This window comes from Phyllostomus discolor, chromosome 8 (genome assembly GCF_004126475.2).
Source record: "Phyllostomus discolor isolate MPI-MPIP mPhyDis1 chromosome 8, mPhyDis1.pri.v3, whole genome shotgun sequence".
Classification (NCBI taxonomy): domain Eukaryota; kingdom Metazoa; phylum Chordata; class Mammalia; order Chiroptera; family Phyllostomidae; genus Phyllostomus; species Phyllostomus discolor.
In genome coordinates, this window is record NC_040910.2 from 48,153,068 (window position 1) to 48,268,087 (window position 115,020).

The window sequence follows — 115,020 nt, forward strand, 5'->3', positions numbered from 1 at the left end:
GGGTACATTCCTGGGTTGCAGGCCATAACTCCCAGCAACTGTACATTGATGTTTCTCTCCCTCTCTCTCTCTCTCTCTCTCTCTCTCTCTCTCTCTCCCCCCCTCCCTAAAAATAAATAAATAAAATCTTTTAAAAAATATGTTAAAAAAAAAAAAGAAGGAAGCCCTGGCTGGTGTAGCTCAGTAGATTGAGCGCGGGCTGTGAACCAAAGTGTCACAGGTTCAATTCCCAGTCAGGACACATGCTTGGGTTGCAGGCCATGGCCCCCAGCAACCGCACATTGATGTTTCTCTCTCTCTTTCTTTCTTCCTCCCTTCCCTCTCTAAAAAAAAATGAATAAATAAAATCTTAAAAAAAAGTTTCTCTTAAAAAAAAAAGAATGAAATGGAGATTGGTGATTGCTTGGTGGGGCTGGGGAGGGTGCTGGGGGTGAAGGAGGAACCAGTGCACCCCCACTGGACACCCATCCCCTCTCCTCATTTGGAACCCCAACAGTGACCCCAGGGAATGGGGGTGTCTATCTAGCTCTGTCTCCCCAGCCTGGGGACTCCTGAGGGGTGCGCCAAGGCTGAATCCCCCCAGCCATTGCCCAGCATGGGGCCACAGTAGGCGGGGGCACCAGAGGGTGAACATTAGGTGGGGGTAGAGGCCCTATCTCCGCCCAGCCTCTCTTCCTTGCCACCCACACCAACAACTTGCCCAGTCCTGCCAGACAGCTGCCCTGCATCCCTTCTCCAAAGCCAGCTAGGATTTTTGTCTCCCACCCCTGTAGGCACTCTTGGGGCTGCCCCAGGACCCCTACAGAAACCAGCAGCCTTAGTCTCGGGGGAGTTGGGAGGACGCAGGTGCAGGGTGGGGCGGGGCAGGGGGCGGGCCTCCTCATTCCCCCCAACACACACATGGGGGGCCAAGCCCTGGCGTCTGGCCCCTGGCATTTGTCTTCACAACATCCAGGCTCCTCACAGGCCATCCTGCTCCCAGAGAGCCTCTGAACCTGGGGAGCCGTGGGGTGGAGAGGGGTGTCTGTTCCACTCTAGGGGATCCTGGGACACTGCAGCAGGATGGGTGGGCGGCCTTCAAGCCCCCTGGACAAGCGGCAGCAGCAGCACCTGAGGGGTGAGCAGATGTGGGAAGGTTGGGGTGGGGGGAAGGGTTCGGGGTTGTCAGATACATAGGATGCCCTGTTAATGTGAATTCCAGATAAGCAATGGATATATTTTTTAGTATAAGTATGTCCCAAACTTTGCATCAGGGCATAATTATGCTAGAAAATAATTCCTTATTTACCTGAAATTCAAATTTAACTGGTCTCATGTACTTTTATTTGGTCAATCTAGTAACCCACCTCAGGGCGTGGGTTTGGGGTAGGGGGCATGGGCCAGGTGGGAGGTACCTCGGGCCTAGCCAGGTCTTGGGGGTGATCCTCCCAAGAGGGCAGGGACCGGGAGGTCCCTCTGTATGGACCCTGGGCACCAAGCAGCCGTTCTGATTTGAGACAGTGAGTGATCAGTGCCCTTCATCCTTCACGTGGTTGAGTACTTACTGGGTGCTAGGCACTGGGAGTACGATGAGCTCATGATCTATCTAGATCAGAAAAGATGGTCAAGTTACCTTAACACAAATGGATTCAATAAGCAATTACACAAATGTCAGGTTTTTGTTTCTTTAGTGGCTTAAGGCAAAGATTTATTTCTCTCTCCTATGAAGGGGTGCAGTGGCAGGCAGGCTCATAAAATTCAGACAACCCAACTTATTCCATATCATGTTTGTACCATGTGTGGCTTCTGTGCCACATAAATGCTGCTGAAGCTCCAGTCATTGAGTCCAAATTCCAGGCAGCAAAATGGACTGTATGTTTTACATACAATCAAGGGAGTACATCATAGGAGAATAGCTTGAAGAACCATAACAGCTGTGTGATCACCTCCTACATCAGGATATGAAATACTTCTGTTGCCCCAGAAAGTTCCCGTGTGCTAGGGTAAGGTTTTTAAAAGATTTTGAAAATTTCTCTAGGTAAGGGTTTGGAAACACTTTCAGGGGCAATGGAACTGTTCATTATCTTGATCATGGCAGAGGTTTCCGGGTGTGGACACATGTAAAAGCTCATTAAATTCTATGCTTTGTACAATTGAAGTTTGCTGTGCATCAGTTATCAATTAAGCCAGAGTCCCTTAACACCCACCCCACTTCCATGTGGATGGGAACAGACAGCAGAGGATTAGGGGTGAATGGAATTTGGAGCATGTCTTGTGGGGTAGTTTTGGGGTTTGGGGTGAGGGTAGAAGCCTGCCAGTTACTTCCACCCAGTTCTGCCTTCGTCTGGTAGGTGGCCTGATTCAGCCGCCTCACTGTGCCCTTGTCCCTGCAGGCCAGGTGGACGCCCTGATGAAGAACTTCCTGCCCCAGTACCGCGTGCAGCTAGCAGCCTCAGTCCTGCGCCAGATTTCCCGGGAGCTGGTACCCCAGGAGCTGGCTGGATGCCAACTACTGCACAGCAAAGTGGGTGCCACAGACAGGGGTGGGGGGCCGCTGAGTGAGTGAGGCTGCGGAGGCTGTCAGTTCAGTGTGGGGGGTGGACCTCCTCATGCCTTTGTCCTTGCTGGTGCCATAACCTGGGGTGACTATAACACTCACTGGAACATCCTGGGACGGACCCTTGGGACAGAGCAGAGACTGAGACAGATCCCACTCTGCCCTGAGGGCTCACAGTCTGACTGGGGGAAACGACCCTAAGCAAGTTAACACATCATGACGTAGGATAACTTCTGACAGGCGCTCAGAAGAGGAAGGCTGCGGTTGGGGGGTGGGAGCTGAGGTGCAGGGGGCCCCTCTGAGTTGAGATGTAAAGGATGAGAAGGAGCCAGATCAGGAGACCAAAATGGGAAGGGCATTCTGGGCAGAGGGCTCAGCCAGTGCACGAGGCCTGAGGTTGGAAAAAGCTTGCCCTGTGTGAGTGCCGCACTCAAGGACACAGCATGGCTGGTGGAAACCCATGGTTTTGCATCTGCGGTTACCTCTGCTAGTGTACTTTCCATTTCTCCTTGTACTTTAGCTGCCACATCTTCCAAGAAGCCTTCCTAGATTGTCATTGCCCCCACCTGAGTCAGAAATCTTCTCTGAGACCCCAATCCTACTGCTTCTCCAGCAAAGCCCCAGGTCATACATCAGTCACCTCCTTGGGTCTGCTCTGCAAGAGCAGGGACCAGGCTCTGTCTCCTCTTCCCCGCATCCCCACACCCGATGTCCACGTGGTGCCTGCACATAGTAGGGGTGCAGGAACAGTTTATGGATGGAACGAAGGAGACTGGAGCCACCTGGTCCCAGCCCCATGTGTCTGCTGAGTTGGCAGTGGCACCCAGGGCTTCCATATGCTGGAGACGGGTCTTTGACCAACAAGGAAACCAAAGCACAGAAAGGCAAAGTGACCTGTCTGATGTCATACTGCCAGCAAAAGGCGGAGGCATGATTTGAAGTCAGAGCTCATATTCCTTACTGACACTGGGTCCCCTGCCCCATCAGGGCTCTGAGTTTCCCCACCTGTCTCCGATGGCACTGTGAACATAGGGCCCCCTCCCACCCAGACCCCTCCCTGTCTCTCTTGGGGCATCGTGAGGCCCCCACGTCACCACCACCTGCATCCATCTTATGCCACCTGCTGGAGCCAGCCACCTGGGGCAGGGCACAGCTGATGTTGGGTTTCAAGCAGCGTGAAGGGACTTTCCCTTGTTTCGGTGTGAGCATTTCATATAATACTTACTTTATATGTAATTTTAATAATAGCATTTAACAATATTTTTATGATTATTCTCAGAGCTGGGAAAAGGTAGGGAGAATTATTAACAAACACCTGAGTTCCCACTACCCTGCCAAAGAATCAAAATATAACAATTGCAGTTAATTGATTCATGAACTATTCATTAAGCATCAAGTGCCCTATACTTAGTGGCACCTGGGACATAGTGGGGACTGTCCAGGTGGTCTGGACGCCTGGACGCTAGCCAGTGGCCCTGACATCTGAGGGACCCTTCTTCCATAGAAGCTGCCCCGAGTCCGTGAGCACCGAGGGCCCCTGATCCAGCTGCAGGGCCACCCACTTCAGTGGCAGCCAGTCTTCTGTGTCCTTCGTGGGGATGGCCGCCTGGAGTGGTTCAGTCGCAGAGAGGTATGTGAGCCTGTGTCTCTTGGCCTCCAGATTCTCCATCCTGCCCTCCCCAGCATGGGTTTGGGGTCTAGATACTAGCATAGCTGTCCCTCCTGTTTTCAATCATCTCTCCTGAATCAAGGGACGCTGTGTGCTTGGTCTGGGGTGGGCGACCATTTCCTGTTGTGCCAGGTGGGCAGACTGAGGCACAGGACAGGGGTAGGGGCTTACTCATGGTCATCGGCAGAGCCGAGGTTGAAACCATGTTAGGTCTTTGCGTGTCATGCCCATGTCCTGCTTCCTGGCTGGGGAATTCACTCGGGTCATTCATTGCCCTGGGAGGCAGTTTCCACCTCTGTGAAATGAGCGAGGATGGTCTGCTAGGCAAGGGCTGTGCTGATTGGATGAGATAGATAATCCGTATGCAGGATTTGGGACTGGCCCAGCATCCCAAGGAGGCTGGGTGCTCTGGTGTGGAGGAGGAGGAAAGAGAGGGGTGGAGGGGAAGAAAGGGGAGGTGGAGGATTTCCCCAACTAAACACAAGCCTTCGCCTGATCCCGTGCTGAGATGTAGAAGCCACAGTTTAGACCTGCCCCAAAGCAGTTCTGTGGACACCTTTTATAGGAGTATGAAAATGGGGGCCGTCCTCTGGGCTCTGCAGCCCTGACAGGGTACACAGTCCTGACTTCCCAGCATGAATATCTCCACCTGTTGGACACTCTCTGCCCAGATTCCCCAGGTAAGGCTCCTGGGGACCCCGAGGGCAGGTTTCTCTACTTCAGCGCTGTTGACGGTGGGGCCCGATCATTCATCGCAGTGGGGGCCGCCCTGGGCACTGCAGGGTGTGGAACAGCATCCCTGGTCTCCACCCACTAGATGCCTGTAGCAGCCCCCACCCCAAGTGTGACAACTGGATATACCCCTAGACCTTGCCAAGTGTCCCTTGCGGGGTGCAGCGTTGTTTCTGGGTAAGCATCCCAGCTCAAGAAAGAGAAACACCCCCTCTCATCAGAGTGAGAGAGGTAGGTCACTGGACCAGAATCAGAGTAGCAAAGGCTAAAAACAAAACCTGGCATCAGCAAGCCTGTGGGGAGATGGGCGCTGGTGGGTGGGGACATCTCACAGACCTGGGGCCAGGTGTGTTGTTCAGTCCAGCATTTCCAGCAGGGCTCTCCCTCCCTCCCTTCTCCCATATTCTCTTCTCCTCCCCTACTCCTTCTCTCTCTTTTTCTCTAACTTCCTCCTTCCCCCCTCCTTTACTCCCTCTCCTTCCATTACACCTTCTCCTTCTTCTCCCCTCCTTCCTCCTTCTCCCTTCCTCCATTATCCCTTCGCCTTTCCCTCCGCTGTCCTCTCTCTCTTTCTCCTTCTTCCTCCCCTCTCTCCTCTTGCCCTCCCTCCCATGACACTCTGTGGAACACGGAAAGGAGCAGCATGACTGCCCTGGGTGTGTCTGATGAGGGAGGGCCTGTGTTACCACAATGAGCTTGCCCAGCAGGCAGCCTCATCTCTTGCTACCTCATTCCACAGATGTGCACACGGTGGCTGAGGACTGTCACACAGTTAGTAAGGGTCAGAGCCAGAACTGTACCCTTTGCTTCACTGAGGAGCTATCTTGCCACCAAATAATGCACATGCACCAACAAGGACAGTCTACAGAAATGATGAGGATGTTGCTAACATTGGGGTCCACTCACATACCGTTGTACGGGGTTGATTGAATAATATGGCTGGACCCTTAGACAAGAAAGCTGTGCAGCTGCTGGAGGTGTCCCCCATGTGTGCAGGAGCAAAAAGGCCACTTAAAGAGCAGAAAACTCCATCTTGTAGCAACAGTGAACTCCATGAAGCTTTGTTCAGATTTTAAAATTCAGAGTAATGTCCCCCAAACTGTTAACAGTGATTATTATCCCTGTGGCCTGCGGTTAGAGGGCTGGGATGACCAGGAAATTCTATCTTCTGGATTTTTATATTTTACCACAGTTTGTGTGTATTACTCTAGAACTCAGCACAAAACACTGTGGGTATAGGAGACCCAAAATATATTAACCAAAATTAAATTCATTCATTCTGTCCACCCAACCTTTCTAGGCCATTGATAACAATTTTGAATCTACTTTTGAACCCATTTTATAGGATCAGAGAGATGAAAAACTGTGCCCCACACACAGAAAATGGTTTGGCTAAGTTCGAACCTGGGCATGGCTGGCTCCAGCACTCCACTGCAAGCAGGGGCCAGATCACATGCCGGCTAGGACAGGTTGTTGGTGGCTGCCTAGGCCACTGTGTTGAGAAGGACGTAGAGGCTGGGAAGCAGTGCTGGGATGGACTGCTCATGTCTGCCCCAAGCACATCTTCCTCTGAGACACAGCTGGAATAAGAATACTATAGTTAATAGCATGGATCATGCATATTGAGCAACTGCCTGTGCCAGGGTTTCCTCTAAATATTTCATGGTTATTTTCTCCTAGTGAATGAATGACTGTAGAGCAAATGAATGAATGAAGATGTGACCTCCTGTCTGCTTTCAGGAGACCATACAGAGGAAGAGCCTGAACCCCTCCTGGAAATGCCTGTGAACTTCCCCCTGTTCCTTCAGCATCCCTTCCGAAGGCATCTCTGTTTCTCTGCAGCCACAGGGGAGATGCAGCGTGCATGGAGGCTAGCCCTGCAGGGTGGCATCCGGCTTCGTGGCACAGGTGGGTCCCAGGGAATGTCAGGCAGAGGTGGCACTTAGAGTCTGGGGTCAGACAGCTGTGCCCCTGCTGGCTGTGGGACCTACTCTAAATCTGTTTTCTTATCTATACAATGGGGTATGGGGTGGGGGGAGACAGATGGGATAGGGCTGTGATAGGGACACAGTCTTGTGGGAGTGCCCCTGGGGGATCAGGGAAGACTAATGTCAAAGCTGGGGTCTGAAAAAGATGAGAGGCTAAACAGGTGATAAAAGGGAGCAGAACCAACACATACAGCTGGGCAGGCTGTTGACCGAACGTCCATAAATGGAGAGGCAGTGGGGTCTGCAGTGCAGCTCGGTCTGTGACTGCCCGCGGGGGATGCCTTTTCCTGCACAGTATAAAAGCTCTTAATGGGCTGATGATTGTTTGGAGGGAGCATTATCCCTGCAGAAGGCATTTCTTGTGCAAAGGTCTGGAGGTGGATGATACCTGAGTTTTTGGGACCTGGCAGGGAGGTGGAAGGCTTCCTTCCTCTTGAGGAGCTGGGGAGCTGGGCAGATGTGGCAGCAGGGGAGCGGCGGGCAGGCACTGAGGAGCCGCCTCCCCGCCCTGACCCCAGTCCTGCAGCGAAGTCAGGCCCCCGCCGCCCATGCCTTCCTGGACACCATACGGCTCTACCGGCAGCACAAAGGCCACTTTGGCCACGACGACATGACACTGGGCTCGGACGCCGAGGTCAGTGCCGCGCAAGCCCGCACCGGGACCCCCAGAAACTCTCTAGGCCCACACCGGAGCCCACGGTCCCCTCTTCTGCAGGTGCTGACCGCGGTGCTGATGCGGGAGCTGCTGCCGGCACTGCAAGCCCAGATCCAGACGGGCTTGCGAGGGGCCGGCCGAGCCAGGGCCTGGGCCTGGACAGAGGTACGGGAGGGATCCCGGAGGTGGAGCAGGAACACACGGGATCCGTGGAGAGGTTGGGGGCCTGATCCGGACGCCCAGCTTCGTTTTTCCCGCCGACCGTTATCTAAACTCTTTCCACATCTTTCTGCGTCTCTGTCTTTACCCGTCCCTCCACCCCACCACATCTGCTGTCTCCCGCGCTCCTGGCCCTTGGGATCCCCTGGGCTGGTCCCGGCAGCTCCTGGATGCAGTTCACGCCGCCGTCCTGGCCGGAGCCTCTGCGGGGCTCCGCGCTTTCCAGCTCGAAAAAGACGAACTGCTCGCGGCCTTGGATAGGACTATCCGCCCGGACGTGGACCACCTTCTGAGGCTGCGAGGGCGCGTGTCAGCGAAGCTGCTGGGTGAGACCCGGAGGGCGGGGCCTGGAGAGGCGTGGCCTACATGGGGTCTGACCACGTGAGGCACGTAGACGGAGGGGAAGGAAGGGAAAAAGGTTGGTGTAAGGGGCGGGGCCTGGCCAGGGCGGGGCCTGGGTGGGGCCTGAGAGAAACGGAGCAGGGTAGGAGTAAGGGGCGGGGCCTAGAAGATAGAACCCGGAGACTGGCAGGGGAGGGACCGGAGAATGAAAGGGCGTGATAGGGGGTGGGGACAAAGTGGGGCATGGGCGTGGCATTTAGGCTGAGAATAGGGCGGGGTCAAGGAGGGCGGGGCCGCGAAAATGGGGTCAGGCCTGGAATGGAGCGGATGAGACCCTAGCAGTGGCATGCCTGACCCGAGTTGTTTAGTCAGACGGCGGAGGTGGCTTCCACTCTGCTCAGTTACAAAGAGAACCCTACTGGAATCCGGACTCTGCCTTTCCGGCATGCGCCCCCGAGCCCGACCCCGCCGCACTTGAAGCCTGTTTATCAGTGCATTGGGGTAGAGACGGTGTTCGGAGTCTGTGTTCCCATCCACCTCACCCTGCTGAGCTGAGGGTCTCCCCACGACTCCATTTGCGGAGCACCTTGCGAAGGAGACCCAGGCCAGTGTTTTCCACTCGAAGCTGAGGTCCAGGGCCCCCTGGAGTCGTGCCTGAGCAGAAAGGTGGATGCGCAGCTGCCCCGACTCACACAGACTCTGCTCAGTACCGTGGAAGCAGCACTTGCGGCAGTGCAGACACTCCTAGTCCAGGGCATGGACCGCCTGTCTCGCCACCTGCGTGGGAGCCCCTCCAGCACCCGGCTGCGGAAGGAGGTGAGCTCTAGGGGCGAGAGTTATTTTGGGCGGAGTGTTAGCTTCATAGAAGAGTTGCATGAATGAACCTTATATTTGTTTTTTGACAACTTTCTCTTTTGAAAAACTTCGTAACAACTTTTTTTTCTAGGCTGCATTTTACTTATTGTGAACCACCATACTATGGTCATTAGGGCCCAGTTTTTCTTTTTTATTAAAGTCTTTTAAAAAATTACCAATGAGAGAGACAGAGGGGAATGGAGGGAGGGAAGGAGAGAAGGGAGGGAGAGAGAGGAAAGGACATCAACTTTTGGTGCTCCACTTGCCATGCATTCATTGACCAGCCCCTGCATGTACCCGAGAAGGTATTGAAGCTGCAACCCTGGTGCATCCGGACAACCTTCCAATCAACTGAGCTACTTGGCTGGGGAGTGGGGGGTGGGGTGCAGTTTAAAACTTGAGGAAGGAGCAAGATGACAAGAGTAGCAATTAATAATATCAGCCTGGAGTCACCTTCCCCCCAAACTCTTACTCCTGACATTTCTGTTTAGACAGAGCTCACCCTGTCCCCAGAGAATTCTGCTCCATGCAGATGAGCTCAGTCTTTCTGATATTAAATGATCTCTACTATACAACAGGAAACCTTCAACTTGTTAAGCCTCTATTTCTTTTTTTAAAAAAGATTTTATTTTTTTATTTTTAGAGAGAGGGAAAGAGAGGGAGAGAAACATCATTGTGTGATTGCCTCTCATATGCCCCCTACTGGGGACCCGGCCCATAATCCAGGCATGTGCCCTGACTGGGAATTGAACCAGTGATACTTTGGTTAGCAGTCCAGCACTCAATCCACTGAGCCACACCAGCCAGAAAAACATCTATTTCATAACCACCTCCTCCAGGAACTTTCCCTGGTCTCTCTCTGCTTCTGCAGCTGCCTGCACTTCCCTCGTGAAGGCATTTATACACCACTGTGGTTGATTCTCTATCTCCCCCAACTTTTCTGTGAGCTCCTTAAAGACACAGATGGTATTAGATTACTCTGTTTATGCAGGCATAGGGCCTAACACAGAGAAGCCATCAGGTGGTGGGGGTAAGTGTCTCAAGGACTGAGTATGCCCATTTCCCCTCAGTCTTGCCAGCACTGCATATTACCATTTTTCTAGGTTTTACCATTTTATGTCCATCACACCATACCTCACTGTTACTTTTATTTTGCATTTTTGTAGTAATAACCAAGGTAAGATGTGTTTCCATTTGTGTTTTTCCTTCGGTGAATTGGCTGTGAGGTCTTTGGCACTGTTTTCCCATTAGCTGGTGGTGTTTTTCTTATCTGACTGCCATTGGAGTACAGGTTTACTCATTCGGTGAGATGCCATGGGATCCAGAGCTGATGCAGACCTGCTACCGTGAGGCTGAGCGGAGCCAGGGCCACCTGGGGCAACTGGTGGCACTGTTCGGCTTCTCTGGAGTACGAAGTCTGGTGTTTGGGGCCCAGGATCTCTCACAGCAGGTGAGGGAGAGGGGGAGGCTGGGAGGCAAGGGCAGCAGCCTTCTCTGAGCAGGTGTCAGGTGCCTCCTGGGGAGATCATGGTGACCGAGACAGACCTGGCCTTCTCTTGCTCCCAGTGTCATGTGGACATGAGCCAAAGACCAGGCAGTGACAACGTGTGGTGGGCAGGGCTGTGGTGGGGATGTACAAGGTACTGTGGGAGCCCAGAGGACACTCCTGATTCCCCTCAAGGGTTGGGGGTACTTTCAGGAAAAGAGGACTTCCAAGCTGGGGCAGCAGTGGGACAAATGGCGGTTGGGGCATGTCCTGGGCAGTGGGAACAGTGTGTACACATGCTGGGAAGTCAGAAAGCTTTTCTGACTTTGGGGAAAATAAAGCAGTTTAGAGACATTGGGCTGTAGGTGTCACAGGAGAGCAGAACGGTGGGAGATGTGCCAGTGAGGTGGGTGGGTATATGGGTCAGGGCCCTCAGTATGGGGTTAAGAGGCTGGGCTCTGTCAAAAGGTCAATGGGGAGCCATAGCAGGTGTGTAAGCTGGGGAGGGATGTGACCAAATTCAAGGTTAGAAAGCCTCTCCTGCCATGGGGAGCAGGGGCTGTCAGGGACAGGAGTGGAGGAGGCTTGAGCTAGCTGGGTGCTGTTGGTGGAGAGAAGCAGGTGTGTTTTGAAGGCCAAGGAGTTGGCACCTGCTAATAGATGTGGCAAGTGAAAGGGGCAAAAGGCTGAAGTCTGGCCAGCTCTCTGCTCCCCAGACTGGGCACCCTGGCACCATCCTCCAGAGGGGAGGATGCTTTCTACCAGTTTGCACATAGGTCCCCTCTGACTGGATTATCCTTAGGTTCTGAGAGGAGGAGATGCTACCAGTATTTCAGGAAACAAGAAGTTAAGGGAACAGGCTGGTAGGGACAGATGGGATGCTGAGAAGGTGGCAGCTGGGCAGGAACAAGGCCGATAAGGCCAGAGGGTGGATTCCCTGGGAGTCATCCTAGTTCCTTCTCCCACAGCTCATGGCTGATGCCGTGGCCACCTTCCTGCAGCTAGCTGACCAGTGTCTGACCACAGCCCTGGACTGCATCCAGGCTGCCCAGCAGCTGGAGAAAGTCAGGGGGCGTGTGCTAAAGGTGAGGCCCATGGGGGGAAGGCATGGACATGGGCCTGGGTGCCCAGATAGCCACTGGACTGGCCACTGTGTGTGTCATGCAGAAGTTCCAGTCGGACAGTAGCTCATTCCAGAGGAAGTTCGTCCGCAGGTGGCAGATCTGCATCTTTTTGCCCTTTGTGCTGAGCCAGCTGGAGCCAAGTTGCAAAGCGGTGAGTGAATGGGGGGCCTGCAGGCAGGTCCTGCAGGGCAACCAAGCATCTGTGTGTCTCTGTAAAGCGGACAGAGTGCTCGCTCTCTCACAGAACCACTGCGACAATTAGAGACTTTTGTTCCCTGAGCTCTGGGGCCCCACTGGGGTCCCACAATGTCATCTGCTTCTCCCATGACAGTGTTTAATAACTGCCACTTGAGAGCTGGGGTGAGGGCACAGGCATAACATACTAGCTGGTAACACAGCTTTCAGAAAAGGGAGGAGGCAGAGGGAGTACATGGGTGTGCATGTGTATGCGGTGGGGGGTGGCAGATGGTCATAGAGGCTCTCCCTGGGAAGATGACACTTGAGAGGCAGTGAGCTGAAGGCATGAATCATGTCTTGGGGAAGAGCATTACAGGCAGAGGGCACAGCATGTGCAAAGGCCCTGAGGAAGGCCTGTGCCTGGTGTGTTGGGGGAACAGTGAGGAGGCCAGTGTGGCTGGAGGTTGGTGAGCGAGGGGTGGTAGGAAGAGATGTGAGGGGTCACAGGGGCCTGTCAACACAGGGCTTAAGGGCACCAGGCAGCGGTTGGCCTTAGGTGCTAACAGGCTCCTCTAGAGGAGGTGGCTGGGAGGTTCTAGAGGAGACACCTGTGCTATTCCTGTGGAAGTGGGCTGTGCTTTTTTGCATCAGTCTGCACAGCAACTGTGAGAATAGGGGTCAAGGAGTCCATTTTAAAGATGAATAAGTGAGGTTCAAGGCCACCTAGGTACTTACAGTCAGGACTGGAGCTGCACCCACAAAGCTGCTCACCCCTCCAGCCCAGCCCACACCCATCTGCATTCCAGGAGCTGTCTGAGTTTGAAGGGGAGGTTCTTGCTGTGGGCAGCCCTGCCCTGACCATCGAGGGCATCTATGAGGATGTCATTCAGGGGGCCCTGCTGCAGAGGATTGACAGAGGTGAGCCCACCCCCTATGGCTCAGGGGAGCCTGGTGACCCCTGACTGTGTATACTGAGCCCTACCATCATCCCCATTGCCTCACTTCCTGTGAACACTAGCCTTTTTACTGAAGGTCCAGACAGGGACAGAGGTGGACAAGCCTAGAGGTACAGTGATGGAAGCTCCCTGAACGAGGGCATCGGAACGGGGCTCTCAGGGGGTGTGGGTCTTCTCAGAACTGAGAAACTGCAGATGGACATTCATGTGTAGCCTTTCGACAATCATTACTCGTGTTTGTGCTGGCTGACACTGAGGCCCCAGGAATTCTTGGGCTTGCGGTAGACCTCACAGCATCTCCTGCCCTGGGAAAAGGCTCCAGAATCATCTCTCCTCCCTCCTGCTTTGCTTGTTCACTCATGATGCAATGTCTGTGACCATTGCCACGTGTGCATTAACTCGAGGCAGAGCAGTATGCGATGGTGATTCAGGGAATGTCACCACATCCACGTGGCCAACACAGAGGAAGGAAAAGACAGCAGGAGAGGAGGCTGGGGGATGCCGAAGTGGACACACAGGGGCTCGAATGACAGGCAGAGTAGTTTAGACTTTTGGGGGCAGGCAATAGCAAGTCATGGAGGGCGTGTGAGCAGAGGGTGACAGTGGCTAGACTGAAAATGAGGGAGGAGGCTGAGGGCATGGTCCTGGGGACAAATGATGGGCCCAAACAGTGACAGCCACTGAGAGGATGGAGCCCAGTGATGAGGATGAGGCAGGAGCAGAGGTGCCAGAATTGCTGACCTGGGTGTCACCAAATACAAGGGAGGGGGCACAACGTCGGGGTGGAGGGCAGAGAAAGGGGAGGCATCCCAGAGAGCCTGTATTTGAAGGACATGGAGAGGAAGAAAGGACACAGCCAGAGCAGTTTAAGAGGTGACAGCAGGGATCTGGCAGCCAGGAAGTGAGGGTGAGGGTGTGGCTCCATTTGTGGGGAGCCACTTTAAATGGAAAAAGGCTATTCTCTGATTGGAAAAGAAAAATCCAGAAACAGATCACACCTCCATTTCCAGGGGTTTTCCATGTTCTCAGGGGTTTGATCCTCAATGAATTTGTGACATCTGCTTGGAGTGCAGTGTTGTGAGGTGGAGCTGGTAGCATCTGAATCAGTGAAGACGCTGGGGATCAGCGAGCAGTGTCTACCCTGGGCACAGGCATGGAGAGAGGCTCAGAGAAGCCACTTGTTCACGGTTCTTGCTTGAGCCATCTCCTCCATCCTTTGCCCTCTTGTGGCTTCTGTGGGAGAATGCATGGAAGCCCTTTGATGTTATGGCTGCTCCAGGTGGGTCCAGGGGTCATCTGTTGTTTTAGAATTGAAAAAGGCCCTGGGTGCCAGCGATGTGTCCTGTGCTCTGGATGGCTGCTCAGAAGTCCCATGGAAACAGGCGGAAGCAGGTGAGGACCTCACAGGTTCTTGGGCCATGCCAGTGAATTGCTGAGGGTAGGGAGGCCTTTATAGGGTGCATGGGATGGTTGAAAGTGTAAGTTCCTGCCCTGACCCATGTGGCTCAGTTGGTTGGGCATCTACCCACAAAACAAATGGTTGCCACTTTGATTCTCGATCAGGGCACAAGCCTGGGCTGAGGTTCTGTTGTTGGTTGGGGGCGTGCGAGAGGCAACCAATCAATGTTTCTCTCACACATCGAATTTCTCTTCTCCTGTTTCTCCCTCCCTTACCCTCCCTCTAAAAATAAATGAATACAATATTTTTAAAAAGTATAGGTTACTGGATGGAACAGCATCCATCTGTCCCTGATGTGGCTGGTTTGGCCAAGCTCATGGTAAACAAGGGCAGTGGGAGACAGAGAGGGACCATCTAGGCCCAGGCTCTGACATGCACATGACTTTGTGTCCCATCTTGTGCGGCCAAAACTCAGTGGGGCCTCTCCCAGCAGCTACTAGTCCCCAACACTGAAAGGAGATTTGTGATAATGGGACCCTTGGGTTTACCCTGAGCAAGGGCTCTGCAAGACGGGAGCAGGGATTCTGGACTGGCTCTCAGCTCCCTTGGGAACTGCTGTGATGAGAGCCTTGCCCCACCCCCAGCTAAATTGCTCCCATGTTCTTCACCCACAGAAACTCTGACATAATAGACATGCATTGTTTTCAGCTGCTAATTTTGGGGGCCATTTGTTATGCAGCTATAACTAACTAATGCATATCTGGGACAGCTTCCCACAGTCAGTTGCTGCAGATAAACTGATGAATATTCACACACACTGGGATGAATAAAGATTAAACAGTTGTACAAAGACTTCTGGGTGTCAGAATGTTTTTTGATTTGTAGCTAGCAGTGAGAGTTTGTAGGTGAGCTCCCTAATATATTTAACCAGAATCCAAGTGATGATGGGTTTTGCTTCTAGTCATTCCCTCTAACAGGTAATGTCACAGGGTATAACCTCAAACTTACTTTTCAGGTGAGTGCAGGTCTTTGTGGGTAAACCCCCAATGTGAAATCTCATGGTTCAGAGCACACGTGCTTGTCTTTCCAGTCGTGGTCTCCAGAGCTCTCTCCATCTGTGTGGTCCCACCTGGTTGTGTCCCCTCACCCACGTGCAGGTGGCCCATCTCCCCACAGGCTGCACAGGCTGTCAGATGACTTGGAATTTCTCATACCTTTTGGATGGAAGATGGTGTCTTGGCTTCATTTTTATGAGCACATCTCCTTGGAGGTGAAGATAAGCATCTTTTCACATGTTTAGGAGCTGTCTTTAGCTCCTCTTGAAGCTCCATTCCTCTTTTTGGCTCACTGTGTTCTAGATGCTTATAAGTGAAGTTTTTATTGATAGTATCCCATTTACTGAGTATTTACTATGTGCCAAGTATTTGATGTGTCCAATTTTTTAGCATCCTTATGACACTCTCCATTTTACAGATGAGGAAACTGAGGCTCAGAGAGGGACTTGCCCCAAGCAGCCAGGCACCTGCACTGAGGTCCAGCCACTCTACCCACTGCTGCCTCCAGGGACATTCTGGAGCTGAACCTGCCTACAGCCATCTTCATTACCGGTGGATAAATGTCTGCTAGTAGAATTTCTGAGTTATATGAATGATTTCAAGGCTTTTATAACCACCTTGCCTGCACCTCATTCCTTTTCTGAGAGGCTGTGCCTTTTTATATTCCCACTAGCAGCATTTGTGTATATTCTCCATATCCTTTCCAAACATTAGGAATTTTCATTAAAGAAGAAAAGTCAGTTTCATAGCACATACATTTTACTTTTTTATTTTGAGTTTCTTTGATGACTAAAATGAATCTAAAAATGTTTACTGGGCCTTTATATGTTTATGGATTTCTTTTTAAGTTGAATTGTCTGTTCGTGGTTTTACCTACTTTTTTCTTCAGGAGATTTTATCTTTTTCTTAATTGATCTTCGATAACTCTGTATTTTGTGTTATGTTACAGATATTCGTCTCAGCTTGCTGTTGGCCTTTTGGGTTTGTTTACTTGCTCCAAATTTTAACTTGGTATCAAGTTTCTCAGGCCCAGAGAACTTTCATTGACTTCCCTCTGCTTGCTGGAAAAGTCATCTGTCTGCTCGCTCGAGGTTGGCAGTTTCCCCACATCACAAGCCTTCCAGCTGCTTCCGGAGCAGGTTCCGGAGGGATTTCCCCAATGTTCTTCTCAGTTCAGCTTTCCGAGGGGGACCTGCACACTCCATGGAGATGGTTTCCTCCCATTCTGTCCTGGAGTTTTGAGCCTCCCCCAAGAGAATAAGGTTTTCCTCATGTTTCCTGACTTGCCCCTCCACCACCATCTTCTGAGACACATTTGTGCTTCACAGCCCTGTCCAGCTGGCTTCTTTTTACTCAGGATGTACATGTTACTCTGGAAAAATCGCAGCGAGGAGAACTTGACAGACTGCCCACTGGGAGAAAAATCACTGTTTTCCCCAGGTTCAAAATCCTTCCCGTCTCTTTTCAGTGTATCAGGACGGGATGCATTTGTCAACTTATTTTTCTTGCTTAATATGAAAGGTCTTTCATTGCCAGGTCCATAGAGTATCCCCCCCCTTTTATTAAGGACAGTTTCAAACATGCCCCCAAAGCAGAGATCTCCACTGTGCCCCTATCAACAGTGACCAAGTGTGGCCCCATCCCTTCCCCTCCACTCAGAGCCAATCATGTAACCAGTAAAGACTGGGCTGCATTTCTGAAATATTCAGCCAAAAACTTAATTAGTGCAGATAATTACTGTAGAAAGGTATCAGAAAACAGAAGCGAAGGAGGAAAAAGTAATTAGAGGAAGGGCATGGACAAAGGGAAGAGCATGGAGAGAAGGAGGGGTGAATTAGACAGGCTGGGAGATTTGGGGCTTTTCTGGTCAAGCTCAGTGCCCCATCTGGCTGTCATCCTTTGATGGACAGCCAGGACACACAGCCTGTGTCTTGAATTTTACTTAGCAATAGTAACCCCCTGCTGTCCACACATTAATGAATACACATCTGAGCATCATTCTTTAAACTTAATTTTTAGGAACGACCCCAACATGATCAATTAGAAAATACATTCGAGTATTGAAAAACAATCTGTTGGTAGCATTTTTATGGAAAAGCGCATCCAGCCTCCAGAACATGTGGTCAGCACATTAAAACATCACTTGGCTTCTCTTCATGCCAGCTCTGCCGGATCTGTATGACTCCATTGTACAGGTGGACCTATTAAGGATCCCACAGTGAGCCCGGGGAGGGGGGTCTGGGACAACACCCTTAATATTCAACAACCCTTGAGGGCAATCTGGAGAGGTCGAGGACCCAGAACGGTAAAATTCATGTTGCAGCAAGGGAAACTGAGGCTCAGATCTTTCGGGTCCCAAACCAGATTCTAACTATCCAGGTCCTCCTGGTACAAGCCTGGGGCTTGTACAAATAAAAGTTAGGCGACACAGCAGATGTGGGTCCCGTGGGAGCAGTCGCCAGAGGCAGGGCAGATTCTGAACTCTGTGCCTTTAAGTAGGGAGCGGGGGCCAGGCTACGGAGCGCCTCGTTCCTTGAGGCCGTCCGGAGGCGGGGCCTGGGAGGCGGGGCCTGGAAGACCAGCCCTGTTGTCGGATTCACGCCTCGCGCTCTCCTCCCCTTTAAGGCGCACGGCTGCCCCGGGGTTTCAATAGCTCCTTTAAGGCACGGCCCACGTCCTCCGGCAGAAAAGAGACTTAAAGGCGACGCGTGGCGCGATGGCGGCGGCCCCACGCGCGTGCCGCGGGCGCCAGCGGCCGCTCCCAACGCTGCTGTTGTTGCTGTTGCTGGCACTGCCTCCTCCGGGGGGCCCGCCAGGCGCCGCTGCCTACTTCCCAGAGGAGCGTTGGAGTCCCGAGTCCCCGCTGCAGGCGCCGCGCGTGCTCATCGCCCTGCTGGCGCGCAATGCGGCCCACGCACTGCCAGCCACGCTGGGTGCACTGGAACGGCTGCAGCACCCGCGGGAGCGCACAGCGCTGTGGTGAGTGCGGCGCCGTCGTCAGCGGCCGACCTGCCGCCGCGCAGTCGGCGGCTCCACGCCTTGTCCTCCTTGGTGTTCTGGCACTGGGCAGGGCGGACCAGACCTGCGAGTGCCTTCTGCTTGTCCCCATTGCGCGGGCCAGACCCACGCGTGCTCTGTTCCTACTCTTCTTCCTCCCCATGCCCCGCATAAGAATGGGCCAGACCCTCGCTTTGCCTGCTGCCTCCCCATTAGGGCAGATCCAGGACCACACCCAGGGCAGACCTTGCTGCCTAACCCTCTAAACTCTATTGAAGCACACACAAGCTCCAAGGAAGGGCAGCCTGGAGCCCCCACAAGGGCGTTGCCTGGGCCCACAGTGTACTCCCGCTAACTGTATATTTTCCCACTGCTGCTGCTGTTCTGCCACTGAAATCAGCCTGATTTAGGCCTTCTAACCAGAGTGGGTGTGTGGGGTATGGCCCCAGAGTAAGTGGATCCTTTCTGTACAGGGAATGGGACACAGCCACAAACAAGCCTGACTGGTGACATCCTGCTTCCTGCCTCAGTGTCTGGAACAAGGGGTATTAATATAACTCTGGTTGGGTTTGTCTTTGAAGATTAACCAGTTAACAACAGGTGTGAAGTCCTGGGGCCCTGGCATCATGGCTTGGCATTCAGTGACCAAACTACTGTGATTGTTATACCACCCTTGTTGTCAACTTAGTAGCAGTTCATTTGGGAAAATAGCTCTGGGCCCCATTGGTCAAACTAGATTCCTAAATGTCCCTCTTCTCCACCCTAGGTTCCCTATCCTGAAGAATTCAAGCACACAGTTGGTGCTTAAGAAATGTTTATTGAACAAAGTAGTGAACGCAGCTCACTCTGAGGTGGTAGTGTTCATAGGAGAAATTAAAAAATGATGGGGTGGAACCATGTGATGTAGTTATATTTTTATTAAATTACACTATTTAGCACCTAACCTTATAAGATCCTAGATGCCTCACTGTCTCATGTGCTTTTCTAAAATTAGCTTATTTAATATTCTCTGCAGCCTAGTGAAGTGTCCTCACCCCTATGTTAAAGATGAAGAAACTGAGGCATGGAGAGGGGAAGCGCCTTGCCAGGCACTATGTAGCTGCTAGCAGGCTGAGCCAGGGTGCAGAGCCCAGGTGCTGCACTGTTGCCCTGTCCTGCCCTGGGCTCCCCAACCTCAATGATTGCCCCCTCCGCCCACAGGGTGGCTACAGACCACAACTCAGACAACACATCAGCTGTACTGCGGGAGTGGTTGGTGGCCGTGAAGAGTTTGTACCACTCTGTGGAATGGAGGCCAGCAGAGGAACCCAGGTGAGTGCCAGGTACTGCCCTGAGCCCTTCCAGTCTGACCCAGCTGCACCCCTGCTCACAACCCTCCATGGCTCTCCGCTGCCCTGTAACAGAACCCTAGTCCTTTAGCCCCTGACTCTCTAGCCCAACTCTGCAGCCTCACCTGACAGCTCTGGCTACTCTTACCCGCCCTCAGCTTCACAATGGGCCCTAATCCCTATCTCCTGCTCCTACCCTAGCCCTTTGCCCCAGCCTTCCCCTACACCTCGAGTTCTTTCACCCCATGTCTTTGAGCGATGCCCACTGCTTGGTTCCCAGTCTCACCAGCAGCCCAACACCTCCAGCTCTCCTGCTTAGCTTTCCCACAACTCCCTGGGCATTATGGACCCAGTTCCTTTCACTTTTTCAGGGTTTATTTCTGTACCCAATCACCATTCAGATCAGATTCTGAGTCTGGGAGGACAGGTTACAATTTTCTTTTGCTCTTTATTGTTTCCCAGTGCCCTGCCTGCCCCCCACCCCCAGCTTTCTTCCGGCCCCACAGATTGCCTAGACTTTCTCCCCTCTGGGCCTTAGTACTGGCCACGCCCCTTGCAGCTGCAAATACACCTCTCTCCTCCTGTTTTCTCCTTGTTTACTTTTTCCCAGCCTTCAGATCCGGCTTACCCAGCCCTTCCAGGAAGCCCTTTCTGACCACCTCACAACCTGGGCCCTCTCTGGGCTCTAGCAGTGCCAGTGCTGTGCACATCACAGCTGCTTCTCTGCAGGTCCTACCCGGATGAGGAGGGTCCCAAACACTGGTCCGACTCGCGCTACGAGCACATCATGAAGTTGCGCCAGGCAGCCCTGAAATCAGCCCGGGACATGTGGGCTGATTACATCTTGGTGAGTTTCCCAGCCCACAGATCACAGGGGTCAAAGTGGTGGGTATGGAGACTATCCTTAACTCCATTTTACAGATGGGGAAACTGAGGCACAAGAGGGGACTTGCCTTGTCAGAGGTGACCCAGCTAGTCAGTGGGAGGAGCTGGGATTTGACCTGGGGCCCTTGGGCTCCTAACTATCAGATTGTGTCTCCAGCTGTCCTCTGTGGTTAGTTAGACACTTGGTTCATCTCCACTTTCATTATTGCCATCACTAGTGACACTAGATCTCCACAAACCCTCAGTGACACTCTCTGGGCCACTCCAAAAAGCAGAAGGATGGGTCAGGGCTCGGGAGACTTGGCGACGCTGAGTTGCTGAGACCTGATTTTTACTTCCTCCTTCCGGGCCAGTGTTGCCCCTGGAAGGTGGGGACATGGAGTGTTGAATGCTATAATGTTGGATAACTGCCCACAGGTCATGGGCCTTCCTGTCCCCCTGACTTGGTGTGGTTCCCCACCCTGGTGTGGATGGGGAGGGCATTGACGGCCGGGCTACCGGCGACCCTGAATGCAGTGATGCCAGCCTGGCAGTGCCTGTGGCTGGTTTTGTGTACCTGCCTATCAATATACATTTATGAGCCCCTCTTAGTGCCCTCGTGCTCACCCTGGGGACAGACACAATGAAGATCTGCACAGGCGGAGCCCCACTTTGCTAGTGTCCTGGGAAAGGTGGATGTGACCAGAAAAATCAGACTGAGTAAGGAGACATCACCAGGCAGCGGAGCTGTGTCGAAGCTGTAGGAAGGCGGTTGGTGCTGTGTCAGGGTAGTGGGGCTGCTGGGACAAAGTCCCACACACCGGGCTGAGGGTGGGGCGCTGTATTTTGGGAAGTGTGTCGTCTCTCAGTTCTGGAGGCTGGAAGTCTGGAATCCAGTTGTCAGCAGGGTTGTGCTCCCCCTCCAAAGCTCCAGGGGAGGATCCTTCCTGCCTCTTCCAGCTTCTGGTGGCTCCAGGTGTCCTTGGCTTGTGGCTGCATCAGCCCAGTCTCTGCCTCTGTGGTCACATGGACTTCTCTCTTGTGTGTCTCTTCTCTTCTAGGGTCATCTGCCAGGACTGTGTTTCCAAATAAGGTCACAGTCATAGCCTCCAAGGTTAGCACTTCAACATCTAGCCTCCAACAGATGGCATAACCAGGGTGGGGTGGTGAGTGAGCAGGGTTGGGGGCCTTCCTTAGGAGGGGTCCCCAGAAGAGACCTGAAGGAGCAAAGGAGCCAGCCTCGGGAGAAGCCGGAGGACAGTATCTGGGGTGGAGGGAAGAGCAGGCAGCAAGCTTGGGGGTGGAAGGGCCGTGAGGAGGCCAGTGTGGCTGGAATGGCGTGAAGAGGGAGCCAAGGAGGGGTGATGCTGAGATGGTGGGTGGGGGCCAGCCTCTGCAGGCTGAGGGGGAGATTGGCTTTTCCTCTGGCAGCACTGGGGAGCCACCAAGGGTATGTGAGCAGGGGAGGGATGTGTTCTAATTTATGATTTTCAGAGTCTCTGTGGTGGCTGTGGGATCCTGGCCTTTCTTTCGGGGCAGGAAAGGGGACAGCAGGAGGCTGTGGGGAGGCCTCTATGGGATAGGGCAGGGGGGTTCAGGCCCTGCTTAGGGACTGGATGTGAGGGTGCCAGAAGGACCCCAGTCGTCTGGCCTGAGCCCTTGCGGGGAGGAGAGAGCCATCTGGGACAAGGAAGGCTCCTCCTGGGGCCTGCAGGTTGATGCCTCCTCAGACCATTTTTACAGATGGGCAAGTAGAGGCTTGGAGAGGGAGGTTTCAGCCTGCTTGGTAGCATCCAGGAACCAGTGGAGCGCAGAGGTGGGACTCGGCCCTGCCTGGAACCATCCTGTACAGGGCCACCTCGTCTGTTTTGCTTTCATGGTTTAAGGTTGGCTAGTTTTCTTTTTTTCCTTCAGCAAACATGGGTAGAACGTCAGGCTTTGGTTCAAAACTCAAACCAGCTTTTGACACATACTATTTTTGAAATTGGGAACTTTGAAAATCCATATTGGCGTGTGGAGTCATTTGTCCAATGTTTTTAAAATTATTATCAAAAGGGCATCTTTTTCCCCCTTTTTACAAACACTATGGGTGTTACTTGTAAGAAAATATACAAGAAAAATAAGGAGTTTAAGAAAGAAAAAACAAATAAACTTTGTAATCTTACCTCTCAGACTCACTTTCTGGCTTTTTTGTATGTTTTTTAATTGAGGTGCAATTTATCTAACATAAAATTAACCATTTTAAAGTGTGTAATTCAGTGGTTATTAGCACATTCGCAACGTTGTACAACCATCATCTCTGTCTAGTTCTAGAACATTCCATCATCCGAAAAGGAGACCTCTGTCCCCATCAGCAGTCACTCCTCACCCCCCTCCTCACTAATCTGCTTTCTGTCTCTGGATCTACCTGTTCTGGACATTTCATATTAATGGAATAACACAACCTGTGGACTTAAAAAAAAGATTTTATTTATTTATTTTAGACAGAGGGGAAGAGAGGAAGAAAGAGAGGGAGAGAAACTTCAGTGTGTGGTTGCCTCTGATGCGCCCCCTACTGGGGACCTGGCCCACAACCCAGGCATGTGCCCTGACTGGGAATCGAACCAGTGACTCTTTGCTTTGCAGGCCGGTGCTCAATCCACTGAGCTGCACCAGCCAGGGTTAGATTTTTGTGTCTGGCTTCTCTCACTCAACATCATGTTTTCAGGTTCTTCCACGTTGTATTCATTCCTTTTCAGTGAGTAATGTTTCATTGTGCGGTTGGACCACATTTTGTTTATCCACTCATCTGATGTTGGACACTTAGGCTGATTCCACCTTTTGGCTGTTATGAATCATGCTGATTTGAACATTTGAACACAGTTGTTCAAGTACCTGTTCAAGTCCCTGTTTCTAGTTCTCTTGATCTATACCTGGGGTGGAATTGCTGGATCACACGATAACTGTGTTTAATTTTTTGAGGACCTTCCAGACTATTCTGGCTGTTTTTACTGTACCTATATTCAGAGGTCACTGTTTAAACGTCCTCAAGGGGCTGGGTGGGGAACATACACAACCGCATGGCTTGTCCCCGGAGCAGCCACCTCCTGTCTGCATGGAGGCTTCCCAGGCGGGGATCCTGTTCCCATGGTGCCAGAGAAGCCTGGGATTCTAGTTTTTGCTGTCGTTTACCGCAGGTGATTCAAATGGTCTAAAAACTGTGCATGGGTAACAGAAAGCATACCCGTGGACCAGATGCATTTTTTGAAAACCCCCATCCTAATAGCTCTGTAACTTACTGTGGCCTGTGTGTTTGCACATCCCAGGAGACAGGAATGACCTCACCTAATTGTTTTCTGTGGCTTGGTCTTCAGTCGGGGCGGCAGAGTTTCTCTAGCTGGTTTGTGGAGGACTTCCTTCAGATGCCTCTAGACTCCTGGGTCGTTCGTTCCCGGTTCATGTGACAAACAGTGACTATCCCGGTGTGGCCTTTCTGGAAGGTGTTGGTGACACACAGCTTTGGGGGAACCAGCAGGCACCCCGCCCTTATGGTGATTCTGTTTGTGGTTTGGTGAATTTCATTCCCGGCTATTTTCTTTGCTTGCAACAAGCAAGTTACCATCTTTTTATCCCAACATTTAAGGTGTTAAAATAAAGTTCTTATTTTTATGAACTTTAAAAAAATCCTTATTGGAGGACATGTTTTATTGATTTTTGGAGAGAGAGAAACATCGATGTGAGAGAGACATCAGTCAGTTGCCTCCCATATGTACCCCCACCGGGAATTGAACCCACAACCTTTCGGTGAATGGAACGACGCTCCAACCAACTGAGCCACTCAGCCAAGGCTTATATGAACTTTTTCTTGTCATCTGACTTACAGAGAAAAAAGTGTGTTCCTCACAGAGGTGGCCTCTGGCTCTAACTGCCCTCACTGACCAGTGCTGCCTGTTGTAAAAGTTCCTGCTAATGGGGCCACATGGCACACACACTGTCATGTCTGGTATGTCAGCAGCACCGTGTCTGGGACCCATTAGTGTGTCCCAGACACACTAAATACGTGCTGCTGTGTGGTCCGTTCCCGCTCCTTCCTTAGTAGTCTGTTACATGTGAATGTAACGTGGCTCGTTACCGAGGACAGAGCCGTGGGCTGAGGCGCTGGGTGGCTTCCAGGGTCACATGTGCCATTCCAGGTTCTCTGGACCTCCAGGACTCTGCCTCTGCCCGATCATCCGAGCTGTGGCCCAGCCTCGGTCCCTCGGCAGCTCGCACTGATGTCATGTGTTTTGGGTGTTTTGTAGTTTGTGGACTCAGACAACCTGATCCTGAACCCGGACACACTGACCCTGCTGATCGCTGAGAACAAGACAGTGGTAGCACCCATGCTGGATTCCCGAGCCGCCTACTCCAATTTCTGGTGTGGGATGACTTCTCAGGTCAGGGGGCTGCCTGGGTAGTGTGGGGGCTTAGGGGTGGTGGGGGCTGGGCCAAGCAAGTAGGAGCCTAACTTAGCATCACACCACCCCGTGGCCAGTGTTTCACAACACCGTTGAACCGCCCCACGGCAGGGTCCGTGACTTTGACCTTTCCCCACCTCTTCCCAGTAGTGAGGCAGAAACAGAAGCACGGAGGGAGGAGGCAGCTTGCCTAACCTCACAAAGCTAGGAAGTGGCGGTGCCAGGATGGGACTTCAGGCACAGCTTGATTCAGATGTTCAAACAGCATTCCAGTCTTCCTCCTTCCCTGGGTGGCTTCTCTTCCAGCCCCTGGGGAGTGATCCCAGCTGCATCCACCTGAAGTCCTCTCTGATGCGGCCTTGTCCAGTCTCTCTCCTCTTACCCCGAACCAGTTACGGGAGCCAGGAACATTCCAGGCTCTGGTTGGCCAGGCTTGTGTCACACCTTCCACCCCAGGGTAGAGGCTGAGGCGGCAGGCAAAGCCAGGGGGAGTAAAGGGGTGGGTGCCGGGGTTGGGGCTGTGCTGGGGCTGTGCCGAGTAAAGGGGGCTAGGTGGCTGGAGCCAGGAGGCTGACCCATCCTGTCTCCTCCTGTGTTCTGTTTTTAACTGACATGCAATTCAGAAGACATCAATCTCACCCTTTTAAAGTGAGTAATTCAGTGGTTTCTATTTTTAAAATGCCTCATAGAAATGTAAATGTTATGTGTCAACAATTCCAGCTTGTAAAGGGTCTGAGGAAGAGAGACCAATTCAGGATTGTTCCAGAAACTTTTAAAACTTATCTTTCAAATTGAATTGATGTTCAGTTTTTATGTAAATCAAAGGATGTCAAATTTTTCAGATTTTTTCAGTCCCCTTTTCAGATTTTTTAAAAACTGTCTTTCCACATCTTTATTCTTGTCTCCAGGAACATAAATACATGTCAGATTTATTTCATATGAAAGCTGAATCATATTATATACTTTAATTTACAGTCTGATTTTTCATGGAACAGCCCACATGCACATCCTGTCAGAACACGGATGCAGTGCAAACACGTTCTTTCATGTAGTTACCAGCGCTTCGCCGCTCTTCCGCCGACAGGCATTACACTGGGTGTACACCCCTAACGCCAGTGCTGGACATACACATTTTGTTTCTACGGGGTAAATCTCAAAGTGGCTTTCTCTGGGCACAAGTCATAGCACTTTATAGTTTGGGGGGTGGGTATTAACTTACTTTTTTATCCTCATCTGAGGACATTTTTTTTCCCCACTGCTTTCAGGGAGAGAGGGGGAGGGAGAAACATCTGCGAGAGAGAAGCATCGATTGGTTGCCTCCCACATGCGCCCACACTGGGGGTTGTAACACCCGGACCCAGGTGGGGGACTGACTGCATCTTAGGGATGTGCCCTGACTGGGAATCACACCCACAACCCCCTGGTCACAGGATGATTCTCCAACCTATTGAGCCACACCAACCAGGGCCACAGTACTTTAGTTTTAATAAATTTTGCCATATTAAATCCCCAAAACTGTAGAAATTAGCATTCTACCAACCTTGGGTGTTATTTTTTTTAATCCTCACCCAAGGATATGCTTATTAATTTTTAGATAGAGAGGAAGGGAGAGAGAGAGAAACACTGATGGCTGCCTCCCATGCACTCCCTGACAGGGCATCGACCATGCAGCCTTTCAGTGTTCGGGACGCTGTTCCAATCAGCTGAGCCACCCAGCCAGGGCTGGGTTTGGTGTTTTTGGGGGGTTTTTTTGGTGTTGTTGGCCAGTTTAATGTTAAAACCTTTTTCAGCTTTTTAATTTTCTCCTTCAAATGCTGCCTTTATGATCTGAAGTGTGGGGCCCACTCTGCAAGTAGACAGCTATTTTCTTTTTATCAGCCATTGTCCCGTCAGCTGAGGCACAGGGGTGGAGACTGTCACCAGTCACGCCCATAGCACTGCGCTCAGGGAATGAATGCCCTCCACAGCCAGGAGTTGGCACCTGGGCTCCATGCCTCCCGGTGTCCTGGGCCTCCAGCCTCTCCCTGAGGGACCCCCATGCAGAGCTCTGCCCCTTCCCCACAGGGCTACTACAAGCGCACACCTGCCTACATCCCCATTCGAAAGCGGGACCGCCGGGGCTGTTTTGCAGTTCCCATGGTGCACTCGACCTTCCTGATCGACTTGCGGAAGGCAGCATCCAGGAACTTGGCATTCTATCCTCCACACAGCGACTATACCTGGTCTTTTGATGACATCATCGTTTTTGCCTTCTCCTGCAAGCAGGCAGGTGAGTCCTCTGGCATTTGCTGTCACAGAGGCGTCATCTGGCCAATTCTCTGGAATCTGTGCTGAACAAGATCAAACAGAGCCCACAGAAAATTCACAGGACCAAAACTGCAGGGTGTAGGTGTGGCTTCAGGTACAGCTGTATCCAGGTGGTGTTCAGATGATGGCCCCAATACCCATTCGTTTTCCAGCCCTGGCTTTGCTGGATGTCTTCGCACCCTAGGCCTCCTAATTTTCTGTAGTTGAACATAACTGTTCTCTAATTGTATACTTAGTGGAAAATGTTCTGAAGAGAAAGAACACAGCCATATACTGACCCATCATTACTTTAAATCAGGATTTGGCAAACTGTGGTCAGCAGGGAAGGGAGGGAGAAAGAGAGGGAGAGAAACATCAATGTATGGTTGCCTTTTGCTCCCAGGTGGGGACCTGGCCTGCAACCCAGGCATGTGCACTAACTGGTAATTGAACTGGTGACCCTTTAGTTCACGGGCCGGTACCCAACCCACTGAGCCACACCAGCCAGGGCAGAACGTTTTTTGTTTTTTTTTTTTAATTTATTTACTGATTTCAGAGAGAGAGGAAGGGAGAGATAAAGAAATATCAATTTGTTGTTCTACTGATTTACGCATTCTTGTATGTGCCCTGATCACAGATCGAACCCGTATCCTTGGTGTATCAGCATAGTGCTCTAACTAACTGAGCTACCCAGACAGGGCTGGTTTTTATACGTTTTAAATGGTTGGGGGGAAAATGAAAAGAAAAATATTTTGTGACATCTGAAAATTATATGAAATTCAAATTTCAGGGTCTGTATGGAAAGTTTCTTTGGTTCAATGCCACACCCACTTATTTAAGTGTCGTCTGTGGCTGTGTTCATGTCCCAAGGGTGGAATCGAGTTGTGGAGACAGAATCTGTTGGGCCAGCAGCCTACAGTATTTATACTGTCTGGCCCGTTATGGAAGAAGTTAGCCAGTTAAAATAAAAGTTATTTCCATTGAGTTATTAACTTTTTAAAAAAGATGCACACTCAATATAAAAATTTAAACCATCCAGAAAAAGACAAAAGCAGATGGAGACAACGTTCCTAACCTCTCACCCAATCGCTCCCCTTTTTGTGCAGAAATGCGCACCTTCCCTGTTCCCCTGCTGCTTTGCGGTCCGCTTCAGCATGGGACCCTGTAGGGGCCGTGTCCGTGGTGGCGCACGGTGCTCGTTAACAGTTCTGTCGATAGTTGATGTCTTGCCTGCCAGTGAGAGCCCCTGTCTGGCTTCAAGTCCCAGATGGAAGTCTGAGGGCTTTCTGCTGGTTGCTGGGAACAGTGGGTGGGATTCTTCCTTTCTGGCCCCACACTGGGCTGTGGGGCTGATGCTGTAGTCAGAGGTGGCCACTGTCATCTTGTTGCTTAGTTTTCAATTTTGATGTGTATTCCTTGACCCCAGAGGTCCAGATGTACGTGTGCAACAAGGAGGTGTATGGCTTTCTGCCAGTGCCACTGCGGTCGCATAGTACCCTCCAGGATGAGGCTGAGAGCTTCATGCATGTGGAGCTGGAGGTTATGGGTGAGTCTGCCCACACTGCCCTTTCTCTATCATCTCATGTCCATCTCCTGAACACTGATTGAGCACATGCTGGGTGCTTGTCCCTCTACTGGGCATTGGGAACCCAGGGTGAACAAAGTGAACAGTTGTCCTTCCCTCTCAGGGAGGGCTGGCTTGTAGCAGCTGTGCATGGCAGTCAGGGTGGGCTTCCTGGAGGAGCTGGCATTAAGATGCATGGTGGATGGGAGTTAGCCAGAAGGGGATTGCAGCCAGAGGGAGCATTATATGCTGAGACCGGGAGGCTGAAGGGGATGTGAGCTCAGGGAACAGAACAGGTCAGTGGGACAGAGTTGGCAGGGCCAGGGTAGCAGCCTTAAACACTGGTGTTTTCCTCAGGAGCAGTTGGGAGCCATGGGGGATGTGGGAGTAGGGAGAACAATAGCTTTTCATTGGTGAACCTTATGTGCATGGCAGTGTCTGGGCCACAGCCTTTTTGGGCCATTTCCAAACCTCAGACCTATTATGTATTTACTGTTTATCTTATATGCACCCTTTGGTGTTACCTGAATACACTTAAGTAAAAAAGGAAATTACATATTTCAACCACAGTTGCAAGCTCACGTCTTTCTAATAGATAAACAAATAAATCCATAAATTCTTAACTAGCAGCCATGTCTCTGGTGGGCCCCTGCGATGGGTTGAGCACATAGGGCTGAGCTGCCATCAAGATTGCTTGAGGAGGGGCATCCTGACGGGTGGGGGTGTCTCCGGAGCAAGAGGATGGTGGTACAGTGCCTGCTTCCGTGGAGGCTTTGCTCTTCGCTGGTCACACATGTCTCTGAGACGGCCTGGCAGGCAGCACAGCCATTACCCCAGTGTGCAGATGTGGTGGGGCCAGGCTGCTGGTGTCAGCTGCCCTGATCTTCTCTGCTCTAAAAGGGTCTCCCTCAGAGACTGTGTGTGTGTGCATGCATGTGCACATGCACACCCTCCTGGTGGCTGAAGATGGAATGGCACACTCCTTCTTTGGGGGAAGGGACTTTGATCTTCTGAGGTGACACCTGGAGGCTGCAAGGTCACCAGGGTGGAGACCGCGCAACACCCAAGTGCCTGTCATGTGCAGATGCTCAGGCCTAGGTCAGGAGCCCTGCTGGGCCACAGTCATGAGAAGCAGGTCTGTGCGTGTCACCAACTCTCATCTGCATCTGGACCCCAAGAGGCATTTCTGTGGCTGCCATAGTTTTCCTCATTTAAATTTTCACATGTATGTCTGTTATTGCTTCTGGTCAAGAAACCATTCATGTGACAGAGGCGTGGATACTTCCTGTTCCTCTCTTGAGGGCCAGAGCTGAGCGCACAGAACCGATGGAAGCAAGGTCCAGGGGTTTCAAATATTTGTGTGAATCCTTCCTTCTGCCCAAGTGAAAACCACATTTCTTTCTATCTGCATGTGGGTATCTGGACCTGGGCTGTACACGTGATTTTTCACGTGTTCAAGCATCTTTCTTCCAATGAGATTTCAGACTTGCAGAAGAGCTCAGGGTGAAAGATCCCACCTCCCCACAGGCAGGCACTGTCACCATCATATCCCACCCCCTCCGTGTGTGTGTTGGGGGGCAGAGGCTCAGAAAGAGAAGGCAAGGGGCCCCTGGGATATGAGTCCATGTCCTCAGACCCTGGAGTCTTGGTGTTGATCTCGGCTTGCCCACGGAGGGTGTGGTGGCAGGGGGCCAAAGGGTTCTGGGTGGGAGGCAGCCCTGGGACGTGGTGGCCTTGGAGGAGGCCAGGCTGTGAGGTGGGAGGTTCTGGGCCAGCGCAGCCTTCCCACAGTGCTCAGACAGAAGGGCCTGTGTCCGTTCCTTGGGCTCACACGGGGCCTTTGTTCTCGGCAAGGCACGCACCACACTGCCCATTGCGCTGGGCTTTTCTGGGCTAGCCTGCTAGGCAGGCAGGGACCTCTACAGGCTCCTGTCTACATGAGGGTCCAATCCTTCTGCGGGAGCTGTGAGGGACATGCCAGAGGCTCTGGGGACGTGGTCTGAGCATTGCTCACAGCAGCTGAAAGGGGAATAGCCGTGACTGTGAAATTCTGGGCAAACTCTGGCATGTAGACGTGTCGCTCAGTCAGATGACTATCTTCCCCCATGTGTCTTCCTTCTCTGCCCAAATTTTCATTCTCACTGGGACCCTAGTCATAGTGATCAGGGCCACTCTGATGACCTCACTCTACCTTGATCACCTCTATAAAGACCCTATTTCCAAATAAGGTCACATTCTGAGGTCCAGGGGGTTCGGACACCATCATAACTTTTTGTGGGACGACACCATTCAACCCATACATGTGTGATTTCACGGCCCCTTTTTACGGGTAACCCTCTGAGGTGTTATTAGCCCATTTTATAGATAAGGAATCTGAGGCCCACATAGGTCAAGGTCACACAGGTTGTCATCAGTCTTGGTTCATTCTATGAGCACATGCTGTATGCTGAGCCCTGTGTTGGGCACTGGGGACCCAATGTGAGTGGACAGACCTGGTGTCCATTCCACAGAGCTCACAGGAGACGGAGTGAGGCTCGCCGGACCGAGGTTTGATGGTGGAATCCTGGGCACTGCGGGGGTGGGAAGGAGGTACCTGACTCAGCCTGAGGATGTTGGGACACACTCTCCTCACGGGACCAAAATACCCACCTACCCCCGAAACAGAAGGGAGTGTGCCATTCCATCTTCAGCCACCAGGGGGAAACACACACACACACACACACACACACACCCACCCGGGGTTGGGGAGGAGGGAGGAAGGGTGTCCCAGGATTCTGAGGTAGGAAGGGGTGTGTTTGGTGTGCTAACAGTCAGAGTGAATAGGAGGTGGGGGAGAGAGAGTAGCAACGGTGTTATGGGTGGGGGCAGGTCAGGCAGATTCCCCAACCCCAGGCTGAGGGGCTCAGGGTGATGGGGAGCCATGTTGGGGATGGGGAGGGGGCAGTGGAAAGAGGCTGGAGTGCCCCCTGCCCCATGACACCAGCAACACCTTGGTTTCTTTCTGCCCCGCAGTGAAGTACTCCCCAGCAGAGCCCTCCCAGTTTGTCTCGGTGCCTCCCAGGATGCCTGACAAGATGGGCTTTGATGAGGTGGGCTGGGCCTTCTGGGGTGGGGAGGGAGGGAGGGGACTTAGGGCTGGAGGGTTCACAGAGGCCCCGTGCTGCAGGTCTTCATGATCAACCTGAAGCGGCGGCAGGACCGACGGGAGCGCATGGTGCGGGCACTGCAGGTGCAGGAGATCGAGTTCCGGCTGCTCGAGGCCGTGGACGGCAAGTGCGTCCAACCCTGGGAGCAGGGGTGTGGACCATGCACTGGGGGCCATAGTGCAGGGGAAGGGAGTCTCACCCTAGGAGGGTGCCTGGCAGAGCCGCACAGGGTAGACCACCGCCTGCAGGCCTGGCCACGGGTCCAGGAGGGGCACCAATAGTTGAAGAGGGAAGCAGCTGCTCAGCAGGAGGGGACCCTCGTGGTGGAGTGGCAGGCAGGGCGGGTTTTCCACTGACCCCTTCCTGTCCCCACTTCCAGAGCCATGAACACCAGCCAGGTGGAGGCACTGGGCATCCAGATGCTGCCTGGCTACCAGGACCCCTACCACGGGCGACCGCTCACCAAGGGAGAATTGGGCTGCTTCCTCAGCCACTATAACATCTGGAAGGAGGTGGGTCCAGCAGGGTAGGGGTCTGGCGAGGTGGGTAAGCCAGGGCCCTCCTCAGCTTTCCCACAGCTCAGGGAGGGCATTGGGTGTACCCCAGGCAGATTCTAGAGCTGCAGCAGGGCCCAGGGCCTCTCTGGCGAATGTCCTCTCACTGCGCACATGTGCAGCCTAGGGAGGGGGAGAGGTGGGCTTGGTGTCTGAAACAGGTGGGGTCTGGGGCCAAGTGAGGCCTCTTCACACCCAGCTGCTTTCACATGTCTGGATCCTGGACTGTGGTCATGACATGTACTAATAGAAGCAACAGCTGTGGTGACTTTAACTAGTGTGGAGCCCTTGCCAGGTGTAGCACGTTAACCCTGGGGCTCATCAGCCGCACAGAGAGAGAGAGGCTGTGATGAGGGAGGGTACAGGGCTGGAACCTGGCACTGCCAGGCATGAGGCCAGAGGGGTGTCCGGCTGCAGGGTGGGAGGGTCCTCTGGAGGGGCTGTCCAGGTATTTGAGGTGATGGGTGCTCACTTGGGTTGCCCTCCTTTCCTGAGATGAATCTCAGGAGGGCATTCGCCGTGGATGGCATGGGGCAGAGGTTGTAGTGTCCAAGCAGCCCTGGAGCTAGGGGACATCCGAGTTCAAGTCCAACCCTGCCTCTTAGAGGGGTGAGCTCTGTGAGCAGGATTGTGCTTTCCAGCCTGAGCTTCGGTTTCTCCAGTCATGGCCTCAGGGGGCAGCCGTAAAGATTCTCAAGTCCATTCATTCACGAACATTTGCCAAGTGCCTACTGTGCACCTGGCCTGGTGCTGGTGCCGGGGACAGCGTAGCTGTGGGACACACCAAGCCCCCTGCAGGGGACTCACAGCTGCAGGAAGTGGGAGGACTGATGATAAACCACAAAGAAATCAGAGTGAAATAAGTGAGATACATACAGAGAGGGGCCTTGGGGCATGAATTGTCCTCAACTGGCAGCCTTTGGTGGTGGTTGGGGAGGGCCTCCCAGTGGGCAACATCAGAGCGGAAGCCTTGGGCGCGAGAGAGAGTCTGCCTGCCGCTACAGGCAGGAGGGTGCTGTGTGTCAGCCTAGGCCCAGGCTCTGGAGTGGGAAGGAGCAGCCAGGTGGGGAGTCTGTTGTTGAATGTTTGAGGAGGTGGTGTCGGGGTGGGGGGGTCAGTCCAGACAGTGGTGGGGGAGGGGTGCTTTGCGTCTCTCCTGCCGCCCCAGAGCCTTTAAGCTGAGCTGGCTTGAGGGTCAGGCCCGGCCTTGGTCTCCTTCAGGTTGTGGACAGGGGGCTGCAGAAATCGCTTGTCTTCGAGGACGACCTGCGCTTCGAAATCTTCTTCAAGAGGCGCCTGATGAACCTCATGCGGGATGTGGAGAGGGAGGATCTGGACTGGGACCTCATGTGAGTCTGGGGTCTGGGGGCGGGGCCGTGTCTGAGGGCATGACTTGGGGCAGGTGCAGACCTGGGGAATGGCCAGGGCCCAGGGGTAAAGTTTGGAGTGGGGTTTAGCTGGGGCTTAGGAGTTGGGCCAGAGCTCAGAGGCATGGTCTGGAGTAGGGTATAGCTGGAGCCTAGGGGAGCAGCTAGACTCAAAAGATGCAGTTTGGGACAACTCTTGGGTGTGTGGCAGGAGGAGTAACTACTCTGTGTGTGTATGTGGCCTGTGTGAGGGGTGGGCCTTAGAGCAGTAAGGGCTTGGGGTTCGGCCTCCGGCCTGTGGGGTAGGACCTTCGCAGGATGACCTGGAAGCCTAGGGATCTGGCTATGGGGGTGGGGGTTCATCAAGGCTTGGAGACTTAAAGGGTCTTGTGGGGTTGGGGTGTGGCTAAGATTTGCCCAGGAAACCTGCGAGCTCTCTGAGGAGCTGGGGTGTGGCCTGGGGTACATGTGGTCAGGACTTGTAGCCCTGAGCTGGCCTACTGTGGGGAGTAGCCTGGGAGCCTGAGTCTTAGCCCAGCACTAGGTCAGGTGTGGCCAGCATATTTCTGGAACAGTCCTTTGGGACCTCATATAGGGGGGTTGGTTCCTCCTCCCTCTGTCCCCCTGTCTCCTGTGGTGTGCAGGGCCCTGATCCAGGTTCTAGGTCCCAGACTCTGGACCACACTGTTAATAAGAATGGTAACTGCACCCCTTCATTCCTGACTGCACACCACTCCCTTGCCCCTCACTTCGCAGCCGCACAGCCCTCTGAACCCAGACCAGTATTCCTGTCAGACCTGCTCTTCTTCCTTGTGGCACAGCCTTGGAGAACATCCCAGAGATCCCATTTCCCCCAGCTCCAGAGCCTTCTGTGGCTCCCTGGTGCCCTTGGAAAAAGTCCAGTCACATAGTCCTCCTTATTGTGCCCTAAACATGCTAAGCCCGCTCCCACCCCAGGGCCTGACAGGAGCCCCTAGATCCCTGCCTTGCTGGGTTAGTGTTCACTGGTGGGCGGAAGGAGGGTGACAGGCTTTCAATTCTGTACCCCAGCTATGTGGGCCGGAAGCGGATGCAGGTGGAGCACCCTGAGAAGGCTGTGCCCCGTGTGAGGAACCTGGTGGAGGCCGACTACTCCTATTGGACACTGGCCTACGTGATCTCCCTGCAAGGCGCCCGCAAGCTGCTGGCCGCCCAGCCACTCTCCAAGATGCTGCCCGTTGACGAGTTCCTGCCAGTCATGTTCGACAAGCACCCAGTGTGAGAGGGGCTGCTGTGGGCAGGCGGGCTGGGGTCTCGCCACCGCATAGCTGTCCTGGAGGGGCGGGGCTGTCAGACCCCCAGGAGGGTGCATTTTCCTCATCCACTTTCTTTGTGTCTCTCCTCCACCTCTGGCTCCATTTGAATCCCTGCTTCTGTCTCAGTTTGTCCCCTCCCCCTTCTCCCTCCATCTGTCCCTTCCCCTGACCCACAGCTGCCCGACTCTCCCTTCCCCCAGGTCCGAGTACAAGGCCCACTTCTCCCCCCGCAACCTGCGTGCCTTCTCCGTGGAGCCTCTGCTCGTGTATCCCACACACTACACGGGGGACGATGGGTACGTGAGCGACACAGAGACCTCGGTCGTGTGGAACAACGAGCACGTCAAGACTGACTGGGACCGTGCCAAATCGCAGAAGATGAGGGAGCAGCAGGCACTGAGTCGAGAGGCCAAAAACTCAGATGTGCTGCAGTCCCCGCTGGACAGCGCTGCCCGGGACGAGCTCTGAGGGGCAGCCGCTAACGCACGGGAGCAGCCTCCAGTTGCTCACTGGGGACAGCAGGGCCCCTGCGGACCCCTGGCAGGCCTGGGAGCACTCTCCACGCAGGGTGGTGTCCAGCCAGCTCTTGCTCAGCAATCACGTGCACGCAGGCAGCATTAATGGAGTGCCTACTGTATGCCAAGAATAGTGTTTGGCCCTGAGAGACTGGGTGGGAACAGGCCAGCACGCATCTCTCCATGTGCCTGACATTTCTAAAGCACTGGCTGCGTACCAGGCCTGCGAGTGACGGCAGTGAATGGGGCACAGTTGTTTCCTCAGTGATGATGCAGTCATCAGGCATTTATTGATTCCCCAAAAATTGGGCACTAGTGATACACATTCATTTTTAAAAATTAATTTAAGTATTTATTGAGTGCCTACTGTATGTTGGGCACCATTTCAGGCTCTGGGAATATTGAGATAAACAAGACACTTTCTTTTATTCAAACACATATCAAGCACCTATTAGCCTGGTACTTGTCACACAAAAATTCTCATTGACTCAGTGCTTTGGTTGAATGTCTGCTGTGTGCCGGGAGCTGAGCTTAGTGCTAGGGATGGAGCTACATGAGGCGTTTTTTACTCTTTAATTGGTTTCTTCCCCACACATCTGGAGGGCACCTACTGTGCACCAGGCATCAGTGATACAAAACAGTACGATAGTTGTTTGGACAGCATTTGGTCACCCACGTGTGTGCTGGGCCACCAATGAACAGAAGAACCCTTTCCTTTCTTCATGCATTAGGCATTTATTGAGTGGCTACTGTGTACCAGACCTTGTGGACTCCCAGTGGGGTTAGAGAATGGTTGAGTTGAAGTCCTTATTCATTCCCTAGTCACCTGAGCTGTGTGCACACCACTCCCCAGCAGGGAGCATGGCTGTCCTCTCACCAGGGGCTGCTGCTGGTCCCGGTAACCACACAGCCCCCTGGAGGGGGCAGGGGTGAAGATGGGGGCTGGGTCTCCGCTGCCTACCCCAGCTCCTGTTCGCTTGACCTCCCAGGTCTGCATCTCAGGTGTAGTCTGCCTGCTTGGTGGCATTCCTCTCTCCGAGCCTTTGGCAGGCTCAGCTGCACTGAGGTGCTGCCCGCAGCTTGGGCAGGACGTGCCCCGGCCCAGGCTGGAGGACTTGCAGTGCCTTCAGGCAGCAACGAATGTCAGAGCCAGCCAGCGGTGCTTGACCCTCTTAGGGATGGATACTGCTTGCTGGGTCAGATCCTGGATAACTTGCTTATTTTTTTATTAAATGTTCCTGGTTGGTTTTCACATAAGTATGTTCTCTTCTTGGCCCAATGCTCTGCTCACTGCCAACACATTGCAGCTCCGTCCTTGTTGCTGGCCAAGGTGTGGGAGGGAACCAGGTGCTGGAGAGAAGCTGAGGGTGGGGGTGAGTGTGGGTGAGGGGGCAGTGAGGGCCCTCTAGCCCAGCCTGTCCCATAAAAACATCGCCAAAATAGTCCAGGGACAGATGGCCAAGTTGCTGTATCCTGTGGGGTCAACTGCAGGAATATTTGAGGTGACAGAATGCAGAGGGGGCCTTTCATGGTTTCAAGTCCCCAGAAAACAGGCCCTCTGATGAGGATTTGTATCCAAGTGGTCACCCCCAGAAGCCCAGATGGAGGCGGAGACCTGAGACCAGGAAGAAGGAGCTGCAGGGGAACCAACAAGCAGTCGGGCACCTGGGGGCCTCAGGGTGACAGCCTGGAGCAACACCTCAAGGGTCCCATCCCAGGGATTTGGATTTTCTGTGTCAAATACTTAAGGGTTCTCAAGATTCATAAGCCCTGAGAGTGTGGGCATATGCTTGAGGTATTTACACAATAACACTGTGTGATCCTTGTGGAAAACAGGACATACAGCTAAGCAAACTAAAAAAGCATGGGACTAAGTCCCATGTCCTCAAAGACAACTAATATTTTAGTAAAAACAGTCTTGTACACTTGCACGGAGCATATCTGTACATGTTTTTCAGAAGAGAATCATGTGCCCTGGCCGGTGTGGCTCAGTGGATGGAGCTGCATCCCATAACTGAACGGTTGTGGGTTGGATTCCCAGGGCACATGCCCAGGTTGCAGGTTCATCTCTGGTCCAGGTGTGAGCGTGTGTGACCCACCCTGGTCTGGACACACATAATCCCCGGCATGGGTCCCTGGCTGGGTACATAGGAAGGCAACCAATCAGTGCTCTCTCTTATCAAGGCTTCTCTTCCTTCTTCCCCCCTTTCATCTCTCCTTCCCTTTCTCCCTCCCTCTCTCCCTTTCTGTATCTAAAAAAGCAAAGGAAAATGTCCTTGAGTGAGGATAAAAAGAAAAGAACATCATGTTACATAAATCCTGCTGCAATCTGCTTTCTTCTCCCTATATAACACATTTTTATTTCATAAGCATGGGATCACTTTTCCTTTAAAATGTAACGACATGTTGTGGACCTTCTAAACCATGCAGATGTCTACCAGTTCCCTTTGGGTTGTAACATACACTATTCCGTGGTGGGGTGGACCGCCATTTTTCGGACCTTCATGGTTGTGGTTGGAGAACATCACAGTCCACAGTGAACAGTGACACGTGATACACTTTTGCTGCTGGAGCTTTTATTTCAGTTGGGTAAGTCAGTAACAGTAGAGGCCACCATAGTTACTTTTCTTGTTAACTCCTCCCTCTTCATCCAGGGTGGATGATCCGAGATTAGTAACCACTCCCCTCTTATGGGACCTGGGAATTGCTTCTCACGTATTACAGTTACATGACATGCTTCCAAGTCTTATTTTAACCCAGTGGATTTCAACTGGGGGTGATTTGTTCCCTCACCAAGATTGGGCGATGTCTGGAGATGTTCCTGGTAATCATGATTTGGGGTGGGTGCGGTTGTTATTGAGTAGAGATAGGACGCAGTTAAGCACCCTACAGGGCAGAGTGGCCCCGTAACAAAGGATAATCAGACCCCAAAGCCCACAGTGCCCAAGTCGAGAATCTCTGCGCCTAATATCATCCAGCCTCTTGGGGACATGAGCCTCTAGAAGGGTCTTCTTTGTGGCATGAAGTGGCTTCCTTTGCTTCAAGGGCTGCCAGGGCATCATATATACTTCTTTCATTCCTCTTGTAAGGACCCTTGTGATTGATTACATTTAGGGCTAATACAATAATCTGGAATAATCTCCGTGTCATCTCAAGATCCTTATTTTAGTCCCAAGTGCAAAGTTCCTTTTGCCATTTAAAGTAACATTTATAGGTTCTGGACAATAGGACACGGGTGTCTTGGAGGAGGGTGCACTGTATAGTCTACCACATTCATCCCTCAACATAGCTATAATCGTCTGGCTCCACGGATGTATCATCATTTACTATGTATCATAACATAGTTATGCTGGGAAAGGGAAACCACTTTGAGGTCTTTTAACAGGACAGGGGTTAATATAGGAAATTCGCAAGGACTCAATTCTGCCACTGTAGCATGAAAGCAGCCACAGACTGAACTGAATGAATGAATGAGCGTGGCTGTGAGTTAATAAAATGTCATTGATAAAAGCACACAGTGGGCCAGGGGCCCTAGCTTGCGAGATTCTGGTGCAGAGGAGCAGGACCTGGGCTGGTCCTATTGGAATGACTTCGTAGAACTGGCTCATCAAGGGAACTGAGGCTCTCCACAGTCATAGAAAGTGTGAAGTCAGGGGGGCCCTTGAAACCTCTAGCTTCAGGCACATTCACCACATCTGTGATTCAAGAATAGGATTCACACTGCTTTTCAATGCCACCGCAGTTTGCTGCTGGCAGAGTGAAGGGGAGGAAAAAACAAGATAACGCCAGTTTCTTCTTTCTTCTAAAGTCCCACTGGTGCCTCCAGCTGGTGAACCCAAACACGAGCCTGGCAACCTGGAAGTCTGCGAGCATGGCAGCAGCTTTGCAGCCTCTGCCCAGAAAGGGGTTGGGCGGGGACGTGGGCTGCTGCCTACCCACCACTTCCTTCTCATTTATTACTGTACAGTACGGGGATGGTAAGAATGATTGTGTAATTGTGGGATGCATAATCATAGAAGCTATTACATGTAATTGCAGGATTAGGAGCAGAGTAATTATTATGCAGTGTAACAAATTACGTAATGAACTGTAAGTTTACAGAGATCACGAATCACATAATTGTGTTACACCCTCCAGGAAACTGAGCGACGTTGTCTGGGTGATCCTGGCGCGTGGCTTAGTGAAAAGGCATGAACACGTGGGGGTGGGGGTTAGGGTAGATTAAGGGGTGGGGTCAAGAGTGGAAGAGTGGGGTGAGGCTGGGGTTTCGGGTTCCCGTGACAGTGGAGGGTGGAGTGAGCAGGAGGATGGTGCTGGAGTTAGCCTAACATTGAGAGAGGTAAGGCAGGGAAGCAGAAGAATTGATTAGGCCAAGGGGTTGGCAGATTATGGTCCGTGGACCAGCTACTGGTTTTTGTTGTTGCTTTTAAATTCAGGTCAAATTCAGATAAAATAGAACTATCCATATTCAAGTGTATGATCTCATGGCATGTAGTATATTTATGTTGTTGTTCCGCCAGTAGCCCTATCCAATCCCAAAACATTTTCATCCTCCCAGAATGAAACTCTGTCCCCATTAAACACTAACTCCCACCCCCCCCTTCCATTCCACGTTCTGCCTCACTGACTCCTCCACGGACCTTACAGAAGTGGAATCACACAGTGTTTGTCTTGTTGTGTCTGGCTTATTTCTCTCAGCATAACGCCTTCAATGTTTATCATTCCGTAGTGTGTGTCAGAATGTCCTTCCTTTTTGAGGCTGAATAATATTCCACTGTGTGGACGGACCACATTTCACTTATCCATTCATTCTTCAGTGGACATTTGGGTTGCTTCCGCCTTTTGGCTGTAGCAACCAGTGCTGCTGTGAACATGGGTGTGAAAGTATCTCTTTGGTACTCTGCTTTCATCATTTCCCAGAAGTAGAATTGCTGGGCCATGTGGTAATTCTATTCTTAATTTTTTGAGGAGCCCCATACTGTTTTCCACAGCAGCTGCACCATTTTACATTCCCACTAATAGTGCAGAATGGTTCCAATTGCTCCATGTCCTTACTAACACTTAAAAAAAAATAGCCATCCTGATGGGTGTGAGGTGGAATCCTCAATTTTTTAGTCCTTAGCCTCATGCTTATTATTATTAAAATTTTATTTATTTTTAGTCCTCACCCAAGAACGTGTTAATTGACTTCAGACAGAGAGAAAGGGGGAGAGAGAGACACCGATCTGAGGAACAGCGATTAGTTGCCTCCTGTATGTGCCTCAACCAGGGATTGAACCCGCAATCTGGGTTTGTGCCCTGACTGGGAATTGAACCTGCAACATTTTGGTGTTCAGAACGACCCTCCAATTAACTGAGCCACCTGGCCAGGGCTATTTTTATTCATCACACTTATGTATCCTTAAATTATATCTGTAGGTGTACCTTGTGGGTGTAAATATGCATAGCGAGTTTTTGAGCTTTATAAATGTGCTGTCATGTTCTCTGATGCCTTCTGGAACTTGTTTTCACTCTGCATCACACTTGTAAGATTCGTTTGTGTCAATAGTTGAAGAACCTCACTCATAGAGAATGCAGACACACCTGTTACTGGTCCGTAGGTGCGATGTTGAGACTCAGAGGGTCGGAGCAAGATGGTTTGTTTCTCACAGCACAGCAAGCAGCATGCACCTCGGTCTTTGAGCTCCACGGGCGACATGACAGACCCCACATGTGGAGGGGTCTGTCAGGGCCAAGGGCTGAATACGCTTTGTAGCAAGCAGCAGACAAACCAGCTCCCCTGTCAGGAAGTGAGCAGTTACGCCGAAGTCCCACTGCATGGCGCACCTGTCTCGCTAGGAAAATGGCTGGGTCTCAGGAAAAAGATAAGGGCTGCGGTGTGGCACATCTGCCAAGGATGGCCAGTGACACACAGGGTCCCTGGCAGGCTGCCCCTCTCGGCATCATGCAGACAGCTATAGTTCATCTATTTTTGTTTTTTTAATTTTTAAAAAGATTTTATTTATTTTAGAGGGTAAAGAAGGGAGAGAAACATCAATGTACAGTTGCCTCTAGTGCATCCCTTGTTGGGGACCTGACCTGCAACCCAGGCATGTGCCCTGACTGGGAATCAAACCAGCAACCCTGTGGTTTGCAAGCCAGCGCGAAATCCACTGAGCTACACCAGCCAGGGCTGTAGTTCATCTATTTTTATAGCTGTATAGTATTCTTGTGTGAAAATACGACAATGAGGCTGCTTCCAGTCTTTCTACCCATGTGCAAGTCTTCAGAGTGGAATTGCTGAGTCATATGTAACCCCTCTGGTTTAGCCACTGTTTGTTCCACTTTTAGCCCTTTTTGCTTTTATTTGCAACTAAAAGTACTCATGGAACTCACTCCCAGTGGTGGATCCCATGGCCTGGCTCTGGCCACTCTAATACAGAAACAGCCCAGATCTTCGGAGGACAGTCCCTGAATTTACCATGAAACCCTGAGCTGAGTGAGACTCAGTTTCTGCTCCCTGGTGTGATGGAAGATCAAAACAGAAATTAAATTTAGCTGTAGAAAAATGCAGTTTCCGTCCTTTGCATCTCCAAGTTTATAAAATGAGATTCTCACCTGCTACGTCAAAACAAAAGGATCGCAGACAAACACGGATTTGGGGGGTGCGCCCCTGGCTTTTTTGTTCTTCATTTGAGTTAAGAGCAACTGCTGCTCCCTATCCCGGATTCAAATTCTGACTCCACCCCTTCCACAAAAATCTCACCTTTCTGGGACTCTGTTTTCCTGCTCTGTGAATTGGGGCAATGCTACTTGTAGATAGGTTGGTTTGTGGGCAGAAAGCATGTTCAACAGTCTGCACATAGTAGGTGTGTATTTTTGCTTTTCTGGGAAGGCAAAGCCACCACTATGGGTCTGAAGCTGGGTACTTTTTTTTTTTAATGTTTGCTGTTAATAAAATATTTTTACAGAGACCAAAAAGTCAGAATAGTGCAAAACATGTCAACATCATGCATTCATGATCACTTTTCGTGGTTTTAAACATTTGTTCCAAGTCACATATTTACAGAGAAATGGGGGCACCTGTGCAGATGCTGGACCAACGGGATGGAATTAAAACAGTGTTTTGACTTCACATTTGCAGTCACATGCTAAGAGAAAGGTATGTAGAGGAAGAACCTCCTGGACTGGGTGGCAGGGTTCAAGGTCAGAGGGGCAGGGCCAGGGGTGGGGTCTGAGCCCACCCCCACCCCGAGGTGCGGCTGAGGATGCCTGGGAACCTGCCGCCCCAGCCCTGTGCCTCAAAAGAGCCACTATGGCTGGGTAGTGGTGAGGGGGTGGGAATGGGTCTTACTCAACACCATCAACTTGATTTCTTTCTTAAAAAAAAAAAAAAAGAAAAGAAAAAGGCAAAGAGAAAAGCAACACATGTCAGCAAAGACGACTTTGGTCCTTAACAGTTCATAGGAGGGAATGTTCAGGGAACAGATGGGGTGGTGATACAAACCAAGTCCCCAGAGAGCTCCCCTTCCTCTGCACCTGGACAGCAGAGTCTGGGGTGACTCCAGGATGTCCCTACTCTGCCCCTCCCTCAGTGTCCCCATCTGTAAGATGGACAGCGCAAAGTGGACAGTGCAAGGGGTAGGGGTCAGGGACAGTAAGGTCTCTGAGGTTCCAAGGATTTCTAGTTGGGTGTTAAGTATTTTTTGCATCTCTGCTGGGGGTGTGGTGAGGTTTCAGGCTCTGGTGTCTGGGTCAGAGGGATTGGGGACATGGCCAGAAAACTCCACATTTTGGGTAAACCCTTTTAGATGAGACTAGTGACAGCCAGAAGAGTGGGTCTCTCTTCCTTCTAGGTCCCCAATTTTGCCATTTCTCTTGTCTCTCTCCATCTCTGAGTCTCTCTCTCCATCTCATGGTCTCTGTTCCCACTGGGGTGTGATCGTACTCTCCCGATTTTGTATCTTCTCTCTCCCTCCTTCTCTTTTTGTTGGTGTGCTTACTCTGTCTCTGACCCTCCTGGGGAGGGGACTGGCTCTGTCGAAGATGTTCCTCAATGTCACACTCCTCCACCTCATCAGGGGCCCACTCTACTTCATCCTTTTCCTGACTCATGGAAAACTGGGGCCAGCTCCTCACAGGAATCAAGGCCCACTGCAACCCTGAGACCCCACGAGTCCACCAGGGTTCAGAACCCTGGCCACCCCAGGTGAGGTGAAAGCCTAGCGGTGTTATCCCAGGTCGGGCATGGCATACACTTGCCGGGCAGGCTTAGGGAAAGTGCTGCTTCTCTTTGAGCCTTGCTGTTCCAACACAGAAACTTCCTGATTTCAAATCCTTCCAGCTCCTTGGATTCCTCTCCTGTCTCTTCCATGTCCTCTCTCCTCTCTATCTTGTGACTCTGCCACAGTGTGGCTGGAATACCTCCTTTGTGCCCAGATCTGTGTGGGAAGGGAAGGCTGACAGGGATGGTCATGGACAGATACACATGCGGAGGTGTGCTCACAGAGATGTCCCCCACGGCATAATTCACCTAGCCATACCCTCTGTGTCTTCTCTGTGCTCAGCCTGTGTGGGCCTTCAGAGGCCTCAGACTGAAGTTGGAGGAAAACAGAGGCTGTCACAGATGCCTCCAGTCCCATGGCTTCTGGGACAGAGAGTGGGGAAGCCCTGAGGGGAGCAGTGACAATTTTCTACAGGAGATACTTGTGGTGAGTTTTGAGGGATGAGAAAGAGTTCCCACGGAAAAGAGGGAGGAAATTTCCAAAGCACATGCCTGGGGTGGTGTTGGGGAACCCCACATCTTCCCCCTCTGGAGTTTCTGGTCTCTTTCTGTTCTTTCCTGTCTGGAGACTTCTGGGAGAGGAAGTAGAAGTCGGGGGTGGGGGTGGGTCCAAGGAATCCGAAATCCTCACTTATTGTTGGCAGGAGGTCAAGAGTTGGCCCAAGGCCCCCCATCTCTTGTATGGTCGGGGCAAGTCCCCTGTAGGGGGTTAGCAGCAATTGGGAGCACTGTCCCGTCACCCAGTCTCAGCCCATCCTCAGATGTGGCACACAGGCCAAAGGGAGTGGGGACAAGGCATGGCACTGGGACCCACAGCAAACCTAGGGGCCTCAGTTTTGCCATCTGTCAACTGGGTGGGTTGAACTCTATGATATGAGGATTAGGCATGGTCAGGTGGGATTGAGGCAAAAAAAAAAAACAACACCCCATAGGTTAATGCAGGAGCCCCAGAGCCGTTCCCTGGGCCCCCAGGGTTTGGGCGCCCTAGGGCGCATGTGCTTTTGTAATCCCATCTTAGGCCCTCTTCCCGTTTGTTTTTTGCACGAACATAAAAAGAGGCTCGGGTCCGAGGCCCTCCAGCCACCATCCTAGTCCCTCCAGTCCCTAAGACCACCCCAGACCACCCACAACTAGCCCAGGGCCCGCCCCTCGAGGGAGCTTAGAGTTCCATACTTGGCAATTGGTCTTGGGCCCCAGGGCTTGGGGACCCGTCTTATGGCTTTTCCATGGGACAGGAGGCAGGGGACCAGAGCCGAGGGACCTGGCTTCCTCCATAAGGGGTGGGACTCTCCCATCCTAGCTCGAAAGGCCGCGTAGGCGCTGCGGCCGTTGCTTCCGGGAGACGAGGTGGCTTTTTCCTACCCCGCGCCCTAGGGCGTGGCCTTCCGAGGGGGTGGGGCATCTCCCGTTCACAATTCCCCAGAGCAGGAAGTTAAGCCAAGGGCGCAGGCGCAGACCGCCCTCGGCGCAGAACCCCCAGACTTGCACTCAGAAAGGTCCCACCCCGCCTTCCCTGCACAGGCGCAGTGCTGCCCACCCGCGCCCCCAGCGCTAGGGCGCCGGCGCAGCACCGCCTTCCTCCGCGGAGCGCGTGTCTGATTTGAGCTTGACGAACTCCTTGGCTACCTCGTCGTTGCTGCGCTGCGACAGGATACGCAGCACCGTGAGGCCCGTGTCGTCCATGTGGATGCGGCGGCCGAGGGGCAACCAGCAAGCGGCGCTCCCGCGCTGGACCAGCTCACGTAACTGCAGCACGGCCAGCCCCACTGTGCGATCCTCACGAGCAAAGCAGTAGTCTTTGACGCACACCTGCAGCTCGTAGCACTCGGGGCCCGCTTCCGCACTCAGCGTGCTGTGGAAAGCGGAAAGTCAGAGTAGGTCCCGCGCATCGGTCAGCCCCGCCCCTACCGATGGCCCCACCCCACGCCAGCCCCTCCCACCTGGCCAGCCTAGTGGCCCAGTCCACCTCGCCGGGTAGGCAACACCTACACGCAGTCCTTCCATTTTCATACTCTCCTACTCTAGGCCCGCCAGCCACTGCCTCAAGTGACTGGCCCCACAGCCCTTCACTGGGCCATGTCCACACCAGCTGGCACCACCACCACCAAGGAATGTCCCTGTCATGTCTCTCTTCCCTCCATTCTGCTCCACACCCAACAACACTCTACCATGTTCCTACCCCAGGTAATCCTTACCCCAGAGCCCCCTGGCTAGGCCATGCTTCCACCACCCTGATACCCGACGTCCACACCCTTAATCCACTGAGCTGCTGCCCTCACTAACCTGCTGCTCCTGCTGCACCCAGAAGCGCCATACCAAGCTCCCACCTGAACACAATTTCTCCCTTGATATGGCCCCTCCCCATGCTCCCTAGCCCACTCCTTTTATCTCCAAGATGCTCTCCAGATCTGCCTCTGCCCTGATGTCTCACCGCAACTTCCCCTGTCCCCAGGCTCTATCCGTAGTGAAGCTGGGATCCCGCCGCTCTGGCGACTTGCCATGACACCAGCTGATCAAGGGCCCCTCAGCTTGGCCAGGCCCACACCACTGTTCCACGTCCCCCTCTCAGGCTGCACTTCTAGCCCTTAAGTACCCCAGCCCACCCCAGGAGGCATAAGCCCCCCTTTGGGTAAGGATTCCAAGCATTGTGTCAGGTGACCTATTATTCCAAAGTCCACTGGCCCCCTTCTAACAGACTGGTCAGCTGTGGTCCTTCAGGAGTCCCTACCTCTCCCCAGCTCTGATGCCTTCTGCACTTCTGTCCTCAAGAACAGCCCCCAACGTTACCCTGCCCAGTGAGGTTTGCACCTCACCCAAAAATCCACCCATTGAACTCCACCCACTCTGTACACCCTGATCAGATTTATTTATGGCCCCCAGGGTCTGTGCTCTCTAGATGCCTGATGCCTTGACCAAGTTCACAGCTGCCGACCAGGAAACCTATCCAGATGTGACCCCACACACCTCAATAACATGCACCCCATACCCTGGACCAAGCTGCACTCCACTCCTGTCCCCAGCAGCAGACCCCTCAGATGACCTGCCCCAACATACCTGACAAGGCTCACTGCTGACTCCATGAGTCCTCACCTCCACACCTTCTCCCGGATCATGACCCCCTCACACCTTAGCCAGGGTCTCCAGCCCCAGAAATGGCCCTGACCAACACATCCCTCTGCCCACACTTCCCCTCACCTTCCCAAGCCCTTGTCATGATGTTATATCACATTTGGTGCCACTCCCCCAGACCTGCTTGCCCCCAAGGTAGTCAACTCCATCCTGGTGTCCCCTGACTGATGTCATTCCTGCACTAAGTTGCTTCTGTTCCCAGCACCCCCACCTAGGACGTGACCCCTTGCATTCCTGCATCCAGGAACCACTGGCTCATCAGACATCCCTCCAGCCTAGTGGGCTGAGGTTAACCCAGCAAATGCTCGCTCCCAGACTCACAACTGGAAGCTCTCATTGTACTTGGGAGCCCAGCTGTTGTTCTTGGATTTGGTTGCAAACTTGCGTTTCTTGTCACTGAGATGGGGCCCAATGATGTTGACCTCAATGAATGGACGGAAAATGCCAGAAGTCTGCCACTTGAGGTCATTGGCAGCCACCACTATTGGAGGAAGAAGAGGGGAAGATTGGTCAGGTTCCCTCATAATGGGGTTGTGGTTTTAAAAGCCGGTCTTAAATACTACATTTCCCAGCATGCTTCTGAAGCTAAGTGTAGCTGTGTGACTAAGCTCCGGCCAATGAAATGTGAGAGAAAGTGACCACCCAACTTTTTTGTGGCTTAAAAGGGAAAATGCCTTGAACTTTTTCCTCCAGCTGCAGGCTAGGATACTGGTCAGCCTGAGTTCTTTGGGACCTTATAGAGGAGGAAAATAATGTGGTGGGTTTTTTGGTTTGTTTGTTTTTTGTTTTCCCCATAAGATGGACCTACGTTTTAGAGGAAAATAGGAAAATTTTGAGGCAAAAAATGTGGTAAAATAATAACATAAATAACACAATATTTCACCAATGTAAATGTAAAGCAACATTCAGACTATAACAAGCACCCCCATTTGCCTCCCAATTTGGGGAAAGTGCATCTTATAGTCCGAAAATACGGTACATTAGGGATGAAAGTGCCACAAAAGATGGCAGAGACCTGGATCCCCAATTCCGTGATGTCTCAGTATCAGCTCTGGGCTGACTGTCATTGGGAGTCACCTCAGAGAAAAATGTATTCTCTCTGTTTAAACCACTGTTATTCTAGACGTTGGCCAAAATTGCCTTCTCTGTGTTCTAATTTACAAAAATAAAAGCCAATGAAAGAATAGTAGGGCTGAGAGATGGAGAAAGTAGAATTGATTCCTATAACACTGTTTGTACCCCTGGATTCAGCCATGCCTGAAGGTGGTTAGTTCTGGAATTTTCAGTTTTATGAACTTTTTTTTTTAATGGAAAAAGTTTTTCTTACTAGAGCCAAGAGTTTGGTTTCTGTTTTAGAACCTAGTACATCCTGGCTGAGGCACTCCCCCTCTCACCTCAGGCTGCTCACCTTTCACTGTGACCTTGTGTTCACCAGTTCCTGGATGAGTGAAGAGCTCAACGTGGAGGGAGACTTCCCCTACAGGGTCTTCCACACCAGAGCCTGGGTGGGGCAGGGGAGGATGTTTGGTGTCAGCTCCATTCTTTCCCACCCACCAGAAGGGACTTGGATTGCTTCCCTCCTCCTACCACGTGCTGGCAGCACCAGGTCAACAGCCCTGACAGGGTGGCACCGAGGACTGGCTAGGGTGGTAGGTGCTGTCGGGGAGTCAGGAATCCAGGGCTCAAGCCTTTCACTGCCTTGCTCTGTGATCTCAGGTAGATCTCTGAACTTCTCTGAGCCTAATGTGTCTGCTTCCCACCTTTGTTTTTCGACTGACCACCGTGAAGTCAAAACTCAGTCTTCATCTAATACACCATCTTAGCAGCATCCGACACTCTGGCTTCCTGTGCCTCAGTTTCTCCTCTTGGCTACAACAATGCCACACTCTCCAAGTTCTCATCCTACACACTAATCACTCCTTATCCTCTTTTTTCACCTCCTCCTCCTCTGTCAATCCTCAAACTGTTGGGGAACCCCTGTACCCTAGGCCTTGACCCCCTTCCTTGTCTTCACTTCCTCCCTAGGTACTAGAATGTTAGAAGATCCTACCAGCTCTACCTTCAAAGTACGTCCAGCATGTCACCTACCTCCCTAGCCTCCAGTCTCCGTCCCAGCCCCCCCTCATCGCACTCCTGGACTATTGATTGCAGTAGACTCCTCCCTGTCTTCCTGCATCCTCCTCTGAGCTGCTCTCAGCACACCAGAGGGAAAACCTATTAAGTTAGATCACATCCCTTCTTTCCTCAAAACCCTCCCATGTCACCTGGAAGTAATCAAGTCCTTTTTGTGACCTGCAATATTCTTCCTGATATATCTCGCTATTACCTCTCTTGCCTCACTTTCCTCCACTCTGACACTTGCTAACTCTGCTTCAACCACAGGGACTTCCTCTTTTATTTTCCCTGCCCCCAAACCATTCCTCTTCTAATAGACAATCCCAAATTTCCACTGAGAAATGCTCCCACCCTCACCTCAGACCTTGTGACTCCCTAGTCAGAGCATTCCTTGCCCATGCTGCACTGATTAGCTGAGGGATGGTCATGTGACTCAAGCTGAGCCAGCAGGAGTTGGCTCTGGGGCTTTGGCTGTAAGTGTTAAGAGAAAGTCTTTCTGTCTCTCTGATGCTAAGCTGGCAAGGCTGTCTCTGCCCAGTAAGGAGAGAGGCTACCCAACAGAGGTCTCAGAAGAGACCAATGACCACTGGCATTGTCGAAGACTCTGGATCCAGCTATTCCTGATGCTAATTCAACCCCTAATTTTTTAGTTCCACAGTTAACAAATTCTCTTCTCTGCTTGAGTCAGCGTGAGGTGCACTTCTGTGTCTGGCCAGCACAAGCATCCTGATTGGTTTTGCTGAGGATCATTGAAGGGCAGCTTAAAAGTTCTGTCCCCGTCCCTCCCTCTGTGACTTTGGCAAGGGCATCCTGTAGGGCCTGGGAACCTGTGACTGCCAGCACACCCAGCCAGGCCCCTCCCCAACCTCCCAGGAAGCACCCCACCCTGGAGCACCCCATGCATGGGGGAGGACAGGAGGAGAATTGGGAGTGGGGGTGGGGAAGGAGAACGGGTCAGTCCAAGGTTGATTCCAGGTCACTTGAATGAGAAGGAAGTGACTGAGGCTCCGGGGCATAGAAGCCTGCAGACCCCCAGCACCCCAGTACTGGGGTGTGCACCCCCATCTTCGATGTTACCCCAGGCCACTTTCCTTATCATCTCAGGCTCTCACCCCATCCTCCCCCCAACCAGTCACATGCTCAGCCTCACCTCCCCCCCTCCCCCAGGCTGATGCTTCATTGCAAGCTCAATCCGGGCCATAATGAGGGTGCCAGAGGGGAGTCAGATGGTGGTGGGAGGGGTGAGGGGTCAGACCAAGGCCAAAGCTAGTAAGAAGGGGGAGGGGGGCAGTGCTGTGCACCCCCCTCCCGAGGTTTGCTGGCTCCAAGAGGAAGGGTCTTTTCTGGGCCTCTCTGTGCTTCTCTCAACACCTCCCCTCCCCCCATAAGCCCTGGTCTCCCCCACAGGGGAAGGTTCCTCGGGCAAGTGGTTTCTCCCTTGAGACTCAGTGTCCTCATTTATAGACTGATGGACCCCCTTGCAGGGCAACTAGAAGGAATCTTTGTAAGAATCCTTGAGAAGTGTTTGGCACAAGGGCTGGTTCCTAGTTAGAGCCTGAAAAAAAATTTCCTATGCTAGGAAAAGTGAGAGCAAGTATAATAACAACAACAACAACAATAACTAAACATTGCTGCGAACTATTAAATGTCAGAAACTGCCCTAAATTTAATTCATCACATCCTATGAATTAAGATCCTTGACTGTCTCCAGTTTAGAGATGACAAAACTGAAGCTCAGGGGGCTGTTCCTTGCCCTAGGTGCCCAGCCACTGAGTGGCAGAGCTGGGATCTGGTTTAAGAGATACACAGGGAGAAATGGATGCCGACTCATAACGCTTCTCCTTCCCCATGTGGAACCAGCAAGCCGTCCTTCCCCCTTGTCCACCTTGGTCCCCATAGCCTGTCCGGCCCAGACGTGGCCCGGGGCCGTGGAGGTGGAAGGACGGGCCTTTTACTAGCCGGGGCTGGGAGGGGCGCAGGCACCGGGCACTGGGCGCGGGCGGGCGGCGGAGGCACGTACCCTTCTCAGGATAAATGTCTTCACTAAGGGTAAACCTAGTCCCTTTTCCACCATGGACTAATCGCGGGGGAGGGGGGAGAAGGGAGGGAAGGGGGCAGAGACGAGAAATCCAGGGGCGAAGATGGAGGGCGAGTGTGTGTGGGGTGAGCAAGGGAGGCGTGGAGGGGGCGGCGAGTGAGAGGGAGGAGAGACAAGAGAGAGAGAAACGTCAGCTGCAGACGGAGAGACGGACAGCTTCCCGCACCGGGGGACACCAGGGACACCAAAAGCAGCAGTGTGGACTGGGCACGAAGCTGAACGTAGAGGCCTGACGTCCAGGGAGGGCCAGGGCTGACTGGGGTGGGGAAAGGCGCCCCGGTGCCCGTAGGGCTTTGCTCCCTCCACCCTAGCCATTCCTTCCACTGCTGGGTCAGCGGCCAAAGTTCTCTCCCTTGTTCGCACAATTAAAGCCAATTTTGAAAAGTGGGGGTCCCTGGGGAGGAGAGCTAGTTGTGTTCCCCAGCCCCAGCTGCGGTGTGCGAGCTCAGAGAGGGACTGGAGACAGGCAAGAGAAGAGAGAATTAGAGAAATGGGAACTTCCTCTCCCTACACCCTCTCTAGGTTGGGGTCCTACCCATCCCTGGGGTTGTCAATCATTCCTTAGCCCCAGACAATACAGAAGTCCCCTCCTCCCCTTCAACCTTTCATCCTGAGGTCCTTTCCCTGGAGCTGCCATCACCCATCGGCCACAGGAAGTCAGAAGTCCCGCCCCTGCCAGAGCTGTCAATCACTCCTTGGGCGCCCCCACAGTAGAGGTCCCGCCCCCAAAGCTGTCAACCTTGTGTTCAGGTCGCACCCCTAGAATCTGTCAATCACCTTGGTCTTTGACATCAGAGGTCCCTCCCCAGAGCTTTCAATCACCTCCTGGTCCTAAGACTCGTCACAGATTTCCCCAGACGTCAATCATCTCCTGGCCTGGTGACATAAGAGATCCCACCCCCACAAGCTGTGGATTTCATTGGTCAGTGACATCAAGCAGTTCACAAGATCCAAGCTGTCAATTTGCCATGACATGACAGAAGAGATGAGCCAGTGGCAACTGGTGGCTGGGCTAGGCTGCCCGTGTGGGAGGGCGGGTGTTCGCCTGGAGCTACCCTGGGGCCCCTTACCCTGGGCTGCCTGTGTCTGCACGAAGGTCTTAATGAGCAGGTCCGTGGCCTGCGTGTAGAGAGACAGGGCGTAGCGCAGGGACTGAAGGTCTGGGCTCTTCTCCAAGAAGGTCTTCTTGAGGCCCACACCGCCCGCGTGGAAGTATTGCTGTGGGCACAGGGTGGGGAAGGTGAGGCCAGAGGCACCCCCTATCAGCTCATTGTGGTGAGCCCCCATGCCCTGTCCTCCATCCCTCTGCCTTCTGCAGTGATGGAAGGGGTGATCTGGTGGTCTCCAAAACACCCAAGTGTGGTGCTGCTGCTCCCTACCTCCACTCCTGCCCCAGACCTTCTAGTGGACTCTCAACACCCTCAGAATAACACTCAAACCTCCAACCCCTCACTCGGCTCATTGTGGCTCTAACTGTGGTGCATCCTCTCTGCCTTCTCCCCAGCTGTCTTCCCTAGAACAAGCTTGCCTCAGGGCCTTCGCACTTACTGTGCTCACTGGTGGTGAGGCCCTCTCTGCCCCTACCCTGGCTCCTTGTCTTCCTTTGATCAAGGTTTCAAGGAGCTTTCCCTGACCCCCACTCTTTAATATGTTGCCCAACTCCATTTCAACAAAACACTTTTTTTTCAGGGTAGTTTTCATGCTTTTCATTTCCTGGAGACCACAGCCCCTTTCATGCCTCCACGTTCTTGCATGGGCTTGGCTCCTGCCTAGAACGTTGTTTGCTTTGCCTTATGAACTCCTATGCATTCCTCAAAACCCACTTTCCTCATGTCTTCTTCCAGAAAGTCCTTGCTGCTACCTCCCTGGGCTATGCCAGCTCCTGTCCTTCCATCTACCACACTCTGACCCCACGGGGCTGGGGACGTCCGTATCCACCTGTGCCCCACAGCCTGGGGCTCCTCTGGGCCCCACAGCCTGGGGCTCCTCTGGGCCTTGCCAGAGGGTCATCAGAAAGTGTTTATAAATTGAATGAGTTAAGGTGGGTTCGAACCTAGGTCCATGTCCGCATCAGCCACACCTTCAGCCTGCCCCACCTGGGATAGGTAGGGGTGGAGCATCTCACCTTGATGGTGTCCAGGGCCAGCTCAACGACTGCACACTGCTTTGGGGTCAAACTCTTGGCTTCCTCTCGTACCATGTGGTCCTGGATGGATGGAGAGAAGGGCCAGGTGGGTGGAGCAGGCCCTTCATTAGGGATCTGCCAATCTATGCTACTAGTCCTTATAAAACTAGAAGGAGTTAGATAGTGGGTCTGACTTTTCATCATGGTGTCCCCAGCACTCAGCATGTAACTGGCACACAGCAGGTGCTCAATAAATATTTGTTGAATAAATTATTTGCACCCTTCATCAAGCTGTATCTGAAGTTGAACCATGTACATCTTTCCAATACACCAGAAAAATAAATCGTGCTTAAGCCAGTCTGAGTAGTATTCCTGCCCCACGAACCTGCAAAGTACGTCACTATTCTGGGACTTCTTCCCAAGGAATCCCCACCCTGATTTCCTGCCCCCACCCCTGGGCTCACCTTGAGTTTAGACAGCTGACCCAGCTCCTTGGCTGCATTGAAGATCATCTGAGTTCCCTGTGGGTAGGCAACAGACATAGCCAGGTAAGGGTGGGGTCCTCCAACCCAGTCCCCAAGCCCCTGCTGATACCCTAGCCCTGGACATCTTCTTGGTTCTTGTCCAAAGGCTCTGGGCAAGGCAATGGGTGTGTCCTGGACACACATCTGGAGCCTCCCAGGAAGTGCTGAGAGGTGGTGACTCTGTCCCCAGAAATCCCTATCCTGTGGGGATGTTATCCACCCTCCCACCTCCACCAGGACCCCAGGTTTTGGGGACAGAGAAGAGAAACAGAGAGAGAGAGAGAGAGCAGGCTGTGAGGGGCGGTGGGTAGGGGGAGCTCCAGATGGTGTTTGTAGGTGTGGGTGGGCCTTACCAGCCCAAAGTCAGAGGGTCTTGAGGAAACCGTGGGATGGGCTCTAGTGAAACCCCCACTACTTGCAGGACCATTCCCTCTGTGGGAGGCATTTCCCCGTAATCTGGGGGGGTCTGTTAGTCTGACCTTTTAAAGGAACAATCTTCCCCAACAACACACACCTCAATATACCCTTCCCCTGCCCTCCTCCCCAAACAGACACCATCAGGATGGTGTCTTAGTTGTTGTCCCAACAAGCTGAGTGGGGCAGGGTTCAAACACCAGCTCTGCTGTGTGGCCCTGAGCAAGTCACTTAACCTCTCTGAGCCTTAGTTTTGCCATCCAGATGAGGGAAATCATATTCATTTCAAGGTTTAGCTGCGCCTGTGTCTTTGTTCAATGGTTATTGCTACTAGCACTTGATCTAAAGGTCATGTGTAGTGCTGGGGGAGACAGGGTCCAGGCCTGGAAGTCCCATGTCCTGCCTCCTCCATCACTTTGCTGGGTGACCTGAGGTGTGTCCCAGATCCTTTCAGGGCCTCAGTTTCTTCCCCTGGGTAACAGGGGCACCCCTTGGAGGATGGGGTGGGGCTGAGTATCAATGAAATAAGGAGTCCTGCATTACTGGGTCCTGAGCCCGTCTGGGGGTCCTGGGCAGGGAGGGAGACATTCACAGCTAGGAGATGTAGAACTAATTATGTGGACACTCAACCAGCTGACCCATGGAAGCCACTACGTGTGCTGTCACCATCCTGGCTGTCTTTGCTCTCTTATTTCTGGTCTGTGATTCCCCAAGGCTGTAATGAGGCACAGTTACTCAGGAGATCAGCTGCTTGAGCCTCAGTTTCCCCTGCTACCCCCTCCTCCCTGCCTGCTGCGCCCCCGCCTGCCACCCCTCACAAGCAAGCCAGACAGACAGAGGAAGAAGAGACCGACAGATGGGTTCACAGAACAACCCAGACGGCACGGACCACAGGGGTGGAAGGAGGCAGGGGGTGGGGTGGGGGTGAGGAGGCGCCAGACAGACAGTGAGAGGTCGGTCTTACATCTGAGTGGCTTGGCAGTTTCGCCCTGCCCTGTGAAGAGAATCAGGTGGAGGTCAGAGTTCAGGTGCTGGCTGGGAGGATAGTCAGTGGGACTTCCCTGCCCCCTCAAAGCATAGTCCCACCTCCCTGCCCAAGAGCTCCCTCCCAGGTCCTGGGTCTAATGATGAGCTCCCTCCCCAGCTAAGCACTTTCCCTTGTCCCTCGGTGGGGGGTTGGGGCCAGGCTCCTGGATTGCCATGCCAAGAGCCTAGCACCAGCCCATCACCTTGGGACAGATGCCCAGTCCCATAGTCAGCCTGCCCCAGGGTGGGGCACCTTGGGGAAGGGGAGAAGAGACAGAGCTTGAGGCCTATTGTCTCCCAACTCCCAAGACCTTATCCCGGCAGGCCTGACTCTAAAAGAAACATGCTAACAGGTATCACAAGTTTGCTCAACACACGGACACTCAGGCACATCCATGAGTGTGCAGAAAGTTTATGCACACACACACCCAAGTTGACATACAAAGACACACACTTGCAGAAGTCAAATGCTAAAATATACATGTGCATTCCTAAATACTTGCACATGTGTGCACAGTCATCCCCACCCACACACAATCTCCCCCTCCCACAGATGCACATGCATGTGTATGGTGCCTGGCACCTTGAAGGTGGCTGGATGACTGCGTAGGGAAGTCCTACAATCCACATTCATAAAGCGGAGACCTCACTTGTGTGCACAAAGGTGTGAGAGCTCCCACACAAGTGCACAGCAATGGCACTGTTTGTGTGTTGCTACAGCTCCCATCTCTTTACAGTATACAACCATTAGAACACAAAAATCTGCATGAAAAACAACACATGTCTCATCCCAGGGCAATGGTTCAGTGTCTGGGCCCTTCTCAAAGCCACAGGATTTCAGCTGAGCGCAGGCCTGGGGTAAGCTCCTTGCATGTTGTCCTGAGAGGGCAGGAGCTGCATGTGCACACATCAGCTCACACGTGCACACACACCGTAAGCCTGTCCCTGGGGAACTGCCTCATCTCTGCATCCTGGTTGTAAGGGTGCCAGTTAGGACCCCTTCCTCCCCTCCTCATGACCCCAGCTGACCGTCTTGCCCACGCACACGGACACACATGCACACATAAGCCCAGACACCAGGGCTCGGGGCCTCAGCACCACAAGGCCCTCATTACCTTTTCTAATCCCTTGCCATGTTTTCTCAAGAGGGTGCCCTGCAGAGACAATGTCACAGGGTGATCAGCCTGGCAAGCCATGGGGGGCGGCTCGGGGTGATCACGCAGGTACTCGTGGGGACCAGGGTGAGGGGCATCTGCGCTGCACAAGGGGCTGGTGACTGGGTCGCACGGGGATGTGTGTGTGTGTGTGTATCTTAACGACTGACTGTTAAAACGTGTGAGGGAGTCGAAAAGACAAGAAAGACAGGAGAAATAGAAATACAGAGCCAGAGAAAAAGGAGAGAAGTCGCTACCAAAATATAACCATTTACATTTGTTTTCTACATGAGGCGCTTGGTTCTTGGGTGAACAGGAAAGCAAACAGTTCCGTATTCAGACAGACCTGACTTTGCATACTGACTCTGGCATCAATTTACTATGAGAGTAAATGACTCCTCCCAAGTCTCGGCTTTCCTCATTGCCAAAACGGGAACAATAAAATCCACCTTTCTCTAAAGGCTCATGACGGTGAGCTGAAATTTCTCGCAGCTAAGAGAGGGTCTGGCGTACAGGGAATCATCAGTAACGTAAGCTCTCTTTGCTTTCTGCCCACCAGTGCACTGTCTGGCTGGGTGCGTTGCCCCCAGATGGTCGTGGCTGAAGCCCACGCTGAAGCCGCCAAGAAATGAGATGAACTCCTGTAAACTTTTGACAAGATTAAATATTGTAAAAGCTTTGTATCTCCCACAAAGAGGGGGACCCTAAAGTGGTTTTACTGCTTTCTGCCCTGGCATGTGTCCACATACTACCCCCCGCCCCCCACAACAGCACTAGAGCTCATGCAGTGACGGCTGCCTCCGCTGGTCATGGAGATGAGCACTTTAATGCATTGTCCCATTCGGTCTTGATAACAGCACTCTGCCAGTTGCTACAATTAACCACTTTTTCCAGACGAAGAGACAGAGGTTGGAAAGTGAAGTGACTTTCCAAGGTCACAGAGAGAGAGAAAGAGAGAATGGCTGGGCTAGGGTCTGACATCAAGTCTACCTGACACCAAATCCATCTCCTTCCTGGGTGCTTGGGTTTATGAGCGGTGAGAGTGGGGTGGGTAGGGGTGGTGGAAGGCCTGCCCTGAGCAGCTGAGTAGTGTCCTGGGTGGTGAGCCCAAAGGGGAGATTAGAGGGGCTGTGTTGACTTTGAACCTCCTAGTCTCCAGGAGAGATCCTGACACCCTAATGGCGTCTGAGCGTGGCGGGGGTTATCTCAACAAAAAGACCAGGGCAGATGTGAAGGTGATAGGCCTGGGGTTTGGGAACCTGGAGGTGCTGCCTCCATACTTATAATGGGGTGGGGGGTTGGTAGGGCCTCCCTCCCTCCCAGCCCCGCCCCCTCCCCATGCTCCACCCCAGACAGACACAGGCACATCTAGGCAGGGGGTGGGACAGTGTGCGGGGCAGTGGGTGAGGAGGGGGCACTGGGTGGGGGGACTGTGGCCACACAGTGGGCTGAGTCCAGACATAGAGCGGACGGACGGACAGACAGACAGAAGGGACTCTACTTACGATCATCTGTCAGCCGTGATGGGGGCCGGGTGGTAGGGAGGGGGGAATAAGTCACCATGAGTCTCCCGGGAAGGCCAGGGAGAGGGCGGGGAAGGCACCGAGGGGTGAACCCCGTGCCCTAGCCCAGCCTGGATGAGGCAGGGTCGGCTGCAGGAGGGCCAAGCCTCCTACACCATTGTTGCCTCTAGGGGGAGACCCCACCCACCCTCCCCAAGCCTCCCACGTCCACCCGAGTGTCCTCCCACTTGGTGCTGAGCCATCAGCAACCCACATATCAAGGTGTCCAGGCCCTGAACGCCTCCCTGGAGGGATCCGTGCCCAGCCACACCCCTCCACAGATGTCATGGTACCTCATTCCCACCCAGCAGCCTAATCCCTGGGGATTACCCTCTCTAGGCTGTTCCCAAAAGGGAAACTCTTGTTCTATTCATCTTTGATCTTTGAAGTCCATGGTGTCTCCCTTCCTTGTCTCTTGATTGACCCCCTAAAGGGCCTCTGATAAACTCAGAGACCCCTATGACTTGTGTGCCCCATAGGTGGTCTTGAGCCCCAAGCCGACTTGTTTTCTGGATGACCTCTGACCTCTGAATGACCTCTTACTCATGTGACCTCTAAATTCTGTAAATGTCATTTGACTCTACTTGACCTCTTTGACCCTTTGATGACTTTTGACCCATGTGTAACCTCTCTGGTTTTCGGCCTCATTGATCTCTGGTGGCTTCTAAGACCCCCGGATGACCCTTATGCCTGGACAACCTCTGAGTCCCAATGCCTTTAGCACCAAGCTCTGTGGCTCCCACAGGGGAGGTGGCCCAGGCATCCCCTCTGACCCCTGTGGGCCTCACCGTCTGGTCGGTGAGGGGTGGCAGGACGATGGTCTTCTCCATGGTGTTCATGACCAGCTTCCACAGCTCCTTCAGTACCCTCTTCAGCACTGTCTTCTCACAGATTTTGGCAAAGAGAGTCAGGCTGGGGATGAGGGGCAGGTATGAGAGAGAGCCCAGCTGGCCCTGACCTGTGGAACCAGGCCCTCCCCCTCAACAGACGGGCAAAGTGGGAAAGCATCCCATGGACATGCCAGAGGGCTCAGAGCCTGTACAGGGGCCTTGGGTAGTCTGATGGAGCTACGATGTGAGAGAAATGGTGGCTGGAAAGCACAGCGGTGGCCAGAGAGGAAAGGGCCACAATGTCTGGGAGGAAGGCCTGAGCCTTAGCATGAGGGCAATGGGGAATTATGGAGTATTCAAGAGAGAGACAAAGACAGACCCTACCGTTCGAAAAAATAGAGTGGGGATAAACTGGATTAGAAGGCAGCATGGAGAATAGGGACTATGAGGAGGCTGGGGCCATGCTCAAGAGGAAGAGGAAGCAAATTATAGGAAAAGGGCAGACTTGAGAGGGAAAACAAAGAATTCATGGTTGGATGTTTGAGGCAATCTACCATGATTCATCCAGCAACTGAACCCCCCACCCACCAAACCATCCCTCCCCCAACCTTCTTTAATGCTCCTTCCATCTATTTTTCCTTCTTTCCTTCCTTTCTCCCTCCCTCTCCCCCTCTCTTCCTTCCTTCCATACATCCAACTTTCTAACCATTCATCATCCATCCTTTCTTCTGCCCTCTCTCCCCCTTCCTTCCATCCATCCTCCCATCTACACTTCCATCTATTTATCCTTATTCCCATCCATCCATCCATCCATCCATCCATCTATCCATCCATCCACCATTCATCCATCCATCCTTTTGTTCATCCATCCATCCTTCATCCACCTTTCCTCCATCTAGCCTTCAAGCATTTATCTTTTAATCTACCCATCTATCCACCTCCCCAACCCTTATGTCATCCATTTATTGGTACAAATACTTACTCACCAATCCCTCCAATGATTTACCCACACATCTTTCCATCCCTTCATTGTCTCTACCCACCCACTCATCCAAGTCATTCAACCGTCACGCAGCAAGCATGCCCAAGCATTCTCTCCGGGCCTGTGCCCAGTCTCTGAGGGCCCTCCCATGGCCTCTCCCTCACCAGCCCAGTCTACTCAGCCTGGCTCACTTGCTGTCTAGCAGGTCCATGATGGGCTGCAGCACATTGTCAGCATCCTGGGCCACGCTGCTGCAGGCACTGGCTGGCACATTGCCGGTGCCCTTCACCTGGCTAAGTATGTCGCCCATCTGTTTGACACACTCCTCAATGTGAGGCTGGAAGCTGAGGGCAAAGAGGGGAGGAGCTCAGACCAGACTCTAAACTCTGGAGAAAGGGCCAGGTGAGGCCATAAATGCTGATCTGTGGACCTTGACCTTTTATCATCAGCATCAGGGAGCCATGGCATAAAACTGAGGAGGGGGCATTCATAATAGTAGAATTTGGCACTGCGCTGACATTTACCATTTTATCACACAGTCCTACTCAGGTACTATTATCATCCCCACTTTACAGATGAATAAACTAAGGCTCAGAGAAGTTAAGACTCACCCAAGGCCACACAGCTAGTAAGCAGTGAAGCCATGATTGAACTCAACTTCATCTAACTCCAAGCCTGAGCTCTTCACCTGAGTCTCTGGACGCCCCAGGCTCAGAGGTCTGGAAGCTGCCCCCTCTCCCTGCTCCCAGCCCTGGAGGTGCCCCACCTGGTAGCAAACACCCGGCTGAGTTCATCCAAGACGTTGTTAAGTTTCACCTGAAGCTCTTTTAAGATGTCACTGGCCTCAGCATCCAGCTAAGGAAGGGGAAGGGACATCTGTCAGGTCAGGTTTACAGAGCATCCACATGTCTGGGGCATTTTCCCACCCAACTCAGGGAAAGGGTCCCCAAGGGGCTGAGGAAGAAACAGAGACACAGGCAGTGAAGCTGCTTGCTGGGGTTTAAGGGAGTGGCTGCACTGGAATTCATCAGGTATGAGCTCTGGGGCCTGCAGGGGTGGGGGTGGGGGTCACCCTGCTCGGCCCCACCTCACCTCCTTGCCTCCCATGGCTTCAAACATCTTCTCTAGCTGAACTCGCAGCTGCTGAGTGTTGTTCATAAGAATGCAGGGCTGGGGATGGGAACAAAGCAGGGAATCAGGGCTCAGGACCCCTCACTAGGGTCTCTTCCACCCACCAGCAGGGACCCTGGATGGTTTCAGGGTCTGGGTCTGGAGAGAGCTGGGGTCCCACAAGGTCATCTGAGAACAGATATTCCTGGGAGTGTCGAGGAGGGTGATCTCTGGGGACTGGAAGTGGGAAGGATGACCCAAGGAAGGGGAGTTCTAGTCATATACCCATGTACTCCTACATGGGTTCAAAGCTTTGCATGCTCATGTACACACACCCTGAAGGTTTCATTTGCCACAACCAGACAGTGACACACTAAGGGCATGTCCCTTCACCTCCAGATCCCCCAAGACATACACAGTCAGACACACACAGTTGGACACACATGCAAACATAGGTCTCAGAGCCCAGGGAAGGATGAAGCCCCAGGGCTGCAGAATGGGGTTGGGAGGGAGGACAGGGGCCCCGCAGGTCACCACTTTCTCCTTCTCCTTGGAGCAGTAGGAGGCGAAGTCCTTGATGATGATGTCCGCGTACTGAAGGAGCACATTACTGATGGTCTGGGTAGGACACGGAGGGTGGTTAAAGGGAGGGCTGGAGCTAGATGGGCCCATCAAGAGCCACCAGTGAAATGAGGGATAAATTCACCCACTTTAGTGCCTAAAATGGACCACTGGGCTGGGTGAATTCTCAACCCAGGAAGGCCGTCATAATCAAGGGAGACACCACCACTTGAAGACAATTATTTTATGTAGATTCAGCTCTTTTTCAGAGAAATCAGTCATCATGTTAACCCAGCCCCAACCACGAACATTATCTGATCCCAAATCAATCTCAATTCGTACTGCATTCTCCAACTTCATGCCAGCCTAAAACAAATCCAATTGAACCTAATCCCAGTTCAATGACCTCAACCTCCAAACTTCCCCAGGGCTCACTCAAATTCTACATAACCCTAAACACTCACTCTAAGGATACCAAATCAAATCTCAATCCTACCAGGAACTCTAAACCCAACCCAACCTCAACCCCATCCCCAACCTTAACTCCAGCTCCAAAATCAACTCCAACTTTAACTACAACCCTGACCTCAACCCCAACCTGAACTCAGATGCTGTCCCCAACTTACAACTCTGACCTCTATGGGACAGCCAACCCCAACACTGACCTCAACCCCAACCTCAGTCCCAGTGTATCACCAATCCCAAATTTTACCTCAAATTCAACTTCAGTTTCAATCTTGACCTCAACCTCAACCCATGAGAATGGATATTCCTGGGAGTGCCCCCACCCATGCCCCAATCCCAACCCATGCCCCAATCCCAACCTTGACTCCAATCTTAATGACATCACCAACTCCAACCTTAACCCAAACCCTGTCCCCAACCACACTTCAACCTCTATGGCATGACCAACTCCAATAGTGGTTTGGGTTGGTTTTTCCACTGGCCCCAACCCCAACCTCAGTCCCAATGATATCACCAATCCCAACTTCGACATCAATCCCAGCCTCAACTCCACTTCAATCTTGACCCTAAGGCTAACTCATCCCCGACCTCACCCATACTCCCGCACCTTGGCAAACCGCCTCATGTAGTGCCCCACAATCTGGGGGTCAGGGCACTCAAGCTTCTTGATAATCTCAAAGCTCTGGTTAAGCTGGGAGAAGACGTCCACCACGGAGCAAGAGAACAGGGCATGCTCTGAGGTCTGCTGGAACTGCAGGGGAAGGGAGACCAGGAGAGAGAGGGGTCAGAGCCAGACAGTCCCCAGAGCTTCGACCCCCCACTCTCCATGAGGAGAACCAGAGACTGACTGTCCTGGGGTGAGATGGATAGTATGTGAGGTTGACTTACAGTCAGACACAGAGGCCACAGTGGGAGGGGAGGTGGGGTCAGGCTTGATAAACTCACATTCATTTGTTGAATGAACAAAAGACTTTAAACACCATGAATAAGACAAAGATTACCGACACCCTCCAGAGACTGGCCTCATCCAATGGCAGTTTTTGCCCCCAAATTGTATCTCAATGGACCACAGAGGGAGCAAATCCACTGTGGGCAGATTGGGAGCTTGGCGGTGGGTAAGCCTTCTCACCCCATCCTCTTGTCTCGCTCCAGGGCCCCGTGCAAGAAATCTCGGGACACCTCCTCATTCTCGTCCAGCCACTGGATGACGAAAGCTCAAACCACCTGGAATGGAGAGCTGGGTGGGACCCTGCTATCTCTTGTCCCCATAACCCTCTGTTTGAACACACCCTGTGGCCTTGGGTGGTCACACCTCTGATCCCCTCCCCCACCAGGCCTTGGCTTCTTCATCCATGAAATTGACCAAGTGACCACTACTGTCAGGGCAAGGCCTAGACATGCGGTTGGTTGATAACTGCATGGGCAAATAAGTTTACTCTGAGATCCCAACACAGCATAGTAGGTCCTCAGTAAATGGTGGCCACCAACCCACTCTCTACCACAGCTTGTGTGTCAGACATTCCAAGTTCAAATCTAGCTCCATCACTTATTGGATGTTGCCTTGGGAAAATCCTTCAGCATTTAACCCTATATTTCTTTATCCACAAAATGGGAATTATGATGTTCCCATCTCATAGAACTGTCTAAAGAATTAATGAGAATATATACAAGGGACTTCTTAGTACAGTTCCTGATACTTATGATTATTAATTGTTTGGCTATAGGAGTCTTTAGGCCAATGACCAAGAATGGAGAACACTGGGTTTGAGCCCCACCTCTGCTCCTGACGCCTAGGGAACACTAAGTAATGAGCCTTCCTCTTTGGGCCTCAGTCTAGTGTCAGCACTATAGTTCTGCTTGGGTTCTGGGCAGGAGGCTTACGCAGGGTACTCCGGCACTCGGTCCTTGAAAGCAGGAAGCTCTGCGACATACTCATTGTAGAGCCACTTGACCTTGAAGTGGAGGTTCATGTAGTCGGCACTCTTGCACAAGCGATGCTTGTCATGCTCTGGAGCAGGGAACAGGGGGGAGTGGCTCAGCCGGGAGGGTTTGCCACCCTCTGTCTTGGCAGTGCCCACTCTGGCCATCACTGGTATTCGAGCTCAGGCATGGTGGGGCAGGAGCTCACAGTCTGGAGAAGACACTGAGACACATCTATCTGCTGTAACCAGGCCGGGAGACGCAGAGGTGGGGGACTCACCCTCCATGGCATACTTCATATCCTGGGCAAACAGGTTCCACATCACTTCAGCACTGATTTTACCCACATTCAGCTCCTGGGGAAACCTGGCAAAAGTTAGGGGAGTACAGAAACTTGACAGTCAGAAGGCAGATGGCACAGGCTGTTTTGGCTTTCCCTGTCAAAGGGTAGGGAAGAGGGATCTATATTCAAGTTCCCTCATAGCCACCAACTTGCACAAGTGATGCTTGTCAAGGCTGAATGACTCTGCCCTGAGGCTCTGCTTCTCCTGAGTTTTCCACCCACACATCCCTCCATCCCTCCATCTCTTAATTTACCCCTTTACCATCCATATACCATCTGTTTATGTTTGCAAGTTATGCTATATTTCACCCAGGCACAGCTACACCCACAATTGCTCCCACATACACAACACTTTAGGTGCAATAGACATTATTGCCTTTATACATAAGACAAAACTGTGTACACACATACATGACGACTTCCAGATAATTAACTACATAGACACACAACTCACTGGTTGAGGCAGGGAGTGTAGGAATTCTTGTCTTCCTCAATGATGGACACTATGAGAGTGATCAGCTTTGACCAGAAGTCGAGGTTCTTGATGCTGGGGCCCTGTTCCTCTGGGGGAACTTCCCCCTTCTTGGCCTGGTGGGGCAGTGAAGATATTGGCCACAAGGGGTCAAGGGATGGGAGCTTCAGGTTTTTACTGAGGTGAAGGAGGTTGCTGAGGAAGGGGCCCCATAACAAGTGTGTGGTTCAGGTGGGAAGTCTGCATAGAAAGGGACGGAACTCATGTAAACGGGCTCAAGCAGGGCTCATATCTACTCAGTTTAACAAAGCTTAACCAGACTCAGCTCATAAAACTGAATAGAACTGAATTTAGTTGAACAAACTCAAGCTCCCTAAACCAAATGAAACTGAAACTAATACAAATCATACCCACTTAGCTTAACAGATTGCATTTCTCAGAATTAATTCAGTGGATCTGAACTTGGGCCAATTACACTTCATAGAGTGGAATTAAACTGGATTGAATTTAACTCAAATAAACTGAATTGGATTTAGCCTAATCAATCTCTCCAAGATCCACACCAACCTACATCAAAATAATGGGCAGTAATCAATCTGAACTCAACTCAATTTAATATAACTCAACTCAGTCTAAGTCAACCTAATCCGACTCTACCTGCTCACCCCAACCTAACATACTCGGTTGGACCAACTCAATCTAATGTTAGTCAATCAATGGAAATGAATGTAAGTAAACTCAACAGAAATGAGTCCAAGTGAAACCCAAGTCAGTTGAACTCAGCCATACCTAATCCAACAACCCAGCTCATTCTGACTGAAGCCAACTCAACACAGTCAAGAACAGCTTCAACTCAATTCAACTGAATTGAAATGAATACATTTTTACTCAATTAAATTCAACTCAATCCAATTCAGTGCTGCTCACTAATTAGCCAAGAGCAATTTTAAGCCAACTGAGTAGAAATAAATGGAACTGAACTGATTAGAGTTGAACTAAACTCAATTTAATCCACTTCACCTCAACACAACTGAGACCAACTTGATTTCGGCCCAAGTCAATTAATTCAGTTCAATTGAGAGCAACTTGATTTCAGCTCAAGTCAAATAAATGTAAATGAACAGAATGAAATAAAATTGAACTAAATTTGGCTTATGTGTTACCTCCTATTAGAAGCCAAACCTGATGTAGGGGCCATCTCAGGCTAATCACCCTGGGCTGTAAATTACTAACTTTTACATCTCTCCCTCCTAATAGAGCATAAATTTCTTGAAATGTTTTTGACAATCCTGGGACATTATATGTGTAGATAAACACATGCTGAAAGATCTCAAATAAATTGAGTTGAAATGACCAAAACTGTACTGTACTAAAAAATTCAATTCAACTCAAAGTTTGTTGAACAGTGATTCAATTCCATACACACTGTGCTATGCCAACTAAGCTGAACTAAAATCAAATTGTTTGAGCACCTATTGTGTATCAGGTGCTAAGTATGTAACTGTATTTTATGTAAAGCTTGTATTTCATTGAATCTCTTCAAACCTGAGATGTGGGTTAATGATATAATTTTATAGAGGGAGATACTGAGGCTCAGAACAGTAAAGTCACTTGGGAAGGAGCAGATCTGGGACTTAGGCCAGGGTCAGGTAGTGTCTACTAGTCCCTTCTGCCTCATCTGGAGTTCTTACAGGGTCTGTCTGGTACTCCCGACTGTAGAGTTCATGACAGTTGTTGAAGATGTACTCGTAAGTAGAGTTGAGGCAGGCTTTCACACAATCCTTCACCACCTGGCTGGCTCGGGGCGGGCTCTGGAGCTCTTGCACCTGGAGGAAGGGAGGTGGGCATGGATGGGTAAAGCAGGGACAGGAGGTGCCCAGGAAATGGCTATATGTGGTTCTGGGTTTAAGGAAACATAAGACAGTGTGAAAACAGAGGGTCACTGCGAAAGGGTACTTGTCTCCAGGAGAAATGCTACTTTTAGGAGCTAAGAGTCCTGGAGAATTCTTCTTGGAGAGCTAATGGGACTGGGTCCCCTTTCCTACCTTCATCCGAAAGAAGGTGATGCTGGTAAGAAGGTCCACAGTGGATTTGAGGTCCTGGAGTCTCTCCGGGCTGCTGGCTGGGAAGTTATTCTGTTGGAAGGGAGAAGAGAGGTGGAGTTATGGAAGAAGGTTAGGGGAGGATGGGACACAGTGTTTCAGGGGAGATCCAAGAGCCCTCAAGTTTCAGGAGGTAGATTGGGGGTCAATGAGAACGCCTTGAAGCAACTGGGAGGTCTTCTTGGATGCACCAAGTAGGTTGAGAAGGAGCTGCTCACATATGTGTATACGTGTTAGAGGAATACACTCTGCACATTAGAATGGGTCCTCCCATGTGCACACCTGCTAGAGGCTGTCCTTTATGGGTACACACATGCATGGCAGTAAGCAAGTCACCATGCACGCACTTCTCACCCGATACATGGAGAGGTCTATCCGTAGGGAGTTATGCAGTTGGTCCAGGAGCTTCACAAAGCGCTCTTTCTGGGGAAGCAGAAAAGGAGGAGGGTGGATGGAAGCAGAGACTTGGGCGTTGAGTGTAGCAGTGAAAGGCGGCTATCATATTGACTGAGGGTTTAATATATAGTAAAAGCATCCCATCCACCATTGAACTGAACCCTTATAATATCCATTTCCATTCTACAGAAAGGTAAACTGAGACTCAGAGAGATGGGACTGGTACAACGTCACACAGCAAATCAAGTCCAAATGGGAAATCTGGGAGCTGCACAGGGTTTCACCGCCACAGGTTTGGGTTCTCCCTCATCCCCCAGCCCCTGGGACTGACCCCAAAATTGGAGGCTGCAAAGCGGTCGGAGGCAGACACGTTGGTAGAGGCGGTGGTATGAGCATAATAGGCATTGATGTTGGCAAGCAGGGTGCTCATGACGGCAGGTACCCCAGGACACATGTACTTGGAGGAGAGGCAGGCAAAGTGGCTTGGTGGAAGGGAGTGGGAAGCACTGGGCCTGGTGTCCAGCCAGGAGAGGCTGTAACCCTGCAGAATGCCTCCAAGACAGCACCGTGACTCCTCCCAACCCCCCAAACAGTCCCTTTCTGTCACCTGATTCTGTCCTTTGAGTTTTTCTGTCTCCTCTCCAGGTTGTCTCCTGTCTCTGTCTCTAACTCCAGCTCTAATCCCTGTCACTGTGACCCCCAGCACTGGTACTTGCCTACCCTCCCAGAGGAATTATATAACACCTACCACACCCACTTCTTCTCTGACTCCTTTTCCTATGAACCCCTTCCATCTCAGATCTGGCAGTATCTGCCTGGTGACCCCCTTGCCCAGTTTCTTGCACCTCTCCCTGATGTCCACCCCAGCCTACAGCCTCACGTCATGGCTTGGTAGATGGACTCGACGCCATAGCGCATGGCAAATTCATCCACAATCTCCTGGGCTGTCTCATCATAGTAAACTTTCCAGGCGTCATCACCCTTGGCATCCGGGATCTTCACAAACCCCATTGTTCTGCATGTCAGTCACGAAGTGAAACAGGTTCTGCCAATACAAGGGAGAAGGTGTATCAGCGAGTGCAAGGGGCCAGAAGGGGTCAGGTCTAGGGCATCTTACATTATCTGTCTGTTTATTCATCTACTCTTTCATCCATCCAGCTACCCAAAATTTCACCTATCCCTTATCCATTCTTCCAATAATTCATCCATCCATCCATCCATACACACACCCATCCACCTATCATTCAACTACCCCCAAATTTATCCATCCACTAATTCACAATTCTGATAATTCAACACACATCCGTCTATCCCATACATTTACCCACAACTTAATTCAATCCATCCAACAATTTATCCTTCCACCCAATCAACCATCAATCACTCATCCATCTATCATCCATCTGTTGATGCATCTATTCACCCACCCACCTGTCTAACTACCCCCAAATTCACCCATTACACCTCTGTACTTCCAATAGTTCATCCATACATCCATCCACTCACCCAGCCATTTGTCCACCCACCCACCCATTCTTCCATTCATTTACCCATCTATCCATCCATTGATCCCTCACCCCTTCAACAACCCCCAAATTTATCTATTCTTCCTCCCAGTAAATCATCCACACACCCATCCATCCCACCTACTACATACAATTTAATCTGTCCAATAACCCATACATATACCTATATTCAACCATTTGTCCCCATCAATTTATCCATCCATCCATCTGTCCACTCATCCATCCATCATCTATCTGTCCATTCATTTAGTCACCCATCCATCTATCCGACTACCCCAATTCTTCCATCCATTCACCTATACTTCCATAGTTTAACTAGACATCCATCTGCTCTCCCTCCTACATCCATATATCCTTTTATCTACTCAATACTCATTCATCTATTAATTATTTATTCTTTCCAGGGGGCCCCCAGGTACGTGGAAAAGATAGACTCAGACACAACAGCCCAACCTTGAATGTTCATGGATGGGACCAGATGGGAGACCTGGAGCTAGGTAGTAAAGAGTCCTGCCTGAGGTCAGGGAAGGCTTCCTAGAGAAGGGGACCCTGAAGCTGGACCTTGATGGATGGGGAGGAGTTTTCCAGGCAGACAGAATGGCATAAGGGACAGCCTCAGAGGCCCAGGGGAGTGTGGACGGGTGTGGCAGAAGAGAGGAAGGAGGAGCTGGGGCAGGTAGAAATGGGTGAGTGTTGGCAGTGTGGGAGATCATAATGAGCTTTGTGGGCAGTTGAGCAGTGGGCCTCACCTCATGCAGACAGGTGTACTGGACATGGTAGGGGGCCACCTTCTCCTCACCCTTGATTTCCACACTGATGTGTAGCCGGATGGCACCGGACACAGCAGATTTGTCAGTCCGCTTGTCTACAGGGAAGAAAGGGATTGCAGTGTCAGAACATTCCTATCTGGCCCTGGGCTATTTTAATGTATGTATGACTGTTGCCCTCCCGGACTCCCTGAAATTAAGGTCTGGGTGCCTGTCCTCAGATTGGATCCCTCGACTTGTGTTTCTCCCATTAGACTAGAATTCCTTAGGCCCCATCTCTCGCTTCCAACTAGGATCCCAGACCTTGCTTCCTCACTCAGATTAAATTCCTGGCTCTGCATGTCCCTCCTTAGACTAGAAACCCTAAATACTGCTTCTCTCCCACCAGCTGAGTTCCCAGGCTCTGCCTCCCCAATCAGATCAAGCTCCCTTGAGTCTACTGCTCATCTTGTTGTACAGGGTTGCAGCCCCCCCCCACCCCCCAATCAACCCAATCCAAAGGATGACTTGCATCCTTTGCCTGCAAGCCCTGGGCACAGACCACTGGAAGATATCCCATCAGAATGGGATATCTAGATTTCTTCCAAACAAAGAATTTCCTGGACTCTGCCCACCCTTCTCAGACTGGGTTCTTCCTACACCTTCAGACTAAGTTCACAGATCCTGAATTCCTCATCAGATTGGGCTCACAGATTCCACTCATCTTGGACAAGGCTGGTGGGTCTACAGCTCACTTCTCAGGCTAGGATGCCCGAACTATGCGTATACCTCCTTTCTTAGATTCGATTCTTAAAGTTCAATCTTCCTTCTTAGGTCAGATTTCTGAGTCTATGCCTCTCTGTTCAGACTAGGATCCCCAGGTCTTACTCCTGCCTCCACCATGAGACTGGAATACAGAGATTCTGTCCCTCCCTCCCCCTACCAAACCAAGCTAAGAATTGCCTAGGTTATCCTCTCATCTGGGGTGCTTCCTGCTGCCATCAGACTGGGCTCCTAGACTAACTCCTCCTGACACTGTGTCTCTCCTTTCCAACTAGGTTCCCCATCTTGGCTGGCTCCCTGGGCCTCCTCCCTGCTCCACCCCTTGCAGACCACCCCCTCACTCACCCAGGTTGTACCACACGTCCATCTCGCCACTAGCGTCCGCACCTCGATGATCGTCTGCCCCAGGAAGTCGTCAGACTCCCTCTTGAACCGTTGCTTCACTCGGGATTTAATATCATCATCTTCGTCCCAGACACGGACCTTGATTCGATCTGAGGAGTTGTGACATTCACTGCAAGGGGGAGGCAGGAGCAAGGGTCAGGCAGCTGGTTCTGGCTGGTACTACGGTCCTCAGCAGGGAGCTCTGTATGGGATTCTGGGGACCCAGCCAGGCGCTTACAAATGAAAGTTCTCCTCCCACACGGGGTTCAGGTTCCCATAGATGGTTTTCGTCCGTTTCTTGGTCTTCCCAACCTGCACAGTGACATAGGGGTCACTGGATCCCGTCTTGTCCTTTGCCTGCAAGCCCTGGGCACAGACCACTGGAAGACACATAGGACAAACATAAATGTGGCTTGAGGAAGGACGTATGCCGGAAAGAGTCACTGCCAGAGGCTACAAGCTGCTTGCTGAGGAGGCCTGTGATGTGGCCTGAGGGCACACTGGCCTTAGTAGAGAGTTAACACCCAAGGAACCCTCAGCCAATGAAGGATAGGAAGGTGCCCCAGGGTCACCCCTGGGGTGGGACATTCTCAGGGGTGTGCTCTACACTGTGCCTCTGAAGTTCCCCAGTGGGACTGAACCTCCATTGACCACAAAGTCACCTGCTCACTGGTGCCCACCTGAAGGGCACCTTCTTTTCTTGCTCCCAGACTTCTGTCTCCACCCCCCACCAGGGCTTCCTGGGACCACCTCCAGGATACCCACCTGCCCTGAAATCACCTTGGGGTCTGTCTCCTAAGAAACCCAAGTGAGGTATGGCATGGATAAACACCACAAGGGCCCTGCCCCTAGGGTAGGACCACTCTGCAGTGGGAGCTCAATACTGTCCCCCAGTGGTCCCAGGTGGGACTGAGCCCCAGGTGTCCACAGCACTGCCTGCTGTTGGCACTCTGTGTAGAGCTCCTTCTCTTCCAGTTTCACTTCCAAACCCCCCCAGGGCTTCCTGTGATCACCTTCCAGACAAACCATGTGCCCTCAACTCCTTTTCCTGGTGTCTGATTCTGGGGGCACTAATCAAGATGCACCCAGATAGTGTCATGCACGTAGTTTTGGAGGCATACATGTTCACCTGTGGGCATAAATGTACACACACGTGGACATGGGAAAGACATGGATATGTTCAAGTATGTGCAGCAAAGGGAAGGAAGAGGCCTGGGAGGGAGCATAGAAGGCTGAGAAGGTCCCCCTACCCCCAGCCCCCACCCCTGGTGGCCTCACCAGTGATGCTGATCTTGGCCGACCATTTGGACGTGCCATCCAGCACGCTCTGCTTGACTGCTTTCATCTGCTGCGTGTGCGCGGCCTTGGTCACAGCAAAGACCTCCTGGATGAGTTCGAAGATCTCGGGCTTGTTACGCTCCCGGATCTTCATGCGGTCCTTGAGCACCATGATGATGTTCTGCGTCCGGTCCTCAGCCCCGTGCTTGGAGCTCTTCTCCGCTGCCCCTGCGGAAGCGGACAGCCCGCACTGTCCAGGGAGCGGGCCTCACCGCAGCCAGCACCCCGACTTCCCCTCCAGAGCCCTCAGCGGCTGCCATGGGCATTTTAAGCCATGGGGGTTCATGAGAATCAACACCCCCCAAACAGAGCTTCTTACTTGTTTTCTGAATCTCCGCACACCCCTGAATCCCCTGCTTCTCCAAGACCTGTCCCTTCTCTGAGCTAACCCTAACCCTACCTAACCCGTTTTTCTCAAGGGGAATGAGTGCCTCTCATTAACCCCGCCCCTTGTAGTTAAGCCAGTCCCAGAGTCCCGTCCCACCCTTTTTCGGCTCTCTCACCTCATCTTTCCCTCCTCTCAACCCCATTCTTCCGTCAAAAGGAGTCCTGCCCAAACACTCCAACCTGCCCACAGCTCTGCCTCTCTCTTCATGCCCCTCCCATCTCGCAAATCCCTCTCCTTCTGGCCCCGCCTCCCACCCTGCTTCCGCGGAGTCCCACCCCTTCGTCCCCGCCCCCGCCCGCGCCCGCGCCAGCGCTCACGCTGCAGGCAGTCGGCGTTGAGCAGGTCCTGGCACTTCTCGTGGCACTTGACACCGCATCGGTGCAGCGCATGCCCTGCCGCGCGATGCCCCACAGAAGTCCCTCGCACTCATAGCAGTAGGTGGGCGTGGTGGCCGTCCACACCTCGAAGTTGTGCGGTGTCGTGCACGAAATGGGGTAAATTAAGGCTTGCAGGGTCTTCTTGTAAACGTGGTTTTTCTGCGAGGAGGGAGGGGGTGCGGTATGGGGAGCAGGGCCCTCGCCTGGGGGCCCTGTCCTGCCGGTACCCTCATCCTATGCAGAGTATATTCCAGTCTCAGTCCCTCCGCCGCCCCCACGCGGTCAGAATCCACAGATTGCTGTGTACAGAGGGTGCTAACCCGATGCTGGGCTATCCAACCCTGGGGACTGACGAATGCCTGTCTCTGCCACACCCTTTTCCTCTTCCTCCAGAAGCCCCCACCTCAGCCCACATTGCAACCCCACGCACCAGCTCCTCGTTGTTCAAAGTGCTGGAGGCCAAGGCCGATGTGATGCCCGCTTTTCTGGACTGGACCAGGGACTGGGGCGGGATGGCACCAACGGAGTCACGGAGTAGATTGACACCCATGGGATAGTCACCAAGAGCAGAATCCACAGCCACAGTTTGGGGCCACCAGCCACAGAGTCAAGCCAAAGTCACAATGAATAGGACACAGCAGCAGGAGAACAGGCAAAGAAGTGACAGAGGCTCTGGTTTAGAAGGGACCCTGGAAGGTGAGCAGCCCCACACCCCTAACTCACCCCCCCTCCCGCCACGGGCCAGACTTGGCCATGGTCATCAGCCACACTGTGAACCAGGGTCGGGAGTCACTTGCCCTCTTCCCCACCCATGAACTGCAGGACACAGCAGGGCCCCTCCTCAGAGCCCATGGGTTGGGGGCCAGTTGACAGATCCCAATACAGGGGCCTGGGAAGGAGACTCAAGGGGCCAGGTCACTATCACTCACTCACCATGGCCTGAGGCGTCCATGCAGCACACAGGGTAGAAACCAGATTACATTAGTCCCAGAAACACCTCGCCAGCCCCCAGTCCCAGGTCTGCTGTGGGCAGTTGTACAGGATGAGCACTGGGGGAGGGGAGGGCGCAGGCACTCACCAGGTCACTCACGAGTGGGATGGGCTTCCTCTTACGAATGTCAGGCATGCTGTCAATGATGATGAGACCACCCCCTGGGCTGCAAGACACACAGGAGGATGTCAAGAGCCCAGAGAAGTTCCCCTTCCTCCAATGGACATCAGCTGAGGCTGGGGCAGGACATGTGATTTCCCCAGGCATTAAGGATTTAATTGTGTCCCCCCTCCAAAATATACATTCAACTTCTAAACCCTAGGACTTCAAAATGTGACCTATTTGGAAATAAGGCTATTGCAGAGGCCATTAACTAAGATGAGGTTGTACTGGAGTAGGGTGGGCCCCAGTCCAATACGGTGGTGTCTTTATAAGAAGAGAGACACACAAGCAGAAGACAGTGGTGTGACAATGGAGGCAGAAATCAGAGTGACACATTTACAAATGAGAATTACTAAGGACTGCCGACAGCTCCCGAAAGCTGCAAAGGCCAGGCAGAAATTCTGCCCTATAGGTGCCAAGGTAGCACGGCCCTGCCCGCACCCTAATCTCAGACTTCTGCCTCCAGAACCATGACAGAATCAATTTCTGTTGTTTTAAGCCCCCATTTGTGGTAGTTTGTCACAGGAAATGAAGACATTGGGCCTCAACTTCCTTGTCTGGAGATGGGGAGATGATGCAGGCACCCATGTTTAAAAAAATTTGAATTAAGGGAAACCTAAGTAGTATATAAAAATATCAAGGAAACCTTTCTTTATGCTCAAAATTGAAAATATATGTGTCTATTGAAAATCCAGCCTGGAAGAAGTGGTTTCAACTCCCAGGGGAATGAGGGAACTGGAAATTGTGTTCTTGTCTCTTGGAAGTTTTACAGGAGCCAGAGGACTGAGTGAGCGCTGTGACAGACGCCATAGTGACCTGTGTGAATTCCCTTTACTGAGAGGTGCACTCATTCCAGGAAAGGTTCGGCTGTGGCTCCTCTCCTGAAGGTTCTCACTGGCCAGTGAGAGAGGTGCCTGGCCGATAGGTATCTTGGACAAGCTCTAAGGTGCAGTTCCTGCTCCAGGGCCCCCTGCAGAATCAGGCAGAGGCTTGGAGACTCCTGAACCACATCTTTGCTCAAGCTGCTTCCCAGGCCTGACCCCACCTGCCACACAGGTGTCTCCTGAGAGAGCTTCCTCCATGCACCACACACACAGGAATCCCCATCTCAGTCCCTGCTCCGGGTCTCCCCGCCCAGCACACCTGCTTATCTGCGAATCACAGCTCCTGGCTCTGTTTGCAAAAGATCTACAAGGAAGTCACTCTCCTGCTGCTATTTTAAAACATTAGTGTAATTTAAGAATATCTTTTGCAATCTCATTATCCAAAGGCTGAATTCCGCCTCCCCGAATATCAGTAACTTAAGAAGTTAGATGTGACAAATTGCTCCATTTAAGACCAAATGACTATTGTTAATGAAAGTGCCAGCAGCCACAGCAATAGTCTGGGAGATTTAAAAGTGGAATGAAAACAAAATATTCACTCTAGGCTTGCAGATGGGCAGTGCAGGAAAATGGGTTTTTTCTTTATCTCACATTTATTTTTAGAGGGAAGCACTTTTGAGTTGTGTGACTTGGGCAAGGCATATACCTCTCCGGACTCAGTTTCCCCACCTGTAAAACAGAGTAGTGCTCCCCCATAGCTTTGTTGTGAGGGCTCAACATGTTACTACCTTTGGCTCCTGAGTGTCTTTTGATAGTGGTTCCGCTGTTTCTCTCACCCATGCCTACTCTGTGCCCCGTCTAAATGGAACCTGTCCCTGCCCTTGCTGGCTACGGTGCAAACTAGACTCAAGCTCTGGGTTCAAAACTTCCTCCCAGCCCCAGAGCTCCATTACTCACCCGCCTTTGAACCACAGGGATTTGGACATCTCTCCTTCTCCCCGGGCCTGTGGAACAGACAGATGTGGTGAGTGTGGCTGTCCTTCCCCAGGGCCAGGCAGTCTCCAAACCCACTTCTGTCTTCTCTTTTGGTTGTGGGTCAGGAAACCTGGGGACCTAGTCCTCACTGTGTGTCCTTAGGGAGCTCACTGGTTTTCTCAGCTTTTCCATCTGTGAAATGGGAGAGAGGAATTCTTCTCTGCCGTCAGCCTTCATGGATGTTAGTCTCCTCATCTATCAACCTGAGGATGTGTTAGCATCATTCCAGCAAGAGCTTATGCTTTTGTAGCCTCTGGGGATTCTCAGCGGCTGGTTCAAACACTCACAAGAACCTATCATTTCTTAAACTCCCTGCAGCCTCACCTGTCTGTCTGCTTTTGTGCCTCAGGGCCCTTGCCCAAGCTGTACCACCTGTGTGTACATGCTCCCACCTTCTGCACCCAAGAAACCTCCATTTATCATTCAGGTCTCAGTGTAGACTCTAGTCTACACCTCCCATGTCCCATGTCATTAACTAAAGGGTAGCGTGGCTGAAGGGGGAGTGGGCAGCACTCTCTTCTGAAATATTACTGAAGTATTTTGAATACTTTAAGTGTCACCTCCTCCAGGGAATTTTCCTAATTGCCTTGCATTTTTTTATGTCCCATCTACAAAACCCAGAGAGCCTGCCCACATTTATTTTTCTTGTCATATCACTGGTTCCAGGACAAGGGTAATAGCTGTTGCTTTGTTTTTTTTTTTTTCCCATTTAATTTTGAAAGTTATTCAATAGACTTTTCACTGTATATTCTTTTCTACCTTTTAAACTTGGAATCATGTGAATATCTTATTTAGTACAAAATAAAATTTTTTTTAAACTGACAGGAAATTTGATTTGAAATTTTTGTGGCTCTGATACTGGATGGTTGAAAATTTTGGGAATGTGATTAGGATCTCCTCTTGCCAGCCTCATCCAAATTATCCAGAAGTTTCCCCTGGATAATAACACTGCTCTGTCTGCAGCCCAGAGTCATTTGAATGACTGGAGGAGTAAGTAAAGGGTCTCAATCTTGCTGCACATCTGAATAGTCATCACCCTGACCCTGACACTAATTTTGTCTCTCACTGAATTCCCTTTCTAACACTGACCTGACTCTGGACCTTTCCCAACACTGACAGTGACACCCAATATGATCCCAAGCACTGATCTCATCCCTTGATACCAATTCTAACTCTGACCTCTGACTGCTGCCTTAATCTTGATCTCTACCCCTATTCCTAACCTCTACCCCTGTCCATGAACTTGATCCCTGACATGGCTGTAGCCATGACCTAGGTCCAGGGCACAGCTCACTTCTCCTCCTCCCCTGCTTAGAAATATCAGGTTGGCATAGGAGAGGCTGGGCTGGATCTTGGAATGGGGGATAGGGCAGGCAGGTGTGGGTGAGACCAGGAATGGTAGAGCCAGGGCAAGGGCAGGCAAGCATGGGGCTGGGTTGGTATGGGCGGAGCCATGGAAGGACCAGGACTTATAGAGGAACAGACATGGTGGAAGGGGTGAGGAAGTAGGCATGGCCAAGCTGTCCATGGGGTGTGGCATGGACTGCTGTGGTGGGTAGGGCTAGGAAAAGGACCAGTGTGGCAGGAGCATTAGAGGAGTGGGGGAGTGGGCATGGCCATTCTGGGTACAGTCATGATGGGGGCACTGGGAAAGAGTGTGAGCTGGCCAGGGCTCTCACTCACCTCCTGCAGCTGCAGCCGCACTTTGTTGAAGGCTCGCAGCCAGTTGGCCTTAGCCCTCGACATGGAGTCCTGACCCTCCTGGCCTTCCTCATCTTCTTGCGGCCTGAAACTGAGGCACGGGGCATCCTGAGGTTCCAGGGCTGGCTCTCCCTCCACCCTCTGCCTTCTGAGTGATTCCTGGTCCTTCAGAGACACTAGAACCCACCTGTGCCACCCTCTGACCTGTCCCAGTGCCTCTGTCCTCTTCCCACATGCCCATCACCTGACAACTTTGGGTCCCCAGACACCCTTTTCCATCCTCCTGGCCCTGAGACCCTTTGTAAATCTATTTGCTCAGGGTCCTCCCAATGCATTTGTGACTTCTCCAGCCCCTCACAACCCCTAAGACACCTTCATGACCCAGCTTGACCTCCTCTAACCCCACTGAACCCCTCTGACCACCTGGGCCCATCTTGATTTCTTCAGTAAACCCATGGTCCTGTGACAACTCTGCCCTCCCCTCCAATTCCTAGGTCCGTGTTCACTCCAACATGGCATCACTGACCCCTGATCATGGTGACCTTGTGACAGTCCCTCAGCCCCCTCTCATTACCTTTCCTCAGCTTTGGGGGGCTCAGCTGTAGGCACCTCCTCAGGCACAGCTGGCTCAGGAGCCACTTTGGCCACAGCAGGGGCCTCAGTGGGCAAGGCCGGGGCCTTGTCCTCCTTCTCTGGGGCGGCTGGCAAAAGACTGACACGCTTGAAGTCCTTGGGCTCAGCGACGGCCGCCTCCTGGTGCTCAGCATAGGCACGGATGTCATCAGGCACCTCCTCTTCCTCTTCCAGCTCTTCTTCATCCTCAGGCAGCTCCTCCTCCTCCTCCAGGAAGTCCTCCAGGTCCTCATCCAGGTCCTCATCCAGCTCCTCATCTAGCTCCTCGTCCAACTCATCCTCATCCTGGTCCCAGTGCGGAGAGTCCTTGTGGTAGCTGACTGAGCTGTGGCAGGAGTGGTAGGAGTCCCGGTCCCGCTCGTCCTCCAACTCGGAGCCCTGCAGGCTCTGCTCATCTGGGTCAAAGTCCTCGCTCAGCTGTGAGCTGCCCTGGCTCAGCTCCCCTGAGGAGGCATAACGGCTGCTGCCTGTGGGGCTGAGGGGTGTGGGGCTCAGGCCAGGCACAGAGCCAGTGCCCAGCCAGCCCTAGTCCCACAGGTCCAACACCCAGTCGTTTACTCAGCACTGCTGGAGCGAGCACCTGCCAGCACTGCTGGAGTACCTGCTGTGCACTGGGCCCCACCATAGGTGCCAGGGAAACACAGTTATGAGCAAAAAAAGAGAAAGCCTGCTCTTGTGGCATTTATGGTCTAGGTGGACAGACAATAAACCAGATCAATGAACTTAGAGATCATTGATGACCTACTGTGTGCTGCCCCTGTCTACGCTCCTCCCACATGCTGAGGATCCTGAATCAATGTCTTCACCACAGCCCCCATGGAGACCTAGGGCTCCTGCGACGTTGCCATGGTTGTTGTGCCTGGCTCTTGACGTTTCCCACCTCAACCTGGCCCTTCCACCACCGAGCCCCCTCATTCGCTGAGGCTCGGGGCCTTTCTGCCTCCACTCCTTGCCTCAACCTCCGCTCCCAGCCAGCCCTATCACAGGTCCCTTAACTCCAGCTTGCAGATGTACATAAAATTCTCTCAATTCTCTGCAACCCCGGGCCCTGCCCTGGTCAGGCTCTGCCATCTCCACACAATGCTGCCCCAACATCCATTCCTGTCCCCAACAGTCCCTGCCCATGGAAGCAACAGAGGGATTCTTTGAACACATAAACCCAAATCAAACACCCGTGTCCAAAATGCAAACCAGGCCTTAGTTGTCCTTGTGACCAAAACGACAACGGTACAGCAACTGGTGGCCCAAACCCCAAAAACCCACAACAAGACTCTCTGTCCCTCTTTCTCAACCCCTGCTCTTGGTTGCACACCTCCTTGCTGTTCCTCCAAACACGCTAAGCTTGTGCCCACTGCCGGGAACACGATCTTGCTTGGTTCGTCCCATTTCTGCCACTAAATGTTTTTACCTTGAATGTGTTATTTCATTTCATTCTAAAATATAAAGGCTAGAGTAGATGCTCAGTGTTTTAATAACTTCCTCCCAAAATATCTATAAACTAGCTAAACTTTCTGTGGTGTATATTAACTATAGAAAAATTCAAAATAAGGGTTGTTCAAATATCTGCAAAACAAATTGTATTGGTCAATGGTCAAGTCTGAGTAGGAAGCTTATGAAGTTTTCCTTCAGATTACATTTTACCCAAACTCTCACACTGTCCAATAGAACTTTCAGCAAGGACAGATGTGTTTTCTATTTACCTAAATGCCGTACAAATATTCAAGCTGTTTAATTCCATGTTTGCTATTGTTCTGTTTGGAAACCAGGACTAGGGTGGTCAGGTCAATGAGGAGGGGCAGCAGGCTGGAGTTTCAGCCTCCTCGGCTCAAGGACCGACACCCTGCCCTGGGCAGTGGTAAGGTACATGGAGGCCAGGGGCCCACCTAGTGGCTGGGGACAGCTTACTTTCAAAGGAATGGTGACAATGGCTGGACAGAGTAGGAGCAGCTCCCAAGTCACTGTGCCCATGCTTGCTGGCCAGGAACACAGGGTCTGGGGCCACCAGGAGGGTTGGGCAGGACCACCTGGGACGCCCAGCCAGCTGCTTGCTGGGATTTTTCCAACAGCGCCGTGTCTCACATCCCCCACTAATAGTGATCTCTTACCACCCACCCTCCCCCACCCAGTAAGACAGTAGATAGGGACCAGTGGATTTTTAAAGGAGTACAAGGAGCCCCCATATTTCAGTGGGATCAATCAGGGGCATTTGGACTTTCTTTCTTCAGCCAAAGCAGACCCACTTTTCTTTTCTTTTTTTTTTAAAGGCCTTGAGAGTATCTTTTTTTTAATTCTTTTTTTTATATTTTATTTATTTTTTTAGAGAGGGAAGGGAGGGAGGGAGGGAGGGAGAGAGAGAGAGACAGAGAGAGAGAGAGATTCAATGTGCGGTTGCTGGGGGTTCTGGCCTGCAACCCATGAATGTACCCTGGCTGGGAATCGAACCTGGGACACTTTGGTTCCCAGCCCGCGCTCAATCCACTGAGCTACACCAGCCAGGGCCCACTTTTCTTAATCTTGTGGAATTTTCTTGCAAAATTTTGGGTAAAGCAAGGGCTCTACTGCTTATAAGAAAGTGTGAATGCTGCTTTTCTAGACCCAGTCACCTATACCTCCAGCTCCCTCCAGCCCCCTACTCCTATCTTCACTCCAGAAGACAGGGCTAGACACACACACACACACACACACACACAGGGACCTCGGCTCCAGGGTGGCTACCTGAGGGCCTGTGGCTCGGAGAACTCCTCATAACTGTGCATGGAGTCACTGTAGGATTCCCGGGAACCCAAGGGTGGTGGACGAACAGAATACTGGTGGACTGAAGCATTGGGCTGGGATGTAGTGTAATAAGGTGGGGGGATGCTGTTGCTTGTCTCGCTGCGATAGTCACTGTCACGATCATCCACTGCACTGTCAGGGTCATCATCTGGAAGAGAGAGGAGGCAGAATGAGGAGGGATGGGTGGAGGAGAGAGAGGGAGAGAGAGAGAGAGAATACAATGGGGACCAAAGCAGGATCTCAGACTTAGGGGACCTTCACTGGCTGCTAATCTAAGAAGAGTAACCAGAATGAATAAAGGATATTGGGTCATGTAAATAGAGGCACAGGCTTTAGAATAAGGGAGGTGAAAACCCTGCTTTGCCTTAGGTGGATCAAACTGGACCTGGAGTCTGGGGTCCAGGGTAGGTGCTAAAATGTGAGGACAGTGAAAATGGGAGGATGTCTTTCAGCTCAAATGTAAGAATGGACTTTGCCAAAGTCCAGGATCTCTGAAAACAAAATGTCCTGTTCCCCGCCAAATCAGGCAATGAGCTTTCCATAACAGGAGTCAAGCAAATACTCAAAGAAGTTGAAAGGAGATCAACTTCCCCTTTCAAAGGAGAAGTTGAAAGGCCAAGGCGGAGTACAAATGCCCTTTAACCCTCAGAGATTTCTTGGTATCTGAGAACTGAGACCTCACATCTGAACTCACGTGCACAGGAAAAAAGAAGGGGCTCTGACCAGGTACTGTCTGCCTCAAGAGGATTAGGTCGTTAGGTGGGCGAGTCCACCACACACCCAGAATCTATCAATAAAACGGACCAGGGTGGAGTTGCCAAACTTCAAGTGTTGCATAAAAATTAAAGGATGTTTTTAGTTTGGTTTGTTTTCCTTAGTAAAAAGAAAACAGGTTTTTTTTTCTCAGTAAAAAGAAAATGGAATGGTGTCGAGGGATGTTAGATCGTTGCAGGGCAGGAGAGACTATTTATTTTGAAAACACTTGGGTTGGAAAAGGGGTGCAAAAAAATAAATAACCCCCTGGCTGGGTGGCCCACAGCATCAATTTACTGGTGATTTTAAACACCAAGGAGGTGGCTCCCCTCTTTTTATTCCTTTAAGTATTTTTTATTTAAGTATTTTTGTTTTAAGTATTATTTCCCAGATGTTTGTCTATTTTTGTTTCTTTGTTACTTTAACCTTCTAATTCTTTTCCAGCTAATGTGTCTGTTTCTATATATATTCAATAAATAAGTCCAATTCTTAAAATGTGGTAAATTTTTAAAAACTAATTCATACATTCCTTCGGTTATTTTACCTTTAGGAAAGCCTTAATTCATTTTCAGCTGGCAAAGCTGGCCCTACCAAGGCAACTGTGGATTCCCAGTTTCTCATTTAACTTGTGCCACTGTGACCTCCGAGCCTTCCACCCTGTCCCCTCCCATCCTGTAAAAGCCTGAGGTGGGGGATCTGAAACCTGGACGATCCCCCTCGAAGCTCTGGAAAATTTGTCAATGTCACCAAATTGCCCCAATGACCAACTGGTTTTCTATCCAATTATTCAGGTCTTTGGCCAAATTGGCTTTCTCTTTACCAAATTGTTCTTGACCAAGCCAAGATGTTTTCAACCAAGTCACATGAGGCTGTGTGCATGTTCACCCAACTCTTCTTTTCTGACAAATTGTGTGTTTTTGAGGGGCAAATTGCTTTTGATTGTATTTTTGTTTTCACCCAGACTCTGCTTTTTACCAAATTGCTGTTTCCAACTTTCAACACTTGTGTCTCCAAAAAAGGTCTGCTTTGGCCCAGTGGTCTTTGCTTTTCACCCAGTTATCAGCTTTAAGCCAAATTGGATTTAAAACCAAAAACATCTCTGTTTTGATGGTATTGTTTGCTTGTGGCAAACTGGTTGTTACCAAATCTTTTCTGCCTAATGTGTATTCTGGTCAAATTGATTTCTGACCAACTCGTTTTTGACAAAAATTGTTTGGCTCGGAGAACATGTAAACACTTTCCCTGGTCCTGGAGGGAGGGGGGAGTGGAGTCTGTCCACCAGGGGAAGGGTCGGGGTGGAGGGGCCCCCAGCTGGCGGAGGAGAGAGGGCACAGATTCATATTCAGACTAAAGGACTGGATTTCTCTGGAAGAGGAAGGACATGGAAACTAGAGAACTCTTCCTTAGGGAGACAGATGGGTATCCAAATTGGGGGGATGGCCTGTCTTCCTCCTCTGGGGGCAAATTGGAGGAAGATGTGTGTGAGGGGGCTTTGGAAGGAGGTCTCGGAAATGATATCCACCTGAGGACCCCTGCTCTCTGCTCTGAGACCCTCTTTCTTCCCCACCCCCACCCTCAGAGTGACTTTTCCAGGTGGAGGAGGAAGACAGGGAGACAAAAAGAGGAAGGAGTCACAGGAGAGGAGGTTATACATGGGGAGTGGGGGTACAGGGGTCACAGTGCCCAGCTGGAGACAGGCAGGTCTCCCGTCTAAATGCCCAGGCCTCCCAGCTGAACCCTTCCACCCCAATGGCAATGCCCACTCCCCACCAGACAGAGCAGGAGCCCCAAGACAGATGTTAACGGTCGGGCAGGAGGGCGGGGAAGGGGCCTTGCTGCCGGGCCCCAGTGTGCCAGCTGCGGGCTCCTCGTTTCCCTGCACGGTGGGGGGGTGGGGCTGCCAAGGCACCCCCTCCCCGTGGCCTCCCAGGATGTCAAGCTGAGTACTTACTCTGCTGCTCACCCCAGCCAAAATAATTCCAGTTGCCTACAAAGAGAAGGGGCAGAGACAATAAAAGGGAGCAGGCAGGGGGGCACTTGGAGGGGGGCTCCACCGTCCTCCTCATTCTCCCCATCCTCCCATCCAGGACCCCAGTCGCCTCCTGACCTCTGAGGATCTTTCCCCAAGTACCACTCTAACCACTGACATTTGTCATGCCTTCACTCACCACCTTGGGAGAAAGGCGGAATATCTGTTTTTGGAGGAGGCCACAGGCTTAGCCAGGAAGTAACAAAAGGGGCATTTCTGTTCTGAAGTCTGGGGGCAGCACACCCCTCTCCTTCCCTCCCCTATCTCGTGCGTGAGGAAAGAAATATTGAACTGGAAATCCTAAATTTAGGAAATCCTAAAACACCCCTGTCGGGTGGGTTTTTCTCATCCTGCTCATCGTACAGGTGAAGAAACAGGGCTCAGAGAGGTGGGATGAGCAGCCTCAAGTCACACAGCCTCCGAGCCTCAGGGCCAGGAAGAGAACCACATCTCCCTTCTTCGTTCCCAGCGCCTGGCATTGTGAGAAATGCCTCGGACCAGAAGCCTGACTCCTCCATGAACATTCATTCCTAAGAGGACTTGGAGGTGAATGCTGGGTCTCCATTCCCAAACTGAACCCACTCTTCATTTCAGTCCACCTGCCCAGGTACTCTGTCATCTGCTCCTGCCTCCACCCTGTCTGGCCCTGCCCCCACCACAACCTTCAGTGAGCCCATTCATAGGGGTAGAGGGCTTATAATTCCTTCTGGGAAGTGGTGGCTTCCCCCCAGGCAAGGAAGTCAAGAGACTTTCTCAGTAACACACCCCAAGTTAGAACAGAACTGGGTCCCCCAACTGCAGTCCCCTAGCAGCTCCCCCACTAGGCTCTACCATCACCATCCTGGGCATATGGGGGGAGTGAAAAACAGGTACAGGGAGACAGTGAGAGAGCAGGGGAGGGAGAAAAGGGGGATAAGGAAGAAGATGGAACTGGAGAAAGAAGGTGAAGTGCAGGGTGGGGACAAAGCATCATGGGTTTGGGTTCGACCCTAGATCTGTCACTTCCTCCCCACTCCAGAGGACTCGGGAGGAACTTTTGGGAAAGAAACATCTCCTTGGCCCATGGAGAACTGGTCTGGGTGCCTCTGAGTGCCCACAGGGCCAAGGAACATAAAGAATCTTGAAAACTCCAGCCTGGATGCAGGGGCAGTAGGCGGAGGAACATGATCATCATCAACAAAAATAGACGCAGTGCAGTGGAAAGAGTCCCTCAGACCTAGTTCAAATCCTGGCTTTGCCTCCTGCCGGGTGTGTGACCTTGGGCAAGCTGCTTCTCCTCCTGGGCCTCAGTTTCTTCATCTAAGAAAACGGGCGAATGTGTGCCTGTTTTACACGTGTCGGCAGGACCGTCAGTGTCCATCTGCTCCCTCCGGCTGGGGGCTGCTTGGGGGCCTGTGCTGGCCTCATGAAAGAGCCTCTCATCTGGGTTTGATGAACAGGATTAAGGCATCTGCAAAATGTTTTTTAAGCCTCTAGATGTTCTGGGACCCCTCAAAGTGAAGGGCTGTCAGATGCATGGTTTCAAAGAGAGCAACTCCAGGGATCAGAGAGGGGCACTGGCATGCCTGCAGCCACAGAGCAAGGCAGAACTTGAACCCAAGTCCCAGATCTCTTCTTCTTTCCACCACACTGTGAGCGTTAACTGCCCACTCTTAGGACCCACACCTCTGGAGAGGGGTTGGCCTGTTACACACAACAGCCATGGGTGGGGGAGGGAGGCCAAGGAAGGGATGGAGAGGTACTTACAACACTGGTTGCTGGGGACGGGGAGAGGCTTGTCTTGTTCATCTTGGAACGAATACTGAGGGGAGGGAAGGAGAGAGGGCACATCTCAGAGAGGCCAGGAGCCAGAGGACAGGGATGGTCTTCTGCTGTGTCCCATCCTGACTCCCTCATGCCTCTCCAATCCTCTCCCTCTGGAGGAGAAAGATACAGATGTTCACAGACAGAGAGAGATACATACAGAGAAGCAGGGAGACACGGATATAGAAAAAAGAAAGAGACACACACGAAGGAAAGAAGCAGAGACAAGAGAGACAGGAGGGAGAGAGAGACAGAGGAATGAGGTCGGACAAAAATTACTTACACGCGAGTACTGGCCCCTTGCCCCCCACCTCTCACTAAAGAACATCGTAGTCTTGTCCGCTCTTCCTTCCCTGCCCTCACCTCTTAAAGTCTGTCCTCTGGGCCACAGGGGTCTTTGCACTGTGGGGATATAGAGCCAAGAAGACGAGGAAGGGGTGGCATGGAAGAACGGAGGTACAGGGGCTGAAGCTTGTGGGGGACGAGAATTTTTAAGAAAGTCTGAAAGTGTGACTTGAGGAATTGAGGGCTGTGGGGCAGAGAGGGGGTGTGAGCACTGCTTCAGGGCCCCTGTATGTCCTTGAGGGTATTCGGCAAATGCAGAACTTGAGTCAATTGAAATCATCATCACATTTTTGGTAGACTGTTCCTGGCTAACATCCTGCTTAGAGACGGGACCACATGAGTCACCGATTCAGTCGGGTTATGAAGAGTGAGAGGCACAGATATAGGGGAAGACAAGCAGGGAGACAGAGACAGAGCAGAGGACATGGGGAGGTGAAGAGAGACGGATGCAAGAAGGAAAGAGCCCCCATGTCAATACTCACATCATCCTGGTCCCGCATGGCGTTTAGCTGCTCCAGCTTCTTGGCCCAGTAACGGGCCTCCTCCTCAGGAATGTCTGGAAGGGGAGTCCTGGCTGTGAGCCTGGAAGCCCCTGCTGTCCCCTCAGCACACACCCAGTGTATCCTACAGGCCTACAGGGCTGGTCTCCAGTGGGTCTGGGGACAGGGTGGCACTCTGCTTCCTCCCTGTCCCAGCACTGCCTTGGGGATGGGTGCGGAATGGGAGAGAAGATGTACCCTAGCACCACAATGGTGGGGGAGCCATGAGTCCTTGGAGGGATGATGTCCTAAGGGATGTGGGATGAGCTGCTTCCTGAGCTGCTTCCAGGAAAGGTGGAAAGGGCTCTTTGTGTCTCTGCCTTTGTTTATCTCTGCTGTCTCTCTCTGTCTCTGTTTCTTTGTTTCTCTGTCTCTGTCTCTCTTCTATCCCCAGCTCACCCCTGAAGCCAAATCTTTCACCAAGGACCAGCCAGGGCAGCTCAGACCTCCATCCCATGGGTCAAGAAGCATTTGCTCCCCTCTGGTGACCTGTAGGAGCTGGAACATGCTCTGTACACAGCAGGTGCACACCTCATCTGACTCGCTGAAACCCAGAAATCTTCTCTGGGGAGAGGAAACTTGGCCCTCATGATGAGGCTTGTATGGACCTACCCAGGCATGAGCATTCTCCTGGGACTGGGTGAGGGTCTTGCGCCCCCCAAACTCACCTAAGGGCAGCTCAAAGCGGGTGTCAAGGAGGATGCGGTGGAAGGTGGGGTCCTTGGTGCCACAGATTTCACTGTCCGCCATGATGACCTGGGAGTCCAGAGTCAGCCATTCTCCAGGGCCCTCCTGGGTGTAGGGAGCAATGAAGACAGGGATCAGGTTCCAGATGAGGTGAGGTGAGGTGGATCAGATATCTGTTAACATGAGTTGTCTCCCTCATCCCATCTCATTCCTACTCCAGCAGCCAGGGCCACACCCCCACTTAACAGATGAGGAAACTGAGACTCAGAGGGAAGAGCCCAGTCCAGGGCACCATGGGGACTTGTCCAGGGAACCCAGAGTCAAAGATCCAGAGAGAGGGCCCTGTGGAGTCAGCAGGGGTAGTTATACAACCACTCCTCATCGGGGAAAGCAGTTGTGCAGCCCTAGCTTCATATAAAGGCCCTGGTGCTCCCACAATCCCGTACGGAAATCCTTCCCTAAGTGAATGAACCAGCACCCCTGGGTTTAGGGACATAAGCCTTTCAGCAGGTGGGGTCCACTCTGAACTTCAGTTTCTTTATCTCAAGCGAGAATGATGTTCTGTAGAATTTGCTTTCCACAGCCCCAGGGAGAGGCTGGTAGGGTTGAAAGTCCAGGGTCCTCTGCATGTATCCAGGGGGCAGTTATGAAGGGCTTCCCGGAGGATAGGACATGGGAGCTGAGCTTAGAAGGTGATGGGAAGGACACTGGAAGCTGAGGAAACAGCTTATGTGAAGGTTCAGAGGGTTTCTTTGAGGCCTGTAAGGGGTGGAGGTTGCGGTACAGAGGGAGATAAGGCTGGCAATGTGAGCTGGTGCCATCAAGAAGGACTCCCAAGGGTGATGTGGAGAGGGTAGGAAAGGGTCTTGGGGTAATAAGATGCTGCTGGGCTCAGCATGGGGGAATGAAATGGAGGAGGAAAATCTTAAGGTCAGGAGGCCAAGATTGTCTAGTACTTTCAGGGCTTGTGTGGCCTTCTCTTGCACAAAGTGCTAATTGCTCATAATATCCCTTCCCCTCTCTTCCATAGGAATGCATTTTTAGCTGGTTCCAAGGCTATGCAGCTTAAGACTACATATCCCAGGCTCCCTTGCAGCTAGTGGGGCCACAAGACTAAGTTCTGGCCAGTGGGGTGTGAGTAAAATGCCAAGAGCAACCTCTAGGTTTGGCCCTTAACTTGGAGGGTAAACTCCATCCCTTGCCACCTTTCTCTTCCCTGGTGGAAATGTAAATGTAATGGTGGTTCTCCAGCAGCCATTCTGGGCCATGAGGTGGAAGCACATGAAAGGAAGGGCAAATAAGATGGAATGAGTTTAGACCCTGGTGACTTTGGAGATACAACTGCAGCCCCAGATGTCTACATGAACATTGTCAAGGGATGGAGGTCGATGTCCATCTTGTTTAGGTCACTGGCCTCTGAGCCCCTCCCAGGCACTCCTCCCTAACCCTCAGCCCACCACTCACTTCATTAGACTGGCGGATGGTCCGCAGGGGGATCCACACGGTGCCCACCATCGTGTCCCAGATGAGACCCTTGTTCCACACCTCCACTGTCAGCCCTAAATCTAGGCGGTTAATCTCGCTGAGGAGAGAGAGGAGGGGGGAGGAGTGAGTGAATGGAGACTCAGAAAAGTCAGTTCACTCACCTTAGGACATACAGCCAACTGAAATTCAAACCCTGCCCTGTGTGAGTCCTAGGCAGGAAGGTAACACAGTGATTCTTGTTTAACAGATGAGGAACTGAGGCCAGAGTGCTACGTTACGTGCTCAGGGTCTCAGAGTGGAACCAGGGCTCCAAGCTGGGATTGAAGGGGTGGGACAGATATCACACACCTCCTGCACCTCAACTTGCCTGGTGCCTCCTCAAACCTTCAAACCTCGAGAATGCTGGCTAGGTGAGAAAGATGCCCAAATACCCATTGTGGCCCCTGTTATCCCAGGATAAGGGCATTTGGAGTGCCTCCATCCTTCCAAGTGTCATCTCTGTCCAACTGCATGGGGACATCCCTGAACATACAAATGATCCTATCCCTGAGCACTTGCCCAGCAGGCCCCAGACTATACATAGGCAGATTTGGGGGGAAACCTTGGTGAATGTTTAATTCACCGAATTTACCAATTTTCCAAAGACTTATCTTAAGAAATGTTCTTGCATATATATGTTGGCTATAACCTGGTCATTCAGTTATTGGATTTCAGGGAGTTGGGGACCACCTTGTTCCTTCCTGCTTTACATCTTCCTGAAAATTGTAAGGCAAGCTCCTCCCTTACTTCCCTATATGCTTCTCTGCTCCAGGATCCCAACTGGGTTCTCTCATGGCCTCCAGGACTGACAGTCCCCAGCCAGGCTCTGCTCAGGGGTAGAGGGCTGCTTGGGACCAAATCCTAGCTCTTCCAGGTAGAGGCTGTGTGACACTGAGCAGGTGGCTTAGCCTCTCTGGTCCTCTGTTTCCTCATCTGTAAAATGAGGACTACAGTAGCATTCTCCTTCCCAGTGTTGTGGGCAAATTGATGTAATCAAAGCCTTAGCAGAGAGCATGGCACATGTTCCCATCATCAGAGTAGGCAGGATGTCATAGGAGGGCCTGAATGGCTCCAAGTCAAGAAGAGGGTCCAAGTCATGAATTCATTCAATGATTAGTTAAATACATATTGAGTGTCAGGCCCTGTGGTTGGTGTGGGGGTGAGAGTAGCAACAGAGACCAACCAAGCCCTACCCTCCTACAGCTCACAGTCCGAGGTCAGGGGCCATAAATATGTCCAGAATTCACACTAATTTGACTGAAATAACAATTGGTAGTAAGGCCTGAAATGATTCTTCTATTGCAGCCTGGCAGTAGTGATCAGGGAGGGGACACAGCTGAGACAGGAAGGATAAGAAGGAGCCAACTGGGAGGGCCAAGAAGTGGGGAGAAGAGCAAGTGCAAAGATCCTGGGGCAGGAACAAGCTGGCCATGTTGGAGGAACCTTGCAGCGGTGGCTGTGGCTGGGGCAGGTGAGCCAGGAAAGATGGAGGGAGATACTGGTGGGAAGTCAAAGGGGCCAGGCCTCTTTGGGATTATGGGGAAGAATGTGGTTTTTGTCCTGAGGTTGATGAGCCACAGGCAAGTGTGGAGAATGAAAGGATGTGATTTGCAGTTTTAAAAATATCCCTCTGGCTGCCTGGAGAAGAACAGATTGTGAGAGGCAGATTGCAGCAGGAGACCTGGGTGGAGGCTGGTGGCACTGGAGACTTGGCTGGTGGCATCAGAGATAAAGGGAAGTGACTGGGTTTGGGAAGTGCTTTGGAGGCAAAGCTGATGGGTAGACATGGGGCAGAGGGAGGGGGAACAGAAGTCCCAGACAACACCCAAATGTTCGGCTCTGCCCAGTGGGACCAGCAAGGTGCAAAAGGGGAGGTTGCGCAGGACCAGACTCACAACATGAAATCCTGTTCCCAGCTGGGCTGGCTGCCCCGCACAGCGATGGTCGTGCTCTTGACATTCTGCACCTTCAGGGTCACATATGTGTTGAATTTCTCTGTGGTGGTGAGAGCAGGGTTAGTGTGGGGGCTCAGGCACACCTGGAGCCCCTTCCCAAGCTCTAGTCAACCTGCTGTGATCCCCCAGGTGCTGTGTGTGCTCGGGGGAACCCCAAGGTCCAACACAATGCTCTGCTTCTGTGTGTCCCTCCCACTCCCAGGCCAGTCCCCAAGGTTCCCCCTATGCCCAGTCCCTTAGAGCACAGGGGAGGGGCCTTGGTGCAGGGAGACACGGAATTTGGGGATGCCAAATCCTGCTGCTTAAAAATAACTATGTCCAACAGTCTTGGTTTTTAGCTGGGAAGACTGAGGTCCCAGATGGGAACAAAAGTGACTGTAAGAAACTCCAACACCTCTCTGAGCCTCACTTTCCCCACCTGGAGCCTGATCTAAGAGTCCCCACCCTATCTCTTAGGGCCCAGGGAACAGACGGCTATTGGCTCAGGGTGAGCTCCACCCACCAAGGGGTTTTCAGGGGACAGCTGAGGCAATTGCTGGGACCACAGGCCCTGTCTGACCTTCTTCATGATGCTTAGCAGACACACAGCCCAAGTCTCCTACCAATGGCTCAGATCCCCCTTCCTGGTCTCTCCAAGAGATGGATAGACAAACAGACAGACAACATAGGACAGGACAGGTATAGAGGCCACTTACCTTGGGCACCATCAAACTTGGCTTTTTTGACTGTGGAGAGAGACAGAGATAGGGAAGGGAAATGGGGAGAGAGGCGGGGAGGAGAGAGACAGAGGCAGAGAGAGAGAGAGAGAGAGAGAGAGAGAGAGAGAGAGAGAGGCACCAAAATAGAGGCAGAGCAAGAGAGACAGGAGAGAGACACAGAAACAGAGAGAAGACAGAGGCAAGGATAGAGAGCAAAAGACACAGATACAGAGGACAAACAGGAAAAAATAAAAAAGAAGATAAAGACAGAAGCAAAATTAGAGACAGAGACAATGAGACAAGGAGAGGAGGAAAAATAAGGAGAGAAGGGAGGCAGGGATGGGAGGGAGAGAGAGCAGCCATCAGACAGGTGAGCTAGGGGTGGAAGGAATCTGGACCCTAGGGATAATCCATGCCCCCTCCCTCCATATCAAATACTCCTAAATCTTCTCCCCTCCAGCTATATCTTTACCCTTAATTGAACAAGATTTAAAAGGAGGAGCTGGGCAGGTGGCAGAAAAGGCCTCTTACAGGAAGCCCTCCAGGATTGCCACAGAGGGAGGACAGTTGAGAAGAAGGGGAAGGGGGAGAGAGGAGAGACAATCTCCAGTGACCCTATCCCCCTGTCAAGTTAGCAAGATTTCTCCTCCAACTGTCCAGCTCAGCCTGTCCTACCAAACACTCCCCAGGTTTGGGGTTCAATATGCAGAGGACTAGAGGAGGTAGAACAGGACATCTGTTCCTGGCCAGGAGGTTGCTCGAGCTTGTCCAGTCCCACTTACCTGTGGAAGGTACAACCTGAATATATGTCAGGGTCCTGTGTGGCCCAGTCTTTTCAGATTTCACATAACCCACAGCCCTAATGATTCAATTTCCCTCTTCCCTGGCTTTTCTCACAGGATAGTAAACTTTCACTTTCAACATCTCTTGCCCTCTGCAGCTGGCCCCAACATCTCTCTCCACCTTTCACTCTCCACCTCCACCTAAAATCCATTACCAAACTGAGCCTCTCTCCTCCTTTCCACGTTTCTACTACCTTTTTTAAATTTGCAAATGAATGTTTTTATTTGAGTAGGCAACACACGCACATTTTACAAAATCAAACTTATCCAAAAATTTTACAATGAGAATAAGGTTCTTTCTACGCTAGCCTTCCTTCTCCCTCCCAAGTGCACTCAGCATTACCAGGTAGTAGAGACAGATAGATAGTCTGGCCCCGGGGACCAGGAGCACAGGCACATCATTTTACTTCCTGCACAGACAGTAGCACGCCACACCCTCCGTAGGCTTTGGTGTGTTCCAGTATGTTTTGAAGAGTGTGTGTAAGCAACTTAGAGGATAAATTTCTAGTAACAGAACTGTGGTTTATTCTTTCTTCTTTTTTGAGAGTCAAGTTTGGACTTTTTCTGGGCAAATGCCACAGCCTCCCATCTTGCTTGTATCTCGGTCCCCATCACTTGAATTTCTGCCATGCAAAAACAGCTGAATGCAGCCAGTGAAGAGAGAATCCCCATGAAAGGAGGGCAGTGGGGTGGTCCTAAATACCTGTCAGTAAATCTTGTTTGTTCCTGTTTGGCAGCAGGGGTGCTTCGCAGCAGCAGGGTGGACTCACAGAAGCACTGAGTGAACTCCCCAGAGCGGCAGAGCGAGAGAGGGAATGAGTGCCTCCTGATGCTTCTAAAAGACCCAGACTTTAAATGCCAATGATTGGGCATCATACCCCCACTCCGGTTTGGGTTTGAGAGGTAGAGTGACCAGGGAGCTCTCGGCCGGGCACTGGGAAAGGTGGAGTCAGGTGGAGTCAGGTTCAGTTTACCATGCTGTGTGACCCTAGGCAAGTGAACTCTCCTCTCAGGGCTTCCATCTCTGTCTCACTAGGATTCAGTGTCTCCCTGCTGTTCTAGATCTGGCTGCATGTGTGTGTTTGTGTCTGTCTGTCTGCCTGTCTCCTTCTGTATCCCCCTGTATTTTCTGTCATGGCCTTCCTCTTTTACCCAGCTCCTCACCCCTGGGGCTGAGAGAAGCTCAGGGGTACCTAGGACTGTGTGCACCAGGAGCTCTAGTCCTCTCTCCTTGGGGGAGCTCCAGCTTGCCTGGTGACTGTGAAGGGAGGGGTGGGAGGATGGTGGGAGAGACACAGACGGGGGCTGAGAAAGGCACACACAGAGGGGCCTACAGGGGGAGGAGAGGAAAAGGAGGAAGAAGGGGGTGGAGATGATAAGTCGAGAAAGTCAGAGACAGGAGACAGAAGGAGAGAGACATGCAGATTTCCACTGGGGAGGGCAGGCAGGGGGAGAGAACTGGCAGAGCCTGGAAAGGAGAGCTGGACAGAGGAAGCTGAGGCGGGTAAATGAGAGGCCCTGGGGGGATGGAGGTGGGGTGACTGGGGTCTAGCCTCACCTGGCCCATGCTCCACCCTGCAGCTCCCACTGTGTCTCCTTTTTACAGATCAAGGCAGGGCTCAGAGAGGAGGCCAGTCTTCCAAAGTCTGTCCTCCACACTCTCCTGGTGGGGGGTTTGGGGTGTGTGGCGCCTCTCCTCGTCACCCTCCTCCTGTCCTGTTTCTCTCCACCCCTGTCATCGTCTTTCTGTCTCCTTCCTCCCCTTCTGCCTTTGTCTCTGTCTCTCTTGTCCCCATTCCTTTCCCCTACCCACTTTCCAGCTCCCCAGGCCTCTGAAGGCCAGAGGACAATGGGCTAGGCTGGGATCCACAGCAGTGGGAGGCTGCTGGAGGGACCCAGCTCCCACAGCAGAGGCCAGGCTCAGGCCCCCAGGCCCCTTCAGGGAGTCTAGGATAACGGTACCAATTTATGTTCCTCTTGGGGACTCAGAGAAAGGAGGGGGGACTCAGGGTGGGAGAGGGGGCTCAGACAGGAAAGGGGGATCAGGGAAGGGGGCTTAGAGTGGGGAGGAGAGCTCACAGGGTAGGGAACTCACAGCAGGGTTTGGGACAGAGGCAGGAGGGGAGGGGACTGAGGGAAGGGGCTCGCGGAGCCGGAGGAGACGCGTGGGGGGGCGGGGAGAGCACGCCGGAGGTGGGAGGAGGAAGGAGGGGCTCAGGGAGGGGCCGATAGGGCTCACAAAAAGAACCAAGTCTCTTTCTCTCCTTCCTTCCCCGCCCCGCCCCCCAACGTCTTCCCTTCCGTAAATGTCTTTCCCTCAGCAAATGATCCCGAGTCATCGCCTCCTTCGCCACCTTCACCATCACAGACGCGCCCGCCACCGTCCCCACCTTCGCCCGGCAATGGGGTCACTGGGGCGGAAGGGCCGCCCCTCCCCCGCCAGCTCCTGGTCACACGCAGGAGGCTATTTATAACGCGGGCGCAGAGGGCAGGGGCAACTGGACCGCGGGGAGCGGCGGGTCAGGGCGGTGCCTGCTGCGGGCCCCTCGGACTTGCTGGTGAGAGACACCGCGAGATTCGCGTTGTCGGGCGCGGCCAGCAGCGCCGCCTTCGCTGGGGGGCCCTGTCAGCACTGGCTGATTGATGTGGTTGCACAGGCAGACGGCGGCTCCGGCAGAATCAGTGGAGTCAGGAGCAGGGCTCCCCTCACAGGCGCTGCCAGGCCTTGGACCTCAGTTTCTCCATCTGGGAAATGGGGAGAGGGAGAGCAAGCCGGTTCTCTTCCTCCTCCTCTAGTCTTCCCTTCTCTTCCTCTCTCTCCGCCTTCTTCTTCATCAGTATTAGGATCAGCGTTATTATACTATCATTACTACTACTACTATTAATAGTATCATTACTATTTTTTAAAAGAGATTTTTATTTATTTTTAGAGAGAGGGAAAAGGAGGGAGAAAGAGAGGGAGAGAAACATCGATGTGTAGTTGCCTCTTGCATGCGCCCTACTGGGGACCTGGCTCGCAACTTAGGCATGTGCCCTGACTGGTAATCGAGCTGGCGACCCTTTGGTTCATAGGCCGGCATTCAATCCACCGAGCCACACCAGCCAGGGCTCACTACTACTTTTATTTGGCTGGATTTTAAATGTGCCGCTGGCCTGGAAGCCCCTGGATTCTAATTGAGGTGGACTCCGGTGTTGGGGTACTTGGTCCATGACCTGCCGGGCCTGGAGGTGGGGGTGGGAAGTAGAGGATTCCTACCCTTAAGAGAAGTGGCTCAATGTCCTCTCCCCTACAGGATATTCTTATCAGGTGTCAGAAGTTACTACAAGGGATAAGGAGAGAAGCCTAGAGAATTCTGAAATAAATTCTGGCATTTTTGGCAGTTTCATATGTGATGTTGATCGTGGACATGAGCTCTGTGATAAAAACACTGATCCAGCTGGTTTGGAATCTGGGAAACAGAACCCTTCACCAACAAAAGACAGAAACAAGCCAGAACCTCAGATGTAAAAAACGCACCAAGGATCTTGACAGGGATTTCTGTCTCTTGTTTACCAGGTATCAGAACTAGGCCGGGCCTATATAGCAGGTGCTCATTAAATAGTGTTACATGAAGAAATGACGTCATTTCTTCTTCCCAAATCTCTGCAGTGACACCCAGCCCAGAGGCTCAGGTGCTGCCCAAGGCTCGAAATTCCTGGAGCGCCCCGCCCCGCTGTCCACGGTCTGAAACATTCGTCTCTCCACCCTGCAAGCTGTTCACCGGGTTGCATGCGCCCTCCCTGCGCTGTCCACGGTTCTGAACACGCCGTCCTGTGTACTTCCAAAGAACTTGGCACCTCTCTTGCAACCTGTGTACTCCTGAGCCCTCCACAGCCCTGAAAACGCAATGAGTGCTCAGGAAACGTCTTATACCCACGGACCCCCTTCAAGAAAGCTTTTAGGTCCCATTAATAAAAACAGCATCATTGATTTTTTTTCTGTCTTTGGCTCACACTTATTAAACCTTTCCACAGAACAAGCATTGTGCCGTTGGCTCTGTGCCCTTTACTTCCTTGGACAGTTCCAGGAATCCTAGGCAATAGGAGCTATTAGTGTGCCCACTCTACAGATGGGCACATTGGGGAATGAAGAGGGTATGGGACTTGCCAGGAAGTGGTGGATTTAGGGATTCGAATCCAGACATGATGGACTCAGAATATCCTGGTTGGCATCTCACAGAGGAAGCCATTGTATGTGGGAGAAGAGTGAGGTGCAGGTTATGGGAGCAGCTAAGATTACAGCCCCAGAGATGAATCAGAGCCAATCCTGAAGGGCATCTTCTGAGGATGGTAACAGCAAAGACACAGATGCACACCCCTCCGGGCTGGGTGGTATCAGAAATGGGGCAGTCAGGGGCAGAGGGATTTGTGAAGGATTTTTGGGAGAGGGGCAGGAGAATAGCCATGATAAATGGGGAGATCATGACATGTCTTTTTACTGAGTGAATGAAGAAAGAAGGCAGTCCCAAGACAGATTTTCACCCCATGGAAGGGACTTGGGTGTCTCACAGGTGTTGAATGCGGAGAGGAGGCTCAACCTTTAACCTCAACTCCCAGTAGGCTGTGGAGTCAGGAAGCTGCAACTCTGACTCTGTGGCACTAGGCAAGTCATTGGCCCTCCCTGAGCCTCAGTTTTCCTCATCTGTAAAATGGCTGTTGTGAGGATTAAATAGGGCAATGAGCATAAAAGTCCTCAATATTGCTTTTAGGATGCTAGATAATGGTGCTTTTGATTGCTTTATTATTAGTTGTAAGGCAAATGCATCCTTAAACACATTTGCTAACTTTACACAAAATTAATTCATGAAATATTTATGGAGCCTTAAAAACATTGAATGGCCTCACAAATGCCAGGAGGCACATGGGAAGGTCTAGAACTGAATCCACTCCACCACAGTTTTGCCCGTGTTGCTTCTCTCTTTTCTTAGCTCCCCACTCATCTTCTGAGACCAGCCAAATGGTGGTGGGGATGTCAGGGCGGGCTTCCCAGACAAAAAAAGCACTGGGTGACCCCCTCCCAGGTTCCCTCAGCCCTTTCTTCTCATTCCCACTCTGACTGCAGCAACATGAGGCCAGGAGTAGGGCTGGGTGCCAGGAACAGTGTCTGGCACATAGTAGGCACTGAATTCATGCTTGCTGAGTAAATGCCTGAATGACTGCATGAAGGAACCAGATGAAGTTCTTGGTAGTAGCAGCCTCAGGACTCTGCTAAGACCTAGCAAATGAATTAGAGGCAGGGGTGGGACTCCACATAAATAATGAAATGAGAGGGGTAAGAGACAAGACCTATATAGGGTAGCCTCCCATGTGTTGGTGTGAGGTAAGCTTGCATTTATGTGTGTTTGCATATGTATTTGCTTATGTTACCAGGGCAGGCAAGTGTGTGTACATAGCTGTGTTTGAGCATTTTGGAGGGACATGTGCTATATCCCAATGCAGGTGAGGGTCTGCACATATGTGCTGGGGAGTAGGGTATGACTGCATATGGAACTGCATGTGGATGAGCTTAGGTACCTGTGGACTTGCAGGTGATGTGTCAGTTAGAAACATACATTGGTGTGTGTGTGTGTGAGATGCAGTTTTATGGCATTTCATTTACTTGCATGGGTGTACACACTTGCGTGAAGCTATGTACATAAGCATATGTCTGTATGCATCATCATTCACCTGTTCAAAGGGGCTGCTTTGAGTGTCCAGGCAAGTGTTTTCATGTGTGCACACATGGCTTGGCATGTGTTTATGAGTGTGTGTGTGTGTATATATATATATATATATATATATATATATCTTCTAGATTTGGGAACCTAGAATGTATATATGAGCATACACTTGCATGTTAGGCCATAAGCAGATTTTTATGAGACATAGATATTGTGAACATACTTCAAACTCATGTGGATATATGTGTGTATACACATGCACACACATATCGCAGGGACCATGTCTGTGGCAGCAGACTGTGTCCTGGATATATGCATGTGTGTGTTCACATGTGAGCACACACACTTGTCCATGTGTGCAGTCACAGGAATGTCATTTTCATGGAGCCTTGGTGGATCTTGAGCATTTCTGTCCACACAGGGCAAGCCTAGCTAGAAGGTGCTGTCTCATGTGTGTGCAGGTGTGGGTACCTGTGGCAAGGCCCCTGGTTGGGTGGCCAGGAATTCCCTCAACCCCAAGGATAAGCTCAGATCCATGGAAAGCCCTCTCAGCCCAGCTCCACTGCTGCCCTGCCTCTTCTTCTCTGCTATTCTTCCCGTCCTCCATCCTGGCTTCACTGGGCCACCCCCACCCCTCCTAGCATTTCCCCCTCTTCCCATTTCTCCCAGTTTCCCCCTCAGCCTCTCCCAGCATCATACTGCCCCCACCTTACACCTTGGGGTTTTACCTGCCCCACCTCACCCCCAGCCTTGCCCCTCCCAAGTGACCACCCCTCCACCCTACTGGTGACACAATCACCCAACACAGCTCTTCCCCCAGGTATCCGTTTCAGGAAGCCTCACCCTTCTTACTGCACCCCCTTCACACCACCCCCACATCCCAGCCTCCTGTTTGCGTCAGAGTGAAGGGTGAGATTCTCCCCCTCCTCTCCAACGAGGCAAACCTTCCAGAAGAACTGAACTCCGAGGATGTGAGGCAGGGTGAGGTGGGGGTGGGAAGAGCAGAAAGTCAGTCAGAGCACCCACATAGGTCCCCTCCTACAGTGCCAGCCTCCCAACCTCCGCACTCCCCACTCCACCTCCTCACAAGTGTGGGGCAACTTGGAAGAGGGGAGAGGCCAGTGGGGAACTGAGATCTTCACATCCCCCTCCCCTTAGGCCTAGTCCGTGGAAGTTGCTTGGCCGAGGCGCGGCGCGGTGGAGCCTTCCACCTCTCCACTCCCCTAACTCCATAAGCCAAGAGTTGGATGAGTAGAAATTTGATCTTGTGGGCGCTCTGTCGCCACCAGCCCCACCCGATTAGAACGAGCTCAGAGAAAGGAGGCCCCTGTCCCTTTAAGAACCCGCGTTCACTCCCGCCCAGTCCCGCGCGATCGGCACCCGGAAAGCTGTGGAAAGCCTCGCGGAGGGGGGCCGGAGGGCGGGGCTAGGTTTGTGAATGGAGCGGCAGAGGGGGAGGGGTGGGAGGGAGAGGCACGGCGGGGACGGTTCTGCGCTCCCGCGCCCGCCCACCCGGGTCCAGGCGGAGGCCGCGGTTCCGAGCGCTCTCTCCCGAAGGCACACAGAGACACACGCACACACACGCGCACCACCGCTGCCCAAGGCCTCTGGAAGCCTGACGTCTCCGACTTGGCTGACACTCCTCTTCCCCCACCCCAGCCTTCTTGAAGGGACTAGGGGTGCGGGAGGAGGTCCCCAGTCTTTAAAACCCAAGGTTGAGACCTCTATAATCCTGGTACCCCTGTTCGCCACCGCCCCTGCCGCCCAGGGTTTCCCAAAGCCTGACTTCTCAGCAGGAGTGCCCGGGACGCCGGGGTCCTGGCGGGCGGGCTTCTCCCCCACCCCAGCCTCCTAAGGTGAGAATGGCCATGCCCCTCCCGCGTCTCTCCCCCTCCTCCACCCCAATGCGGAGCACAGGCCTGGGCGTGGGCCTCGGTACAGATGGCGTTCGGGCTCCAAAATAGCTCCACCCTTTTCTCCCTCCCTCGCTTAGGCACGAAGTGGGTGAGGTGAGGAGGGGCCGGGAGGAGTGCAGGGGGCACTGCACCTCCAAGAGGTCGGCTCCCTGCAGAGAAGGCTGAACGCGCGTTTCGAAGCGCTGGCTGGGGCGGCGAGCCGGGGAGGCCTCTAGCCGATTCCCGCAGCCTCCAACTCCGGAAGCCAAAGAGTTAACGGAAAAAGCGCCTTTTAAGACCCGCATCACAGACTCTCAGGACGTGGGGAGGGGGCTCCCCAGCCCCTTTCACAGTCATCCTCCACGTCCAGGGCCAGGGTGTCACTAGCTCGCTGCTATCCTAATGGCCGAGCCCCCGCCCCCAAATTTCACACGGTCCGGGCTGGAAGACCCCTCCCGTGCACGCCTCTTCGAATTCCGAACTCAGTCTGCATCTATGAGCACTCGCTGCCCAGACCACAGTGCAGGACTCCCGCCAAGTACCCCGCAGGATTCCTTCGAACTCTGCGGCTCGGTCCCTTCCACATGGACCTACACAGATGCCCCAATTTAGACCGTTTCCAGATCTCTGCTGTTGTCCACACGGACCCCCGCGTGCAGCCCTGTCCACACACCCGAGCCGCTGCCGCCAGGACCCCTCTGAGAGCCCAGCTACGTCTACACGGATCAGGCGCCCTGTCGCGACTACGAGGGCTGCCCCTTCAAAAGTCCAGCCGCGTGCGCTCTACTCAACCGCCCCCCTTTCCCAGGAGCCCGGCCGCATCCACACGGACCCCGAAGCCCGTCGGGTCCACACCGGCCCCCGCCCCGCAGCCTCCTACCTCCAACGCAAAGTAGAGACATGTCTCCGGGGTCGCCGGAGGACCGGCACCGTCAGGTCGGGCTCAGAGGCCACCGGGCTGGTGCATGGCCAGGGCTGCCGCCGGCGCTCAGCTCACGCCGGGGCCCGGCCTCCGCCGCCGGCCATCTTGGTTCAGCACCGGGGGCGCGGACAGCTCCTGACGTGGTGCTGACGTGAGCAGCCGGGCGGAGCCCCGGGGACGCCTGATACAGCGGGAACGCCACCGGCTGGGGCGTCGGGGGCTCGGGCGGGGAGGGCTTTAAAGGGCCTGAGCCGGGTTGGGGCTTCCTCACCAGGGTGACTGAGGGCGCTCTACGCTACTCAGCCTGTGGATCTTTGCACACGCTCAGACTGGATCCCATCCTTCGCTCCTTTGTGGAATTGGAAAACTCCTATTCATCCATCAGTGCCCAGTGCGAACATAACCCCCCACCGGGAAATCTTCCCTGATTCCCCTAAACTGAGCCTTTACTTTCTGGACGCCCCCAGACTCCAGCTCCTCCACTGGTTGGGCCCTGGCACAGTTCTGCTCACCACCCCTCCCCACACATATAATTGGTCAGTTCCACGTGGACCAGTACCCTGGAAACCTGTTTGCTATGTGTCTCCAATGCCTAAAACTGTGCCAGAGGTGGTGGGTGTAATAGATACACTTTTTACTGCCATATTGCTTCGAATAAGTACACCCTTGGTTATTTATCTATTCTGTAGTTGGTGGACATTAAGATAGTTTCCACTGCCCTGGCCAGGTGGCTTAGTTGGTTGGAGCGTCCAACGTACACCAAAAGGTTCTGGTTTTGATTCCCAGTCAGGGCACATACCTAGGTTGTGGGTTTGATCCCCTATCGGGCACCAATCAGTGAGAGGCAACCAATCAATGTTTCTCTTTTCTCTCTCTCTTCCTCTCTCTGTGAAATCAATAAACATATCCTATGGTGAGGATTATTTTAAAAGATTGTTTCCACTAAGGGATTACTACAGCCTAAGATTTTATGACCATTCTTAGAAATATAGGCTGGTGAACATGGGTAACTTTGGATGGTTATAGGACACCCACATTATGCTCAGCTTCACCAGATGACATCAAATTGCTTTCCCATGTTGCTCCAGCAGTTCACATTGACCCAGCACTGTATAAGCATTTGGTTGCTCTACATCCTTGCTAACACTTTGAATTGTCCAAGTGTTTCAATTGTGCCAAAGTGGAGGGGGTGAACTCCAGTTTTGGTTTTGATTTACTTTCTGATTATTTATGAGGTGGAACTTCTAATGTGATTATTGGTTTTTTCTTTGCGTAAAATCCCTGTTCAATTCTTTTATCCATTTTTTAAATTTGACTCTTTTCCTATTGATTTTTTAGTTCTTTGTCCATATTAGATACAAATCCTTTGTTGATTTCATGTGTGTGTTGTAAAAATATCTCCAATTATGTGGCTTGTTTTTTTTTCTATTTACAGTGTCATTTGTGAACAGAAGCTCTTAATTTTTAAATAACCATTTTATCGTGGAAAATTTTTATTTTTAATTGCTTTAAGATTTTATTTATTTTTTAAAGAGAGGGGAAAGGAGGGAGAAAGAGAGGGGAGAGAAACACTGATGTGTGAGAGAGACATCTATTAGTTGCCTCTTGAGCACCCCTAACCAGGGACCTGGCCTGCAACCCAGACATGTGCCCTGACTGGCAATCAAACCTGGGACCTTTGGGTTCACGGGCTGGTGCTCAACCCACTGAGTCCACACCAGCCAGGGCTACTGTGGAAAATTTTTAGATATACAGAAAAGTTACAGAATTACAGAATAAAAGGACAGAGCATTCCTGTAAACCTTTCACCCAACTTCCCCTAATGTTTACATCATACATGGGGTTGTGGGGAACATATCTCAAAATGAAAACATTAGCATAGGCACTTATTATTAACCAGATAGCAGACTTTATATTTCACCAGGGTTTCATCTTTCTAGTCCAGGGTCCAATCCAGATCCCACACTGCATTTTGTCATTTTATTTCCTTGTCCCCACCCTCTGTGATTTTCTTAGTCTTTACTTATTTTTCACCATTTTGACACTTTTGAAGAGTACTGGTCAGGTATTTTGTAGAAAGCCTCTTGACTTAAATTTATCTGATATTTTCTTTGTTGTTTTAAGATTTTATTTATTTTTAGAGAGGGAAAGGGAAGGAGAAAGAGAGGGAGAGAAACATCAATGTGTGGTTGCCTCACTGGAGACCTAGCCCTCAATCCAGGCATGTGCTCTGACTGGGAATCGAACCGACGACCCTTTGATTCACAGGCTGGCATACAACCACTTAGCCATACCAGCCAGGGTAGATATTTTCTTATTATTAGACTGGTGGGGTCTGCCCTGCCTGGTCTCAGGAAGCTGTAAGCCCCTGCAACTTAGGCTGAGTGAGAGACCTCTGGGCCAGGAGGCACTAAGGAGACAAAACTTATTTCCGTGGCATGAATGTTGTCTGTTCTGTGCTGGCCCCCTATGCTTGATCAGTTAGCCAATGACGGGTAAGATTTCCCAAGGGAGGAATCACTTAAGACGGGCATGATCACGTGGAGGCCTCAGGGAAGGACTTGGGGGGCTGTGGAAATGAAGGGGTGATTGACATCAACCTTTGGCCCCTCAGCTTTGTCAAAGCCTGAGTCCTTGTTCTTAGTTGTGAGAAATCCAAGTCTCCTGGCTGCCTTTGTCTCCTCTGCCTGACTCAGGCCTGAGGAAATAACGGGAGCGGTGCAGTCCAGACAAGAGTCGGTGGACCCCCGGGGTAATCAGGCCTGAGATGTAGAGTATGCAAGATCCTGTGAGATCTGCTTGCTGGAGGATGCTCTTGAATTAGAATATGAAGGCATGAGCAGGAAACGAAACTAGTCTTTTAGGTCCTGTAGTCTTTTAAAGTGATAAAACCCCAAAATCTCAGCCCAGAATCCCAGCGGGAGTTCTGCCAGCACCTTGGAAAACTACCTACTTGTTTTATCTTCCCTGCCAGACTGTAATCCACAAACTGTATCTGTATTCTTAATAAAAGCCTGCTCCAGTGGGAAAATGGGGCGCTCTCCACTTAGAGAGCGTGGCCGTTTTGTACCTATTTCTCCACAGGACTCAGTTGTCTGTGTGTATGTTTTTCTCGTGTTTCGACGAGCATCTGCAGCGATGGATACTGCTGGCCGGTGTCCACCATATCAGACTGAGGTTATGGGGTTTAGGGGTAAGACCACAGAAGTGGGGTAACCTTCATGTCACATCATACCAGAGGTCCCTGATGCCAGGTGACATCACAGGTGATGTTAATTTTGATGACCTAGGTGAGGTGCTGCTTGCCAGGTTTACCCACTGTAAGTTAGTGTTCTTGCCCTTGCTCTGCTGTTTTGTAAGCAAATAGCTAAACCCAGCCTGTCCTCAAGGGGAAGGAATTGTGCTCCACCTCCTGGAACAGGAGTTTCTACAACGCTCTTAATTTTAAATTTCTTTTCTTTATATTGCTGTAAAATACACATAGTCAAATTTATTTCAACCATTTTTAATATTTGTTTGTTCATTTGTTTTTTAGAGAGAGGGAAAGGGAGGGAGAAAAGGAGGGAGAGAAACATTGATCGGTTACCTCTCACACACATCTCAGACAGGGGACTGAGCCCACCACCCCCAGGCTTGTGCCATTACTGGGAATCGAACCAGCAAAATTTAGCTTTGTGGGATGATACTCAACCAACTGAGCCACACTGGTCAGCACCTACTTTAACCAATTTAAAGTGTACAGTTCAGTGGCATTTAGTGCATTTACAATATTGTGCAACTATACTTCGATGCAATACTAAAACATTTCCAACCCCTCCCCACAAGGAAACTCCTATTCCCAGGAACAGTCACTCCTCTCCCCACCTCCCCCAGGCCCTGGCCACTGCTAATCTGCTTTCTGTCTCTGGATTTAACATTAAATTCTTCAATTTGATCAGTCTTTTCCTTTGCAGTATGCACATTGTGTTTTGTGTAAGGACTTTTTGCTTTTCCCAGGTTCATAAAAATATTTTCACAGCATTTTCTACATTTTTAGAGTTCTGTTATTTACAGTCAAATCTTGACCTCTCTTGGAACAGATTTGAGAGTGTGGAGTGAGATAAAGTCCAATTGCACGTTTTTTTCATATCGACAATCCATCGTCCTAATAAGGAAACTGTCACAAAGCAAGTTTTTATACATGTATAATTCACAATGGGCATAGACCAACTGAAATGTGTGCAGGGCTGCAGGATGTCTACCCCATCTGTGGGTCTGTCCTGGCTCTCTCTTCTGACCCAGGCCATCTCTCCCTGTTCAGAAGCTTTATACAATCCTTGCTATCTGATAATCATGCTAGTCACCCCATTTATCCTCTTTTGGGAGTGCGTGGGTTGTTCCGCTTTTATTGATTGTTGGGTTCCATGGAGAAACTTGGTTGAAACTGGTGGAATTGCACTGAATTTATAAACCAAATAGGGAAAATTATAATCTCTTGTGATATTGAATCTTCCAAAGCACAAATTCAATGAATCCTTCCATATATTTTTCAGTAAAGCTTACAACTTTCTCATAAAACTGGGGCATACCTTTTTTTATTTCTAAATCTTATTTCTAAATGCTTTGTGTATTTTATGTTATGGATATGTGGCTTTTTTTTTAAGATTACATTTTTTTTATCTGTTAGTTGCAGGAATGTGGAGTACAATTGGCTCCAGCACCTAACAAGATTTCTCATTTTTCCAATCCAATCCAGTAATTGTATCTGCAAATCCGTTGATGTCATCCATTGTATCCAATAGATGTCATCTGCAAATAAAAGCCCATTCATTTTTTCTTCTTCAGTCTTTGAACCTCTCACTGCTTTTTCCTGTCTTACTGTACTGGCCAGGGCCACCAATATGATCTCAGATGCCATGACAATAGGCATCCTTGCTTTGTTCCCCATCTCGAAAAGAACATTTCAATATTTACTATTACATATGGTATCTGCTGTAGGTTTTTAATAGAAAATTAAGTTAAGGAGATATACTTCTATTTCCAGTTTGCTAAGATTTTTTCCTTTTATTGCACATGAGTGGTGAATTTTAGCAATTGCATGTCCTGCATTATTGGGACACCTAGATAACTTCATCTTTAATCTATTAAGGTGAATTACATCTCTCAATATGTTTAACACATGGGTCTCCACTGTTCACTCTCTCTTACCACATCTCATCTCTCTGCTTCTGCCAAAGCCCCTGATAAACTGATCACTCAGATACAATCAATTTTAAAGAACCAGTGCCCCATTTTGCTCCCACCAACAGGTCTCCTTATTCCAAAACTATTTATTTGAGCTATCTCATCTCTCCATTGATTATGCCATGCTGCCTGAGTCTTTCTCTCACCTTCCCTTCTCTGTGGCTCCTTCCTTCCCCTGCTTTCCTCACTATGTATCTACATCCATGTCTTTTGCAAATTCAGAAATCTTCTCTCTTGGCTTCTGATGTCTTTCCCTCTCTATACCATCTTATAAGACCCACAGAGAAAGTCACTGAAAGATAAGTGATGGGAAAGGGTGCACAGTTGATGAAAAGTAAAACACACATACACATGGTTAAAGATACCCTCCCCCCCAAGTGTGTACATACTCCTCCCGGGTGTCTGAGCTCCTGGCCATCCCCAGGGACCTCACTCTTATCAAAATTTGCCCACCTCTTGTGCCAGGAGCTGCTATGGACACATCTGAGCTTCAGATGAGAAGGTTCCCTCTCCACAGCGTCTACTCAGCTTTGTAATAGAGAATGAAAAGAACTTGTTCTCAAAGCCTCAACCCAAGAACACCCTGCTTGGTCTTGAATATGTTCTTAATCTTTACTGTGTACATCTGGTGTTTCTGGCACTGTGCGAGGGGTCCACAGAAGGGACAGATATGAATCAGATGTCAATCAATTTGTTCAGCAAGCATTTGTTGGAGCCAGAGTGTAGACAGAGCACAAAGGGCCACCTGGCTTCCAGGGCCAAAATGAAGACATCACACCCTGGGGTCTGCCCTCCACATTTGTTCACCCCCAACTCTAGTTACTGTTATTACACAGCAAGTGACAGTGAGTGCAGGGAACATAGAATTCAGAGCCCTCAGGACTGCCTTATGCTCACCTTTTCTTCTGGCAGTTCTATTGTCACTGGCCTTGCCCTGGTTGCTGGGCAGAGTAAGGGGCAGGGAATACTGAAGAAGAGGAAATGGAACATGAGGTTCTCATGACTGGAGAGGGGAAGAGTACTCATGTGGTTCCTACAGGCCTATTGTGTGCTTGGCAATGTGTTGAGTGCCTGACATATGCTATCTCCCTTAAGCCCAGTCTCTAAGGTCAGGGCTGGGACAAAGGAAAGAAGAGGGGCTGGGAGGTGGGGCAGGAGGCTCTGATTGCAGTATTGGGAAAAGATTCCTGTAAGAAGGAAGCTGGAGAGTGAAGAGGTTCAATAAATAAGGTGAAACTTGGAAGAAGGGCCTTCGTGGCAGAGGGCATGGTGAGCACAATGTCTGGGCAGGACCTCCTGATGTGTCTACTTGTGACAAAGAGAAATCGATGAAGACATTCTTGGTTTATTGCCCATAAAATAGGAATAAAAAAGCAATTGTTTCCTAGAGAACTAATGGTATGAGGGCAGTGCTGACCCTTTGCAAATTTCAGGACCTGACCTGCAGGGCTGGATTGGCCCAGGGAGGGCTGATAGTAAAAGAGAGCAATTATGCCCTGGCTGGTGTGGCTCAGTGGGTTGAGCACCAGCCTGCAAACCAAAAGGTCACCGGTTCCATTCCAGGTCAGAGCACATGGCTGGGTTGTGGGCTAGGTCCCCAGTTGGGAGCATACAAGAAGCAACCCATTGATGTTTCTCTCCCTCTCTTTCTCCCTCCCTCCCCTTCTCTAAAAGTAAATAAATAAAATCTTTGTTTAAAAAGAGAGAGCGCGTGAAATTAAATTGCCAAGAGAATGAGATGGGGTGGGATATATAGGGAAGGAAGAGACGAGATCGGTCTAGGATGATAGGAGACGGGGCTCTGGGCTTGGAGGTGGGGTCTCAGCCCAAAGTCCCCAGAGTGATCAGCAGGGACAGCACTGCGCCAAGGGGTGATCCCAGGGCTGGGGACACCCTGGAGCCAGGGACCCACTGGAAGCAAGTTAACTTTTTTTACAAATGCCTGCAGTGTGCCAGGTCCTGGGCAGAACTCTACAAATATTCACTTGTTTAATTCCCATAATCAATTTTATACAGAGTGAGGTAAAAGTAGGTTTACAGTTGTATCCACTTTTGAATTTGATAATTAATAAACAAATAAAATACAAGAATAAACTCTGTGACTTGCAAAACACAGACTTTATTCTTGTATTTTTATTTATTAATTATTATATTGGAAATTGGTTACAACTGTAAACCTACGTTTGCCCCACCCCATAAATAGGGAAAGTGAGAACAAAAACGCTAAGTTAGCACTCTAGGTCACACAGCAGGAAAATGTCAGAGCTGGGATTCAGACCCAGCAGCCCAGGTGGTCCCTTAGCCCTTACATTCTATTGGCTCTTGTTCTCCCAAATCCCCTAAAATTATAGTTTTTAAAAAGCAAAAAAGAAAAAACAAGAACTCCTTCTCCACAGTTATTGCGCTCTTCCTGTGTACCTGTTACGTGCCATCTCTCCATGTGTGTACAATCATTTCCATTTTACAGATAAGGAAACTGAAGCACAAAGGATCGACGCTGGGAGCCAAGGTGGTGCTTTGTTCAGTGTGAGAATCCCAGGAGCATGTAAGGCTCGTTTACCATTAGGCCTCAGTCCAGCTCAGGAGACTGACCAGTGAAAACACCAAACCTCTGCTCTCTCCAACCTCCAGGTCCCTGATGCCACTGCCGCCCTAGCCAAGCCCCTCAATGTGCCCCAGTTCAGGGCTGCACCCTCATTCATGCCGCCCCTCTGAGTCCTCCTTCCCCACCCCAGACTAATTGGACACAGGGTGAATTCACACCCGGCCTGATAAGAGGGCTGAGAAGCCTCCACAAAAGGGCCTCAATGATGTTTTATTTGACTGGAGAGAAATTGGCACATTAGAGAAGCCATTGCATTTGCCCGAACTGAGCAGGCAGTAAGAAGCACAGCTGCACTTGAACCAGGGCTTCCGCCTCTCATGCTTCTAGGACAACCATTAAGACACCGTCAAGCAAAGCTGTGTAAGCAAGCGCCTTGGGAGCCAGATATCCCAAGCACCCCAGGATCTTATAAAAACATCTGAGGCTCAAGATACATAAAAACTTTGGCTCCAGAATGCAAAAGAAGAACAGCAATGTCCAGGTGAATCCATGTTTAATTATGTTCAGGAACAGGATGTCAACTTTATTGAGATTAACATTGATGCATCTAGGGATAGGCCTGGGAGTGGATATGCTTGCTCTTCCTGGACAGCAGGAAGATCCTAGCCAGCTCTCAGCCAACTGTCTTCTCAAGACAGCTACCTGTGGCCAGCCCATTTCCAAAGCAAAGTGATAAAACACAAAGAATAGCCAACCGGTGAGCAGTTAGCTCGAACAGGGACTGGTTTATGCTCAGCATGTTTTTAACTCGTGCATTCCCCACAGCGGCCCTACTAAGTGTGGGTTGCCAGGAGGCTGTTCAAACGATGGGGAAACTGAGGCAATGGGAGATCCTACAGCTGGGTAGGGACTCAGCTTGAGTTTGAACACCATCTGACTTGGGGTCTGGATCCTTGACCTCTGCGTTTTCCTCAACCGTGTGTTTCACCTCCGGGACATTAGTGAGATGGGAGATGTGGGTACAGTGGTGACTTTTCCACTTGGTTCGGGTTAAGATGTAGGGACACGGCGCTGCCTGGGGTTTCCAGACTTGGACAAGGGTGAGAAGCCGGGTGAGGATCCGTCTCCGTCCCTTGCAATGCCTGCTACAAGTCTGCGAAACACACCGGCAGGTTGGCTTCCGCTTTGACCACCTCTGATTGGACCAGCTGACGGCCAATGAGAAGGCCCAAGATTCTTTTGGCTCTTTGATTGCGCCCCCGGCCTACCGCCTCCCTACCTTTCGCTCATCCTTCTCCAGACTGTTTCTCCCAGGACGTCTTTAACTGCTCCCGCACACCTCGCCAGCTGGCCTCTACATGCGCTGTGCCCTCTGCCAGAAACACTCCTTCCTCTCTCTTCTGGATAAGCTGCTTTCTCTCCCGCTTTCAGCTGAAATAGCCCCTCCTCCTGCAAACGTTTCTTGACCCCGCAGGTTAGGTGGAGACCTCCCTCTGGGCCCTCGGCACCCCGTGTTCTTTTCATACCATTGTTATTGTCTGTCTCCCAATCAGGCAGCAAGCTCCTTAGAAACCAGGACGAGGTCTCAGAAAACATCGTCTCCCCTATGCCTGGCATATAGTAGGTGCTCCAGAATTATATGTCGAGTGGAATAATGATTGAATTAATCTGGCATCAAAGATTAGAGAACCCTCGGCCCTCTGGAGAGCAGTGAAGGCGGACTCGGGCTCGCTCGCAGCTGGCCCAGCACAGCGTCTACCACACAATGTGCGCTCAATATACGTATGTGGAAAGGAGGAGGGAAGGGATGCACGTCGTTTCTTAGAATGACGTGCTTAATGGTGGCTCGTGGTACCATTTCAGGATCCTCTGCAGCCCCCAAGAACCTTAATCGGTCTAGTTTGTCACCTCCCTCCCCACTCGCTGCCCTTAGGCGGGGATGGGGCTGTAGCCTAGAGGAGAGGAAGGGGTGCTGTCTTGTCCTATTCTCCTTGGGAGTGACCTTGAGGGGACCCTGAGGGGGTGAGAGGAGAGGGGAGGGAATCTTGGTTTCTGTGGGTGTCTGCACTAGTTGGGGGATTGCGGGAGGGGCTGAGGGCCTGAAAGAGGACTGGATTACAAACAAAATACAGTGTCTCTCCATTCACCCAGACTACATCCTGACAATCATACAAAATGAATTGATTGAAAGTGGGCGCCCACCCCGGCCAGGCCTCTCCCAGCTCCCTCTTTCCTCTGCCCTTTAGACTAGGGTTTAAGAGTCCAGCCCCTCAAACTGAGGGCATTTGGATTCAAATCCTGGGTCTGCCACGTACTGTCTATGTGATCCTGGGCCCATGACTTACCCTCTCCTGTCCTCAGTTTCCCCACCTGTGCAATGGGATGGGTAGTTACATGTATTAATCTAGTAAAATGCTTGAGACCAGCTCACAGTTGTTTTTACAGTCCATGCCGTCCTCTGCTCCCACACTCTCCATGGCTCCCCATGACCCTCAGAGTAAAATCCACACCCTTTCCTGTGACCCAAGAGGCCCTGCTTGTTCCAACTCCCACCAATCTCCCTGCATCTCCCTGTCACACCATCTATTCACTCTGTGGTCCTCTTGTCATCTTCAAACACACCCAGCCAGTTCTGGCTTCAAGGGCCTTTGCACATGCTATTCCCTCCATAGGTGAAGCTCTTCCTTCTCTAGGTGCTTGTCCTCGAATTGTCCCATGCCTGTGCTCAATCCTCCTTCTCTCTCAGGTCTGACTCAAGTGCTACTTTCCCTGCGAAGTCCTCCTCGATCCCCCTAGGTCTGGTTGGGACACCCCTATTACATTCACAAGTTCCTGTTTATTCCAAATTCATGGGCCTCCATTCACAGACAACAAACTCAAGCTCTCCATCACCACACCACCAGGTCTATGGGCAAGTTTTTCCTGGGTATGTTTTTCCTCCCATGTAACTCGCCTGTGGAAACCCAGGCTCCATTGCTGGGAGGTGGCTTGGAACAGGTCTAAGCACCTCTTTGAGGCAGAGAATGACATCTTGGCCTCCTTTAACCCAAGCAGTGTATTTCAAAGCAAAACCAGCAAGTTCCAGCTCCTTCTGCTCTGGGAGAGCAAATTGGAGCCATATGCTCCTCCCAGGAGACATCCCCTGCTGGCCTCCTGAAGAATCCCCAAGTTCCTCCATCCAGGACTCCTCCAACCTCTAATTTGCCTTCCAGCCATTAATGACCCCTTGGGGAATCTATGTCTGGTTCTCCTTGGGACAAGGTTGGCATGGGTTTGGCTCAGAGGATTTGGCTGGAAGGTGTTTCTCGAATTAATGAATGCATCATCTGCCTGATGAACTCCTGTGTACCCTTCAAAGGGCCAACCCCAACATCCCTTTTTTAGGACACCTCCCTCTCTCCCCAGAGAGAATTGCCTCCCTACTCCCCACTCCTCCAGCTCCAGGACCCACCCTATAGCCCAGTCCTGACTACATGAGGCTGGGGGCATATCGGGCCAGCTGTTCTTCATGCAAGCTGGGGCCTTCTGGGGGACCAGGACTGAAACCTCTTCAGTGCACAGGAAGATCCTCGGGAAGTGTTGAGAGAGGGGAACACTTGTTGCAAGGCCTGGAGCCAGCGGCCTTGAATTCACACCCTGGCCGAGGTGCTAGACACTGAATCCATCTCCTGACCTCTCTGAACTTCACTTTCCCATTTATTAAATGTGTTTACTCAGGATCCGGGCCCGAGTTCTTGCAAGGATGAACTGAATTAACACATAAAGCATGTGGGACCCCAGGCTCCCTCCTGTTCCATACGGGGAATGATTCAACCCAGAGCCAGCAGCTTTGTTCCTGTCTCCAGCACCCAGACCTAGAGTGCTGCCAACACACATCCCTAATGAATGTTGACCAACAGGATTGGGTGTGTGTGTGTGTGGGGGGATATTCTGAATATTTAAAAGGCTGAAACCTATGTACTGATGAGGACATGGGATGGCATAACCTCCCTCACAGGCCACTTGAGGAAAGCCTGATTATTTCTTACCCTGTGACCCAGCCATTCCATCCCTGAGCATTTACTGGGGGGTGGGAGTGGGTGGGGGTAGATTCATAAAAAGATAAGTGCGAAAAAGCTAAAAAAACTTTATCCATGATGGTAAAAAAATGGAAATAACAAATCTCCACCAACAGGTGAAATGGACGAATAGTGAATAATTGGTACAATAATAAAAAACCCCCAAGTATCTGCAAGAATGTGGAGAGATTGGAACCCTCATACACTGCTGGTGGGAATGTGAAATGATAAAGCTGCTGTGGAAGCAATCTGGCAGCTTTTCAAAAAGATAAACATGAAATTACCATATGACCCAGCAATTGCACTGCTAGGTATCTGTCTGAGAGGATGGAAAGCTGGTACTCAACAAGAACTTGTACACAAATGTTCAGAGCAGTCTATTCACAATAGCAAAATGGTGGGAACAACTCAAATACTCACCAGTGGATGAATGGCTAAACACAACGTGTGGATAAACATCCATACAAAAGAATAAAGTAATCATGTGTGCTCCAACATAAATGAACTTTGAAAATATTATGCCGAATGAAGGAAGCCAGATCGAAATGGCAATACGTTGTATGAAATGTCAAGGACAAGAAAATCCTTAGGGACAGAAAGTAGATTAGAGGTTGCCAGTGACTGGAGGGTGGGGGGATGAGAAGTGACTGCTGATAGGGACAAGGTCTCCTTTTAAGGGGATGAAAGTTTATGCAGCTAGATATTAGTAAGGATTGCACAACATTGTGAATGTACTAAATGCAACTGAGTTATACACTTTAAATGGTTAAAGTGATAAGTTATATGTTATATGCATTTTACCACAATATAAAAATGAGAAGTGGTACCCAAGACCATTACATAGCCATGAAAAGGCTTAAACACCTGCTCCTCACCACAAGAGAAGCCGGGTCCAAGAGTGGAAACCCTGTGTGACCCCGTTTCTATAAAGTTCAAACCCAGGTAAAATTCATCTATAATGACAGAGGTCATGGCCATGGTCACCCTGAGGAAGGAGAGAATCAACTGGAGGGTCCAAGGAACTGCCAGGGCTGGGAATGTCCTAGCTCCCAATTTGAGAGCTGTCCTCTCCTCAAGCCCCACTTGACTAAGCCCATGTTAAAAAGAGAAAAAGTTACCAGAGGAAGAAAATGAGAGCATCTAGCAGTCCTGAGGATCCAGGCTTCCATTTCCATAAGGCCATCACTTGACCCCTGGTGACTTTGAAACAGGCGTGGAGTTAGGCATGGACAAAGGTAGAAAGGCAGTGAACTGCATCTGGTTCCTGGGATTTCATAAATGGTCCCCAATGCTTCTTCATCTCTGGGAGATGCTCTCCACATTTCCTACACCAGATTCCCTGGCTTGGGGACACTCGGGGACAATGAAACCTCAGGGCTCCAGAACACTAAGAACATCTCAGGTCCATGGGGGCACTCTTCCCTCCCAATCAGACTCTCTGGTGGAGACACATCTTGACACCTCAGGGTCCTTTAAGAACAATTTGAATGAATAATTCCAACCATGAGCAGAAGGAAGAGTAGAGATTTCAGTCGGAAGGTCCTGGGGTTGGAGTCCTGACCCAATCAATAAATACACACGAAAGAATAAATGAATGAATGAATGGTGGGCCAATGGGCTTTTCATCCCCAATCCACAAGCCTTTATCTTACATTTCTCAGATGCCCAGTCTTGTCATGCAAAGGCCAGGTCCCCAGAGAGGCCTCAGCCTGGTCTGGCCTCCAACAAGCTCCCATCCTGGTGGGGAGTCAGAGCCTGACACAGATACTCACACTCTCGAGATTACTCAGAACAATAATTTTAAAAATCATGAGCAGCCAGGACACAGGGAAGGGAGCCAAGGAGGAGGGATTGGAATAGAGGAAGGATGCCAAGGCCAAAAAGAGAGAGAGGAAGTAGAGTGCCAGAACATTAGATGGCATGTGGCCAGTGACCGTTACACACTGACCAGGGAGGAAGTTGGGCTGAACAACTCAGATAATGAAGAACAAAGGCCACCTGATCCTGTTTCCCAGACATTTTCATTTGTCTTGATTTCTTTTGTATACCTCCAGAGTTGGGGAGCTCACTCCCAAGGGAGACAGCATAAGCACAGGCAGCTGTCAAAGTGATGCAATGTGACTTTTCAAGTAGTGGCTGCTATAGGTAGAAGGGGTGAATGAGGCTGTTTGGGGAGGGCGGGATACCTACATGAACTGGGCAGTTGGTCCCTGCCACAGTGTGGATCTGGAATCAGACCCTCCTAAATTCGAATGTCTGCCTTACCACCTACCAGCCTAATGACTTAATTTCTCCAAGCCTCAGTTTTCTCTTTCCTTTGAAATGACCCTAATAACAGCATCTACCTCATATGTTCGTGCACATATTCAATGAGCTAATGGAATAAAATGCCTGGCACACAGACAGTGCAGAAGTGTTTTGCCCTGCTCCAGGCCCAGAGTGCTCTGAAATGCGTCCCCAACACACTATTTTGTTAACTAAAACTTCACATGTGCTCACTTCTGCTTCATGTGCTCGTGCCCCACTACCCACACCTGGCAAACTCGGACACATCCCTCAAAGCCCAACTACAAGATGCTTTTCTTTTCTCTGTTCAAGTCCTGACCTAGAGAGCTGGGAGCAGTTCCGACTGGGCCGACTGCGAGGTGAGCTCCCGAGGGCAGGGATTCTGATTGGCATCTGGTAGGCATGCAGCCAAAGTTTG

The 115,020-nt window shown here is 51.5% G+C and overlaps 3 protein-coding genes and 1 long non-coding RNA gene across 7 annotated transcripts; 3 read left to right on the forward strand and 1 right to left on the reverse strand.

The window, feature by feature from the left end:
• The first annotated feature begins 883 nt into the window (after positions 1-883).
• On the forward strand, positions 884-15,796 carry NIBAN3 (niban apoptosis regulator 3). 4 transcript variants are annotated; one of them, XM_028520618.2, is made up of 15 exons: positions 885-1,117; positions 2,373-2,503; positions 4,041-4,166; positions 4,771-4,885; positions 6,678-6,845; positions 7,444-7,559; positions 7,641-7,745; positions 7,963-8,125; positions 8,767-8,957; positions 10,288-10,446; positions 11,451-11,567; positions 11,650-11,757; positions 12,590-12,701; positions 14,048-14,131; positions 15,612-15,796. In XM_028520618.2, exons 1-15 carry the CDS (start codon positions 1,063-1,065, stop codon positions 15,716-15,718), a joined length of 1,857 nt encoding a protein of 618 aa, XP_028376419.1. In that variant the 5' UTR covers positions 885-1,062; the 3' UTR covers positions 15,719-15,796. The 4 variants fall into 4 exon arrangements, with proteins under 4 accessions (XP_035888433.1, XP_028376419.1, XP_035888430.1 ...); XM_036032537.1 differs by having other exon boundaries at positions 7,444-7,745; XM_036032538.1 differs by having other exon boundaries at positions 6,780-6,845; positions 7,444-7,745.
• A 2,113-nt stretch (positions 15,797-17,909) lies between these two features.
• Positions 17,910-36,798, forward strand: COLGALT1 (collagen beta(1-O)galactosyltransferase 1). Its single transcript, XM_028520946.2, has 12 exons — positions 17,910-18,172; positions 19,391-19,501; positions 20,248-20,365; positions 24,663-24,797; positions 26,883-27,087; positions 28,531-28,650; positions 31,681-31,757; positions 31,835-31,941; positions 32,194-32,326; positions 33,590-33,717; positions 34,786-34,992; positions 35,231-36,798. Exons 1-12 carry the CDS (start codon positions 17,910-17,912, stop codon positions 35,496-35,498), a joined length of 1,872 nt encoding a protein of 623 aa, XP_028376747.1. The 3' UTR covers positions 35,499-36,798.
• A 5,642-nt stretch (positions 36,799-42,440) lies between these two features.
• UNC13A (unc-13 homolog A) lies at positions 42,441-100,618 on the reverse strand. Its single transcript, XM_028519828.2, is given in 49 exon segments — positions 42,441-45,660; positions 47,259-47,418; positions 48,346-48,438; positions 52,221-52,368; positions 53,276-53,356; positions 53,740-53,796; positions 55,178-55,207; positions 56,355-56,393; positions 57,899-57,904; positions 58,744-58,867; positions 59,959-60,111; positions 60,534-60,622; positions 60,860-60,937; positions 61,412-61,495; positions 62,511-62,654; position 62,911; positions 63,033-63,117; positions 63,120-63,127; positions 63,785-63,911; positions 64,104-64,189; positions 64,621-64,754; positions 66,330-66,464; positions 66,684-66,773; positions 67,095-67,163; positions 67,468-67,618; positions 68,017-68,138; positions 68,140-68,181; positions 69,412-69,527; positions 70,537-70,569; positions 70,572-70,705; positions 70,814-70,955; positions 71,854-72,081; positions 72,619-72,678; positions 72,681-72,837; positions 73,109-73,180; positions 73,612-73,617; positions 73,757-73,835; positions 75,613-75,659; positions 77,374-77,482; positions 77,966-78,499; positions 80,740-80,947; positions 83,504-83,539; positions 85,328-85,382; positions 86,212-86,285; positions 86,937-87,060; positions 88,420-88,537; positions 90,375-90,474; positions 91,130-91,159; positions 100,449-100,618. Coding segments are annotated over 49 exon segments (5,121 nt in total). The 5' UTR covers positions 100,471-100,618; the 3' UTR covers positions 42,441-45,359.
• LOC118502018 lies at positions 95,037-95,953 on the forward strand. Its single transcript, XR_004904696.1, has 2 exons — positions 95,037-95,530; positions 95,624-95,953. It is a non-coding gene; the product is annotated as an uncharacterized LOC118502018 (long non-coding RNA).
• Positions 100,619-115,020: the final 14,402 nt, after the last annotated feature.

Excerpts from the sequence above, each read along its gene's own strand:
- NIBAN3 (XM_036032537.1), top strand. The coding sequence starts at position 1,063 with ATGGGTGGGCGGCCTTCAAGCCCCCTGGACAAGCGGCAGCAGCAGCAC. Across the intron at positions 4,167-4,770 it reads AGTGGTTCAGTCGCAGAGAG|GAGTATGAAAATGGGGGCCG; the intron begins GTATGTGAGCCT and ends CACCTTTTATAG. Across the intron at positions 14,132-15,611 it reads ATGGAAACAGGCGGAAGCAG|ATGAGGAAACTGAGGCTCAG; the intron begins GTGAGGACCTCA and ends TCCATTTTACAG.
- COLGALT1 (XM_028520946.2), top strand. The coding sequence starts at position 17,910 with ATGGCGGCGGCCCCACGCGCGTGCCGCGGGCGCCAGCGGCCGCTCCCA. Across the intron at positions 24,798-26,882 it reads GGTGTGGGATGACTTCTCAG|GGCTACTACAAGCGCACACC; the intron begins GTCAGGGGGCTG and ends CCTTCCCCACAG. Across the intron at positions 28,651-31,680 it reads TGTGGAGCTGGAGGTTATGG|TGAAGTACTCCCCAGCAGAG; the intron begins GTGAGTCTGCCC and ends TCTGCCCCGCAG.